Source organism: Stenella coeruleoalba (genome assembly GCF_951394435.1).
Source record: "Stenella coeruleoalba genome assembly, chromosome: 5".
Lineage (NCBI taxonomy): Eukaryota > Metazoa > Chordata > Mammalia > Artiodactyla > Delphinidae > Stenella > Stenella coeruleoalba.
In genome coordinates, this window is record NC_137150.1 from 115,524,219 (window position 1) to 115,668,397 (window position 144,179).

General features: G+C 35.8%; 2 protein-coding genes across 2 annotated transcripts; one reads left to right on the forward strand and one right to left on the reverse strand.

Annotated features, from left to right (window-relative positions):
- Positions 1 to 14,127: 14,127 nt before the first annotated feature.
- Positions 14,128 to 90,768, forward strand: LOC307187199 (multidrug resistance-associated protein 1-like; the record flags this gene model as incomplete). Its single annotated transcript, XM_079923001.1, has 28 exons — positions 14,128 to 14,333; positions 19,425 to 19,486; positions 26,591 to 26,738; positions 27,462 to 27,604; positions 32,880 to 33,057; positions 38,700 to 38,954; positions 40,218 to 40,283; positions 43,505 to 43,642; positions 45,055 to 45,201; positions 46,952 to 47,036; positions 47,131 to 47,197; positions 47,574 to 47,700; positions 52,087 to 52,263; positions 55,654 to 55,821; positions 56,977 to 57,139; positions 62,078 to 62,153; positions 68,868 to 68,928; positions 69,380 to 69,599; positions 75,669 to 75,823; positions 77,693 to 77,848; positions 81,077 to 81,276; positions 82,242 to 82,368; positions 83,826 to 83,927; positions 86,423 to 86,566; positions 87,489 to 87,647; positions 88,933 to 89,099; positions 90,094 to 90,288; positions 90,630 to 90,768. The coding sequence occupies exons 1-28, from the start codon at positions 14,262 to 14,264 to the stop codon at positions 90,766 to 90,768; spliced, it is 3,897 nt and encodes a 1,298-aa protein (XP_079779127.1). The 5' UTR covers positions 14,128 to 14,261.
- Positions 90,769 to 98,478: 7,710 nt separating this feature from the next.
- On the reverse strand, positions 98,479 to 109,079 carry HSPA13 (heat shock protein family A (Hsp70) member 13). The gene is made up of 5 exons (XM_079922894.1): positions 109,007 to 109,079; positions 107,096 to 107,436; positions 104,464 to 104,677; positions 102,519 to 102,686; positions 98,479 to 101,560 (listed from the first exon to the last, which is right to left on the reverse strand). The coding sequence occupies exons 1-5, from the start codon at positions 109,029 to 109,031 to the stop codon at positions 100,893 to 100,895; spliced, it is 1,416 nt and encodes a 471-aa protein (XP_079779020.1). The 5' UTR covers positions 109,032 to 109,079; the 3' UTR covers positions 98,479 to 100,892.
- Positions 109,080 to 144,179: the final 35,100 nt, after the last annotated feature.

The window sequence follows — 144,179 nt, forward strand, 5'->3', positions numbered from 1 at the left end:
ATAAGGAGAACTCTTGCCAGGCACAGTGATTACCACATCACAAGGACTGAGGAATGAGTTTATGTCCATTGTGATCCAACTTGGGTGCAAGTCCCATTCTTTTATTGGGACTTTATCCAGAACACTGTTTCAGGAGCATGTGCTGATTTCATATGCTCTTTCATTACCTAGAAGGCTTTTATCTATTTGGATCCTGCAGGAATGAAATGAGCCCTTTCTATACTCACCACCTGGGTTTTTAATGTTCTGAACGAATAATGCACATGGATCTGTAGAACCTTCAGTATGTACCATGACCGGAGGTCTTCCCGACCCCATCCCTCTTTCTAATACTTATTTGTGTGCATTACATCTTGCAGAAGATAGTAAGCTGCCACCATCAGTCTCAATTTTGGGTGGCCCCTGGTTCTATCCGACTAGTATTACAGAAATTTTGGTCTCTAATTAGATGTAGAAAAAGTTGAGTTGGGTTGTAGACATTGACATCATAAGGTAGCATCTAGGAAGTAGAAGAATAGCTGTAAATTTTTCTATTTGATAAAGATTTTCAGGTTCTGAAACAGGAAGAAAATGGCAGAGGACGCAGAGAGAATGGCTTACTGCTTCCCATCACTGAGCTAATTGGTTTCTCATTTCTATCATCCTGGCAGTTTGTAGAAAATGTTCCCAAATTCAGTTAGGTTTACTACCATGACTGTTGTGAGTTTTTATTTTCTTCTGTTTCTAGAATCGGTTATCTGAGTTAGAAGTTGCGTGAGGCAAATTAATTATAGCCATTTTCTCAAAAGACAAGAGATCATTAACTAGATGCTTTTTATTCATGAGATGTAAAAAGGAAACCAAAGCAACCGGGTGGGGAAAAATACTGTATAAAAGATTGATTATGTTTTCAAAATTTAAACTACTGATATTTTCTGCCATTTACTTTATCTTTTACTAAGAAAAGCATTTAAATACTTGCTGGGGCACAATTAATTTAAATGGAAAGAGTAAACATCTTATAAAAAAAATCACATTAGTCTTGATTACTTCTCTTAATGGAAGTCATATCATGAAAGCAAGTTCATCTGTTCCTTCACCATAGCTTCTAAGGGAGATAAATAGTAACTTTGAATCAAATGGACTGTGTATTCATTGTTCTTACCATTCATCTGAAGATATCATTGTTTACTAATACTTAGGTACTTAAGTCAGGATGCCATGAAAAACAATTTTACTGTAGGAACATATGCAATTAAATTGACTTATATTGTTACTTAGGACATTTTCATAAATTACCATGTACTAGTCATCTTAAATTTCCTATAGAACAGATCCTTAATATTTCTTCAAGAAACTGAATATCTGAAATCTATGTCCAGTTCAAATCAAATATAGAAACATGCAGCAATAAAACTTTGTACAATTTCTCTTCTTAGTTTATTTATACACAGAGTGGGAAACAATAATCTTTTCCACATGTTAAGGATAAAGCAACTTAGAATGTCCTAGATATCTTACAAATGTTTAGTACATATTATTTACCCTCTGGACCACAAAAAAATCTAACATGCCATATTTAATTTAAGAATTTGACATGTAATCATGAGAGGGTGTGTGGAAAAGGACTGATGTTTTCTCAGTTCTTAAAAGCAAAAGCAAAGTTCTGTTGCACGAAAATGAAAAAACATTCAACACAGTGGCACAATTTAATAGCTTTCAATATTAATATGTACAAGGCTATACTATAACTATGTTCAGTTTTCCATATTTCTATGCCTGTGTTTATCTATTGAGACAGATAATTTATACAATTCTCCAATTCAAGTGCAAGGATGAATTTTAATATTTTTCACCCTAGAAAACATAATCAGGAAAAGAGAAATGTATTTCATTCCCTTAAATTGTTTACCCATTATCTAACTAGAATAGTCAGATTGTTACAATGTAACAATGACACAGCACAAATAGTAAATTAAAATTCTTTTTAACATAATCTAAGGTAACTATCTGGATATCCCAGAGTGCAGTGATGATGTAGGGACACCTTACTTTATTCTCCAGTTTTCTCTATGCAAAGAAAACATGAATGTTTTGATTCATCACCCCCTTTGCTACCATGGAGATAGCAATACCTAAAATCACTTACAAAATTCATTTTTGCAATGAGAAATAGAAAAGAGAAAGATTACACCTTACGTGTCTAAGAGTTGTACTATTATAATCATAGAACTTTCTGAAAAGATAGATAGCACTCATGAATATAGAATCATTATACAGAATCACTGATCCTACCCAGCAGATGTCAAAGGAAGGCTGAGAAAATCATTCCAGTCCCAAGAACGATAAGGGCAAACTGAAAACTATTTCCAGAGAATAGGACTCCTCATCTTGAGTTCCAACATTGGCACTTCCCTGGGGTTCTGTAAGTATAATGAAAGACAAAGTTTGGCTATTAATTCCACTAATCCTGTGTGGAGGATTTTTTTTTTTTTTGGTCTGAATTACCAAATCCAGTAAAGCGTAATAAGTAGTCAACTAAATATTAAGCAAAATCAAACTTCACTCTGAGAGTCTTAACTCAAGAAATTTTAGACATTGAGCTTCTAGTAAAAGGTGCATAGTCAAGGGCAATCAGTATATCTTAGGACTGATCAATAAATCTCCTTGACCCTTTGCTCTTCTCTCACTGTGCTCTTTGTCAAAAATATCTCATCATGACCTCTGTGAATCATACCTGAGTTCATATTCCATCTCTGAGCTTACTCCTGAATACTGATCTCTTGTTCACAAGTGCCTATAATGTGTCTTAACTGCAGATACTTGACATATTTGATTGTTTTGAAGACCAGCAGGAGAAAAGCCAAGGTTACAGCTCTGCTCCAAGAAATAAGGAGTCCTCTCTACATTCCCTCTCAGGCAGGGAGCCCACCTGAGTTGTATCAAAGGACAATGAACAATGTGACAATGAACAGCTTTCTTTCAAAAGGTATTTTTAATCACACAAGTGTCTATAAAGGTATTTGGCTGAGATCTGATCATTGAGACTAAAACATAGTATTCTGGCCCACAGAATTTTATAGATGGGTAGTAAATCCAGTTGCCAGTACCATTAAACAAAACAAAAACAACAAACACGTCAATATGGTTCCTTTAAGCCTTCTAATTTTCATTATTTCTTGTGTTACACAAAATAAGATTAACTACTATGAAATGTGGCCGCGTGAATTACCCTATTGGAAGATATCTTTTTTTGATATTGTTCGTTGACAGATCATTTATTATCAGAGATGCCATATTTTGGCAAATTATGTGGAGAAATAATATCTTCCTAATTATTACTCAATAACTTAAATGAGTTACAAAGTAAAGTTATATAAAGACTATGCTGAATACTGGTTTGGTCTATTGCAAGCAAAATGTTTAAAGATGAGTTGATCTGAACAGCTGACACCTGAGTTCTTTTTAGGTGTGAGAAGTCTGTGTTTAGGAAAACACCTTGAGAAGCCACTAGAGGGCAATAGTTAGCAGGAAGTTGGGAAAATAAAATGTGTCAGAACTGTGTTAATGTAAAATAAAATATAAAATACAACATAAAATGTGTCAGAATAGGATGGTGTGGGAGACAGCTGATTAAAATGCCGTGAGACTGGACCCTTTGTTGGTGGAAAGCACCATGAGATAATGTTTAATGTTCAATTTCAAATTCTTACTTTGCAGTCTAGGTCAACCTAGGTCATCTGTCCAGAACATCAGTAAAGTCAGATATGCCAGATAAGGCCTTCAGTAAAGTGTGTGTGTGTGTGTGTGTGTGTGTGTGTGTGTGTGTGTGTGTGTGTAGAAAATAAGGAAAACTCTGAGTTCACTGTTTGAGTTAACAAGTTGTGGAGAAGTGGCAATAAATTATTTGTTCTAATTTAGTTAAAGTAGGAGTTTGAAAGTAAAGATGACACTGACTAAGACTATGCTGGGTATTCCCAGAAGTCTTAGGGAGCCCCTTGAATATTTCATAAGATGTGGATTTGGGATTTGAATCAATCTTACAATCTTAAGTAGCAGGATAAGTTTAGTTATCACAGAAGATTTTAGATTAACATGCATACACACACACAGACGTGTACACACACCACAGTTATTAAGAAAAAGATTAGCACAGGGCTTTTAAGGGTTATTGGTTCATGGTGGCAGATAAAACAGTCTCAGCAGCCAAGTAGACGCTCCTTATTACTAGAAATTTATTTCTATATCTATCATGTTTATCTCTATCTCTAAATGTATCTGTATCTATCTGCCAAAAAATCGGGGAGATATATATATATATGAGATGTATCATATATATATCAGGGGTTGGTAAACTATGAACCACAGGCCACATTCAGCTTGCTGCTTATTTGTTAAATAAACTTTTATTGTAATAATACAGCCACACCATTGTCTATGGTTGCTTTCACACTACAATGGCAGAGTTAAGTAGCTGTGTCAGAGCCCTTAGGGACCTCAGGATTTGTGGTTCTGCTAGTTTAGTGGTCTTGGTTCCCAAGGGAGGAATTCTTCCACCAGGAGACCCAGTAATATGGTTCCATTAAACTAGGAAGTTTAGCCTACCACCTGGCCACTTGAAGCGCCTCATCCCAGCGAATCAGTAGGCAAAGAAGGAGGTGAATGTCCTGCCTGGGCAATTAATTCCGAAGAGCTAGTGGAAATGGATTGCTACTACACAGGGGCATAAAGGGAAGTATATTTGGAATTCAAACGTTGCCCTGGTATCTTAGTGTTCCCAAATTGGTTGCTATTTAAAGTGTCCAGAAGATGGTGCTCAAGCAACATATATAGTTGACTTGGGGGACTCCTATTGGCTGATGATTTGCTCCTGACGAGCCATCCTTGGCCAGAGAAAGGTAAAGGCTGAATTTGCAATTGTTAATGCTAGAGCTGGACAGCCCCCGCTTCTATATAGGAGCTGAATGTAATTGCTTATTTTACTTTTGGTGTAGAAAGAATAAAGGTCAAACGAATACCTTACTTTTATAGACCTCTACTGATACAATTCTACTGATACAATTTTTATAGAATCATAAAATAGTCTTGAAATTAAATCAGAAAGTGTTATATGGGCAAAAGGGCAATACTTTATAGTCATATGTCATACTTTTAATTGAAAAGTCATATTTGAAAGCTGTGCTCTATTTTTAATCCATTCTATATGCTCACTGTTTTGTTCTCTGATTAGCCTTTAATCCTGAAAAAGAACACTTATTAAGCCTTGTTTGATCTTTTCTAGGAATCCCTCATCAGCTGAAATAAATAGTCAAAATATTGTAAAAGATTTCAGCTAAAATTTACAAATCTATAGATAATCAAAAGCAATTGCTAAGCAAAGTTGAAGAAAGATAGACTATATAAAGGATTTAACTGTTCTGGGCAAAATGGTTGAAAGCACAGTCTCTGGAGAACAACCCAGGTTCAAACACTCACTCTGTATAATTTGGAGCAAGGTTCTTAGATTTTTCTGTGCCTCAGTTTCCTCAATTATAAAATGAGGATCATATAATTTCTTCCTCATAAGTTTACTCTGAGATAACATGAATACAAAGAAAGCACTTAGAATATGCCTGCCATGTAGGAAGCACTAAATGAATGCTAATAATATTAATTATCATTACTATTATTTAACAAATTTAAATTTTGTGAACAGCTGTCTAAAATATTAAAATTGTACTGTATAACTTGGGCCATTCATTTAAGATACGTTTGTCCTTTTTCTTATTTAAATATTTCATGCAAATCAACTTTATAAAATGCCATGTTATTATCTTCCATTTAAATAGCATGACACTGAGGGCATATGTAATTAAATTGAAACAGATTTCAGTTAAATCAGGATTTAATTCATTAGTCAGAATTAATTTCCTCATGCTTTTTTATGAATGCCACATTCTGGTTCAATATACCAATATTTATACTCTTGATAATTAAAATATGATTGCAAATTTTATACTTAACTGGAATAGTTTAGAATGCATATCCTGTATATTTCAAAAAAGGTACCCGATTTAATATATTTCAGTTAATTCTGTAGATACAATCACACATGGGTTTTGTTCTAGTGAAAACATTTATTAGAGCCGACTGATTTTAATAGGAGCACTGGAGGGCCCCTCTCTCCCCAACGGTCTCATTTACAGAGACTGCTGCACCTGTTTACATTGAGCAACTATCCACAAAGCCTTAACAATTTGATTATATTGAAAAGATATCGGTACTCCTGAAGTTAATGAATGCATTTAACAAAACCCACCCCATACACTTATTTTGAAACTCAAGAAAATAATTCTAAAATTTTCTGGTAAAAATAAATTTTCAAAACCATGAAATAGTGCTTTGAAAAAATGGAACAATAAAAAACGTGAGTTTAGCAAGCAAAGTATAGCCTGCTAAAGAATGAAACATATTTGGATGCAATAATCACTAAAGTATTATTGTGTTGGCATGAAAATATATCAGTGAAAAAGAATAGAAAGTTCATAAACATACAATTGTATATGACAATTTAAATATAAGGAAGTACATATCACTAAATATTGGCAAAGGGATAATATTTAATAAGCAATGTTATGAAAAATTAACAATTTAGAAAAAGAAGTTACACAAATTTTAACATGTTCAGAAATAAATTCCAGTCAGATTAAAGGGCTAAATAAAAAAAAAAAATTCAAGAAATTTAAAATTAAGAAAACCAATCCTCTCAAAAATCCTGCAAGATTTTTAATACTATTTGCATAGTATGACTGGGAAAGCTTATCTCAAAGAGGTTAAGTAACTTACCCAAGGTCACTGTGCTAATTAGTGAAAGAGTAAGTAATCAAATGCAAGTATATTTAAATACAAAATCTATAATTTTCCATTACAATTCTATATTAAGTGCTTAGAATAGTGACTGGCATGTTTTGAACTAGATAAATTTATCATTGTTAGTGGTGTTTACACCATTACAATCATTATTATCCATAGAACTAGAGGAGAGTTGCAGAATTGATGAAGTAAATAAATCAATTTAGAAATAAATATGACTTGGAAACAATGTTAGTAGTGTACTTTTACATAATGTTGCCAAAAGTTACCAAGAGCCAATAAAAATTTTAAACCTCCTGAACTAATGATTCTTGGTAATTTGTTTCAAGGAAGTAATAAAAAGAAGTGGATAAAAACACTTTCTGCACAAAGAGGTTTATGACTAGGTCCTCTGTGACAGTAAAAATTTGATAATAATCTAAAATTTGAAGAATCGACATTACTTCATTAATTAAATTTGCTGCATTAGCACAATAGAATAGGTTGATTTTTTTTAAGTGATATTTATGTAGATAATGTAGCAAAAGGAAATCATTGTAGCAAAAGGAAGAACATAAATGTAATCCTGGTAAAATTTAACTACACTTAACTACAATTTAACTACACTTAATTTAACTACATTTAACTACAATTTAACTACACTTAACTACAATAATGGTGCTTACACAGAAAATCACACATAGGGTGACCATCATGGGGATATGGAGTTTTGGTGATTTTTTTTCTTCGCTTTTTTAAAAAATATTTTTTATGTTCAAGTCATAAAATTGGGAGATAATACATTTAGGTAATTTGCTTAATATATTCATAATATAATTATTATTTCCAAATATACATAAGTATATTGACATTTAAGTTCAAATTAATGTGAGATTTAATTAGATTGTTTCAGCTCATTAAAAAGGGATAAATTTAACATATTAAATAATATATTTTCACTTTCTCCTCCATTTTTTACAAATTTGAATAAAAATAAAATTTTCTCATTAATCCTTAAATTAATTCCCAACTAATCACTGGAGGGGGGGAGAAACCGTGTCTATGTTTTAGTAGGAATTTACTATGATTAAGGATAATCACTTCCATAGTCTGAAGAATCTAAATCTAAATCTTTTCTGATTTCTCTCTGTTCATTAATATGCCATTTTTACAGCCTAATTAATAAAATTTTCTTCTATAGCTCACCCTTGTCCCATAAATTCATCTTGTTAATGTTAATGGGAAGATAATGATTACATTCTTGTGTCATAACCACCACCTTTTCTTTAACAGATAAAGATTGATAGTGATTCTAAGTAGGAGAATGTTGGCCCAGGAGGGGATAGGGAAAGAGGCAGAAATTGTACACAACCTGTTGTGACTTCTTTTTCAAGCTTTTAAATACACACGATTTTTTTTTTATTGAAGTATAATTGTTTTACAACGTTGTGTTAGTTTCTGCTGTACAATGAAGTGAATCGGCTATATGTATACATATATCCCCTCCCTCTTGGACCTCCCTCCCACGCCCCCCATCTCACCCATCTAGGTCATCACAGAGCACCGAGCTGAGCTCCCTGTGCTATACAGCAGGTTCCCACTAGCTATCTATTTTACACATGGTAGTGTATTTATGTCAAACCTAATCTCCCTATTCACCATCCCCCAACAGCCCATGTCCACAACTCCGTTCTCTACATCTGCGTTTCTATTGTTTCTACTTCTAGGTACTTAAACGATATTAACCTTATTTTGAAATGATACTTTTTAAACAAACAAAACCAAAAAGCAATAAAACTACCAATGAAACTATGAAACAATGTTCTCTTATCTATTAGATGTGTTATTTTATACTTCTTTAGAGAGCTTCTTTCGACTTTAGACAGTGGTTTTATTGTATTGCTATTGTGCCTACATAAAAAAGATAAATAGAAACAAACCAAGTCAACTGATATATTTCTAAAACATCTTCACACTCAGATCCAACTTTAATAAATCTTTCTTTGGATCAGGGTTGTTTGGTCCTCTGTGTCTGCACTATATCGTCCACTGTGCCATCAAGAACCATAGTGAGGTGGATATTCTGAAAAGTGCCCCACAGTTGTCCCAGCTTTTCTCCAAACTGTCGACATCTGTTTTGCAAGTTTTCATGTCAAGGTTTCCTTGAATATTACCAAATACCACATTCCTTGTTCCTCTTTCTACTCAGGTGTTTGCTGAAAGACCCTTTTTCAGGGAGTCTTTTGCTGATCACCATACAACAACATTGTATGCAACAACAGCATCCATATTCCTTTTCCTCTTCCCCTCATTCTTCTTCCCAGTAGCATTTATTCCCATCTGACATCAAAACATTTCCTCATTTATCTATTTATTGTCTTCCCCCAGACACACTAGACTGTAAGTGTTATGAGACAGGATTTTACTTCCCCACCCTTTTTTTACCCAGCACCTAGCACAGTACCTATCCCATAATAGATAATCAATGAATAACTGATGAATGACTCAATGACTATTCACCTAAACTATGGAAAATTCAGAAAAGTATTCCTAATTCACAGGCATCGCCCTGCCTTTGAAAGACAGGGTTTACACAGTGAGAAAATGTATTTCTCCTCGAACCCTCCTCTATGGTAACAACCCCACCCCTTTTGACACCATCCTCCCTAGCTGTGTTAATATGAATGTACGTATAAACCACCACAGCTCTTGAGTTTTGAGTGCACTGTTTCCCTTCCTTCTGACTATCTTGATGGTAAAACTGCTTCTGGTCAACTCTTGGCTTATCGGCCATAGGACGCTTTACAAGTTATTTGTTTTCTCAAAAATGCATGGGTTTGGTTTTGTAGACTTCATTAGATATTGAATGTAAGTATCTTAGTATATACTTGACATGTAATAAATGCACTATACATATTAGCTATTATTAAGTTTTTAAAGTCCTCCCGGGCTCGGTTCTAGCATCCTACATGAGTTTGAGCAAAAATATTCAAGTCTATTTGAAATGCGTTATGTACAGAATGTCCGGAAAGAATCCCATACAGATATGTGGGAGAAGGCTCAATAAATGTTCATTTAAGTACAGTAAATGTGGACTTTATCCCATATTTACCTCCTTACAAATCAAATAATGCTTCAGATGGTGATGGGGAAGGAAGGTGGAGAAATAAAGAATACAGCCCTGCTGCAGGTATAGCAACACCTAGTCATGGGAAGATTATATTTTTCAAGTAATTTACATCTTAAAATGTATGAAAAAACAAACACAAAGAAGAATTCAGGCTTCCGTCCATAGTATTCCTTTACCTGAAATAGTTTGCCTCCAGCTATTTTTATGGCTCCCTACAGTGTATTTATCATGTCATAACCTGTGAGCCTTCACCAAACTAGTCTGGAAGGAGGTGCCTGTCTTGGTTCATTATTCTCTGATATTGCATCCCGTTCATTTTCTTCATTGCACTGTACATTTTTGTAGTTATTTATTTATTTATTTTTGGTGTACTTGTTTCTTCTTGGTCTCTCCCACTAGTGCATAATTTGACGAGGACAGGAATGATTCATTACATTTCTAGCACCTTCCAGAATGCCTAGCACACAGAGGTACTAAATTAATGCTTGTGAAATATATTAGTTAAGTAAAGAACAGCATTCAGCAAAATGCAGTGGAGATCCGAAGAAATTTTTTGGAAAATATTTGGAAATTCCTTTTTTTGCCAAGTCATGTGGATACAACTTTAGGATCGTAACAAATATAATCACAAATAAACTGTGCTACTCTTTGTTAGTGTAAAAATGAGCAGACTTTGCATCTTCTCTCTTATGTTTGCAAATCAGTAGCTACTTGGGGCAAAATGAAAGGGTATCAGATGGGTAAAGTGGAAAAAAGAAACAAAAAGAATCCTGGATTCAAGGAAATCGGATGTTTTTCCTCAGTTTTCCTTATGACTGTAATGTTGGGAAAGTCATCAAACTTTCTCCTGACTTGGTCACCTCCTCTGTGATGTGGTGGATTTGGAATATATCCTGAGAATCCTGTAATCTTTGTTTTTAATTTTTAGCATTTACGAAAACATGTAATGGGTTTATTATTGTTATCTTTAAATAATTAATAAATATTTTTACACTTAAAATTTTAATTTCTAACATAGATATCAGTAGAGCTGCTCCACACACACAAAAGTTACTTGGGTAGTCAATAATTTTCAAGAATGTGAAGAAGTCCTGAGTCCAAAAATTGAGAACCCTTGATCTAAGAAAAATGTAATATCAGTCCTGAAGAGAGTCCTTACAGCACTAACCACGAGGGAAAACAGTTGGAGTTAGCCTACATATTGTTCACTAAGTGACTAGCTAAGTAATAATCATCATAATAATTTATGCAATATTTACCATGTGCCCTTGCTGTTCTAAATGCTTTACTTATTACATGAATAAATCACACAGTGCTTACAACAAACCTATGAGGAAGGCAGTACTGTTCCATTTTATAAATGGGAAAGTGAGCCCTGAGGTGTTAATGATTTGCTGGTAAATGTTGGTGCCAGACTTGCATCTGCAGTCTTACCTTGGAGCCTGTGTGCTCAATCACATTCTGAGTTCCTGGAAATTGCAGTATTTGCATAGAACAAAACATCACGCAGCAGTCAGGAACAATGTGTGAGTAGCCTCAAGTGGGTAGATGCTCTACAAATAACGTTAAGTGAAAAAATATGCGGGGAGGGAGGGAGGTGTATTGCAATAACTTTGTAGGAAAATACCATTTGTATATATATTTGAAACAGGTGAAACAGCACCATAGAGTTTTTAAATATAAAGAAGTGTCTCAATAAATGTGTGGAAGTTAAATTGAAAAGATACTTATGTGTTACTCCAGATCAGTTGACTTATGGTGGGGAAAATGGATAGGAAGGTGGGGAAATATAAGTAAAACAAAATAAAATAAAAATGGTCCTTAACAAAATGATGATAGTATGCCAAGAACCGAAGAGTTGTGAATTCAATTTTAATACCAAGGTTAACAAGAACAAAGAAAATAACGTCTATTCCATCCCTCACCTCCCATGAAGATATAACCTGCAATCACCTTGAAGAAAAGAATTGTCCCCTTTCTGCCACGGTGACAACCATATGCCCAGGTAACAATAGGAAACAGCCAGCTCTTTCTTTCAGCTTTACTTTTAATCAGTCTCAGGGATTCTGACCCTGATCTATGAGGCTCTCCTCAACAAGAAAGGGTGAGGTACAGTGCCTGCAGAACGTGTCAAGTAGAGCAGAATCCCTGGAAAGGTAAGAACCCTACTAAGGATTCTTTCCAGCGGCCTAAAAAATTGAATATTGTGACATAAAATATGTTCCACTCCTTACCTGTCTATGATTTTTGTTTTTTTTTTGCTGCAAAAGGAAATATTTATTTCACAATTCAGCTAGCATGAGAATTCAGTGAATCAGAATGCTAATTTTGTGATAAGGTTTGTTTATGCCAGGGTCATTTTATTTAATATTTTCTGTTCCTCAGACAAATCTGAATAGTTCACTGAGTTTTCCTTAACTAAGCACTGAAGCAATAAAAACTGTAATTTCTTTCTTAAAAACAAACAAACACCCCAAAACTCATGCCCTCCTTTTCATTAGCATAGTCTTATCTTGTATCTCCTTTTCGGAAGTTTGAGATTAAAATGTAATTTTGTGGGGCTGCCAGAGATGTTTCCCTCAATCCCTTTGGGTAGGGGCTCCAGCACTCCAGCTCCAACACACCTATAGGCCTTTCTAACTTCATCTATTCCATTACTTTAGGGATTCCTCTTTCCCCACCAATCAAGGAGCTGGGTCTCTTTAAAGAGCTGAGTATTCATGAAAATCTGTCTGTTTCCAGTTGCTAGAACCGCCCTTTCCTGAGGGGATTAATTCCAATCGGAGGAAGGTAGACATATGCTGAGTTTGGAGCCTGAGCTATTTCCAGGCCTTTTCTTCTTCCTGGCTTCCCCCTCTGTTTCAGGTTCAAGTTCCTTCTTTCCTTATAGCTGAAAAAAGCAGGAACTATCTCTATAACACCTTGCCTTTTCCACAAAGAATCCACAGAGTGAATAGTTTAAAAGTGCAGATGGAGAAAGGGCCCCTCAGGCTGAGGCTGCTGAGTAAAAGATGTCCCCAAATTGGTATGTGAATTTGTGAAAAGTTCTGGAAGACATGAAACAAAATTTCTAAGTCCTGAACTTCGACCTCAATTCTTCACAGACACATTTATTTTAAAGTGAAATCTACAACTTCCTCTTTGCATGGGGCCAGACAAATACCCTCTGAAGGGAGGAAGAAAGCCAAATAAATGTTCTAAATATTCCCCAGGACTTTAATTCCATGAGCTATCGTTTGGTCTAATCCTCATGTAGACATTTTTGGTACCTCAGTTTGACCCATTCCGTGGACAGGCTAAAACTCCCGGTAAGTAACATCTTTTGAACGCCTTTCTCAAGGATGCTGGCCTTTTCTTTTCCTATATACTCAATTCTTTCCACTTACCTCTAACATTAATTTCAAGAAGCAGACAGAATGTTCCTTGGTCCTGAATCATAATACAAACACAATACCCATCCTTGTAAAATTATCACATGGCCTTATCCTCATTATACAGAATTCTTAAAATTACTCCCTCTTCTGTTATTTCACCTTCTTACTGAACTGAAACAAACTATTTCATTAGACCATTAGACACATCTCATGGAAAGTGATTTGTTGCATACACCAAATACTTATTTATACAAGGTTCATGTCCCATCAATATTTATTAAAAGTCAAAATGCTATTCTTCTTAATTTTCATATCCCCATTTATGTCATGTATTTCATTTAGTTCTTTGCTAATCCTATACTACGAAGTTTTCCCATTTATTACATAGCTTTATGATTAATTTGAAAAGTAAAATTTAGATTCCCTATACTGTTATTATTTTGTAATACTAAGGGAAGCATTTCATTAGTTTCTAATTTTAAAGCCCTTGCAGTTTAGTTCACTCTGTAAAATTCTACTGAAACCTGTTGTCCTTAACAATTTTCTGTAGGGGACAGCTGTTAACACTATTTGCAAACACCTAAATGTCATCCCAAGGAAGAAAGAGCTTTCTGCTTCTATTATAAAGGGACACATTTTCTAACAGAGCAACCCTGGAAATTGAGAATTACCGAGTCAAGTGCAAATTCCCCCAAAGGCAGAGATCTTTGGCCTCTGCAGAAGGTCCCACTTCTTCCCGCTCCGCCCCGCCCTTTCCTCCCTCCGTTCCCCGCCGCCGCCCAGGGCGCTCGCTGGAAGGGCGGGTGGAGGGTAGGGCGACAGCTGACTCCCGGGCCGAGTGCTCGCGTCCTCCCACCTTCCAGGCGCCGAATTGACCATCCCCAGACAAGAGAGGTGACAGCCGCGGACCTCTATACGCTTCCCGTCGCCGGGAGCCCGCGCGGACCATGTTTTCCAGCTTGGGGAGGTGGAGCGCCAGCGGCTCCTACCAGCGGCTCCCCCGAGGCCCCGAGGCGCAGGTAAAGATTCCCGGTGGAGGTGCGGGAGGCGGGACGGTTTTCTGGCCAATCTGGCGGCGAGGGGAAGCGGGGAGAGCTGATTGTCCAGACCCTGAAACGCGAACTGGTGTCTTAGATCCCTGTTTTTGTCGTAATCACACAGGGACAGCACAGATTCAGACGCGCACGCACACACACAGACACACACACAGTCGGGAGAGCTGAGATCAGACCCCAGGGTGGTGTGAAACTTCAGCCAGCGCGATCTCAGTCAAGGTGGCTGCTGGAAGAGAAAGCAGCATCTTTGAAGGTCTAAGTGACTCCACTGTTTGCAAACAGAAGCAAATATTTGAGAAAGGAATGAATGGACCTGACTTCTGCTGAAGGAGTAGAGGTTGGGATGGGACTCTAAAACCAGTGAGAGAGCCTGTTAAAACCACAGGAGAGATCTGGGATAACTAAACTCTGTGTGTCAACTGACATGGTGTTGGGACACTGAGGCCTGGGGCAAATCCAAAAACTGCAGACATTTGACTGTGCCTTGCTACCCTCCCCCCTGGCCCCCATAACACGTGCTCCTTTCACAATAGAAGTCATGTGCTAAGGCAGTGGTACAGGGAAATGAAACCTGCAGTTGTGTATCAGGAGCAATTTCCCTAATAAAAATTCTCTTTGTTTTACTTCTCATCACCTCACAAGACCGGGTCTTAGATCTAGCCCTTAACACATGTAGTTCTGTAGTACTAAAAAGGAAAAAAAAAAAAAGATTTCAGATTCAGATTTCAGAGGGCCTTGTTCTAATCCTGGCTTTTGTTATTAACTCCAAGTGTCAAACGAATATGACAGCTATTCTTCTGATTACATATGAAACTATAAATTTCTTTAAAAGTAAAGCAAATTTTATTTAAATCTATAAAATATAGGCGTTGAATAAGTCCCTTAAAAATGTGCAAGCGCTCCACCAGGACAATATACCTATTTTATTTTAGACGTAGAAGGCTTAATCAGGCACACTGGTTTAACTAACTGATCATTAGTCTAACCACAGAGGTGGCCAAAGGCAGTGAATTACAAATAGGTGGGGTGGGAAATTATAAAACTCCAACAATTCCCTCACCCCCAATTCTAGTGGATTCTTCCTCTAAGATTCCAACAATGTTTATTTCCTTGACTATTACTCAACCTCAATAGCTTTATGGACCAAGAATCCATTTGGGCCAGATTGAAAATACTCATTTTCTATTTGTTACTTCTATGATGCCAAGTTAAAAAAAAATTGATGGCTTCAAAGCATGTTGAAAACCTTGTATGATTACATTTCATTGCTGAGACTTTATATTTTTGACATAATAGATCTCAGATAAAAATCCCAACCTGACCTGTAAGCCAAGAACTTGACCTTCTGATTGAATTTCTAGGGCTGGCATAGTGACCCATGAATAGAAAACCTCTAAAAATTTTTATTGGCAGTGATTAACATTCATTCATTCATATATTCATTCATCTAGAACATGTTATGAGCTGGGCCCTGGAAATATAAATGTAGATCAAACATAGCTTCTGTCCTCCAGAGAAACTAAGTCTAGCAGGAGAGAAGTACCTGTAGGCAAATGATTGGATAGTCAGGTAAGAGTGAGGGTAAATTCAGAGAGGGCAGATCCGAAGAGCCTTTAAACTATGTTAACACAGAACAAGAATCTGAGCATTGGAGGTTGGGATGGAGGAGAGGAATCACCAAAGGCAATAAATCCTACAGAGGATTGGACCACAAGTAAGATGTAGCCAGGAGACGTGAAGTACAAGGAAGTGGACAAGAAGAAAGGTGTTTCTAAGCAGCAGCAAACAGCAACAGTGTGTAACAGGTAGAGCTGAGGGTGTAGAATTATGACTGGAAAATAGAATGAATTTACTGGATCCAATCCAGTGTCTTATACTTCTCAGTTGGAGGACTTTGGGCAAGTATTTTTAAACTCTAGGCCTTAGTTTCCTCTTCTATAAAATGGGGATGACAAAAATAGTCCCACCACAAAGACATGTTATATTTAATAATATACTTTTAGTACAGTATCTGGCGCAGAATAAGTGATTAAGAAACATAAGTTCCTTTTGCTTTCTAGATGTTTTCCCTTCTCCGTGAGCCTGTACAGACACTTTCCCATAACTTCCTTCACGATTCCCAGGACCCTCCTTTAATACCCACAAGGAAAGCACCTGAAGTTAGGGATTATGAGGTATTGTTAACTGTAGCAATCACACCACATCCTCAGGAGGCTGCATCTCAAGGTTGAACCCAAAGAAGATTGAGAGCAACACATTTCACTAAATCCTGGACCCAAGCTATGCTGTGGGCTAAACTTTCTGCTCCTCCATCATAATTCAGAAATAACAGGACCACCATTCAAATGAAAATTGCCCATAAGTCATTAATATTAAGGTGTGTTTATGGGATGCCTACTATATGCCCAGTGGTAGATAAGTACAAAGATAATAAAATAGCTTAGAAAACAAAGGCCTGTAGTGGGCCTGGGGAGATGAAAAAAATGAGAAATCATTTGGTGTCAGTTACATCTGCAGAGGAAGTGCTGTCAGAGTGAGAATAGGTGAGTTAGAAGGATTGCAAAATGGTCAATGGAGAAGATGGGAGTAAATTAGAACATTGGAAGATACTGTCAGAATTGTCATATCCTGGTTTTTAACATAGATGTTGCTTTGCAGCAATATATCAATAAGAAACTCAGTGAGACCCATGTTATGAATTCAGTAATTATTTATTGAGAAGTCATTTATACATTCTTGGTGCTTGGTAAGGCTTAATTACATTTACCAGATATTTTACCTGCCTGCCATTTCTTCTGGGACGTAAATATGCTTGGAATTCACTGTAATAAATTCAGCATAAGATGCCTGAACCAAATTTAAGGAGGCTATTTACCAGAGGGCTCAAAGAGCCTCGTATAAGATGCTTTCACATGGAAAATGGGCCTAGAGCAAATATTAAGTCAAATACCCAGTTCTTGACCTGCTAAAGTAACCTTATCTAGTAGCTTTGCAAGACTTTGGCCCTGAAAACGACAACCTTTTTTATTTAGCTAATGATTCTCTGGACCAGCTAGATCATGTCCTTGTTTGGGTTAGCTTGGCTGATCTCTGCTGAGCTCTCTCAGCATGTGCTATCGTCTGGAGAGTTGGCTGGTGGCTGGATAATGTAGGACCTATTTCCTCATAGTTCTGGCAGTTTTCAAGCTGTTGGCCAGGATGACCAGATGAGAACCTTGGTTCTCCTCCATGTGGTCTCTCATCCTCCAGGAGGTTAGCTGGGTCTCAGTCATGTGGTTCACTCAGGGTTCCAAGCATAGCAAGCCTCTTGAAGCTTAGAGTTGGAGTTCTCTTAATGTCACTCCTGTTGCATTCTCATAATCAAAACAAGAAGCAATGCCAGCCCAGATTCAAGGAGTGGGAAATAGAGTCTGTCTCTTGATGGGAAAAGCTGCAAAGAATTTGTAGCCGTTTGTAGTCAGACACAGAAATATATGTATTTTGGATGAGAATACAATCTTCACATTGGTGGCCAGTTATCAAATTGGCAACTCCCTGTAAAATAAAATGTGGCTTCCAGGTTGATCAGAGAGTTTTCAGAACATTTTCCCCACTGATATATGCATTGATACTTATTTTCCAAATAATATGTTTGGTAACAAAAGTTATGACAATTTTATAGTTCACATGTTTGAGTGGTTATTTGGGGCCACCACCTGATAAATGTTTTACGTTCGTCACAGCATTTACTTCTTGAAACAATCATATAAGGATGGATACCAATTTGCTAAATTAGAGTTTACCCTTGAACAACACAGAGGTTAAGGGTGCCAAGCCTCATCAAAGTTGAAAATTCACATGTAACATATAGTCGGCTTTCCATATATGCTGTTCCTCCACATCCAAAGTTCCTCAACCACAGATTCAAACAACCCCTGATTGTGTAGTACTTACTATTGAAAGCAATCCAAATGTTCAAATCCATGCAGTTCAAACTCATGTTGTTCAAGGGTCAACTCTATGTGTGTGTGTGTGTATACACACACACATATATATTTCTTCAAAGATTTAGAGTATACCGTTTGCTATAACTAAGAGAACAGATTTGGAGTATTATGTTTTCTCCTCTATAGTCGGGACATTTTACTGTACAGGATGAAACACTGTTTCACTTATTACTTCTAGAATCAGAATTTTAAAAAATGTGGTAAACACTTTTTCAATATGAAATCAGAACTGCATTAGAGAGGATCAATGCAAAAATTGTTAAATATGGGACAATTTCTAAGAATGAAATTTAATATTGTGATTAGTTTAACTTTTTAAAAGACACAGATTGATGCTGACCTTAAAAATGTAAAATTATGACTTTTGAGAACTTCCCTTTTAAACCCCTCCTCTTTCGGTTGAACTCACCAGGTCAATGGGAAGAATTTTATGGAAATATTATAACCTCCCCAAATAATATGCAATAGTGATAAATATATAATTGTGTGTATGTTTATACATTTATACAAATTATGTAATTAAACACATACAGAAGTTAGTAAACCAAATGCCTGTTATAGTCTATTTCTATTTTTCAGAAGAAAGCCAAAACTTTTTAATTTAGCAATTAAAATGTTTTAAATTTAGCTTATACATATATGTAAGCTAAATTATGTGTGTATATATGTATTCATATACATAAGCATATGCATACATATATACACAGTCATATAAATTCAAGGAGCTATGTGTATATATATATATGTGTGTGTGTATATATTTATAGAGAGAGAGAGGAAGTAATGGGAATTTTAGAAATAATTTTCCTTTTCTACATGGTTTCTTGCTATGTAAGCAGTTGTAATGTAGGGAGAAATCTTAAAATTTTTCTAGTGCAACCACTGTCCAAGAATATCTTAATTGTATTCCTTAAAGATTATGATATCAACGTAGCTGAAACATAAATGATTTCACGTCTACTCTTCCACTTGCTGACAAAGATATTTCAAATGTAAAATAAAGACATTTTCTTCATACAATAGCTGTTTTATATATATATATATTGTTTTGTTTTGTTTTGTTTTTTAGAAATGCAGTCCAGAGAAAAGTGCTTCATTCTTCAGTAAGATGACCTATTCCTGGTTTAGCAGGTAGGAATTTTACTAATTTATCTGTAGTATACCACACTGAGGAAGATTCCAAGCGAAATGACACCTACATGTTATTCCTTTAATCTAAGCATGAATATTTTTACAAAATAACTTTGTAAAGCTTTTCTTCTCATATTATTTATTACAAAAAAAAATCACATATAGTAACATACTAAATAGTTCCACAGATAAGACTACTAATACTCCTGTAATAAGGCTGCCCCTTTATAGGATTTGTATCCCTGTTAGCACTAGGGAAGGGCAAAAAAAAAAAAGAGTATATATATATATATCTCCATCAAATATGTTACCCACTTTATACATTTTATTTCATTTAATTCTCCCCTATGTCCTATGAGATAGGCTTTAACAGATGAGAAAATCTGAGGCTCAGGAAGAGGAAGTAACTTGTCCATTGATACCCATGTAGGAGCACACTGACCTGATGTTAGAAGTCAGTTTTTTTGAGTTCATGTTTCACACTTTTGTTTGTTTGTTTGTTTGTTCGTTTCATTATTCTACTCTTTACTGGAAATGCTCTCATATACTTATGTATACTACTATTAAAACACACAATCATTTTTGTAAGACATATAATGTGATTCTTCTCATAGAGTAATTCATCTATAATGTGTGATGAAGGCTTTAACACAAGAATTACATCATATTAAATGAGAAGAATTGATTTTTTTTCTAATTTTATAAATTCAGAAGCTTTCTTTAGAAATGTATTTATTTTCCCCACAGAAATTTTATGATAATATGAAACTAAGTTTATCATCTTAATGCTTCTTTTTTTTTTTTTTTTTTTTGCGGTACGCAGGCCTGTCACTGTTGCGGCCTCTCCTGCCGCAGAGCACAGGCTCCGGACGCGCAGGCCGGAGGCCCACAGGCCCAGCCGCTCCGCGGCATGCGGGATCCTCCCGGACCGAGGCACGAACCCGCGTCCCCTGCATCGGCACGCGGACTCCCAACCACTGTGCCACCAGGGAAGCCCCATCTTAATGCTTCTTGATCTTTAGTTGGTAGAAACAAAATTGCCCAATTTGATCTACAAATATGTTCTCTAGAGTAGCCGAATAGTGTAAAAGAAAAGTTTGGTTGTATACTAGATACCCTACATTATGCTGACTTTTAAAAATGCAGACATAAATGACCTAGATCCTGTCTTCCAGGAATTCATAGTAGAATTAGAAAGATTAAGAAGTACAGTATCAATTACCCAAAAAGGCAAAAGGTAGTATAAACATGATGGAGAAACAATTTTCAGGAGTGTCATCTAACCAAGTTTGCACAGTTTGGGAATGTTTCACAAGTGATTAATGGTTTAACCCAACATTTAAAAGGTGTAGGGGTGAGCCACGTGGCATTCCAAGTTGAGCAGATACCATATGCAAACCACAGAGGCAGAGGAGAACTGACCCTTCCACATTGCAGAGTGTTGGTGTGGCAAGCCATCAAGCTGGAAGGACAGATCAGAAAGAGTTCTCTAGGACATCCTGAAGATAGTGGGAAGCCAGGGAAGGATTTTCAATAGAGAGTGACATACTATTTGCACTTTAGAAAAATCACCTTTGCAATTCTGTGGATATGATATGTAGGAGATGAAAATGGAGATGGAGAGCAAGGTTAAAAGGCTCTTTGGGTATCCTGGTAGATTTATGGTTACCATCTGAATTGCGGTAATGGTAATGATGAAGAGGAAGGAACAGATTCAAGAGCTATTTAAGAGAGAGAGTTGGCTGGTTGAGGAAATTGAGGAACTGGGAAAAGTCTTGAATAAATCTCAATTTCTGGCTCAGCTAACTGAGAGGATTAGGTGTTGTAAAAAATTTTGTGAATTCGGCTTGGGGAAGTTTCAATTTCCGGTGCCTGACTCATTCCCATAAAAAATATCTACGGAAAAGTAGCTCTCAGACCTATGGATGTGAATTTGAGGGTCAATGACCATAGATCAGTAGTTGAAGCCATGAGCATGATTGAGATCATCGAGAAGGAGAGCCTATTGAATAGGATGAACAAACAGTACATTGGGAATTCTCAGTATTTAAACAGTGAGAGGAGGGGGAATCTACAAAGGAAGCTAAGTACTCAGAATATGAGAGACAAACCAAAGAAAACATGTGATTGCAAGCTAGGGAAACAGTCAAAAAAGGAGAAATACAAAGTGACCAATAGGGCTAAATACTGAAAAGGAGTAAATTGAAATAAGAGCTGAGTATATTCTCCATTGTAAAGATGATTGGTGATTTTTATGAAAGCTGTTGAAGTAGAGAACTGGTATACTTGATGAGCAAATAATTGGGCAGAAGAGGTTGAATTATGATAAGAATTCCAAGTTATACAAATCTAGGAATCACTTAGAGGATGGCAAAAATTTTACACCAATATGCTACATTAAGTTATGCACTAGAAAAAAATAAAGATTAAATATAAATGTAAATGTGGACTATTTACAGTTAACGATTTTGATTTTTCAAATTTGTGTATGTGTAGCTATGTTTTCCAAACCTGAGTTCTGTCTCATCCATGAATTGAGAGAAAGAGTGATGTCTACACTGGCTTTAAAAATTTCAGACTGTCATTTTTTTGGTGGGGGAGCGCGGATTTTTCTTTCCATTTTATTTTCATGCTTTGCCTTTTAAAAAAAATCACTGAGGGGCTTCCCTGGTGGCGCAGTGGTTGACAGTCCACCTGCCGATGCAGGGGACACGGGTTCGTGCCCCGGTCCGGGAAGATCCCACATGCCGCGGAATGGCTGGGCCCGTGAGCCATGGCCGCTGAGCCTGCACATCTGGAGCCTGTGCTCCGCAAACGGGAGAGGCCACAACAGTGAGAGGCCCGCGTAACACACACACACACACACACACAAATCACTGACATTGCCCTTGTCAGATTCCATACACAGTTTTGTATCCTGCTTTTCAAATATACCATTATAATAACTTTTTTCTTTCTTTTTTAAATTAATTTTTATTAGAGTATAGTTGCTTTGCAATGTTGTGTTAGTTTCTAATGTATAGCAAAGTGAATCAGCTATACGTTTACATATATCCCCTCTTTTTTGGATTTCCTTCCCATTTAGGTCACCACAGAGCACTGAGTAGAGTTCCCTGTGCTATACAGTTGGTTCTCATTAGTTACCTGTTTTATACATAGTTATCAGAGTGTCATTTTTAAGTCACAGACTATCACAGAATGTGAAAGATGCAAATAATTTTAAGTAAATGTACTTTAAAACTTTTATATCAAGTTATAAAAACTATGTGCATTTATATTAAACATTACAAACACCATTTTAGGAGGCCTAAAGGAAAAAGCTGAAATTAAATGTAATAAACAAGATAAAACATAGCAAAATTTAAAATATGGCAACCCAATAGCTTGAAGTCCATGTCTTAGATCAAATAGGCAATAAGCTATAATTTTTGAATACCACATTTATTTTCTGTTTAAATTTAACATCTCAGCACTAGATAGGAGATATTTTCATGGCATGCCATTATCTGAAACTATCATTGGCGTTAATCTAATGTGGTTTCTTATCTGGTGATCAAACAATTGCAGCTGAAACATAGCTATTGTTCAAGAGAATGTCTCTTTGAAGACAGTGGTTAATTGTGTTCTCAGATCTGTTCTTTGAGTTACAGAATGAAGTCAGAAATTATTTCCTAGGCCAAATTCAAGCTCCCATAATTATATGAATAGTTCAATTAAAATGTACTCAGATGATACAAACAATTAGCAAATTATATGCTTATGAGCCTTAATCCCTAAGGCAGTAGCTGTCTAGATCATGTTGATGATCAAGTAATTATGAAGGCTTTATCAGCAAATATAATTTGTCATCAGTGTATAATAATCATGGTCATAGAATAATCCCCCTGACATACATGGAAAAATCTAGTTAAAGTTCTTATAGGTCACAGTTGAATAATAATTTTAACCAGGGATACACTATTCAATCTGTCCTACCTTTTGCTCACGTATTAATAAAACTTGTACATTTCCTAACTTTGTCCTATACTACGATTTTTGTACAGACTGTCTTGCCTTTTCCCATTACACAATCACCCCTTTCCAGAAATGTTTAAAAATGTAATTAGCGGGCTTCCCTGATGGTATAGTGGTTGAGAGTCCGCCTGCCGATGCAGGGGACACGGGTTCGTGCCGCGGTCCGGGAAGATCCCACATGCCGCGGAGTGGCTGGGCCCGTGAGCCATGGCCACTAAGCCTGCGCGTCCGGAGCCTGTGCTCCACAAAGGGAGAGGCCACAACAGTGAGAGGCTCGCGAATCCAAAAAAAAAAAAAAAAAATGTAATTAGGAATAATGAAAATGATGATGCTACTGTATTATCTATACTTTCCAAGTATTCAATTATTACTCATCTACAAAATTTACTTTTCATCTCATCCTCCTACCCAACTGCCACTGGTTTACTACCTTTAACATCAGTTGGATGAGATACTTATGCACACTTGTTAATGTTAAATATGCTCAAAATTCTCTCTAATGTAACAAAATTGAATGCAGAGTAGAAATATTACACTTAATGACACTGTCTGCCTTTGGTTAAGTTAGCACTGGTGTATATCACATTTACAAACCTGTGGCCAGTCCCTAGAGTTCCTGCTGTTTAACCACCTGTAAAAATGGAAAATGAATATTGCTCTGCATGCTGTAGAGAGTTGTGAGTATCAAAGTAGTTTAAGTGAATGTCCTTTGAAAAGAAATATCAATCTAAAAAACACAAGGTGAATGTAAGTACCTTTATTATTGCTTTAGGACTAAAGTCCACAAGTTTGTGGGACCTGGTGCATGCTCCGTTTCACTCATTGGGAGGGTCAACTATTGGTCCTAGTTGCTTCCCCAAAGCTACTTCATCAATTGATTTAAAGAAACACCACTTCCTCTTTTCCTAGATGCTTATGTGTAAAAGGTAGACCAGAAGAGAGCAAAAGAGGTGGAAGAAGCACACACATGGCAAAAGGGAAGTCACAGCCGAACCCAAATACACCACAATCAATTCGGCTTAAGTGTCACTTTTAGATGCTGCATTATTTGGAGACTCAACATGAAAGCCAGGGGTCACTTATCCCCGTGAACCAAAACCGCTGAGTTTTGCACGGTTCTAACTCAAAATGCTGAAGCAGTAAATGTTATTAAAAATGCTTTTGTGAAAATCAATGCAGTCTTATTTTGAAAATGAATATTTATTTTGTGGAACAGAATAGAAGGACTTAATATGACATAAAAGTAGTTTATTGCTTAATATGTTTTTAAAAGTGCACTGAAGGAAATTGTCCAGCATATTGAACCAACAGAGGCATGATTATGGAAGGTCCTTTCTTAGTACATTTAAGCCTTTTTGTTAATTATGAATTGTAATATGATATTAGACAGTGTAATAAAAGTAAAATTGAATCCAGTGGAGACCGGTTACCACAGGGTTTAAATCCATCCGAGGGTCAATCAATTCAGATTGTTCAGTAACAGTGACAATGAAAGCAGTTCCAATTTGGAGTAGTGTAATACTTTGTTATGGTCTCTTGGACTAATATACTTTGTAATGGAAAAAACTGAAGCTATAGAGTCAGAAGGCCTGGGTTTAAATGGTAGTTTAATTTCTTATTGAATCAGTCATGTCATCAAGCTCAAAACTGAGTATATCTGAACTATATTACTTAGCAGTGTGTTTGGCTTCAGGTAACAGAATAGTCAAATAATAATAGCTTAAATAGATATGTATTTATTTTCTTATGTTATTGGGTAGTTCACCAGCAGGGAATAGGCTGGTGAACTACCTCAGAAATGTTATCAAGGACCCAGGCTTTTTCTATCTTTCCACCCTCCATTTCTAGTATTCGGCTTTTCACCCATGGTGGCAAAGATGGCTTCTCCATCTCAGACCATTATGTCTTCAGTACAGGGAGGAAGGAGGAAGGTGCAGGAAAAGGAAGGCAAGCATTTTCTCCTTGTGAAGTTTTGTGTCTTTTTTTTTTTTTTGGGCCATGCGGCCCGGCTTGCGGGATCTCAGTTCCCCCACCAGGGATTGAACCCGGGTCACGGCAGTGAGAGTGTGGACTCCTAACCACTAGGCCACCAGGGAACTCCCTGTTTTGTGTTTTCTTTTGAAAAAGAAAGTTCTCCTCAGTAGACTTTTGTTTAGATTTCCTTAGCCGTAACTGAGTTATATTATTTAATGCTAAGCAAAAAAGTAATGAGATTACCAGGACTGATTTAGGCCAATCATAGATCATAACTCTGTGGCTGGAATAAGCACTTACTCTGAGTTCAAGAGATTTTCAAATGAATAAATATCAAATTCCAGTTTGTAGGAAGAGTTGAGGCAGAAGGGATGGGTGTAAGGTAAATGCAAATCATTGTCTGCCACAATAACGTTCGTGGTATAACTAGACCATGCACCTTTGTTTGCCTGGGAAAATCTCAGCTTAGACCCATTGTTTTTGCATAATGACTCACCATGTACTCTGGGGCAAGCTTTTTGAATGGAGGAACGTGGAAGTACTGAGAGGCTGGCAGTATCTTGCCGTACTTCTTAAGGCATCAGCTCCAAAATGGCTCTGTGATATTGACTCATATGCTGTGGATCAAAGTAAGTCATATGGCCAAGGCCTAAGTTTGTGGGGCAGATACAGCTACTCCACTTGGACATTCTGTAAAGTCAAGTGTCAAAGGGTATATATAGTCCCAGCAGAGGATGGATCCATTTCTCTTCTGATACAAGCCTAAAAAGCAAATATGGGTTTTGGCATGAATACCTTACTGTGAAAGTTAGCTATTTAAATTTCAGTAAGGGAGGTAGGGTAGGTGGGTGTCTCCAGTCTGAGATGAGTAAATGAAGTTAGTGTTTCACTGAATAATTGGATATCTAAACAGCCCTGTTAAAAGCTACAAAGGATTATTATACATTATTGAACTCCAGGATAGAGTTGTATGATTTTTCAAACACACTCTCTAGTCATTCCAACCTGATCAATAAAATAATTTATAAATCAAGAAGTCAAGCTAATGTGTGCAAAATTAGTTTTAACTTCATTATTGATTTTGCTGAATTGTTTACCTTGCTCTTTCATTTTTAGAATAATTATTTTAGGCTATAAAAAACCTTTGGAAAGAGAGGATCTTTTCGAACTAAATGAAAGTGATTCCTCCTATATTGTGTGTCCCATGTTTGAAAAACAATGGAGGAAGGAAGTTCTAAAGAATCAAGAGAGGCAAAAAGTAAAGGTAATTAATTATTAAATTGTTAGTACTTAATGAAAAAACTAATAAAGCTTGTTCGAAATATGAGGTATCGATATAGAAAATACCTTAAATATGTGAAATAACAAGCCATTTCTATAAGTACAATTGGTTGTTATTGCAGCTAATTTCTGTCATCAAATTATTAAGCATCTCTTCCCTTCAAAGCTCAGGAGCAAATGTGTTGATATGTATATAATTTTTGGCATCTCACCAATATCTTTCCTCATCCATCATGGCAAAGATGGTCTGCATATCTCAGAGAATCATGTCTGTTGGTCAAAGTAAATCATATAGTGGCCAAGGCCAAAGCTTGTGGGGCAGGGATAGGTTCTCCACATGTAGCATGATACACACACACACACACACACACACACATATGAATATATATATAGTCTTTAGACTTCTCAAAAAGAAAATATAATTTGAAGATAAAAACTGTATTATTTAAACAGTTTCAAAACTCACAAAAGGGATAAAATAAAATATTTTTGCACTTATGCCACGTGGTATAAATAATGCCATGTGGTTTGGAGACATACCATACCAATGATATGGGCCATATTTTCAAGTTTAGCTGAATTTATTTTTTTGTTGTTGCTTTACTATCTTTGGAGTGCAATACTAATTTTATGGTTAGTTTATATATATTTTATATATTAGTTCTGTTCCCTTTTCACATTGTTTTTATTTTCTTTAATTATGTAGTCATCTTTTCATAAAGAGGCACATACCAGGAAACCATCTCTGCTCCGTGCATTGTGGAACACCTTTAAGTTTGTCCTGATTCAAGTTGCTTTATTCAAAGTGTTTGCTGATGTTCTGTCCTTCACTAGCCCACTCATAATGAAGTAAGTTGAAGTCTTGTTTTTTCTTCTTCCCACAGGAAAATGATAAGCAAATCATTCACTAAAAAAGAGTGAGATAGGTCCCAATTACAAATTTTATTTAGAATACAGGCAGTCTATTACGTTTGCCTGTGATATGAATGTGAATTATGATACTATAGTGAGTAATTACTGAAACCTACCATGTACTAAGCACTGTTCTAAAAAGCTTTATATTAATTATCTTATTTAATCTTTACAACAATCCTATGATGTAGGAAGTAGTATTGTACCCACTATCACAATGCAGAAACAAAGAATTTCTAGTACTTTGCCTAAGACCATACAGCTAGAAAATGCCAGAGTTACAATTCAAATCTAGGAAATCTGGCTTGAGTATATGTTTAGAAAATGAAAGGACACATACCTCTATTTTTCTTAGCTGTGGACTTTTGGGAATTGAAATTTATCAGCCAAGGTAATAATATATAAATATATATAAATATATATGTATGTGTTTATGTGTACACATAGAGAGAAAAAAATTAAAGAATTTCTATAATATTTCTATAGTATCTATATGCAAGGATTCACAGGCAGACATTAAAATCGAGTCCTTGACTATAGGCTACCTTTTTCAAGGGGACATTTCCTTACCTCTGCCTGTCGTATGAAGGAAACACAAGGAAACTTTTTTTTAATGAACTAATAGTTATATTTTTTGTTTTGAATAAGTTTTCAAGTTGGAGTTTTTAAGAACAATTTAATTCATGAAAATAGAGTTAATCCCGAGTTGCCTGGATCCCAAATAATATTCAGGCACATATTTATCCAATATTTATTAAGCACCTACTACATGCCAAACTGTTCTAAGTAGACCATGGGGATAGAGCAAAAACCAAAAAGTCCCTGCTCCGATGACACTTAGAAGGGAGAGATAAATACTAAACAAATGAATAAATATAAATTGTATTAAGAAATAATCAGTGCTAAGGAAAGCAAAGTGCAGCAAGGCAATAGGGTAGAGAATACCAGTCTGGGGAACTGGAAGTTGTTTTTTTCTGTGAGGTGATTAGGGAGGACATTTGTTATAAGGTGAAATTTGAACAAAGTTCTGAAGGAAGTTAGGGAGGAAGCCGAGACCATATCTATTGCATGGCTAAAGCCATGAGGTAGCAGCGTGCTTGGTGTCTTTGAGGACCCTTAGAAGGCAAGTGAGGCTGGAGCAGGGAAGCTGAGAGGTCAGAAAAGGAAAGTGATAAGACTGAGGTCAGAAAGATTTGGGGGCTGGAAAAGATTTTGAAGGGCCTTATGGAACGTGATATATTAGAAGGGAAACCTTTGAGAGATTTTGAGCGTAGAATGATATGATTAGACTTCAGTTTTACAGGAATCACTCTAGCTGCTGCACAGAGAATAAAGTAGAGCAAGAGTGGAAGAAGGAACAGCTAAGATAATCCAGGCAAAAGTCAATGATGGCTTCAACTAGGTTGTAGCAATGAAGGTGATACGTGGTCAGCTTCTCGCTTTATTTTAAAGGTAGAGTCAACATAATGCACTGATAGATTGAACGTACGTTGAGAGAGGAAGAAAGGAGTCAAGGATGGCTTCCGAGTTTCTGTTAAATCACAAGGTAAATGAGTTACCGTTTATGGAAGGTATGGAAGGCTCAGGAAAGAGTCAAGTAGGGAGTGGAATTTGCTAAATGTGAAATATGTATTAGCCATTCTGCAGAAAAGAATTAAAATAGCAGACCTGACTGCTGTCCTTTGGAAGGCCTGTTTATAGGGCTGGCCTTTGGCTGGCAGTTGGAACTTGAACTTCAGGAGGGTTCCCACCACCTTAACTGATAGGAGTGGTTCAGTATCTCCAGACTGTTTATACAGTCAACATGGTCCATGCTGAATACCTGCTTTCCTTCCGAGAGTCTGGAATTTGGGCGTGTGTTAGGAAGAGGGTGCCCTGGACGCTGAGTCTTTAAAGGGCTTCCCTGGTGGACAACATTTCACATATTTGCCACAACTAGCTGCTGGGAGAATTAAGAGAGTTCTCTGTGACTCTACTGAGAGAGGACTTTTTGAAGCTTGTACCTGTTTTCCCCTAGACTTCACCCCATTCACCTTTTCTCTTTGTTAATTTTGTTTTGCATCCTTTCACCATAATAATTAATACTCGTGGATATGACTATATGTTGAGTCCTAAAAGTTGTTCTAATGAATCATTTAACGAGGGAGTGGTCTTGGGGATCCCTGACAGACATTTAGGTAAAAAGTTTGAATGAGCAATCGTCTACATAAGTTTGGAGTTAGGAAAGATATAGGCTAGAGTGATAAATGTGGGAACTGTTCCAAATTAGACTAGGTATATCAAGCTATGTTCTGGATGAGCTCACCTTAGTTACAGTGAAGGGAAGTAAAGATGTCCACACAAAAAATCACAAGCTTTTTCAGTGTGTAGAGGTGGTGAAGACAGGGAAATCCATCAAAAGATAGTGAGAAGGAGTGGCTGGAACAGAGAGAGGAGAACCGAAAGAGAATGGTGTTAAGGAATCCAAGGGCAGAAGCTGATTTATTGCTGTCAGAAAACTGTTTCTGTTGTTTTTACCCCAGAGTCTCTATTTGGTTCCCTTGTCTATAGACATATAAGCCAAATGTCTCCTGGATTAACTGTCCCCTCCTCCCACAGACAAGATAACAGGTGTCTCATTCCCCCTGCCTCTGCCCCTCACCTCTGAATATTCCAGTTATTTTTAAGTAGTTACCACTGAGTAATTACCATTCACCTATGACCAGAAGTCCATCTATCAGAGATGCATTGGCCAGCATCTTCTCTCCTGCCCTGTTCTGGTGATCTATTGCTGCAAAATTAGCCACTTCAAAACTAAGTGGTATAAAACAACCATGATTTTATTATGTGCATGATTTTGTGGACCAGGGCTTCAGACAGAGATTGTTTTTCTCTGCTCCACAATGACTGGGGAATTCACTGAGTAGCTTGAAGAGTTGAGATAGTTGTAGCAGCTCCAATAGAGACATACATCTGGGAACTTGGACCTAGCTGTTGGCTGAGTGATACCTTGATTCTTTTCTGCATCTGCTGGTACCAGAATGTGAAGATGGCTTCTAAACTTATATGCCTGATGCCTGGGCTAGGATGGCTGGAAATGGTCATCTCTCTTTCCCTCTTTTTCTCTCTCTCCACAGCTTCTCTGAATGGTTAGCTTAAGCACTGAGGTCTCTGGTTAGTTGATCTTCTTGCATAGCAGCTGGATGTTCCCAGAGTAAACATTCCAAGAAGTTTAGGCAAGTCGTTTTACGACCTAGACTTGGAAATCCCAGGATGTCACTTGGGCCATATTATTTTAGTCAAGCAATTCCTTAATTCAGCTCAGATCCAAAGGGAGGGGAATTAGGTTCAAATTCAAAATGAGAGGAGTAGCAAGTGATCCCCAGCCATTCTTAGTCATGTTCTGATTTCCATTTGCCAATGACTGACTACTGCTCAAGAAACTCATTAGAGAATCTCACTGTGGTCACTCTTTCTGAAAATAGTTATAGACGATAGCAATTCAGTGTCTCTGTATTCTTCCCAAATCTGCAGTCTGTGGGGTACTAAAGAATTGTTAAGTCCTTGGCTGTGGGGTAGAGAATTGTCTCCCTAATTTTGTCACACACTTTTTATAACATACTAGCTTGATCACACCTGCAAAACAGAAATTTCAACATTGCATTGAAATGAGTCAGTTGACATGTCTTTCTCCCTGAGTAGACTGTACGTTCCTCCAGGAACTTATTCAATTTTTGTGTCCTTAGCTCCTAGCACAGAGCCTGACACATAGAACGAAATACAATTCCTGAATGGATTACTGAGTAAATGTATTTATCCAAAGCTATGCTTTTCCAAGAAGCACTCATTCTAGAGTAGCTGAATAAGCTTACAATTCCCATACTGGGGAAGAATTGAGTCATCAGAATTTTATGAATTTATATGATCATGTCTCATGTATAATAAATATATCAAAATAATACTTTCATTAATTTACTAGTAGAAGAAATTTGTTTCTTGTTGATCATGGTGCTTACTCTTTTTTCCCATTTATTGGGATTTTATTCTAATGTCAGTCAAACCAAAAAATGAGTATTTATATCTGATATCATGAATATAGATTTACGGTCTTTACCATGCCTTGATCACAGATTATTTACAGTATTTCCTGGAAATATTTTTAGTAGTTCCATATTAATATAGTACCTGGTGATAGTCATTTAGTTGTTTGATTTTATGAAACAGGAAACAGTCTATTGATAGATGTATCTACAGTAAGAAGAATAGTGCTTCTCGTTCAGGAAATTTAATTCTGAGACCAAGAAGTTATTTAGTAAGTTGCTTTTGTAAAAATAATTTGGAGTCCCAATGGATAGCATCTGATAGACATCAACTAAAAATACAGAACCTGCTGTTGTATAATGTTTATGTGGGTTGTGGTCACTTCAAATAGTGATTTTCAGTGACTAGAGTTTTATAGTAGGATTTTTAGAGGCACTGGTATTATATTTGATTCGAAGGTACAATCTTAATAAAGATAATTTCTGAAGTACTTGGTTTATAAAGCAATTCGGGCAACATGAATTGCATTTAAGTATACATCTATTAACTGTCCAAGCTGTTAATAAAGTAGATCGAAGCTTAGATAATTAGAACCATCCCTATTGTCTAGGTGTACCCAGCATTGACCTTAATCACGATGACCATGTTGTCACCAAACTTAAGAGGAAATAAGTAAAGGTAGAGGAGAGGGAAATTGGATATGCATAAAAGTAATAAAAGGGGAGCTATAATTCAGGCCTTTAAAGAAACAGTGTCTTTTTGCCATGCTAAGAGATTGTCTACTTAAGTTCTAATTGTCATGTTTCCCTATATTTAACAAAATGCATGATTTCAGCAAAAAAAAAAAGACCTTTTAAATGTCTCTGTGTCTCAATTTTCATGATGAAGTTAGACCAGAACATTTAATTATTTGATGAGATTGCCATATGAAAACTAGAAAATATCCTTCTACCCACAAGCCTGCAATAATAATTGTTGATTCTATTTATTATATATGCTTGAGTAAAAATAAAGGGGGAAAGGATGCCAAATTGGGCAAGTAAAAGAAGAACAGGCAAGAGTATGTACGTGTGTGTGTGTGTGTGTGTGTGTGTGTGTGTAACATTTTGACAGCACTTAATTCACATAAGCATTTTATTACTTCAGATGTTTAACATTTCTTCTCTTTTCTCAATTTGCATATGACATTCAGGCAAATGATCATTTTCTGTGAACACCGCCCAGATTTTGGCTGGAGTGGCTATGGTTATGCTTTGGCACTTTTTGTCGTAGTCTTCTTGCAAACCCTGATCCTTCAGCAGTACCAACGTTTTAACATGCTCACTTCAGCAAAAATTAAGACAGCTGTAATTGGACTGATCTACAAGAAGGTAAAAGATTGAAGAAATTCCCAATTTCTAAATGAACCGTATCCTTATGTGCTTTCAAATAAGGGATCTGGAAAAATAGAAGTGTATGTTAAAAAGTTCTAGTGTGTCCTTTGAATATACATTTATTTTGCTATGAAAGAACTTTGACTCATCAATATTGGTTGCATTAATTTCTTTATAGGGTCCTCCGTCTATAGTCCCTGAAATTTCTAGTCAACTCTAATCCATGAAATTAAATGATATTCTGTGTCCACTGTTACATCACTTAACTCCTCCTCAGAAGATGAATGGAATTGAATGTTTTATGGTTGTCTATATTTATGTATCAATAAAATTCCTTTCCATGATCATGTTCCATCTACATAGTACCTTTTACTTGCTCTGCTCACTCTGTCTTTTCATGCAACAAAGCCATCCTTCTCTCTACAGTCATTACCTATTTCTCTTTGAGTCCAAGCCCTCTCCCACCCACCCCAAAACCTAGCTGATCCTTATACCTAGCATGACCCTAAAGTTTAATTTGTCCTTTCTTGAAAATACAATTTTAAATACCACCTCTTTACCTTTCAGAGCCTTTTATTTACATGATAGTTATAAACAATTAAAGAGTTTCCTTCCTCCCGTAGTTATCACGGAGTTATTAAATCAACAGGAGTATTTTGCCTTCTTAGTCTGTACTCCTCTTTAAATTGTGGGCTCTTCAGATTTGGAATAGGAACTTTTTAACCTGTTGTACCTTTATCATCTAAGAGAGTGGCTTTTACACATTTTTATAAAAGTTGGAAGACTGAGTAAGTGAATAAATGAGCCATTGCCTTCAAGAAACTGGAGAGAACTATTAACATACATAATAAATGTGTGGAACTAAATGCAGATATTATAAGAGATCAGATAAGCAGGAAATCTACAATGTGTGTAGGCAGTTAAGGAAGGTTTCACATAGAAAGGAGACTTGAAATAGTCTTTCGGAAAGCTGTAGGATTTGTGTAAGTGGAAGGAAATATAATTTGGGTTGACCTGGGCATGAAGTGTTACAGACGATTTGGCCATATTAGGCCAAAATGGAGGCATAGAGTGATTTTAGAGACTCTGGAATGACCCAAGCTCAACTGAGCCAGGAAATACTGAACTTGAAGTAGAGCTAGCTCTGTATAACGTAGCCCAGATACAGGGTCAGAGAGGCTGCCCCAGTTGTAATTTTAACGGCTGTAAATTCTGAGAATTTACAGAATCCAAATATGGAGAAAAGATTGATCAAAGAGTCTAGGAATCAGTTTAAATGCTAACATTTGTTTTCGATATATGGTCTATATGGAACAGGACTTCATTCATTGATTTAAGCATTGGAGTTTAGGTATAGGATTGGGGTGCATTTACAAGCATAAAAGAGTAGATAGCGGTAGAAATTGGAGCAAACTGTCCGAAATAAAAAGGAAAATCAAGTGCTATGGGTGAGTCCATCATAAGGGCAAAAAGACCCTGGAGATAATGTAAGAGGGAACAGAGTCTACAAGAGTGAGACTGTATGGGTCCTTAGAGAATGTTTAATAACAAAGGGCACTCAAGGATCAAAGGAATACAGCAATCAAGCTGGTTCAGTGGATCCTGCAGTAGGGATTAAGATTTAATTCTAACTCCATCAGACAAACAGCGGAAGATATTAGTAGTGACCTGTAGTGCTAGGATGCTCTGGGACAGCCCATGCAGTGGCACAAATATAAGGCAGTCTTCCTTCTGAGTCTCTTATCCTATATCTGCTTTCCAGGGGGACCAACTGGGGTTGCTAAATTTCCCTTCTCCTACACAGATTTTAGGATTCTGATTTTTGTCATATTTAGATAACTTCAAGATCCTAAATGGCTCTCATAGTGGCACCAGATGACCCATGTTCATCTGACACTGGCCCTCCTTCACCAGGGATTTGTTACACTGGGTTAAAGCTGGTCTCACACCTTTTTCTTGGTGAGGAAGGGAGGTGTTTGAAAGCTCTTGTTCTGTATCCATCCACATGACTGCTGCTACTTTGGAGTAAAGTTCAGGGAACATCATTTTTTAAGGTTTGTGGGGAAGAACACAGGCCTCCTTCCACTTGATCACTGCACGAGTCTTTGGGTCTTAAAACTCAGGTTTTGTTACCCCTTATCTCTCCGTTGCAGGCTCCATGGGAATTCTTTTTTTTTTTTTTTTTTTTTTTTTTTTTTTGCGTTAGGCAGGCCTTTCACTGTTGTGGCCTCTCCCGTTGCGGAGCACAGGCTCCGGACGCGCAGGCTGAGCGGCCATGGCTAATGGGCCCAGCCGCTCCGCGGCATGTGGGATCCTCCCGGACCGGGGCGCGAACCCGGGTCCCCTGCATCGGCAGGCGGACTCTCCACCACTGCGCCACCAGGGAAGCCCTCCATGGGAATTCTTGAGGGCTAAGAAACAAGATATGGTTCAAAAGCAGCATCAGGTAGTCCTGGGCTTAATGTGGGCAGTCTGAGGGCATTCTTCCATCAAATACCATCCAATAGGAGTTTCTGTGATTTTTTAAAATATTCTATATCCACATTGCCCAGTATCGTAGCCACTAGTCATATATGGCTATTGAACCCTTGAAACTGAAACGTGGCTAGTAAGAGTAAGGAGGTAGATTTTTAATTTCAATTAAATTTAAGTTGAATAACCGTGTCTAGACTGTCTACATTTGTGGCTTAAAGGTTTATTCTTTCCTTAATTGTGGGAAGTATATAATATAAAGAAAACTGATAAAATTCTGTTTCCATTCTTTAAAATAGATATACTTAAGTGTGATCAGAAGGAGGAGAGAGAAAGAAAATCCTGGCATACTTATTTTGCATCCAAAGGAACTGAAAAGAAATGAATTCTCATAGATTTATGAGGATCCACCTTTACGAACACCATGACTCATTAGAAGTATGGCAACCACTGTTTGAGAATCACTGGGATAGAAGTGTTTAGGGCCCAGCAAGTTCTAAATTATATGATGTCTATGACTTACAGCTAGGATGGTCAGGAAAAATAGTTCAGGAAATAAAGATATGAACCAGGGCCGTGGCAATGAGTCCAGAAAGGAACAAATACACGAGGGAGAATGTGAAATTGTAAAACAAATTTCATCATCATAAGATGAAATGAACCATTAGTGAATTGAGCTCAGTGATAAAAAGATATTTCCAGTCCATAAAAAGGGTTTTTGAGGTTGGAAGCCATATCTGGTTTATCTGGGTCTTCTTAGAGCATAATTCAGTCAATGAAATGAATGAAGTTTCAAAAAGTGACGAGTCACATAGTTGTGTTACAGATCCTCCTGAGTGGGTCCCCAACAAGGGTCCTTCTGTTCAGTGTCCTTCGAGCCCACCAAGATTGGGTTAGGAGCAAAGGAAAGCTTTATTCTCTGATCAGATAACGGAGAGACGGGAGCTCGCTCTAGAGCAGGGGTCCACAATCCCCCTCCACCCCGGACCCCCAGTCCGTGGAAGAATTTTCTTCCAGGAAACCAGTCCTTGGGGACCGCTGCTCTACAGCACTGGGCTCTCCCGACAGGCTGGCGGGGAGGGGAGGGGAGGGGGCGGGGTTCTTGCTGGGTGGTTGCAGCTGTGCTGCTCAGGCTCCTGATCAAGGTGCCAGGCCCAACATCTCTGCTCGCGGCCCGCTGCTGCCATCTTGGATTAAGTGTCATGCGTGGCTACTGCACCCCGACACCGAGCATCGGTGTAGGCTCGGCCGTTTCCTTTCTCAGCAGGAACTCTGGTCTGAAGGGCTGGGTGCGAGGCCTCTGCACACTGTCCCCTGGGAGCAAGTGAGACTAGACTAAACACCCAGGGAAAGGGAAAAAAAAAAGGTTAGACTTTATTGTATTACCCAGTCCCCTTAGAATTGTTTTTTTTTTTTACAATGGTGTGTTAGTTTCTGCTTTATAACAAAGTGAATCAGTTATACATATACATATGTCCCCATATCTCTTCCCTCTTGCGTCTCCCTCCCTCCCACTAGAATTGTTAATGGGTTTTGCGGGTGACAGTTGTGCTTTGTGTGTTTTCCAAAAGGAGGGTATTTATTTGGTTCCTTGGATAATTTGATGATTTTGAATTACTCAGTCTTTTAGTATTTTCATAAATACTAACTGTGGTTTATCTTTTCCTTCTAGAAAAGTGGGAGAAAAGAGTTTATATTTGTTTATAATAGTAAGTTGGGGGTGGGTGCTATTAGAGATCAATGGATCTCTCTTAAAAAATGCTATAGTCTTAATGAAATGAGAATAACTCTTCTTGGATTTCCATTGTTTTACTTGGCCACTTTAAATGGTCAATAACTTATTAAGGGAGTTTACAAAGCTACATTTGGAGGAGGCGTGGATAGAAGCCTAACTATTGTTGTGATTAGTATTTTTTCCTTTTTTCCTCTTATGGGAGCAGTGTTTATTCTGTTTTATCATCAACACCACTGTGCCCCTTAGAAGTCAGTAGCAGAAATGTAAAGGATTCAACACTGCAGTAGCCATAGGGCTTAGGGGGATCCTGACACTCTGTGAAACTCCCAGTTTTGTGCATCTCCTCCAGCAGCCCCATGACCTCCCACACGCACTGAGCCCCTCGGCTTTAAGCTAGGGAATGTTAGAAGTGTTCCACTGAAGGCCCTGCCTACTTTTTTTCCAGATGGGCTTTTCCTCTGGCTTTGTATTAGTCATTTATTGAATAAATAGATCTTGAGTGCCTCCTGTATACCATTTACTTTTGTTAGATCCAGCTCTCAATCCTGTCTCTCTTTAAATCAATGTGATGGAAATTCTTTAGAACTTTTGTCATATGAATGGACTTTTGCCTCTTTTCCAGTTTAAATATAAATTTCCACTATTTTTACAGTTATTTATGCTTTTCACTGGGAATTTTAAATGAGTGGGAAATTAAATAAATGAATTTCTAATATCAACCTTAGTAAGAAGATACCAGTAATTAACCTTAAGGATATTGAATTCAATATAATATTAAATAACATACACAGAGGGAAAGTGAGAATTAGGCTTTGGAAGAAAAGAAAACATGTATTTCCAACTTGTCCATGAAGCCTTTTCAATACTCTTATCTCTCTGAATCCCCATGGCCCTTCTTACCTATTGTTATAATCAGCCTGTGTGTAGGACCTTTGTGTAGGAGGGGAGTGGACTGCACAATTAGATTATAATCTCTTTAAGATTTAGGACTGCATCATTGAAAAATTAGCATTCATTAGATATTCATTGATTCACTTGTGTACTTTGTATTGATAAAAGTTAGATGGTTTAGCATTATACGCCAGTAAATAGAGAGGAACTCAGTGCTAGAAATCTAGAATTGATTTCTTTTGCAGTTTTTCAATTCCACAAATTGTAAAGGGTCCTTGGTGAATGTATTTGCTTGGGAATCCAACTGTTACTCTCTACCAATACATAGTAAATTTTAAAACTATGTAATTTGATCAATAATTGTTTTTTCTTCATCTAAAAACATAGCTCTTGATATTATATGATCTGATGCATAAGTAATCATGCATATTTGTCTAAATATATTACAAATTTTTATTTTTAGTTAAAAGTTACCATTGTTTGACTGTAAAGATCCCTCATGATCTACAGAACTCTGAGTATTTTGCTTCTCTTTTTCCAGGCCCTGCTTTTATCTAATGTTTCTAGAAAAAAGTTTTCCACTGGGGAAATTATTAACTTGATGTCAGCAGATGCCCAGCAGCTCATGGACTTGACCGCAAACATCAATCTCCTTTGGTCAGGTCCTTTTCAAATCCTGATGGCCGTATCATTCCTTTGGCAAGAGCTGGGTCCAGCAGTGTTAGCAGGGGTAGCAGTCCTTGTGTTTGTTATCCCAATGAATACTTTAGTTGCAAATAGAATGAAAAAGCTGAAGGTAAGAATATGATTGCCTCAAGTTACATGTGTTCAATAGTACTTATTACTTTAATACATTTAGGTGCTGAAAATTTATGCCTTCTTTTATATTTTTCTGAAGTTTTCAAGTAATTACCAAAAAGATTAGGCTTTAAAGATGAGAAATAGAAAATAACATATGATTATAAAATAATTACGAATTACTAAACACACTAGTATTTAGAATAACAGGTTTTTCAGTGAATTCTTTTAAACTAATTTTTAAAAAATATTCTGATTTTAAATGATTGTAAGTCAAATTTTTAGGAATGGACTTACTTTTTTTTTTTTTTTTTTTTGAGGTACACGGGCCTCTCACTGCTTTGGCCTCTCGCGTTGCGGGGCACAGGCTCCGGACGCGCAGGCTCAGCAGCCATGGCTCACGGGCCCAGCCGCTCCGCGGCACGTGGGATCTTCCCGGACCGGGGCACGAACCCGTGTCCCCTGCATTGGCAGGCGGACTCCCAACCACTGCGCCACCAGGGAAGCCCTGGACTTACATTTTTAGGACCTTAATCTAGAGCCCTAAGACATCCAAAGAGACTCCAATATTATATACAAATATTCCAAACAGAAAATATGCTTTAATCATACAAACAATATTAAGGATATTAACTTGTAAATGTGTACTTTGTTAGATATACAAATACTTATTATTATATATAAAATAATTGTGACAGTATTATTGGAGGAAACCCTTAAGAAGCAATACCTAAACAATAATAAGTATAAAATAATATAAATATTAAGCATTTGAATAAATGTATAATACTTATATAATGTTTGCCAAAAAAACAGTATTTGAAAATATACATTTTAATCACTCTAATTTCCAAAGTACTAATAACACTCAAGATAGTACACTTAAAATATAGAAACCTTTATTTATATATATATATATATAATTGATAGAGTTTGGGGAATTTTATCCCATTTTAATAGACTATGGATATTATTTTATCATTCCACTCTAAATAACTATTATATTTTCTACTCTTTTGGAAAATGTACACCTTGTTTTTATCCTACTGCTGGCTACTTTCAAGTTTATAATGTCTATTTATAACTATTTTCTAACATTATCAACAGAATAATATTGCATGAACATTATAAGATGGTTTTATATAAAATATTATACAAAATAGAGGAAATACATTGTATTTTTAAAAATAGCTATGGTCATGTCAATTAAAGTATTAGCAACTCTCGTCAAATATACTTTCATTTTCTTTTCCTTACCTAGAAAAGCCAAACGAAGAACAAAGACAAACAGATAAAACTGCTCAATGAAATCTTACATGGAATTAAGGTAATATAAAAAGAGCATACCTTTAATTTAACTATTTAGAATATAGCAATGAGTTAAACAATAACTCATTGCATTCTCAATATCAAAGTAATGATATAAGTATAATTTTTGAGGGAGTATTTTAGATTTCAGATGTATAGGAATTCTTATTGTTGAAATAACATTTAAATAAAGCCAAATAAAATGCAGGCTTTTTTTTTTTTTTGATTCTCAACCAACAACTAAACACAAACATCCCAAAAGATACAAAATATTACTTGTTTCAAGGGTAGAAGTGATGGGATGAAGCAGGGCAGAGTGACAATATCATTGTCATCAGTGTGAAGGCAGATTTATACAGACAGGGTAAGTGATGAGAAGGCAGATTTATATGGGGTTCTTTTACTCAGAATAGAAATGATCATACAAATGCTATTCTATGAAAGGTGTGTTACAGATTATTTGTTTCCTAGAAAAGCTACCCCCATGCCACACCACTAACATTTTCTCTGTGATAAAATGAGTGAAACCTTTTGAACTTTTGAATAGAGATCTTCTTGAATTTACAATGGAGCTATATCCTGATAAACCCATCATAAGCTGAAAATATCCTTAAGTCGAAAATGCATTTAATACACCTGACATACTGAATATCATAGCTTAGCCTAGCCTAAATATGCTCAGATCACTTACATTAGACTACAGTTGGGCAAAATCATCTAACACAGAGCCTATTTTATAATAAGGTGTTGAAAAGTTCATTAATTTATTGAATACTGTACTGAAAGTGAAAAACAGAATGGTAGTATGGTTACAGAATGGTTGCAAGTGTATTGGTTGTTTACTCTCTGGACTGTGTGGCTGCCCAGCGTCATGACAGAGTAGTATACCACATATTACTAACCCGGGAAAAGATCAAAATCCGAAATTGGAGGTGCAGTTTCCATTGAATGAGCATTGCTTTTGCACCATCCTAGAGCTGAAAAATCCTAAATTGAATCATTGTAAATTGGAGACCTGTATATAATTTCAAATCCTATTGCACTTGGATTATAGCTTACCAGATTTTTCTAAAGCACAAAATTTGCAGAGTTCACATGGAATTTCCTTCTAACATTTATTTTATTTATTTATTTATTTTGCGGTACGCGGGCCTCTCACCGTTGTGGCCTCTCACCGTTATGGCCTCTCCCGTTGCGGAGCACAGGCTCCACAGGCTCCTGACACACAGGCTCAGCAGCCATGGCTCACAGGCCCAGCTGCTCCGCGGCATGTGGGATCTTCCCGGACCGGGACATGAACCCGTGTCCCCTGCATCGGCAGGCGGACTCTCAACCACTGCGTCACCAGGGAAGCCCTCCTTCTAACATTTAAAGATGCATAGGACATTCCCTCTGTCTGGTGCATCTATCATTATATACACAGAATAAACCCATTATATGTACCCATTGATTCACCTTAGAATCAATAAATGATATACTGTATTGTGCTGTGTAGAATTTTTACAAAAATATAAATTACTGAAGTGAAAGACATTGTTAGATTGAAGATACCTTGAAAGGAGGCTGTTATCCATTTAATCATCTGAACTTTAGAATGGCAGTAACTAACTCTGAAATTTAACTCAGATTATTCAATAAGGTCACACATCCCCAAAGTATATGATCCAGATGCATCTTGCACCTCTTGGTGGGTTAATTGAGAGCTCCTGCATCCATTAGAAAGTAGAGTGATGTATGTTCATAGGTTTTAAGTATTGATATTCATAAAAGGAAATTTGTATTATCAGTAGGACTAGGACAGTGTAGATAAAATAAAAGAAAATTTCCTCAAGATCTAAGCAAAGTTCAAGATTTAAAATAGCAGTCCCAGTAGTAAATACACTAGAATATTGGTAGAGGTCCAAGTGGCAATCAATTAGTATAGTTTAAAGGTGTGAGCAGTTTGCATCCTTGGAGTCTGAAAACAGGTGTCATAGAGCCTCTATTTGATAATGATAATATATTAGCATTTATTGAACATTTTCTATGTGTCATGCACTGTGCCTATCACTTTATATCTGTTTCCTCTTATAAACTTCAAGAAAAAGATTTCTCATTTTCATTTTACAAATAAGGAAACAAAGTATCTGAGCAGGTAAGGGTCATGTCTAAGTTCACAGATCTGATGAGAGATTATTAGGGATCTCCAGAGAACCAGGAGTAATAGGACAGATAGACATATAGATAGATAGATAGATAGATAGATAGATAGATAGACAGATAGATAGATGATAGATAGATAGATAGATAGATAGATAAAGATTTATTTTAAGGAATTGGCTTATGATTATGGGGGCTGGCAAGTGTGAAATCTGTTGAGCAGCCTGGAAATTCCAGCAGGAGTTGATGTTGCCATCTTGAGTCTGGAGGCAGAATTCCTTCCTTCTCAGGGAGCCTCAGTTTTTTCTCTTAATGTCTTCAACTGATTGGATGAGGCCAACCCATTTAATGGAGGGTAATCTGCTTTATTTAAAGTCTGATGATTTAAATGGTAATCAGATCTAAAAATTACCTTCACAGCAACATCTAGACTGGTGTTTAATCAAAGAACTGGGCAACATAACGTAGCCAAATTAACACATAAAATTAATCATCACAAAGAGATAGAGCTGGAATTTGAATGTAGGTCTATCTCACTCTAAAACATATGTGGTGAGCCATTGTATGATTCTGCTTCTGCATGTTTTCCATCTCAGAAAATAGTTTACAATCTCAGAACACCAGTAACCTTTCAGAAAATGGCTTGAAGTCCCAAGACATCAGTTTTCAAGAAATTAGGAGACCAAGGAGAGAAGCTTAGATATTTAGAAATGGGAAGAGAACAGAACTGAGAGTTGGACCAGAAGGAAAATTGACAGGATTAAGCTAGATAGAAACTGCTATGGAGCTCATGCCAGGAACTGGGATGTTGCCAAAATCTGGCTCAAGAATAAGCTACTGGTGGGTAAGAGAGACATAAGCCTGGGGAAATGGTGATTTCCTCCCCCGACCCACCCCAAAAAAACACAATTCAAGGAAGTGTTTTGACTCAGTTGAAAACAGGAGAAATTTTCTTTACTTTATAGGTAACATCTGTTTTTCTTACCTACACAATTATGTGAGTGTGTGTATGTGTTATAGTGTGTGTATTTGTATGTGTGCATGCTTTTATTCCTTCTATGATATTGATTGTCAAATAGTCATTGTCTGACTTCTTCACAGATCCTTAAACTTTATGCATGGGAACCCTCCTATAAAAAGAAGATTATTGAAATTCGAGAACAGGAATTGGAAGTTCAAGAATCAGCTGGGTATCTTGCTGTATTTTCTATGCTGACTTTAACTTGCGTTCCATTCTTTGTGAGTGTGTGTATTATTTCTTGTTTTGATTTTCAAATTTGATTTGTGGATTCACCTTCAAATTACCTGGAATTAAGGTGTCCAAAGTGAAATCTTCTTTATCTGAATTTAAATTAAAAAGTATGCAGTCATTAACCTATGGAGATAAGAGAATGAAAGTTTTAAAGAAGGGGAAAAATTTTTTCGTGCATTCTCATTGGTCTGTATTTTTTATATATAATAAGATTTTACATCTTTGTAAATTTCTTATGGATTGAACATATGCCATCCTCATTCTTAAAAAATATAACCTGTATTTCAGAGTTCCATATCAGCTCTAAAGTTTTTTGATTTTCATGATTAATCCCTTTTAAGCAAGACCCAAAGTCACACTACATAGAGTTGGGAAGGGAAGTTATCTAAACATTTATTGAGTGTTTCTACTGTTTACCAGACAAGTTATATGCATTGCTTTATTTCATTCTTGAAATAATAAGGCATTACTTTTCTCATTTCACAAAAGGAAATGGAAATATTGATAGTTTGGAAACATCCTCAAAGTTATAGAATTAGTATTTGTAGGTGAATTGATATGAACTGAGGTCATTCTTCTTCTGTCACTTCATACAAATATTGGGAATCTCATGCTATTTAAAGAGTATAAATTGACTTAAAATATGAAGCAGCAGCTGAAAGCCAAAGGATAAGAAAACTACATATACCTGAAGCATCAATTTTAACCAAAGTTACCACTCTCAGTGGTGATGGGGTCAGGGAACATTCTATATGTTTCCCCTGTTGTTAATTTAAAATACTATTATTTTTTATTCAAACAGACATATGGGTATTATGAAAGTAAAAGCAATATTTACATTTGGAATACTTTAGTAGAAATGTCCAAGAAACATTTGTTTAAGACAGTCCTGTGTACATGATAAATAGTCAATACATTCTCATGCATAAATGAACTTTTCTGCCTTTTCTAAATGAAACTTAACGCGAGTAAATATAAATCTTATCAGTCGTGATTTATTTATGCCTTCCTTAGTTAATACTAAGACACAGAGGAAGTATAATTATTGAATATGAGACAGAAGGTATGCACACATTACTGGCAAAAATTTACATAAAACTTCTCCACTTTGAAAAAAGATGAACTACTATACGTTTTAAATGGGAATAATTGCTCTAGTGAAAATACGATATGTCAAAGAAGGAAGCTAGACCACATGTTCACAGGATGTCGTTATCTAAGATACACAATTGTATGATCTGTACTAAACATTGATTTCATAACTTTCTGCAGTAGTACTGAATTGTACTGAATTTTGGTAAACAGCAACAATAAAGGTTATTAAAATTTTCTTTCCTAATTTTGAGTCTCTAACTCATAATTGAATAATTGAAGATAATAACATATCTCTATTTTTAAGGTGTCCCTGGCAACATTTGGGGTCTATTTCTTACTGGACGAAGGCAACATTTTAACAGCCACTAAAGTGTTCACATCTCTGTCTTTGTTTAATATTTTGAGGCTTCCTCTGTTTGATTTACCAATGGTGATCTCAGCTGTGGTCCAGGTACATCCAAAGTATCCTTAAACTGAGAATCATTTCTCTACTGAAATCTATGGTTTTGCATATTTCATTTCTTTGTCTTTTTTTTAAATTTCACTTTTTGTAGTTGCTTTACACTGCTTTCAAAGTTAACCTCCCTGATTTAATCAGCAATAGAGAACATTATAGAATGGAAGGAATCGTGTCTTCTTTGCCTGTGCTTCTCTTCTATAAAAATGACTTTTACGCGTCTTTTCAATAGAAAGTCAATTGACTTTCTTTTCAAGTCAATTGAAAATGACTTTTCAATATGTGATACTGTTTTCTTTGCTAAGTGTTAGTTTCTTTTATTTAGCTTTTTAAAATTTGGTGTTTGACACTATGCCATTAAAGGGTTCATTTTCTGTTTTCAGCTGAAAAATTTTTAACTAGGTGCTTTGCACAGAGCTGGATCTGAATTTTCCCAGGGTTCAGCAGCATTTCGTCTATACTAAATGAATAAACCAGGGAGAAAAGTGCATTGATAATATCAGTCTGCCAACAAACCTTGTTTGAGGTATCTGGTTCAGCCTGCTTTTATTGTAATCTCCAATTGCTAGAGGCTCTGTAGATGCTATAATGAGTAGAAGGTGGCTAAAACCACAAGGAATCCAAAGAACTGAGTTCCTTCATCCCTTTGCCCTGAGATTTTCTCAGTTAAATTTTTTTGATACCAGGTTTGGGCATTCCACCATCAAATCCTTTTCAAGTCTGGGTTCATAAACAAAGTGAATCTTTGCTTATTGGAACCGGCTCTTTGATCTAAGAACTTTGCCTTTTAATTTTTAAATTATTTAAACGAAGAGTAACATACTTCTATAGTAAATACCAATTAAGCTATTTTTGTTACATAATACCATTTTTATGTTATTTTACTAATAATGACCAACAGAGGGCATAGAAGTACTATTGTTGTGATGCTTTTAACACTTGTTTCACAGCACACTTCTCTTAAAGAAAATGTCATTCTTAGAGTAACAGTTTAGTTTTGCTTTTGAAATTAGAATCTAGCTAAAGGTCTGGTATGGCAAAGTGTCTTCCAACTCCTAGTGGTATGCTACTACTGTCACTAAACAAATAAGGAGAACAATTGTTAAAAAAAAAAAAAGAAAAGAGAAGAAAAAGAAAAAGAACCAGCTCTGCATACTGATATGACACACTTGGTAAACAAAACCACAGCCCAATTACATCTTATCCATTAACAATAGACATTTCCTAGCATAAAGTGAATAAAAATATACTAGAGGTTTCATGCAAGTTAGTTTCAGGGGGAAAAATGATTCTATTTATCATAATTGTAGCTAAACATTTTACAGGTATTTTACTATAACTAAAAGTTACTATTGCCAAAACAATCATTTTATTTATGCTCAGAAGCAGAATTCATTCAATCGTCCTGAAGTTGCTTTTAAAAACTAATTTTTGTATAATTATTAATTAATCAGTTATTATGTCTTTATTAGAATGTTAAGGAGGAATTTTGCTTTCTTCTTCTCATGCTTTCCTGCATATATGATATTTGTTTTGATCTCTGATCCTTGAAACTGTTCTTTTTCTTTATGGATGGACTCATTTATAAACATTAAAACAATGCAAACTATGCTTGCTGAATATTTTTATCAATATCTTCAATTTACATCAAAAAATTTTAATCATACTGTAATTCACAATAAATGCTTTTCAGTTTAACTTGTGTTTGAAACCCAAAAAATTTCATTTGCATTTATTTTGATAGACAAGAATATCATTGGTTCGTTTGGAAGACTTTCTCAATACTGAGGACTTTCATCCTCGAAGTATAGAAACAAAGTACATAGGAGGTCAGCAGTTCCTCTTTGTATTCAATATTTATTTGACTTCTAGGCTGAAGACAATTGATTTGAAGATACATTTGTATTTATTTTTTCTTCCTAGATCATGCCATTGGTTTTACAAATGCTTCCTTTTCCTGGGATAAAACAGGGATTCCAATATTAAAAGAGTAAGTCATGGTTTGGGGAAAATTAAAAACAAAAAAATTTTAGCATTGAATTCTATAATGTTCCATGTTTTTATTTTTTAGAGTTTTTAAGCAGAAGATGAATCTATTGGAATTTACAAGATTTTTTTTAAACCTTTCACTGCACATTTCATTTTTATGGTTGTTTTACTCTCTTTTTTCCCTTTTCATTTCCTCTATTTCCTCTGCAGCATTTGCTGTTGCATTTTGGAAGTTTGGAATGTAGGACAGTGTGAATAGCAGCAATTTCAGGGATGATACCCAGTGCAGTGATACAGTGACTTGTCTAGGAATATACATTAAAAACAATTATAACATGAACTTCTTATGTCATCTCTCTCCTTTTCTTGTCATGCAGCTTAAACATAAAGATTCCAGAAGGAGCTTTAGTGGCTGTTATAGGGCAAGTTGGGTCTGGAAAATCATCTCTGCTTTCTGCCATTCTAGGGGAAATGGAGAAACTTAAAGGAGTAGTCCAAAGAAAGGTAAAGTCAACAATGCATTCTTTTCACATCTCCTAGTGTAATAGGCTACAGCCAGCATATCATTAGTGTCAATAAGAATTTATCAAATTGAATTGAAGATGCAAGTATTTAATGAGCATTTCTAGTTTGTAACAATCATTTAAATTTCCACAGAAATTGATTAACTATGGATGGCTTAGTAAGAGCATTGTGTCCTTCAAATACTTCAGCAAATCATTTAAGAATGCTTATGGTAATTGTTTGATGATATTAACTAAATTGCAACCAATTATAGAGAAACGAATGTGATTTATAATGTAGTTTGATTAGGTTTCTAATTATCATTCACTGCAAGGTTTCCTAAGTAATTATGGCCATTCTATTTCTAAGAAATCTTGTAGTTGCTCATGAGAAGGACCTTTGACCTAGAAAAACCTCAGGAAAATAATAATATTAATAGCTTACATTTAAATTTAAGCCTTTGGACTAAGGAGAGGTCTACTCCACTCCCAGCCATTTGTTTTATTCTTAAAGGTCAGTAGGAATAAGAATTCAAGAAGTTCTTCATCAGCTTTTTCTTCTCTGAAATACTAGACTATCTAATGAGTTTTTCCTTAGACCTAACTAACTGTTAGGTAAAATACTACCTATTCGCTCCTCTCACATCTGACAAGATGGAGAAGCTCTATAGATCTGAAACCAGTGTCTTCACAGTTTTGTTCTCGAGGAAAAAGCAACTCCAAATCATTTTATTTTTTGTTCATAATATATCTTTCCTCATGTCTTTATATCTTTCCTGACTCCAGTTCTTTAGTGATTATTTATTTCTCTCTCAGCATTGCTATTTCTTAGTTTGGAATCAAGTATGATTTTTAGGACTTTTTCTGATAAGGTTACACTTAATGAATACCACTATTTAACTTTAAGTACACGATCTTTGTCTCCTTATGTGCTTCCTAATGATTACAATCAGCCATTTGTCTATCGATCAAGATGACTATACCTTTTCCTAGGCCAGTTAGTATCCTTTAAAAATATAATGCTTGTCATGTTGATTTTATTATCATTCAGTTTCTTTGGTTAATTTCACAAAGCAATTATTGAGCACATACTATGTGCCTAGCACTTAGTACCAGGGAAATAAACATGAATAGGATATGCTACGCTTCCTACAGAGTTCATAGTCTAGTGAGGGAGATACTAAGATCAATTACAACAAGTATTTAAATTAGATTTTTTAAATGAAACGGTATAAAAACAACAAATTCTGCTTTAAAGAGAAAAACAATCAGAAAGTAGGTAGCCTTTTATTTAATCTTGAAAAATAATTAGGAGTGTATCAATATAAAAACAATATCAATTCTAGGTTTCACCTGATGCCTAAATGATAATAATAAGCTTGAAAGGTTAAGCAGTAGATTGAATAAGATAATGTGCAAAGACCTAGACTAGTTCTTGGCATAGAGTCAGCTGGCTCCCTATGAATTTTTATGGTTTTGTTATCTTCATTATGATTGTTGAGGTACTCATGGTAAGATTTAAAGATTATTTCTGATACCTTTGAGAATTTGTAATTAAGAAAGTGTTCATGGTGATAATAGAAACCATAACATTGCTATTACTAATCGTAAAGCAGAGAGGACACACTTTGTTTATGTTAAGCTAGGGTTGTCAAAGAGAAACTATATATATATATTTTTTTCAGAGGTACATAACATGTTTTAATTCTCTTGGAAGAATTTCTCTTTAATGGCTTGTTTTTCTTTCTTTTTTTTTTTAAAGATTTGATGAAAGTTCATAATAATGCAACTGACAATGAAATTTATTTATTTCTGAGATATACATTTTAAAGTAATAACTAGAATTATGACTTATAACATTACACCAGAACATATAAGATTTTTAGAAATTTCATGTAATGTCTGCAACATTTATATTAACGTATTTCCATACAAATAACCCAAAGAAAGTTTAGTATTAGTTGTTTGTTTGTTTGTTTGGTTGGTTTTTTATACTGCAGGTTCTTATTAGTCATCAATTTTATACACATCAGTGTATACATGTCAATCCCAATCGCCCAATTCAGCACACCACCATCCCCACCCACCCCACCACGGTTTTCCCCCCTTGGTGTCCATACGTTTGTTCTCTACATCTGTGTCTCAACTTCTGCCCTGCAAACTGGTTCATCTGTACCATTTTTCTAGGTTCCACATACATGCGTTAATATACGATATTTGTTTTAAAGGGAAACAATATTATCTGTCTGTATAATTGGCCACATTGTTCTTTAGGAAGCTTGTTGGTCTGGATCAGTGGAGGATTTGAGGTACCACACTCTGAATTATTTCTGAAAACATTTTTAATCCTAAATATATGTGTCATCCTTATTATATCTAATTTAGTAGTCATATCATGATGATGGCATGGCCAACTTAACATTTAGTATTTATAAGGTGATCTTGTTTACATCTTTCTGTTTCTCAAGGTTTCACATGAGCACTTTTTTGAGGTATATCATTCCAACGTTCAAATTCTAAGATCCCCTATTCTCAGTTTCTAAGGCTTACATCAGACATCATTCATGCAGAGTATCCAATATTCAATGTTCTTTGATAAAACATCAGAGATTTAGAGTCCATTTTTGAATTAGCAAAACTTCTATCGTAGTTTTATTATTAAGAATGAAATGAAACAAAAACATTTTCATTTGTATGTGAGACGCAAATGATAATTATAATGATGATAAAAGGAAAAATTTACATCTCTGTGAAAATTGATTAACTTTTTTTCAGCTGCTGTCATACCAGAACATCAAGTCCACACCTCTCAATGTAGTATTTAGTTCTGGTTTTATATTATATACCACTTTTCCCTGTTCTACAATCTTTTCTCCTGTGTTCTTCACCCTCTGTTCCCCTTATCTTGACTAATGTATATCAAGTATTCAGAACTTCTATCACCCGAGGACAGATTTAATATGCTATTCTAATCAAAAGTTATTCACTAAATGAAGCAATTCAAGAGCAATTACTTTTGTTTTCAAGATCAAGTCAGATCAGAACTATATTGTTTTGGCTCAAAAGCCATTCTATGTCTTACATGCTCAACAAGGAGGAATTAAAAATTAATCTTTGACCTTCAAAGTAGTTGGTAGAAATCAAAAGACTGGTAGTTACACACAGGTCTATGTCAGAAAGTACTTTAAATGTGTGGTATTGTTACAGAGTGCATAATATTCAAAATACTCAAATCAGTGTTTGGATAGAGTCCATGGGGCAGATTGAAATGTGAGTCTCTTGTTCAAATACTGGGAATCCTTTGGAAGACAAGGGCTAGTTCAAAGGATATTTTATGGAGCAGAGTCATATTCAAGAATAATGTCAAGATATAAAATTATCAAAAATGAATTTAAGAGCAGAGAGTATGTGGAAGAGAGAGATGTGCTGCACAGACCCCCCCTCCTAGGAAGGGCTTGCCACCCAGCCTTGGGAGTACATATAGCACATCAGCACCTTCATGCTGGCCTCCTGGGGTCCCACTCTGAAAGGCCAGGCCAGTTCAGCCTAACAGAGAACAACTGATGGGTGATGCACCTCCATAGCTCTCTGGAGGGTTGACTAAATCTTTGTTGGATCTGAATTGCTGTGCGACTTCCTGCTCTACCCAATCCTCCTTCTTCCTTTTCTTTCCTAAGAATTGATCCCAAATAAACAACTTGCACCCCAAATTCAACATTATGGGCTGAATTGTATTCCCCCCAAATTCATATGTTGAAGTCCTAACCTACAGTACCTGAGAATGTGACTGTATTTGGAGATAAGGTCTTTAAGGAGATAATAAGTTAAAATAAGGTCAGTAGGGTGGGCCCTAATCCAGTATGGCTGATATCTCTATGAGAAGAAGAAATTAGGACACACACACAAAGGGAAGGCCATGTGAAGACTCAGGAGAAGAAAGCCATCTACAAGCTAAGGAGATAGGCCTAAGGAGAAGCCAACCCTGCCAACACCTGATCTCACACTTGTGAGAAAAGAAATTTCTGTTGTTTAAACAACCCAGTTCATGGTACCTTGTTAGGGTAGGTAGAGCTGACTAATAAACTCAGTGTCTGCTTCCAGAAAATCCCACCAGACAGGTAACTTTGATAGAAGCTAGAGTGAAAGTAAATAAAAGGCACCAAGTAACTCATTTGAAGGGGCCTCTAATAAAAATACATAAGATTAAAACAGGATATAAGATGAAAATGTAAATAGAATATATTTACATTGAAGAAATCATCTAAATATTTTTAAATTCGATTTAAAGAAAGCAAAACCATGGACTAGATACGTTCCTTTAATGTGGTGCATGCAAGTTCTCCTTTTCCCTTGTTAAGAGTATTTATTTTATTTCTTTCTTTTGTAGGGCTCTGTGGCTTATGTTTCCCAGCAGGCTTGGATTCAGAATTGCATTTTGCAAGAAAACATTCTTTTTGGCTCTGTCATGCAGAAGCAGCTTTATGCGCGAGTTTTGGAAGCCTGTGCGCTCCTTCCCGATCTGGAGCAGTTACCAAATGGAGATCAAACTGAGATTGGAGAAAGAGTAAGGAAAATATATTTTATCTTATGCAGGAATAACATTCCATTCAGCTGCGCTAATAGAATATTTATAGCCTTTTTACTGAGGTCTTGGAGAGCTATACAACTATAATTTTAAAAAGTCATTGTAGAATTCCTATGAAAGAGATGGCCATATTAAGGACGAATAATTATTTATTATTGACTATTTTGAAAATAGATTAAAAATCAGCAGGAAATTCTGTTGTTAGTGTCCAAATGGGGGAATGAAAGCCCACCAAGTGGATCATCAACGCTTTGCCTTAGTTGCTGGCATAAGGCCGTTCACTATCTAATGAGGGAATAATAGTTTTGTTTCTTCCTGAAGCTCTTGTGCACAAAGTCAAGCCTAGGACAGTAACAACAGAGCCCCAGTCTCCAGTGGTGGCACCAAGGCCAGGTTCCGACGAGGCTCTGAGACGATGCTGTCATGAATGTACCTGCTCCATATTTACACATTCCTGCTTAAGAGGAACTTGTTTCCCAGGCGTCGTATTCTTTGCTCTATTTTCTTTTCATCTCATTAATGAATAGTCATTATGCTGCCCAGTGTTTTGGAGTTAAAAATAAAACAAAACAAAACAAGATATCATGAGCCAAAGTATGAAGCCCAAGAGATGATCCCCAACCCATGACTAAAATCTCCACTAATTAAACATGAATGCAAAAGCAGCCTCTGCCTACGATTCATGTGTACTATGAAGATAAGTAAATAATCCTTAGTGCTTTGAATTTCTGAGAAGAGAGTTAGAATAACATTGTTAGGCATTTTTACCCTGGCTTCAAGTTATTTAATTGTCTTGTTATATAAATTGAAAGTTATAGAACAAAACTATAGAAAGGGGAAATATTTAAAATCGAGGGTGTACATTTTGCTGTACATCTGAAATTAACACAACATTGTAAATCAACTATATTTCAATAAAAATTTAAAAAATAAAATCTAGGATGAGGCAAATTTTACCTTTAACTAGACTTACTTTGGTTTCATTCATAGCCTGTTACTTTGCAGATGTATTTTCTCGAAGTGTTAAATTGATTTAATTTTTTTGCAACCTCTGTGTTTTTTCTGGCATCTTCACTATCCCTTGGTGAAATGGCACCATAGCTAGAATTATGCAGAAATGTGACTTCCTTTTCAAACTTGTTAATACATATCAAACATTATGCTGATAAAGCCAATCTCTAATAAAATGAAATAGCTTAGTATGTAACTAAAAAATTGAAGTGGGAAGAATTCAAAATGTGAAGTATAGATTTAATATAGTCATTAAATGTTATTGCCACTTATAATTTCTGCTTTTTATATTTTTAAATTAAATTTCTCCCAATCTGATGATGTACTTTAAAATAAACATATAATTGAATATTTCAAAAAGAAATCTGTTTACAGCTGTTTATGAGATGACCAAGATAATGAATGTAGAATTTTCCTCACTTTTATTCATCTTTTTCTTTGGCATTCTTCCACTGAACACAAATAGTTATTAATCTATTATATGCCCTTATTCTGCAATGGGGTATATAAGGGTGAGCAAAAGAGCTATCAATCACCCAGTCTTCAAGGGACTGCAATCAACTGGATCTCTGCCAATGATATTATCAATTGTCTTTACCAATATTTATTTGGACACTATGTGCTGGGAATGCAAGGATAAACTAGGCACGAGCTCATAGGAGAGTGAGACACTGACATGGGTATTGTCATTTCTAGCAATGGGTGAGTAAACAGGACACTGCAAGACAAGAAGGGAGGGAATGAATCACTTTACTTGGAACTCTGGGTAGAAGATTGATTTCAAAGAGGACTTAGAGTATCTTTTGAGTTGAAAAGGGAGGGTATGGGCACCCAAGCAGAGTGTATAGGCTCTGCCCAGATAGGAAAAGGCAGGCTAGTCTGCTTGTAGGTCACAGTCACTTGAGAAGGCAGCATTGGGTGAGTGGTTGAAAGATGAGTTAATACCAGAGTATAAGTATCTTAGGTTTCTACTAAGGAATTTGCTGATGCTCATGGATGATGGGAAGAGAGAGACACAGGCGTACAAGATTTTTAAGCAAGATGATAACATAATTACAAGATTCGTGATGACAAGTCAGAGGATGGATTGGAGAGAGGAGTGATTGGGTGATAATAGCTAATGTTGATTGTGTCTGTATTTGGTATTGGCTTTGTCCTAAATATATATATATATATATATATATATATATTTTTTTTTTTTTTTTTTTTTTTTTGCAGTACGTGGGCCTCTCACTGTTGCGGCCTCTCTGGTTGCAGAGCACAGGCTCCGGACGCACAGGCCCAGCGGCCATGGCTCACAGGCCCAGCCGCTCCGCGGTATGTGGGATCTTCCCAGACCGGGGCACGAACCCGCGTCCCCTGCATCGGCAGGCGGACTCTCAACCACTGCGCCACCAGGGAAGCCCTGTCCTAAATATTTTACACTCAGTAAATGCTCATGACAAGCCCATGAGTTGGGGGCTGTTATAATCACACCACACACACACACACACACACACACACACACACACACACACACACATATATACGTATCATAGTACTTTGTATTTTTTTTTTTCACTCCTGGCTCCCCTGCTAAAATGTGACCTCCTCATGACAGAGGCTCGGTTTCATTTATCTTTAAATCCCAACTGCTAGCACAGCACCCAGAGTATAGGAGATATTTGTTGAATAGTAGGAGGACGAGAAAGGCAAAGAAGCAATGACATTTTACAATTATAGGGCACTGGCTGATTTCTGTGCTGCATGGAGAGCTTTTAAACCAGATCTGTAAACACTAAACATAAAATAAATCAAGTAAATTGGGCCTGGCCCCATAATTCTCCATACATGGCTGTACACGTCGACTTTAATTCTCACAGAGTGATGTATATTCCTTATTCTTGCTTCTTAGAGTTGTACTTTTGCCAACAAGACTTGTACTAATCTTTCTACAGAAGAAAATAGGACATGTTGATTGCTGCTTTGGTAATTTAGCTATTATTCTCAGTCTCCTATGTGTCAATTTAAAAATGATCACCAGTGTCAGTACACGGCTGGCAGCCAAAAGTTTTCTTTAATGTTCCACAGGCACAACTTTTCAGAGTTAGGGAACCGGAAATTCTTTTCTCCATAACTGTTAGTATCTACTTTTGAAAGCACGCAATTAAGAGAAAGCAGATATATCTGTTAATGTGCACAAATTAGTGGTACTAGGAAATAGAGGCTTTTGGAATTTTAGGATCAAGAAAGGTTGGAGTGTTAACCCTGAATTATTACCTATCCCTGCTACAGAAGAGAATTTGGACGTAACTCTATGTGCTTTGAGATTTACACATTTTTCCTCTGGTTTTGTTTTTTCTCCTGCTTCATTTTCAGGGTGTGAATATAAGTGGAGGTCAGAGGCATCGAGTCAGTCTGGCCAGAGCTGTCTATAGTGGGGCCGACATCTACCTCCTGGATGATCCCTTGTCTGCAGTTGATGTTCATGTTGGAAAGCAACTTTTTGAAAAAGTGATTGGGTCCTCCGGCATGTTGAAAAACAAGGTAGCCATAGCATCACTTATGCTTTAGTGAGGGAAGGAGAGGATAATCTATGTAGCATTGTGCCCCAAATTCTAATATTTTATTTGTTGAAGCAGAGTAGTTAAATTTCACATAAAGAATGAGATGTTATATTGCTCTTTTACAGACTCACTTTAATGAATGTGTTAAAATTTTTTACAAGTTTACTCTGACCACAACTTATGTGATTATTACCTCATTGACTAATACCATATTTGAAGGTGGTTTACATGCCAAAATGAGTTGTTTTTAGCTTAGGTGACTTTTTTTGAAAAGTGGTATTTTGGTGCATAGCACTTTTATAAAAAATAGTATTACTTTATTATTTATTACTTAAAATGTGGTATTATTAATCTAGCATTCATAACAATTCAATTGTCTTGTGAAGGAACCAAGAAGAAAGGAATTAATATTTACCAAGTGATACTATGTTTGACACTAAATTAGTTCATTTAGTTCTTATAGCAAGTCTCTGAGATAGGCATTATCGTTGTTCTTGTTTTATACATGAAGAAACTCAGGGCTTATAATGACTTGTTGTAGCTTGCTTAATTTAAGAGCCACAGAGATTTTTAAAAGCCTGTCTGACCACAAAACCATACTCATCGATTCACAATATGTGTTTACAGATTTATTAATATAGAGAATTCTGGAAAATTTAAATAAATGTATAAATATTTAAAGAATAGACAAATGTCTTTACTTATTGAAATGAAACCAAGATAAATCTTCTCATTCAATTTTATGTATATGTATACAATAATATGGAAAGATTTAAAAATAAAGACTTGAATCAAACATGTTTTTGTAATGCTACAGGACCTTAGAAAAAGGAAGCAAGAGTGACAGTTATAAGATTGTTTTTAATTTGCTGTAAATTTGATTCATTTTTAATGAATGAAGAATACCTGAACTAATGGGTTAAAAACATTTGCTGACTTTTTTCTTTTTTCTTTTTTGTCTAGCAGTGTATCATCATTCATCGTGAAATATATTTATATATGCTGCCTTAAACTGGCACCTACCAAGAATTATACTCTAAAATAGTAAAGACAAAAAATAATGATTGTAGCTCTCTTTAAAATGGCTTATTTTTGCCATCTTTTGTAACCCAGGGAATAAAATACTCTTTTGTAGACTCGAATTTTAGTGACACACAACCTCACACTTCTACCCCTGATGGATCTTATTGTTGTAATGGAAAGTGGCAGAGTAGCACAAATGGGAACATACCAGGAACTTCTGTCTAAAACCAAAAATCTCACGAATTTGCTTCAGGCCTTCAGTGAACAAGAAAAAGGTGAGGACACAGTGAAAAATAAACCTAAGATACAGTGTGCTTACCCATTTTGAAAGCCCATGAATTGCCTGATTTCTTACTATGCATTTTTCTTCATTCATGCTACTTAAGTCAGGAACTGGGTGTCTTCCTTTCTCTAGAAAAGAAACAAATACGTTGGGACACATCAGCTAAAAATCAACCTTGTTTATGATTTTTAAGCAAAATGTTATGCCCCAGGGTCAGTTTGTTCATTTATGAAATAAGAGATTAGATGATTTATAAGCTCTGTTGCAGGTTTAGAATATAATGGGTCTAAACATTCTACTTTCTTTGAAATTAAATCCATGTCAAATAAATAATAAATATTTGAAACATACTATGGCATGTTGTGGGAGAGAAACAAAAGAAAAGAAAATCTGAAGAATGACAAAGGAGAATGATATTTGTCTAACTTTTACAAAATAGCAACTGAGTTTATTTACTACTAATTTTTGTTACTATAGTCCTAGTATTTTAAATTAAGATTCATAGATATTTGTGTAAATGAAGTGGTTTGGTCTTTATCTAATTAGGACATAAGGATGTTTGAAATCTAGTATTAGTTTAATATTCCAGAGATCAGTCATTTTCCAGCTCTGAAAGTTGGATGTACCATTATCTTTTTCCAGCTGTAGACGTTTTCTCATGTGTACCACCATCATGATCCTTGTTCTATACCTTTCCAGAACACCACTGAGAAATGGCTGGAAAACCAGTGAACTATTTCATAATTGCAGGCTAAAAAAAGACATATAGAGTTATTCTTAGTATTTCCTACATGAACTGGTATCTATTCATTCACTTTACACTTTACCTGGATATAAAAGTCAGAAAGATATGAAAGCAGTTTATAACAAGATCAGTGCAATTTAGTATTTTAATACCATGAAATCAAAAAGCAGAGCCATTTTGCTGATGTGTTTCTCTAAGCTAATACACATTAGGTATGCACTACTATTTTTTTTATTCCTTGTTTATGCCCTTTTCTCAAATTTAAATATTCTATATGTAGATCCATTCAGAAAAACCTGATTCATTGTCAGGTGGCTGTGATCATTCTTAATAAAAGAAGACCTTGTCTTTTCTTAATGGCTAGCAGTTTTGGAAATGAGTCCTTGCCTATTTGGTCAGGCTAAGTAATAATTTATATTTAGTGTGTAGGAAAGATATATCTATGAGTGTCTCTGAGGGCTGCAATGAGGATGTGGTCTGTCATTTTCTCTATCCCCAGCACTTAGGTAGCCTCATGTTAGGCAAATAACAGGTACTCAATAGCTGTTTGTTAAAACAGATGAATCTGCCTCCATATTTTCTACCAAAAGTACGTCTCCTCAGAGTGAATGGGATGATTTGTAATGCTACGAGCCAGGATATATTTTTTGCTACTTATTTTAAAGGCAACATGAAATATAAGTTGTATTACTTTGGAAAATATAGCTCTGAAAGCAGGCAGTGTGTAAGTTTTAAGTTCAATATTTACTCTACCATAAAATATGGAACACAATTTTGAAAGTTGTGGAATTTGCTCTTGTTTAAGTCTCCAGTTTTGGAAACAAATATCATACCTCCCTCCATTGATATATCTTATGTACACCAGTCCTCTGTGGTAACAAGTGGAAAACATTCTTGAAGTTGAGCTGACATTAATAGATGTTACTATCTCAGCAACAGAAATATGACAGATTTAGGAAAATGTAAATTGAGCTTTCTTCTAGTTACTTCAGTATTGTGTCTTTTCTGTTAAAATTCAGAAAGGTGGTGAGTAGAGATCATTTTTGTACTAGAAATAGAATATGTTTTTTACAATGAATATTTCTGGGATTTTGATTTATTTGGATGGTGAGTAAAAAATATATAACGTCTTTTAAAAAGCAGGCATAAAATTACTCGTGTTAATACTAGATAGATAGATATTTGTAAAAGGTCAGCCATATATATTGTAATTTTATTAGTGACCACACAGAGCAGAACAAAAATAGATCAACTGATATACAATTTATATAAAACATCCCCCAGACAACAACTTCAAACCTGGTTACATTTAGTCACATTCCTACAGTATTGCCCTTAGACCTGGGCCAATTTGACCCAGTCCTGTACTACGTCTCCGCTCTGCCTTCCCTGGCTGGCTCTCTGGCCAAGGCCTAGGGATTGTGCCCATAGGGGGTCCTCTTCCCATCCCGCCACTCCTTGACCACTCCAGGTACTTGGAGTCCCAGAGTTCTCTGCCCATATGACATAAATTTGCTCCAAGGACCTGGGCTCTCATTCTTTAGTTCTACCCTCTTAAGGGTCGACTGCTCTACTGGCATTCACTACTCCTTGGATGAAGGATGTTTTTTTTTCTTGGAGGAGGGTTGGCAGAGTCTGGACATGTAGCTGAGGCAGCCACAGACATGGTGAGGGGTGGAGCTGGGGTGGGAGAAAACCCAGCAAGCACCTTGACCACATCACCCGGGACTACCGCATTCCCCAGAGGAACTCGCAGGGCTCCAAACACTCTCACCTGGATTTTGCCTTCCAGGTGGTCGGGAAGGTGTATGTGTTAGGGTAAGTGATAGAACTTATTTACCAGTCTGTTAGTTCCATCTATAACTATCAAATACTTAGAAGTATGGTATGCGGGCCTTCATTTATACTCTTGCCCCAGTTACCACAAATGTTAGGCGCAGGCCTGTCCCTGTGGGGAATTTCTTTCTCTTCTTTGCATAAGTAGTGAATAAAAATCAACTTATATCTGAGAACATTTGTACTGGAATTTAGAAGAAAGAGGGCTACATGGACAGAGTGTGATTTGAGAAGTGTGATCCCCACTTCTAAATTCAATCTGTGATCTATCATTTATTTTTTACAATTTATCCTTTTGGCCTTGAGTCTGTTCAGGAATTACTTTAAAAAGCACACAGTATTTCCATTTAAAACTTTTTATTAACTTAATGTGACATGAAAGTGGGAGTAAAAGTCAGCACAACATAGTGGAAAAAACATGGGACCAATTTCAGAGCCCTGGGTTCTGGTTCTAGCACTGAATAATTACATGAATCTTTGTAAAAATGACCTCTTTTCATTCTTCCCATTATGAAAAATGGGACTTGAACTAGATCTGTTTGTCCTGGTGTCTGATATGGAAATGAACAGTGTACATTTCTATCACTGCCTTGCCCCCAAAACTGCTTATGACCCAGACACTTTTTCTTTTCCTATAATTCTCACCCTCACTACCAGAGTTGATGACAGATAAGTAGAGTTTACAGTATAATTTGGTTTGGATACATCAGATCTCTAAAACTCCATCTAGCTCTGAAAAATCTATAAGTCTCACCTTATGGGAATATTATATAAGAGGTGAGAATCAGAGGAGAGAAAAGAGTTTATGGAAAAAGATATGACTAAAGATAAATTTACATATTTATAGGTTTAGTCTAGGATAATTCTTACCCATACTAATAATACTGATGGTAGCTAAGATGTCTTAGGTATTAATTCTGTCAATATAGTCACAAGTGTTTTACTTAATTCTCCCCAAAACCCCCTGAGGCTACATGGTCTTAATTTTACAAAGAGGATATACATCTTGCCCAAGTTAAGACAGTGTAAGTTTCAGAATTTGAATCCATCACTTCCTCTGTTTCATGCCAGAGGCCAATCAAACTCTTAAACATTATATCAAACCTGTAGGAACAAGTACATTGACTTAGTGTGAAAGACAGGAAGGAGTGTAGGGCTCAGCTCACGCTTGCTCTCTCCATCTCTCTGTCTTTCTCTTTTTCTCTCTCTCTCCCTCTCTGTCTCTTTGACAAATTTGGGTTTCAGGCAAATCACTTATCTTATCTGAGTTTTATTTTTCCCTTCAAAATAGGGGTAAATTTGCCTGTTGTTCTCTTTATCTTACCAGCTCATTTTGGCACTCAAATTGTATAATGTATGTGAACACGTTCTATAAATTATAAATATATAAATTCAAACATTATTATTATCAGCTATAAAGATGAAAATATGCCTTAGGCAGGAGAGGATGAAACATCCCCAAATTGAATTTTAATTCTGTGAGACATGGAATCCCACGTTTCTTAGAGATAGTTGATGTAAATCAGAGGCTTCCTTTAAGGACCAGATGTTTACTTCTAGAAATAAGAAAACATAGAGTTCATATAAGAGACCTTAGAAATCTCCAAGTCCACTTCCTTCTTTTTAAAGATAAAAAGTCTGAAATTCAATGAGGTTAAGTATTACACTGTGGGAAAAGACAAAAATCTGCCTAGCTCTGAGATGTTTCCCATCGAATTCACTAACAGTAACTTGAACCTCAGTCTTGTAGTTCTAGATGTGTGACTTTGATTAATGCTACCTGCTTTACTTCTCTGTGCTTTTTATCTGTAAAATAAGGATAATCATAGCATCTTCCTCACAGGGGTAGTTTTGAAACATAAGAGTTAAAATATGTAAAGTATCTAGAACATTGCCTGTCATGTAGGAAGCTATTATTAGTGACAATAGTAAGAACATGACAGAGATTCGGGGATTACCATTGCATGCTCTTAATACTTTTCACAATAATATTTGTCTATAAGACTTGATGATATTGCTTTTTTTTTTTTAAAGACTGGAGTCATGTTCCTCTTGGGCAAATACTTAAACCTTCTGTGGAAGATCCAAAACAAGTTAGCACTCCTCTCTAATGTCTAAGAAAGAACTTCTCCGTAGGCTTTTTCATTATGGAATCTTAGTTTTATCAAGACATTACAAAACATTTAGGTGAATAAGAAATAATGGGGAAAATGAAAGTCTCCCAGTATACCTGTGGATCCAGAACACAAAAAAATTCTCTAACTTGTATAATCTTTCATCATATTTCTCTCTAGTTTGTGCATTGTTTGCTTTTATGGATATAAAAGCACTCACCGTCTTCTTCCGCAGCTCATGCTTTAAAGCGAGTCAGTGTAATCAACTCCAGAACTGTACTGAAAGAACAAATCCTGGAGCAAAATGATAGGTGAGTATTAGGGTAATACCAGGCTCATAGGGATTATGGACTAATTAATTACATTTTTTAGCATTTAAAATGCATGCTATAAAAGTGATCTGTACATTAATGATGGATACAAAATGTACTTAGTGGTTTCCAAATTTTATACTATGAGTTACAAGGTTGTATCTAAGTGTTTAAGTGAGATGTTTGTGACTTAATTTGGGACACATAGTAACTCTCAGTAATTTCTAGCCAAATTCTACTAGAAGAAATCTACTCGGATTTCTGTGTGAGCTAAAGATATACCCCAAATGAATCTGTTTAGAAAAATAAGAGGAAGGGAAGGAGGGAGGAAAAGAATGATAAGGGAAAGGAAGAGAGAAATAAAAATAATAAAACTTTGACCCTGATTAGATTGTTATATTATACTTCTTTTTCATTTTTGTAAGTAATTAAAATGAACAGTGATTGAAGCAAATTAACCTAATCAGTTATTTGCCCTAATACTCCAACAGTTGCAAAGAGGACACACACACACAAAAAGGAATAATAGCAAAAAGTGGTTTCAAAAGTAAGTGGCTAGAATTATAGGGAGGTGCTAAAATGCAGGATTGGAATGGATTAGAGAGAAGCAAATACTTCAGGATCCAATAGCTCAGAATTTTGTAGTTTTGACCTCGAGTGAATGAATGGGCCTTGAATTTATTATTTTTTTGGAAAGGATTGGATATTCCTGTGGTTGTGTGATGATGTGGATGTTGCAGCTTGGAGCTCTGTGTACATACCAGGTTTAGCTGACTGAATAGGTAAATTAAATTATTCCTCTGGATCATAAAGACCTTGGACTGCTTTTCTTCTTTATTGTCTTGGTGTTGTCATCCAGTCTCATGACTTTAATTACCTTTACTCCAAGTTTATATCCCCAGCCCAACCTGTCCTCTGAACCCCAGAGTTGGACCCTCCTCTTTGATGTCTAATCTTCTTAGCTAATGGCAGCACTGTTCTTCCCGTTGCTTAGATAAAATATCTTGCAATCACCCTTGACCTCTCTCTTACTCCATATCCAATCCATCATCAGATCCCATTGGCTCTATCTTCAAAATATATCCAAGAATCCAGAATTCAAACACTACTCATCACTTTCACAGCTTCCCTTTGTCCAAATCACTATCATTTCTCCCCTGAATTATTATAATTGTCTTCTTACAGGTCTTCCTGCCACCAGCCTTGCCCTGTACAGTCTGTTTGCAGCGTAACATCCAGAGTGGTTTGTTTTACAAATATGAGTCAGATCATGTCATTCTTCTGCCCCAAATCTCCAAAGGATTCACATCTCAGAGTAAAATCCCGAGTCCTCACAATGACCTATAAAGCCTTGGAGGACCTGGACCTGTTTACCTTTCTCAGAACCTCCTAAAGCTCATCTCACTATTCTACTGCAGCAAGACTGACTCTGCTATTCCTGGAAGACTAGGCATGCGCCTCCCCTGGTGCCTTTGCACTTTCCGATCCCACTGCTTAGGGCATATTTCTCCCAGATATCCATATGGCTTGCTCGCCCATCTTCTGCAGGTCTTCTGCTCAAATGTCACCTCATCAGTGAAGACTGACTTAGCCACCCTATTTTATACCACAATACTTCTTACCCCTTCCATGCTTTTTCCCCCATAATTTTTACTAATTATCAGCATACTGGAAAATATACTTATTTACTTTTATTTTGTCTTTCTCTTACCTCTAGGTTATAAGCTTTATAAGAGCAGGAATTTTTGTCTTTTTGTTCACTCTTCTCTTGCCATCTACATAACACATTTCAACTAAACACTGAATAGCATGTGTTCAGTAAGTACTTTGAATGGATGAATAAATAACTAGAGACTGAAAGCACACTCAAGGAACTTTTAATCCATCATTTATTTTATTTTATTTTTCATACCATTATAACAATAAGTTTCATTTAAATGAGTGTCAGTTTTTAAGGATATCCAAGAAAAGCAAAAAAAACACTGAAACAGACTTTGAAATTTCTGGGCTGTTGGATCTTCAAATCTCTAAATTATAAAGAGAGTTTTCACCTGTGTATAGTCTCACCATACACTCAATAAGTAGCTTGCTTTAAGGCTTAAATCTTAAAAATCAATAAGTATTGTTATAAACATAATCATACCCTTTCCTCTGTAATAAATCATTTTTTCTATTTATAAGTCACGGTTAGTCATATCCAAATTGAACCTCTTAAAGTTTTTGTGAACCACTTTTACAAAATTTCTCCTTGAAAAAAGAACCCCAATCCCTATAAACGTTTGTTTAGAGAACTGGTTTCTAAACATTTCTCAAGTTCTGGCGGCTCAAACAGAAGCCAGCATGCTGAAACTTACTTCTTCAGTAGAGTACATCAAAAGGATCACCTCAGTTCTACCATGGCACATTCATGTCAACAGAACCCAGCGTCAAACTTTCTTTTTAATGACTGTGATAAAAATGTTATTGGAGGTCCATGAATCCCCGCATACCAATCTTTTCTTGTTTTTAAGCATGGTAATTATATCACTTTTATTTTTTGTTTGAGAGGTCAGAGACCTATTTTCATTTCTCCAAAACATGTGCATCTTTGCCTACTTCCATGTATTTCCTAGTTTATTACTTTCTATACTATTCCTAGTCTAGCTTTCATCATTTTTTATCTGCTTTACTATTTGGTAAGGTAACATTACATGGGGAAAATTTTCCTGACTTTCAACCTAATTTTTTTTAACCATACCCAATTATTTCCAATTTATGCAGAATTAAGATAGACTAGAGATTGGAAGATACAAACAGACAAGAACTTCACAATGGAGACTCTCTACAGTGGGATGTACTGAGATAGGACAATGAATCTTCCTCATGGAAGGGTTCACAGGGAAACTAACTACCCATCAAGCGGGAGGTGGAAAGGAAGTTGGACCGAATGATGACTGAGAGTCCCTCCCTTTGAAATTTAAGGGTTAGAATTACATTATGATGTTAGTTTTGTTTTCAAATGGGGACTAAAATAAGTTGAACTGTTTCAATATTTTGTTTTTCATTTTTTGGTTTAAATTTATATGGTATATATTATTTTATTTCCTTAAATATTTATTACTATCTTCCCTGACCAAAATAAACTGGAAATGCTATTTTAGTATCTAGACTGCCCCCTTTTGGCTTTCATGTCAGACTCTATTAATCACTTTAATCCTCCCATACATACTCTATACTTTGCAACTGTATGCTCAGTTCAGGGATAACGTTTCAGTATGTTAATTTTATATATTTTATACAAAAATATGCAGACCGGTATTATGCCGACTTTCCCAAGGGTTTCTGAAGGACAGAGCAAAACTCATTTTTAAAACTTCTCTACCAGCATAAAAAAATTTGCTCTTTTAAAATTCAAATAAAACCTGCTATTCACAACAAAGTGCCCAGGACCAAATGCAGAACTTTTGTGGAAAAAGGATCATTAACATTGTAGTTTGGAAAAACAGTACCCTCCTGTGTAGTGGCCAGTAAATTATTGGTCTTTCTTAGTTATGTCTAATTAGGATGCTTTAATTCCCTTTTAACAGTTGGGTTCATAGCATTTTATATCCAGCTACATTAAGAATTAATTTTTTGGCTTGACACCAATGCTAAATTTGCTTATCCAAACAGAAGCCATGCCAAGGGCTTGAAGGATGATGACAGTAATTAACCCAAATCATATACCAGGAGCTATTCCAATGAAAGTGTCTGTTAAATAGTGTATCTTTTCCTGAGGTAAAGCTGATCCTACAAAGGGCATGCATGTACTGCAACCTCCCACAGAATGTTTCTTGACACTAATGCCAGAGACGGAAAGGGAAGAACTACTGGGCTGATCAAATAGCCATTTCTTATTCTGATAAACAAAATGGGAAATGTGGAGAAATGGGGGCATGTACCTCAGTTTAGAATTTCTAGAGGTCAGTTTGATATTAGATATATCAAATGACTTAGAATGTAGCATATCTCATGCTCCTATGTCCCTACAAGGGACCATGAGAGATGTGTAAAGAGAATTACCATTACAGCAATAATTAAAGCAGGAAAAATCTGCAACCAGTATACATTTTGATTTTGTTAAATAAATCTTAATGTAGTAAAATGATAAAATATTATGTTGCCATTTGACAAAATATAATGCTGTAATAGAATAATATTTGAGGTGCATTATATACTGAGTTACAAAGACCACGGGTAAAATTTTTTAAAAATTAAGACTTGTTATAGAGCAACACTTGAATTATGATACCACACATATAGAGAAAAGACTATAGCAATCCTCACCAGCATGTTAGCACCAAATATCTCTGGAATATAGCATTATGAGTATTTTGCTTCTGCTTGTCTTCGTCTGTTTTCTCTCTTCTCTCTCCTCTGTTGTCTTTGCTCCTCTTCGTGCCATTCTGTATTTTCCAAACATTTCTTCAGTAACACAATTCCAGAGGAATTGACAGCTACTTGGTGATTGGTTGGAAATGTGTCAATGTTGAGACCGAGGAAGCGTCGTGGCCAGAGAAAGCTTTTGAGGAGGTAGGAAGTAACTGGTTTCGTGTAGGGCGTGTTTGAGATAATCAAGCAGAGACGAAGTAGGTGGCAAGTAGGTTTTTTACCGTATGGATCTGGAGCTCAAGGAAGAGGTATGGACTTGAGAAATCCATGTGAGAGTCACCCACAAAGACGAAGGTTGTTGAAACTGGGAATGGATGAGAGTGCTCAGGAAAGAGTGTGGAGCATAGAAAGGAAATAATGACTAGAACTGAGCCTCAGGAAATACAAACGTTAAAGGAAGACAGAAACTAATGGAGGCCCAGAGAGGTGGGAGAAAACACAAATGTGTGATGGTAGGGAAGTAAGAGGAAATGTCTCTTCAACAAGGGAACGGTCAATGATGTTAAATGCCATGGAGAGTTTAAGTGAAATAATTTTTAAAGTATCCCATGAATACAGCAATAAGTATTGTACCTACTTTATCAAGGCCCCGTTGATGGAAACCGTTTCAACCAGGTGCCAGAAAGTTCGAGGAGAAAAAGGTGGTTTGGCAGAAAAATGTTTGGCTACAGAAAGAAGGCAAGAAGTAGGATAGTAACTGAACATAGAGTTGAGGGTGGAATCATTTCTGTGGTGATGGTATTAATTATAGATGAGAAAAATGTGGAGTTCTCTGTGGGCTGAAGGGAAGGAGCCGCTAGAAAGGAAGAATACGAAGATTAGAAAAGAGAGGACACAATTCGGGGTCTCCTAGATTTGCCTTAAGCTAAGAATCCCTTGCATCATTTGTTTAAAAGACAGATTTCTAGAGGGGAAATCTTATAATCTGCATTTTAAAAAAACACTGTCAAGTGTGTCATTGACAGGAAAGTGTGGAAACGCTATATTTAATAAATGTATTTTGAGAAAATGGGGCAGAATGGGATTCAGCTCATAAGGTTATCCTTAGATCTGAGGAGAAAACTACCTTTGTTTTTTACAGGAGAGAATTAGAAAAGGCTGGGTGGAGATGCAGATAAAAGTAGAAGTGTGGTGACTGACTTCCCTATCTCCTTTGACTTTCTCCATCAAGTAGGACACGGGGGCCCCTTCTGAGAGAGATGCAAGAATTTCTAGGCACTGTAAAAAGCCCCTTCTGAGAGAGATGCAAGAATTTCTAGGCACTATAAAAACCCGGGTGGAAGGAAGATATTAATTTATGGTGGAGCCAGTTTGCTGGGCTCTATGATCTTTTGAAGCAGCACTCCACAGATGGGCAGCAAGTGTGACAAAGGCTAACTTGTCAGTTTTAACGTTGAAATTTAATTGAAAGAAAGCTATTAAAGTTCAGAATGTCACCACAGTTTGGATGACATGGTAATCATGGAGTACAGGTTGGATAATAAAAGGAATGGAGACAGGGCCTAGGTTTGCCTGGGGCTGAGAGTTTCCCGGATGTGGGACAGTCAGTGCTAAAACCAGGAATATCCCAGGAAAACCAGGATCGTTAAACATTTTAGGGGGCAAGGATGATAGAAAGTTACATTTGGGAACTGGGGGTCTAGGTAGAATAAAAACCAAATACAGTGAGAGTAACTGAATGTACAATTTAGAAATAGAAAAGGTTATGTTATGGCCAGGGACTGAAACAACTGGAGTCAAGTTTTCAAAGGTGGATTAGTTCCAGGTAATAAGATTCATGGTTTGCGGTCATGAAAGTTGATGGCCAATGTAGAATGCAGATGCAGGACTCTGGAAGTATGAAGGTCATGAAGGTGAAAAGAGACTGAGTTTAATACATTTGTCCTTGTCAGCTGTGACGTCACCCAGAATGGTGGCAGAACGAAGTGGGACGAATTAGCCCGATGCTAGTCTTCTGATAGGACAGGAGGCGAGTAGATGCGGAGGCACAGATTATGGTACAGCCAGATGGCATTGTCTTACACAATCTAGGGATTTGGCTCAAGTTTGAAGGATAATTATCTAGAAGAAGCAGTGAAAAAAAATCATACAATATGCCCTGGCCCTAAAATATATGGGGTAAAAAAGAATAAACGATCTCCCTTCCAGAAGATTAAAGGAACATTGTTATTATCACGGCAAGTCAGGTCTCTGTTAATGAAGCAGAAGAGTGTGCAACAAAGTGGTTGAGAATGTTTAACTTTTTAAAAAATGTTTAGTTGATCTAAAAACCTAAAAAAAATGTACATCGTTTTGCTTTATCAGGCCCTTATTGGATCAAGGAAAACAGTTCTCAGTGAGAAAAGAAAAGGTCCCTGTTGGTGGGGTAAGCACCAGAATAACTAGTGTTATTTGTTACTAACCACTCAAATATAAATGTTATTAATAAATACCATACGTTTTTCATTGAATTTGAGGAAGGTTGCTATATGATAGTTTGAAGAAATTGAATGAAATGGAACAGTTGGACATTATAGTGGTGTTTAATTAGGATTACATGTTATTTAGCTATGTATATTCTGGTTTACTAATAATAGTAACTAACATTATTTCGACTTTTATTTTTAAGTGCTCAGGACTGTGCAGGCACTTTGCTTGTATTTATAAGGTGGCTACTAGCATTACTCCAATTTATAGATGAGTAATCTGAGGATTAGAGTAGTTAGTAACTTAGACCAAGATCATAAAGCTTAGGATATGTCAGAGCAGGATTTAAATCTAGCTTGTGTGACTTTTAAGTACAGTAACTTTATTTTTAAAAACAATTTTGCTTTTAGGTGAAGTTCTCAATCATTCTGAAGTACCTCCAAGCCTTCGGCTGGCTCTGGGTATGGCTGAATGTGGCCACTTACCTGGGGCAGAATTTGGTGGGAATTGGACAGAATCTATGGCTTAGTGCCTGGGCAAAAGAAGCAAAGCACATGAACGATTTCACAGAATGGAAGCGAATAAGAAGCAATAAACTTTACATCTATGGATTATTGGGATTAATGCAAGGTTAAACAAAAAGTCTAGCTGCTTTTCTTTTCTCTTTCTAACCTAATTGATTCAGATGCAAACGTAGGGCATTGTTTTACTTTTTAAAAATCTATGTCATAATATTCAAATACTTTGGGAGAATTCAAATGCCTGTGTTTTTAGTTCACCATATTTGCAAGAGTAAACAAAAACTTGTATGTGTCAACTACATGGCCCACACTGAATATTATCAATTTGTCTCATTTAATCTTGACAATAAGTATTTAGCAAGGTGTCATTATCCCCATTTTACAGCTGAGGAAACTGAGTCTCATATGTTAAGTCAGTCAGGACTCAGAAGTCTTGAATACGTGGCTGTCCACTGTATGTGTGAGGCTTGTGACTGATGTGAAGATCAGTAAGTGCGTCTTAAAAACTGCATTGTAAGTAAAGCTTAAAACTACATCGCAAGCAATATGCGTGTAAAAGTAGTAAAAGAAAACACTGTAAGGATTTAGAGCAGGGGAAAGCCGTATTTGGTTGAGAGATTAAGGTAATTTCTAAGGCATAGTTGGCATTTGAGGTGACACTAAAAAGATGGAGGGAATTTTGTCAGGGATCACAGAGGACAAAAGCTGATAGATGCAGAGAAAGATGTGAATAAAGACGGATGGGGAAGGTGAGGGGGATATAGGCATAGGTGAGGGTGCCAGTCTGAGTAGTCTTTAGTTTTTTTGTTTTTTTTTTTTGCGATACGCGGGCCTCTCACCATTGTGGCCTCTCCGATTGCGGAGCACAGGCTCCGGACGCGCAGGCTCAGCGGCCATGGCTCACGGGCCCAGCCGCTCCGTGGCATGTGGGATCTTCCCAGACCGGGGCACGAACCCGTGTCCCCTGCATTGGCAGGCGGACTCTCAACCACTGCGCCACCAGGGAAGCCCCCAGTCTTTAGGTTATTGATAGGGCAGTAGGGGAACTAGAGGTGGAAAGGTAGTTTGGAGATGATAGTTAGAAAGGCAAGTAGAAAACTTTGAGAATTGGGGGAAAAAGAAGTGACAGAATTTGGAGTCATTTTTCAGAATAAGAATAAATTTTCAGTGATGAAAAAAGATGGATTTTTATTGATGGGACTAAAGTCAGAGACCAGGGAGAAGTTGAGGTTGGTAGGGAAAAAATAATCAATGATCTTCAGGAGTCTAGATGGGAGATCATCTAGTACAAAAAGATCTCTTATCTGATGCATCTCCTTGTCACCCAAAGCATCTAGACTAGTGCTAACCAATGGGTAGGGAATGAAATAAGATTTGAATAAAGTATGAATGGAGGAAGGGTCAGAGAGCTGCAGTGGGACTGGAGAAAAGGGATGGATAGGAAAGACACTGCAGTGAAAACATATGTAAGAATTGCTGATTTGTGGGTAGGAAGAGAACATCACTCATGATTTTGAAGTTTGGGTAATTGAGAGAACAATGAAGACAAAAATAAAGAAACCAAGGATGAGGGAAGTCAGTTGGTAGAGCAGAGAAATGATTAATTCAATTTGGAGCATGTTTAATGGGAAGTGTGGATACATATTTTTCTGCTGTTTTTTTTCTCCCTAGTAGCAGAATAGATACACATTGTCCTTCAAAGAAGTTAGGTGATTTGAAAGAGTAAGAAGAAAGACACTCAAAAGTATAGTACTCAAAAGTGTAGAACAATTAAAGGGAAGATATTTTTAATTAATTAATTAACTTTTGGCTGCGTTGGGTCTTCATTGCTGCGCACAGGCTTTCTCTAGTTGCAGCGAGCAGGGGCTACTCTTTGTTGCGGTGCGCGGGCTTCTCATTGCGGTGGCCTCTCTTATCGTGGGGCACGGCCTTTAGGCATGAGGGCTTCAGTAGCTGTGGCTCGTGGGCTCAGCAGTCGTGGCTCTAGAGCGCAGGCTCAGTAGTTGCGGCACACGGGCTCAGCCGCTCTGCGGCATGTGGGATCCTCCCGGACCAGGGCTCGAATCCGTGTCCCCTGTGTTGGCAGGCAGATTTTTAACCACTGCACCACCAGGGAAACCCAAGGGAAGATTTTTTAAATAGACAATTTTTGATGTGTTTATAAGAAGAAAGGAAGACAGAGTGAAGGAGAGTGATAAATTCAAATAAGAAATAACAAAGCCATCTACGTGGAAGTCTTGCTGTCTAGGGATATGCATAAGGGAAAACAGAGATGCATGCTTTTGGTAACAGAAAATGAAGATAACATTTAAAAATTTGTGATTTAGGGCCTTGCTTCTGTTTTCTGCTCTCCTATCTTATTTTTATTGTGTGACCATAGTACTTCTTATAAGTATCTCCATCAGAAAGTAAGCAAATATTGTGAGACAAATTTATGTTTTTGTCATTCTGTTAACAACATTCATTGAGGAAAGAGTTGTTATGTTAACAACTAAAATGAGACACCAGGACTTAGAATGTGTTTGGTTTTGAGTCAGTGAATCAAGTTTTTTGGCTTGTGGTTTGCAACTTGAGGAAAAAGTAGGTATAGACATCTAGAATGCTGAGCAGCAAAAGAAATGTCCCATATACATCTCTATATCTATGTCTGTCACACATATATAGGAGGGTTAAACTCTTACCAATCCAGTGAGCTCATGTTACAGTTTTAAGGGAGACTCAGTATCCTTCGGAGAATATTTTAAGTGAGCAAATACTGTTTTTCCTATACTAGACAAGGTATGCAAGTTTAGTGTTCAAAATTTTACTTGTGTAAAGTCTGACTTTTAATTAACTATCAGTAGGTATAGAAAGTATTTTGTAGTAAAGGTAACAGATTATGCAGAGTTTAATCAAAAAGATTTTTTCCTGATTGGATTTTTGTTTTTTACATTTAAAAACATTTAAATTTTTGACTTATTATTAAATACAATTATAAATTATTTCTTAAGAAATGAAAATATATAATTTCTGACTTTTTTAGTAGTCTGCAGCTGTGTCCTATGGAACCTGGTTCAATCAAGAGCAGGCTGTATTCACTGATATCATCAAAGCTCACATTAGTTTTTGAGCTTTAAAACATAAATAGCACTTTCACATGTTAATGCCAGAGGCTATGAATAATATAGAAGGCTAACATTCAAAGAAAACTGGAGTACTGAAGCAGAAAACATTGCATCTATATTTTATAACAATAATAAAGATCTTACCTTATCTTCTGAAAAAGAAATAGCCCCGAACATTTTATTCCTGGTTCCCAGCTATTTCCTTTAGAATCTCTAGGGCACTCTGAACATCCTTAATCTATTGTGTTTTATGCCCCCTTGTTAGGAACTTCCTTTTCCAACCCAGTGTGTAAAATATAGGCACCTTATTTTCAAAGTGCAATGTTTAAGGAGTACACACCAGTCTAAGATGAGTGAGTGGATCATTTACTTTACTTACCTCACAAAATTCCACTGAAATGACAGTGGATGAATATAAAAGTAAAGGGTTCAGGGGATTTCAGAGTGATAAATGTCTACATAAGCGATTATACTGATAATCAAGGGTAGAAGAACCTGTAACCAGGAACAGATATTAGATGAAACTGTCAAAGAATAGGGAGCGGTTCAGTCTAGCTGTGGAGGAACTCAGGTACAGAGAGTAGGATTGAGTAGCATCGAAATAATCAAAGTGATTCACTAGAACATTGTTCTCCTGTTACCAACTGGCACAGCAGTAGTACAGTGAAAACTAGGAAGCTGATGTTTAAAAAGGAAATTAGGGTTACTAGTGTGTGTGACCTACATAGAAGAAAGCCTCCTTATGTGGCTTTTGGAGAAGTTCCAGCCTATGTCTAGATCACCATATGAGACTTCCAGTGTCACACCCACTTAAGTGGAATTTCCATTCAGAGGAGACTGGAGAAAATTAATGTGCACACAGGCAGAAGAAAGCCACACCAGGTACCTCTTAATTCACCATGGTTTTTTTTTTTTTTTATCACCATGTCTTTATCTTGCATGTTTTAACTGGTAATGATGGATGGTCATGCATTTTAATCAAGTGAGCAATATAGATAAGAGCCAACAAATAGAGCAGTGGAGCCCAGAAGTAAAATAGTCATATTTGATATGTAAGAGAAGCTTAAAATTAGTATCTTCAGGTATTCAAAAGCAGAGGCAAAGCAAGAGCAGAATGTGCTTAAATAAGTTCAATCTAAGAACAAGAAAGTTCTTAAAAAATTTAAAGAATTTTAAAAAGATTGTACAAGTGTGAGAAGATAAATCGGTAGAAATTGTCCCAGATGTACAACATCAAAAACATAGATGGCAAATGATAAATAAGGAAAAATCAGAGGAATAATCCAAGATGTTCAACATCCATACAATAAGACACAGTAAATACAGATGGAAATTGTCAAATGCATAATATTTAACAACATTTTCTGTAACTGAAGAATACTAAAGCCTGTTCCCACAAAAATTTCCAGTTTAGAGCAGAAATACAGAGGGTTCCAAGAGAGTAGTTTATGTTGCAGGATGAGGGGGTGAAATAGGATGAAAGACATAATAGACTCTCTGCTGAGTTTAAACATATTCCAAAGAGATTTGCTGACTATTGAATTGTTTGGGAATAGATTAGTGCTTGTTGCATAGAAAAATAGTGGTACAAGCATTATACATTTAGTGAACTTCATGAATATTATGTTTAGTAGTAATGTAAACACTGAATATTTGAGAACAAAAGGGCAACAACCTATTTTTGGAAGGACTAGAAGCAAGTATGGGGAGTGAGGTAGGAAAATAATAGAAAGTATTTAAGAGTAAGAAATTATTAAAGAGCAGTGTGTGATGTTATTTAAAATATAAAGGAACTAGCTAAAAGAATTTGAGGTTGGAACAAGAATCCTGTTGGCAACACACTTTTACTAACAATTTTGTATAGTAGAGATCAGCGGTGCAATTATGTATCCCAGAAGACTCAAGAGCAAATGGCTTAAATAACATGGAAATTTATTGATGCCTCAAATGGAAAAGTCCAGGCACAAGTTTTTAAACACACTTGATCCAGGGGCTCAAATGAAGTGTCCACCATGCTTCCTCAGTTCTGCTCGTTTTCCTCTTTTCCTGAGCCATTCTCAGGCTTCACATGGTGATGAAAATATTCTCTTTCAAAGAACATCTTTCCATAGAAATCCATGAAATTACTCTCCTTGAAACAATTTGAGTCACATATCCACCCTTGAACCAATCATTTTAACCAAGCATTTCTTCCTCCACCCCTACAAGTTCCCCAGTTTGGGGATTCTTTGTCCTTTCATTTCTTCTTACACACCTGGATAGTTCTTTTCTGAGCTTGTCTCTTTCTTGTTATATTTTTGTCAAACACAGTTACCAATAGTCAATAGATGCTATTAACTGTGTTTTAACCTGTTCCACTGAAGCTACATGTTTATTATTTATATTTTCTAACTTTTTAGTTTTTTCAAGAACCTTCTCACCAACCAAACTGTAATAGCTTGACAGACCAAAAATAGTTTATTCATGACTCATACCACTTGTCCACTGTAGGTCAGGAAAGGGACTCTTCTGATTCTAGGGCCCAAGATGAAGAAGCAATCCAACCACTATTTTAAATGTTGGCAGGCACTGTGCAAAGGGAATAGGAGCTTTAGCAAGTCTGACACCTGGAAGTGTCATGTGAAATATCTCAACTTACTGTTCAGAACTATTCATTTGATCCCATCAATCACAAGGAGGTCAGAAAGTGCAATTCTACCATGGACCTAGAAGCTAGGAGAACTGAAATTATTTGTCTAGCAACATCGGTCACTACCACATTGTCTTTCAGGACATCATAAAGTTAATAGGTTGCCAAAATTCTGTCAGCCCGGTTGATCTCTTATCTTTAGAGCATTTCTCTAGAACCTATGCTCATGAATAAGGAGAGCCCTGCTCTTATAGCTCACCAGAGTGTCCGTATTTATTTTCCAGGTACCATATGCATTTATACTTAGTTTGGTCCACAGTGATACACTTTTAAGTTTGATATTTGAGTTTTCCATTAAAAATAAATGCTATTACAAGCAATCTTTTGAGAGTTAAAATTCAGAGTTTAAGCTGTTAACATGTCATTGATAACAATTTGTGTTTAGGTCTCTTTGTTTGCTCGGGAGCTTATGTACTCACCAGAGGGTCCTTGGCTGCCTCTCGAACTTTGCATGCCCAACTGTTGGATAATGTGCTGCATCTCCCACTCCAGTTCTTTGAAACCAATCCCATAGGCCAGATCGTCAATCGGTTCACCAAGGTAAGTAAGCCATACCTTATTAAATAGCATACGTATAAATGATCCACATTTAGTACCTTATTATCTCATTTGTAAAAAATATCATTCTAAAAAGATGGGATTACGTTTAGGGTAGATTTCATTGTTATTTTATTTCTAATTATTGGGACATTTATAATTGATGTATAGCAGAGTCACATCTTACACACATACTTAAAATAACCCTTAAAAATAGCTGAAAGAATCCAAGAAGTGCATGTGCTCTGATGTCTACAACTCCAATTCTTATACACATTTAGTTTGAGAATCAGTGGTTCAGGCTGAGGAGGGGGAGAAATGTAAGTCTGTATCGACATACCCAGATTTTAAGCATTCTGCCTTTGAAAGAACTATCAACTCATTAATGGCAAATGGGGGATGGGTAGAGGTTCCCAGAGTGTCTCTGCTAACCTATAGGGTTTTGCCCATTGTGTTTACTATTAAGTACTTGTAATTGTACTGTCCAATAAAATGTAATGCAAGCCACAGAGGTAATTTAAAATTTTCTAGTAGCCACAATATAAAAGTAAAAAGAAACAGTTGAAGTAATTATTTATAATAATATATTTTAACATAAAATATCTGAAACATTACTTTAAAGTATAATCAATGTAAAATTATTGATTGAATATTTTATTTTTCTCCTACAAAGTCTTCAAAATCTGGTTTGTATAATAGACTTCTGTTAGATCTCAGTTTGCAGCAGCCATGTGGCTTCTGTATTAGTGCATAGCCATGATCTTAAAATATGGCAATATATTTTTGTGTATATGAAAAACATTTGGTGTGGTATGGGGAAAAATGAGGATAAAACATCAAAATATAAATGAGAATACCTAGCATAATCAATGTTTGATGGAGTATTAAATCTTGCTTAATCATACCAGTGTCACACTGTTCTTTGAAAGTTTATAGAAGAACTTGATCACCAGTGTTCTTTGTCTCCCAGTGGACATATCTCTATGACCCTCCTAAACAACTCGCATTATTATACAGTAACATGACAAATGATTGGGTCTTGAACAGATGAGAATATGAGAAGGTGTATTTTAAAGACAGGCAGGAAGTTACTTATGAATATGATGCTCTTACACTATTTGGTATGTGAGATAATCAGGGAAGTCCCAAAGCAAGGCTGAGAAGAAATAAAATTCTATCTCCATTCTTTATCAGTGTTGTCCTAAACTGAATACTCCATCCCTTCAAGGTTGAGTGCCTTCCTATTCCCTGGGATCTCTAAGGTCGTACCTTATACCACAAACATAGCTTTAAGTTACATGTGAACTGATGCATGACCTTCCCATGTCCATTTCTCAGTCCCATTGTCCACCTCTATCTTTCGGTTTTTAATTTTGTAAATGAAGATTATTTTGTTTTCCTGTTTCTTCTGATATTGGCAGGATCCAGCTATCCAAGAAGGTCACTGGACATGTTCTCAGTGGATAAGAATGGCCTAGGAGTGTTTTACAGTTTTTAGGGAGTGAATAATGGTAGACCAATGCCCCTAAATCCCCAACTACCGGGGTTTGGACTCTTTTTTTTTTTTTTTTAACAGAGTCTGATTTCAGTCATATAAATTAAGTGCCATGTAGTTGTCATTGGGAAGTACAAATTGGTTGATCATAGACATGTTGGTACTAGAACACCCTCTTAATTGTTACAGCTGAAAAATACATGGGGGTGGGCTGGGGAGGGCAGAGATCATATATTGAATATTTAGATATTTAATAATCAGATTGTCACATCTGGGTAAATGTTTTTATTTTTACAATGAATGATATATGTCTTCTTCCCCTCATTTTAAACCAATGAAAAGTTAAAAATAAAGTGACTCGATATCAAATTTTTCAGGACATGTTTATAATTGATATGCGTTTCCATTACTACTTACGGACCTGGCTGAATTGTACACTGGATGTTATTGGAACAGTTTTGGTCATTGTGGGAGCTTTACCACTCTTCATTCTGGGGATTATTCCTTTGGTTTTCCTCTATTTCACTATACAAGTAAGTACACAGATTTTTATGTGTATTAATAACTTATAAGTTCACAGTCAAATATAGTTTCAGACCCACTTAGACTGCCTGTTAGTTAAGGTTCTCTAAGGAGCAGACATCAAGAAAGGATTAGATGTACTAGAGAATTGCTGGGGGAAATGCCTGTAAAAGATAAAGGAGAGGGAGCAAGAGAAGGCTGGGTGAGCCCTTCGACAGTGAGGCAGGTCTGCTCCCTTCGAGGGAGAAGGAAGAGGATTGGGTAGGAAGAGTCTTGGACTGCAGAACGGTTCCATAAGAGGTTTGGTTGAATGAATGGGAAGTCCACAACCAACACTGCCCAATGGATGCTCCCATGTGACCCCTGAATGGGCTTGTTTATCACCCCTGCCATGCTCAGTCTTTGCCTGGGAGTCATCTGTGGGAAAAATGGCCTTCATTCTACTATAGTAGTGGATTTGGAGGGGCAGCGGCTGGGCTGTCAGTCAGCTATGGGCCCTGCAACAGGAGAACTGAGTTGTGCATTTTCATGGCCACCATAAAACCTAGGTGTTGTTTACATTTTAGCAGAAAGTTAATTTGCCTGAATATCCAAGAGAGAAGCACATATTGCCTTTTGCCCTGTTATCCCTGCTATCAACAAACTATTGCTGGAAGAACTACAACAGATCTCTCATGATATGTATATATCCTTATATTCCAATTAAAATGTGGTCAACCGGGGGCTTCCCTGGTGGCACAGTGGTTGAGAGTCCGCCTGCCGATGCAGGGGGCACGGGTTCGTGCCCCGGCCCGGGAAGATCCCACATGCCGCGGAGCAGCTGGACCCATGAGCCATGGCCACTGAGCCTGTGCGTCCGGAGCCTGTGCTCCTCAACAGGAGAGGCCACAACAGTGAGAGGTCCGCGTACAGGAAAAAAAAAAAAAAATGTGGTCAACCAGTTTGAATTCCAAAATTATGTCACTGTGAGGCTGTAGTGTAAAAAAAAAATTTCTTAACACATATTTAAATTAAATATAAAAGTTTTTTGAGGATCTTTATACAAAACGATGCAGTTCTTGTAGTTTAATGTTTTCTAAACCTAAGTTTTCAAATGCATATTGGAGTTTAATTTGTCCAACCAGGATGTTAATCATTTGCTCATTTCCGCACCTGTACTACCATTATTCCTCCTACTTCCTATGTTGTCCCTCTTCTCTCTGCCTATCTGGATCTTACTTACCCTTCATGCCTAGGTTATATTCTACTTTCTGTGAGAAGCATTCTCTACCAAAGTAGGGCAAAGAGATATGACTCATGTAGGTATTATGGGTTTATTATGCTGCTAGTATTATAGGCTGTTTTTTTGTTGTTGTTCTTGTTGTCATTTTATTTATTTATTTATTTATTCATTTATTTATTTACTAGACCAAAAATTGTCTCCTCAGTGTGATTGTAAGTCCTCTGGGGCAGACACTATGTCTTATAGTTAGAAAAAAAAAAAAAGTCAAGAAATTGAGGAATGGTGTTGAGGATCAATTGTGTCTGCTTAAAAAAACAAAAACAACAAAACATATCACAAGTGATAGTCTTGTGGTTGGTGCACTATAACAGGGTGTCTGGGAGTGGAAAAGAGTCTAGAAACCATGTCTTGTTAGGCGGAACTTTATAGGGTGAGCCTTGAATGAAGATTCAGGAACCTCAGATTACTTTCCTGACTCCTGTGTTTGGTATATCACTTTCTTTTCCAGGCTTCATTTCTTTTCCCTGTAAAATAAGAGGTTTGCTTTAGGTCAGTACTACTCAAAGTGTGGTCCCTGGACCCATGGGCCTATAGAATCAGAATCTCTTTTTTAAAAAATCACATTTTACAACCAAAATATACACAATTTTTATTTACTAATCATACCCTAATAGATCAGAGGGAAATAAAGAAGTTCTCACAGAAGTCTGTGTTTTTAAAATCCTTCTGGTAATTTTTACTAAAGTATGAGAAGCACTGATCTAAATCAAATGTTCTTAAGCTCAGTGCTCTGGTCAGTTTCATGGAAGGACCCCAGGGCTTCTATAATTCATTGAACTTTTATGAAACTACCTTTGAGACAATCTCTTAAATCCTCTTGCAGGCTCAGAATGCCGTAATCATTTGTATTCTCTAGAGCACTTAGCATAGAGCAGAGCTTGTAAACTGTAAGTTGACAGCCCACATGTAGCGTCAGGTATGTTTTAGCGTAGCTTGCTTAATGTTTTTACCAAAATGAAGACATTTTTAAAATTAGGAATTTTACGTAAAATTCCAGATCTGAAGATTTTCATGAAAAAAAATTGCAAGATGTAGCAAACTCTTTATTTTCATTTCCAGTTTGTAGCAATTACGTGGGGCTGATGAACGATCCACCCATCCCAGCTGTCCTCAGCCCAAGTCAGAGGGGAAGTAGTCAATTATAATTGTGGCCACATTGGTTTTTTTGGCAGAAAAAAATAAAGAAAATTTTTTCCATAACTATATTTAGGTACAAAAATATTATTGTTTGTACATTTGGTTGGCTTCCTTCATTTAATGGGTTAACCACCTGACCACACTTCCAACATGTAACATAGAGCTTTTTCCACAGTAGGTACTCAATAATGGGTGTTTGAGAGCATTATCAAAGTGAAATTTTGCCCAATTATGTTCTAGTTGTGCTATCCAGAATTTGGGCCTTTTACTGTTACAAAGGTGCATTCGTTTCCTGGGGCTCCTGTAACAAACTTCGTGGCTTAAAACAACAGAAATTTTATTCTCTCACAGTTCTGGAGGCCAAAAGTCCAAAATCCAGGAGTAGGCAGGGTTGGCTTCTTCTGGAGGCTCTGAGGGAGCATCTATTGCATGCTTCTCTCCTAGCTTCTGGCGGCTGTCAGAGACCCCTGGCATTTTCCTTGACTCCTAGTTCCATCACTCCAGTCTCGTCTTCACATGGCTTTCTCCCTGTGTCTGTGTCTTCTCCTTTTCTACTTTTTATAATGACACTCAGACTGTATTTAGGGCCCACCCGAAATCCAGGATGATCTCATCTCAAGAACCTTAATGACATCTGCAAAGAGCCTATTTCCAAATAAGGTCACATTCACAGGTACTGGAGGTTAGAACTTGAACTTAACTTTTGGGGGCTGCTCTTTAGTTACACAAGTATCCACTATACAAGTATCTTGCCACTTTCAAACTATTGAAGCAATTTTGCCTACATCTTCCCAACCGCCTCTTTCTGTTTTCCTGTTAGAGATACTACGTGGCAAGCTCTCGGCAGATTCGGCGGCTGGCAGGAGCATCTCGCTCTCCTGTCCTTTCCCACTTTAGCGAGACTCTCCTTGGGGTGTCCACTATCAGGGCATTTGGACATGAACAGAGGTTCATCCAGCAAAACAAAGACGTGGTGAATGAGAATTTGGTCTGTTTCTACAACAATGTGATTTCGAACAGGTAAGTCATATTCACATACCCAGTTCAGGACTAGTCTCTTCTTGGATATTTTGTTCACTAACTTCTAAACAAAAAGTGTTTTTTGTTTTTTGTGGGTTTTTTGCGGTACGCGGGCCTCTCACTGTTGTGGCCTCTCCCGTTGCGGAGCACAGGCTCCGGACGCGCAGGGTCAGCGGCCATGGCTCACGGGCCCAGCTGCTCCGCGGCATGTGGGGTCTTCTCGGACCGGGGCACAAACCCGTGTCCCCTGCATCGGCAGGCAGACTCTCAACCACTGCGCCACCGGGGAAGCCCCAGAAAGTGTTTTTAATGATATTTCATCAAAAATATTAAAGCCTTAAATATTTCTAGTATTTAATATACACTTAAGTTAAAGTGTGTCTATTTATGTCCGTCTGAATAGTACATGATACTTTACGTGAAAATAAGGTCCCACGTTTTTTGAAGGTTATACAGGATGCTATTAGAATTAGTAAAGATGTGACTCTTTGTTGTATTTTATATTTGTAGAATGGATTTTCTTTGCAAACAATAATCTATAATATTTTGAATTTGAAGCTATACATTTCACATAGAGAAGAAAAAAACATTAAATAGTTGGGCACATGTTAACTTTTAGTGACTAATTTTATCATATAAAAAACGTGTATGTAATCAGAAAGGTAAGTGATTTTCCAATGGGATTTTAAGATAAATGCATCATTTCAGCTGATGTTCTTTTGTTTTGATTTTTAATTCTGATTAAGTTTTAAAGCAAAGTTCTGCAAAAGTAAAGTGTATTTTTATGCAGAGAAATCCTTTACTCTATCATCACTGCAAAAATCCTGTTTGATTGAGTTCTAAGTAAGTGTGAAAAAAGAGAATGCAGCTATTGATGTTTACTTCTTCAGGTTTCAGAGGAGAGTTCATACTAAGTGCACCAAAACTTTTGCATCTCAGTTCAGGAATATTTTCCATTATTACAGGTGGCTGTCTGTTAGACTTGAATTTCTTGGCAATTTAATGGTGTTCTTCGCTTCACTGCTTGCTCTGCAGGCTGGCAATTCTATGGATTCAGCAGTAGTTGGTTTGTCCATATCCTATGCCTTAAATGTAAGTAATAGTGATTTTGTGGTATATGATATGTTTATAATCCAATTAATTAAACTCTCTTCTCCTTTTCCTGTCTGAATTATAGACTGTATTAACTAAGTAATGAGAGACAAATCTGGATTACCCTGGAGGCTCATTTCTTTCTTTTGCTACTAGCAAAAGAGCTAGCTCAGTATTTCTAAGTTAGCTCACAGAGAAAACAGGCTGATACCCAAGGCTCAGTGCTAGAGGATCCAGGAAACTCCTGCTGTTGCATCATTACCCAGAAGTTTCCTGTTCTCCTATCCTTATAGAGTTATAAAGTATAACAGGGATAGGACCCCTCTCTACCGTGGCCTGTCCATCTGGTTTGCCCAAACTAAGCAGAGAGATAATGCAAGCTCTGGGGAGAATATATGCTCTGCTTGTAATTTTTTTTCCTAATAAGCCCTATTTTATATGATACTGCGAAGTGCTAGTGGTATGACTGTGTGCAAGTCCCCTTAGTAAAATAGAAAATGTATCAAACTGCTTAATATAATTCCATATTATTTAAAAGATGGGTCTACATGATTTGGGTACATGCCCTTAGTCCCTTATCTAAAAGCCTCAAGTCAGTTGCATTTCAGAATTCAGAACTTAGGCTTCTAGAAAGGAATTATGATACATTTAACATATATATATATATATATATATATATATATATATATATATATATATACACACACACACACACACACACACACGCACACACACACAAATAAATATATCCATATGTATGTATGTATGTATGTATATATGCAGGGCCTGGGGCAGAACTCTGTAATCAAACTCTTTGTTCTGCAGTGAAATATGTGAATGTACATCCTAAGTGGGTTAAATCAACACTTTAAGGAGACCCACATCAGTTCAGTCAGGTTGGCCATCAAATGGTTTAGCACCAAACTCAAGAAAAATCTGAATCGTGTGAGTTTTGTGACTTTCAGAACTAGATTTGAAGTTACAACCTTGGGGAACTTATATTTAGGGGTAAGTTGCGTGAGAAGAAAGTAGAGTTTGGGGGAAAAAAAGGAGACAGGAGTAGTCAGAAAATTCCTTCAAATGGAAGCTGGTAAAGAATGCCAAAGGTAACATTGTGTACAAATTTTTTCCTCACTTAGGATGTACATTTCTCAAGGCATATCCCATCAATCTTGGTATTCATCATTTCTTACACCAAGTATGGTCTCCTTTAATATATGTTGAACTATATTCATTCCTTCTTCTGACAAATAACCATTGTTTATGATATTAATGAATTTAACAAACAAAGAAGCACATGTGTGTCTAAGAATAAATATGCTTATTTCTAAAGTTGTTAAATAATTCTAAGAAATAAAATATATGAAAATTCTGAAAAATGAAGCTTTATAAAGTATTATTAATAGTATATAAAAAACTGATACTCATTCATTAAGCTCTTGGTTTTTCACCTCCAGATTACTCAATCTCTCAATTTTTGGGTAAGGAAAGCATGTGAAATTGAAACCAATGCAGTTTCCATTGAAAGAGTTTGTGAATATGAAAATATGGATAAAGAGGTAAGCACTCCTAAATAACTAATAAATGGATGCAGAATTAAAATATTGTAATACACCTTGAACTGACATCTTAAAAATCAATTTTGAACAAAACCTGCATTTCCAAATTTATGCTGTAATATTTTGCATTTCGACGAAATTAAAATTCAATCTATTGTAAAATACACCATTATTTTATATAATCACTAAAGTAGAAAAAAAGCACTGCTAATTAAATTAGGACTGTTCATAAATTATAAGATATCCCATTTCAGTATTGTTATAAAAATGAAATATGAGCACCTGTTTTTAAGGGGCACAGTGATCTGTCCCCTACCAATGTAAAGTAAAATATGCAACCTATGATTATAACTTTGTAAAGATTTTACATTGAGAAAAGTGTCTTAATGCAGTCACCTCACAATTATTTACAGTCTGATTGTCCAATTTCAAAATTAACTACGCCTTTACTGCTTATACCTTCTGTCCCATTTACTCACCATTAGCATCTCTGTGGATGGGAAGGAGAAGGAGAAAAAATCAGTCTGCTTTGTTCCCTTTAATTAACTATAATTTGGGAGAGAGAAGAATTAGACTATAGACAGAGTATAATGTTAGCATTATCTTCATATTTTACTAATCTAGGGTACTTCTGTCTCCCAGTTCCATGAATTAACAGGGCAGATGATAAAGGGTATATAAAGGGTATATGAATTTCTGCATCTTCTTCAATCCATTTATAAAGGTATCTAAATCTTCGTGAAACTTTCCTCTTTTGCTCGCTCATAACTCTGAGGAAGAAGTGTTCCTCCTCCAAATAAAAACCTACAGGGCTCCCCTGGTGGCGCAGTGGTTGAGGGTCCGCCTGCCGATGCAGGGGACACGGGTTCGTGCCCCGGTCCGGGAGGATCCCACATGCTGCGGAGCGGCTGGGCCTGTGAGCCATGGCTGCTGAGCCTGCACATCCGGAGCCTGTGCTCCGCAACGGGGGAGGCCGCAACAGTGAGAGGCCCGCACACCGCCAAAAAAAAAAAAAAAAAAACCTACAAATTTCCAGTTGTATTTTGGAAACATCTCTTCATATCTTTTCTCAGACCTTATTCCATTAACCACCTTCTCTAATTCCTAATTTCAGCCCCCCAACCCCTTTACTCCTTTCAGCCTATAAATATACTAAAATATTTTCTGCATACTCCAACTCCTACCTGAACTTTGAATCTTCCTCTAGATTCTTCCCTGGGTCTTACCTTCCTTTTTCATACACATTTCACGAAAGATTAGTCTACCTTCACGATCACAATCACAGTTACGAATATCTAGTTTGTTCAGCTTAGTGCCATGTAATGACTAATATAAAAATTGTATCATTTTCTATATTTTCTAAATCTTTTGCTATTAATATATGTTTTCTTTTCATTTTGAAAAAAGTTCAGTAAAATGTGTGTGTGCACACACAAGCACACACACATTTAAAAAAAATCATCTTTATGTAATTTGATGCAAGTTGTAACAGACACCATTGCAAAAACCCTTGATGTGGAAAGAAGTAAATGTGTCCAAATGACCCCTATTTACTCCTCTATAGCCCGGTTTCTCTGCTCCTCTTTACAGCAGAATTCTTGGGAATAGTTCCTGTACTTGCTCTCTCTAATTCCTCTTTTCTCATTCTTTTCTGGACCCTCTTTCACACAGGCTTTAAATCCTACCACTTCACTGAGCCTGCCCTAGTCAAGATCACCAATGGTAGCCTCTCAGTCTTCACTTTACCTGGCCTATCATTTGACACTTGTGATCGCTCCCTCTCATGAAAACACTTCACCTCCCTGGCGGGGCACCACAGTCTTCTGCGTGTTCTTCTACCTCCTGCTCTTCCTCCAGTGTTCCAGAGCCAGGCCTCAGTCTCAGGTCCTCAGCATATGTAGTTAGTCTCCTTTACCTGGAAAGGGTTTCCTCTGATATGCACATGATTTGTTTCCTGACCATGTCCAGTTAAGCCTTTTCTAACCTCCCTGTTTAAAATTACACCAACCCTGCCTATTTCCTGATTTCCAAAGTTTTATCATCAACTAACATTCTGCATAGGCTATATGGTGCTTTTTGTCTCTCCTCACCAGCATGCATGCTCCGTAAGGGCAAGAATTATTTGTTTTTCTCACTGCTAAATCACCAACAACCAAAGCACTAACTGGCACAGTAAACACTCAGTATTTGGGAAATGAATAAATGACAAACTGTCCTCCTCTCAGCTGAAAATTTCAGGTTACCTTCAGCTCCTTTATAAGGTTTTAGATTTTTCTTAATAACTTAATAGAAGATGGGAAGCCTCTTTATGTGTAAAAATTTATTTCTAAGATTTTGGTATTTTTTAAAAGCGTTTTCAGAAAACTCATAATGTTTACAAACGTCATTCATCATTTTTGTTTTATCACTTTTGTTTATATGCATGAGAATTATTTTTATTGGGGGGAGCTATTTTTATTGTAATTATAGTTTAAAAAATATTTCTTTGTTTTAAGGCACCCTGGATAATGTCTAAAAGGCCTCCGTCACAATGGCCCAATAAAGGGATAGTGGAATTTGTTAATTATCAGGCTCGATACCGAGATGATCTTGGTTCAGCATTACAAGATATCACTTTCCAGACTCATGGGGAAGAGAAGGTACCATATATATTTCATAAGTCTCACTTTACCTTTCATCTGAATATATTTATTGTTAAGGCCAAAGTATACCGTGATATTGAATATAAGATGGTCATTTGTTCAAATTTCATATAAAAGTAATAAAGACGTGGTTGGTTTGTACAAAATAAGCTTTTCCTCTATCAACAAAAATATATATTTTAAGCTGTTCATAATCTATTGTGAAACATGACTTTACTATTTTTTAGCTTTATTGAGGTAAAATTAACAAATAAAGATTGTATTTTTTAGGGTGTACAGTGTGATAGTTTGATATACATATATTGTGAAATGATTATCATAACCTTAAGAACACTTAAGATCTACTCTCTTAGCAAATTTCAGTATTATTAATTATAATCACCATGCTGTGCATTAGATACCTAGAATTTATTTGCCTTATAACTGAAAGTTTGTACCCTTTGACCAACATCTTCCCATTTTCCCCACCCTTCAATCCCTGGTAACCTTTTGTTTGACGTTTTGATGTTTTTAGATTCCACATTTAAGTGAGATCATACAATATTTTTCTCTGTCTGGCTTCTTTTACTTAGCATAATGTCCTCGAGGTTCACCATGTTACCACAAATCACAGGATTTTCTTCATTTTTATGCAGGATTATATATATGTTTATATACATATTTTTTTTCTTTATCCATTCATGCATGGCATACACTCTTCAACACACATATTAGCCCAAGCCTTTCCAGTGAGTAAGGAGTGTCTGGATAAAGACTCATCCTTGCATGTCACGTTAAGTCTTCCATGACAGTCAATGTTATTCTGGTTGGCAAAATTAGATTCTACTGACCTGACACGTAATGTATTTGTTGTCAGTACCAAGGTCCCCTTCCCTTACAAAAAGTACAATGTAAACTGTTTATGATGATTTCATTATAGATTGGAATTGTGGGACGAACTGGAGCAGGCAAATCAACACTATCAAATTGCCTATTTAGAATTGTAGAAGGATCAGGAGGCAAAATTATTATTGATGGAATTGACATATCTACAATTGGGCTTCATGACCTTCGTGGCAAACTTAATATTATTCCACAGGTAAAGACTGTTTTGTCGTTAGTCTTTCTTAACTCCCTCTAGGGAAACTTCATCTTTTGTTCTATTTTATTTTGTTTTTGTTTTAATTTTTTTTTAATATATTCCTTTCAAGCATACACATTCATTTTGGGGAGCCAAATTATTTTAAATGTATTATGAAAAATAACTATGTAATTAAATCCTATTAAACACTCTAAATCTGAAGTGTTCTCCCTACGTGCATTTATCTATTTGAAAAACTATGTTGCTTTGCAAGTTTCCTTCATAATAGTAAATACAAATAAAATTCAAATGTAGAGATCAGGCTGAAACACATTGGTAGTTTTTGGAAGAAAAAAACAATTACTGAGGCTTTTGCTTAGTTGGTAATTTGAATGTAGGATTTTGATTCTTTTGACTTGAGGTTTAGAAATATTGAAAAAATGAAAAGAACAATAATGCAGTTAGATCTTTTTTCAAGTCCTTTGATTTTTCCATCTGTGGCGTCAGAGGAACTTGATCATTAACAAATATGCAAATTGGCTCAATAATATGCCTCTGCAGTCCAAGATGACTTTATTCAGTTGTGTTTGAGAGATTTAAGCTGAGCATTTATGAAATATCTTTATATTATTCTTTAAAAATATCTTAAAATACTATCATCTCTTTGTCGTACTGTTTAAACACATACTTACATTCATGAATTTACTTCAAAACAAATTTGAGTAAAATCTGAAATTCTGACAGGGACAAAATTGACTGGAGAAAAGAAACAGTCGTTCCTCTCTTATAAATCAAAACAGGCGTAGTAAAATACAGTTTCACTAGACATGTCAGTGTATTGGAAAGAGCGTGGACTTGTCGTCTTTGAATTCTACTTGAGCACTTACCTTCTGTGTGTCCTTGGATGAGAGTTTTTAAAACCTCCAGTTCACTGTCTGTCAAATGAGGATATTTACTTCTATCTTTCTGGATTGGTGGGCTGATAGATAATATTATATACATAGTATAGATTACATTTATTCAGTTCTTTTCTGTATTATATTATATCCCTGACTAAAGGGCAGCTACCATCATTATTATCGTGGTTGTGATCGAGACATTATTAATAAGAGGACGAGAAAGAATCAGGAAGCTTATAATGATTTAATCTAACTTGCAACTTATTCTGATTTTCTTCTGCTTTTGGGTTCAATATAAAATGAATTTGATAACTATTTAGTTTTGATCATTTTGTTTTTTCCTTATTTAATGTACGCATGCCTCATGTGACAGTAAGATTACTGGTGACCATTTTATTCTCTAGGACCCTGTTTTATTTTCTGGAACACTTCAAATGAACCTGGACCCCCTAGACAAGTATTCTGATGGCGAGCTATGGGAGGTGCTGGAACTATGTCACTTAAAAGAGTTTGTGCTGTCCCTTCCCAAGAAGCTGCTGCATGAAATTTCAGAGGGTGGTGAAAACCTCAGGTAAGCTGCTAAGAACAGAGCTTGGCCAGGTTATTCATTCAGGGCTTTTTAGAAACGAGTTGGCCTCAAAAGGAAGTCACTCCTGAGCTACCACGGATCTTGTCTGGCCTCTTCAAAGCACACCATTGCTGATTTCTCCTAGGGAAGACAGACAAGGAATAAATAAAATGATAGCCACTGGCTGGGAAACTGCTGGTGAAGGGAAACAAAGGGGCAAAAGAGGAACAATGCAGCAGGAAAAGTCACTATTTAATTGAATCTTCTTCTGCCAAGACTCCTACTCTAATAGCTGTCTTCCTAAAAAAAATTGTTGTGAGGGCTACTTTGATGTTTGATGTCTTAGGATGGTCCCTTTATGTGATCAGAGACCTAAGGGAAATCAGTTAGACCCTCTCTGCACTGGAGAGACACAGCCTGTATGACTCAGCTTCTTCTCTGTTTACTCTCTCCTCCCTCTCTCTGTTTCTGCCACCTTGGCCTCCTTGGTTCCTTGCTGTTTCGTGAAGATGCCAGGCCGGTTCCTGCCTGCCTCAGGAATTTTACATCTGCCAATCACTTTGCCAGGAACAGGTTCCCATTGGAAATCTTCAGGACTCACTTTCCACTTCCTTCAGACCTTGAATTTAAAGGCATCTTCTCAGAGAGGATTATTTTGGCATGCCCATCTAAAATGCCCACCCCGTACCCACATTTTACACCCTCCCTTTCTGTACGTTCGAATTCTTCTCATTACTATGCATTTTGCTCATTTATTTTTTTGTTTCCCTATGTAAACACACAGACAGAGCCTTTTGTCTGTTTAATTCATTGTTCTATTTGCAGAACTTGGACCAGAGTCTGGCATATAGTAATCACTCAGTGAATATTTCTTAAAGAAAAGAATGAATGAATGTGTGGGTTAGGAAGAGAATAACAGTATAATTAGAATTTTAGAACACGAATTGTGTGACCATAAAATCCATTGTGGAAATCATTTTACCATTTTTTATAACAGTGTTGGACAGAGACAGCTTGTCTGTCTTGCTCGTGCTTTGCTGAGAAAAACAAAAATTCTCATCTTGGATGAGGCAACAGCTTCCATCGATTTTGAGACTGATAACTTGGTGCAGACCGCAATCAGGAAGGAGTTTTCTGATTGTACCATCCTGATGATTGCTCACAGACTGCATTCTATCATTGATTCAGACAGGTATGCTTTATTTGTTTTCAGAAATAAACCAGTTTCTACAGAGATACCTACTGAACATATGAAACACATTAATTACTTACCACTAGTAAAGGATTTTATCTGTGCTGAGAGATACAAAATGTCCCCTAATAGTATGGAAGATATTTTCCAAAATAATTAGAGGAATTTGTTAATGCTCAAAGAATATTAGAAAACTTGATATATTTCCTTAGTTAAATAGTACCTTTATTTTGTACTGACATAACTCATACAGTAATTTAAACCTTACGGTAGCAAGAACAAGAAGGGTGAACTGAAACACTGATTATAGGTTACCTGACTGGATTCTTTTCACATTGCAGGGTGCTTGTTCTAGACTCTGGAAGGATTACACAATTTGAAACACCACAGAATTTGATACACCAGAAAGGACTTTTCTTTGACATGCTAACAGAAGCAGGAATAACACAAGACTCAGGGACAAAAAGTAAATACTTTTAGTTGTATATTGATTATACCAAATAAAAAAAATAGTATTTGAAAAAATAAAGACAGGGGAGAAATGCAAAACAGCGGGCCCCTAGCTACATGTTAACACAAACAAGAGATAAGCACCATAGCTCTAACCATAACGGGCTGTACCCAACCTTCTTTCTTCCATTCATTCCCTCCAGAATATCTGCCTTTTCCTCATTGCCCAAAGTGCTAAATGCCATTTATCCCTTAAGTCTCTGACTTTGTTCAGGAGTCATCTTCTGCACAAAGCATCTCTTGATTTTTCCCTTCGCTCCCCTGTCTGATCCACATGCCCTTTTTCGGTCCTCTGAGTAGCCCTATGTGCATACCTTTATCATGGCAGGGACCATACTCTATTTAAATCCTTTTAGTCTGCCTCTCCTTAAAGCTACTTGAAGGCAAGTGCCCAGTTTATTGTTTTTGTGTGTTAGGTTCCTAACATAGTACCTTTCAGATTGTTGATACGCCACAAACATTTGTAGAATGAATGATTAGGCATTTTAGAGTAATATTATACAGGCACCTATAATAACTTCTGAGTTATTTTACAGTATATAAAATTATGGAGGGGCTTCCCTGGTGGCGCAGTGGTTGAGAGTCTGCCTGCCGATGCGGGGGACACGAGTTCATGCCCCGGTCTGGGAGGATCCCACATGCCGCGGAGCGGCTGGGCCCGTGAGCCATGGCCACTGGGCCTGCGCGTCCGGAGCCTGTGCTCCGCAATGGGAGAGGCCGCGGCGGTGAGAGGCCCGCGTACCGCAAAAAAAAAAAATTATGGAGGAATCACAGAAAAACATATTGAGTTATTCAGCTGCTTTTTGGAAAGAGTAATTATATGTTAACTGAATTTTATAAAATAAAATTTTGCTTTATTTAAAAATAATATTTTATAATATTTTTACTATTTACTTTGAGTAAAAAACATATTTTCTATGGAACGTCATTTTCTGGCTTGATTAACCTCAGTGAGTTATATATCAGATGGTATACATTCACAAGTAATTGTTGATTTGTAGTACTAATTATATTTTGAAGGGTTTTTTCATTTGGTAGTTTTATGTAATAGAAGCCACATTATTTCTCTGAATTGCCATTCAAATTTGAAGTTTTCAAACTTCAATGGTATTTTCCTTTCAAGATGATTTTAATAAAATATTTTAACATGTTAAGACTCAACAGCCATTTCTTTTATCCTCTTTTTCTCCTTCCTCTGCAACAACTTTGTACAACCTTGCTTCATCCCCTAAGTGTATTTATGAAAAGTTACTGTAAATTATAAAACCCTATATTATCTAAAGCTTCATTCCTTAAAATGTAAGCTACTGAAAGTGTTGTCCTGTCTTTACAATTCCTGTAGTACCTACCACTATGTTTTGTACTCAGTAGGCATTGAATAAATATCTATTGAAATCCATTAAGAAAGGGAACTGGATATTTCATTAATATCAGTTAAAATTTATGTTTTGGCCTCTTTACACATGTAGTAAAATCAATCAGAGACACTGCATAATTTAGAAATCTAATGGGAAATCAACAGTCACCTGGATAAATTGTGGTATCTTCATACAGTGGAATTCTATACAGCTATGAGAATGAATGAACAAATGCTACAGGCAACAACACCAATGAATCTCACAAACATAATGTGGAGTGAAAGAAAACACAGGGGCCTTCCCTGGTGGCACAGTGGATAAGACTCCATGCTCCCAATGCCAGAGGCCCGGGTTTGGTTCCTGGTCAGGGAACTGGATCCCACATGCATGCCGCAACTAAGAGTTCATGTGCAACAACTAAGGAGCTGTGTGCTGCAACTAAGGAGACCACGAGCTACAACAAAGAGGCTGCCTGACACAACTAAGACCCCATGCAACCAAATAAATAAAATTTAAAAAAAAACTATAAAAAAGAGAAGTCAACCACAAAAGCATATTCTTATATGATTCCATGATTCTATTGATACAAAAGGTTTTTTTTTTAAAAAAGAAATAAAGAAGAGAAACTATACTCCTAGAAGTCGGGATATTGGCTACTCTTGGTGGTGATGGGTAATGATTGAAAGGGTGAACAAGGTGGGCTTCTGGGAAATGATTATGTTCTGTTTCTTGATCTGGGTCTGAATATTGGTTCAATTTGTAAAAATCATCAATCTGTATACTTAGGATTTATGAAAATATAGATAGATAGTTATAGCTATATATATACATGATATCTCATGTATAATATAGTTAAATAAAGAGGAAAAAGAAAAAGTAAAATAAATTAGTCATTTAAAATGACTAAGCCAAAATTACTCAATATAATATTATTGTGTTTTAAAAAATCAATATTTCATTCTCATTTTTATTATGTACATCAAGTTTGTTCAATCACTGAAGTACTCTTTGAAACAAAGTGCAGGATACTTAAAATGACTGGATTATAGAGAAGTAGTAAATTTGAATTAAAAAAACCTTTTAATTCAATGATTTATTTATTTCAAAATTTTAACTTCAAAATATATTAAGAAAATAATTATTATCATTTGGATATGCAGAAATATTTACCTTAGCTGATAGAATGAAAATCCTAAGAAGCATTAGATTGAATTATTTTAGGATGAGAATATTTATTACTGAAAGCCCACTATATGCCAAGTAATGTGCAAGGCACTGGAATAATTTATTACTTTCAATTCTCAATAAAGAATATAAGAAAGTTATTACCGCTCATCCTATTTTACCAAATATGATAAGATACCAAGAGGATCTTGGCCAATAAAGTGTAGAATCCAGGCCCACATGACTACAAAACTGATGATGATGTTCTTTTCAGTTCTCTAATAAGATGTCTCATTCCTAGAAGAGCCACTTAAAGAGTCCATAGTTCAAGAATGGGGCGGAGAAGAATTTAAACCAATAGCTGTGTAGACAAATGGAATTAAACCTTGGGGGTAGGGTGCTTCTTCAAATATAGTATTAGTTTGAGCCATATGAAATAGTCATTTTTGTAGGTAAAAAAATAGTTGAATAAGGGCAATTTCATACACTTTTAAATATAGCTTTGATATCAAAGTTAGTGTTAAGAAGATGTAATGCAGTATTTTAATACATGTGAAAATAATAAATAGTTCTAACTGGTCTAGAGGGCTTTTATTCTAGGAAAAAAAATCAAGAAAATTAAAATAAAATATTATAGTAGTTAAAAGAGTTCAGGATCTAGTGACAAAGTGCTTATGCTAAATCTCAACTCCACCACTTTCTAATTGTGTAAACTTGGGCAAGTTAACTTAGTTCTCTGGACTTATTTGGGTGTAAGAATTTTATCTACCTCCTAAGGGTTTTGGGTTTTTTTTTTGAAAATTAAATGAGATAACACAACATTTAGGACAGATAAAACTCTTTCTGGAATATAGAAAACATTCAGTAACATGTTAGCAATCACTTCAGTGCCAACAGTCGTATCTCCTCTCCTTATAGTTGCAGTTCTGTGTTTACAAAAAAATCACATCATAGGACATAGTATTAAGTAAACAAAAAGGGCAAAACTGAGCCAATGTTTATGAAAGGCTATTCTATACACAGCAACAACTTGGGGATAATTGGAGATTAAAATAAGACACGGTCCTCAGTGGTGTGCAGTGTGATTGATCTCAGCGAGATTAAGCAAAGCTAAGAAGGCAGAAACAGGGCAGATCTCTTTCTAGTTCCTTCCAGTTCTCCTAGTTCCCACTTTTCTAGCTGTCATTTTCCAAGCAAGTAGACCATCTGTGGAATACAGAAATCAGGACTTCTGGATACATTATGAGCCACATTTCTCTAAATCTTTTTATGAAAATTAATACTATTTTGGTAGTTTGTATGGTGGCTGCTGTTGGGTTAATGGGGCCGAGGTAACTGGTGTGAACCCAGTAAAGGCTGACTGGCTTCTCTTGATGACCGCTGACTAGGTAACCAGGTTATTTACAGATCAACCAGATTTTGCACATGCTCAAGTTATCATAGTTGATCAAAGATAGCAACATTTTCTCTCTTGAGGGCAGCACAAAGAGAAAAATAAAACTGAATAGGGGGCTTCCCTGGTGGCACAGTGGTTGAGAGTCCGCCTGCCGATGCAGAGGACATGGATTCGTGCCACGGTCCGGGAAGATCCCACATGCCGCGGAGCGGCTGGGCCCGTGAGCCATGGCCGCTGAGCCTGCGCGTCCGGAGCCTGTGCTCCGCAACGGCAGAGGCCACAACAGTGAGAGGCCCGCGTACCGCAAAAAAAAAAAATGAATAGGCATATGAGTAAAGTGTTAAAATATATCATAAACTGAAAAATGTTTGTGATAGTTGTGAAAAATATGTGAAAAATTTGAAAAATATTTTTCCAAAACACTTACAAGGAAAATGATACATGTGCATTTTTGTGTGTCAAGGGAAGAGATTCAAGATTGATTTTTGAGTTCATGTTTATAAGACTCAGCTTATCATTAATATACTTGCGAATGATTATTGGTTTACTGCTATTTTTCAACTCTTGATAGAAAATGTAATGTGGTTATCAGAGAATAAGACTAAATGAATGATTTAGAATACGTGACAGTGGAGTACCACAGGAACTAGGCATAAATGTTAACCCAGCTTTAGTCAACACTAACTCTGTCTGAACATCTGCTTCTGGCTTTCTGTTCTGAGCATTTGTGCAACAATTTCCAGGTATTACAGAACAGCCTCTGCTTTCCCTGTATTGCTATAGCTATGACTTTACAGAGGTAATAGACAAGAATTAACGTTGGCCATGATGCGTAAGGTCTTGAAAACTGTTGTTTCATGTATTTTCTTCCACTTTTTAGTTGAATCAGTTCCTTTTTATTCCATCTTGGCCAGAAGCAGAAGTCCAACAAATGGCAATTTGACCAAATGTTTAACCACAAAGTAAGGGTCAAAAGTTTAAAAACACAAGGAAGGAAAGAAGGAAAACAAAGAAAGAAGTGTAAACAACTAAGGGGCTTGTTTTTCTTAGGTAGAAAGAAGTCCCAAGGTAGAAAGGACCAAGCTGGCCAGAGCAGTTCCATAACACCACTGGCCACTTCTATTACATGTCCATTGATTGGTAGTTGCAAACCCATTGCTTTATCTCCAGCATCATGTCTGCATTTCAAGAAGGTAGAGCAGAATTATGTCACATACCCATCCCTAGCTGCAAAATAATTTTTAAAGTAGGGGATGTCGCCACTCCAAAAAAACTGGGTTCTGAAAGTAAGAATGAATAGAAAAGATAATTGCAGTAGCATTTAGCAAGGTCTGCCACCACTACTTTTTGTCGCAAAGTATTTTTTGACTATGACAAAATATTCTTAATTTAGTTACTTGGGAGACAAAAGAAGGGTAGTGGTTACAACTAATAAGATCCAATTTCCAGTTTCCAATACTATATAGGCTATGTTAAGCAATTTAAGGTGATTGGATGAACTCTTAACAGAATTGTGTGTTTGTGTGTGTGTATTTATGTATTTACGTTGTGTACGTAGATATATACACACACACACACACACACACACACACACACACACATATATAGCTATAGTTATAAAGTTGTGTTATGCCACTTAAGACATTTCAGGAAGTCTTTTAGGTAAGCCAAAAAATAGTTAATTCAATGAGGTGTAAGACAGACTGTATTTGTTAGTTTTTTAACATCCAAAAAACTTAATGTGAGGCAAGCTATTAATTCTTCCCAAAACTAAATAAATGCTTTACCACAGCAAATTTATTTTCTCTCATATTTCTGCAGAATTCTGCAGAAGTTTTTGACTCATAGTTTCAGGGTCTTGAGGATATTAGGGAAAATAACCTATTTTCTTGTGGCATTTTCTTATAATCCCTCATAAAATTAGCAAGTCACTGAACTTTGTTCATTCTCCTTCTATCATCTCCATTCATAATACTTAGCACTTTCTTGCCAGGCACTCACAAAACCCCAATGAATTAGGTACTATTATCTTCATTTCGCATCTTAAAAAATCTGTAAATTCAAATTTGCTTCTCAGAAATGTAAAGAATTAAATAGCACTGTCTAAACCTGTAACATTATCTGGTAAACAAGAGGTCTTTCATGGATACTATCCAGTTTAGTACTGAACAAAAATGGTGCTATAGGATTGCATTATGGGATGGATAAGGCAGCACAGCATTGGGGCTGAACATGGACTGGATTTGAATAACTCTGCTACGTATTAGTTGTATAATCCTGGGAAAATTACCTAACACATCTGTGCCTTAATTTCCCTATCTGAAAATGGGGTAAGAGGAACTACCCCTAAGTTTGTTAGAACAAAATTAATTAGTATTGTTAAAACATTTAGAACACTCCTGTACATAGTAAGCACTATTATCTATTGCTGAATAAGAAATAAATAAAAATTTAGTAAGCTTAAAACAACAAAAAATGTATTATCTCAGTTTCTGTGACTCGTGACTCTGGAACTGCTTAGCTCAGTGATTCGGGCTTAGGGTTGGTTTCTCATAAGATTACATTCAAATTTGAAGTATGGCGACATCATTTGAAGCCTTGAATACCAGGTGGAAGCATTTGAAGTCACATAAGAAGCTGCCTACCTCAATAGGGCACTGTGTATTTGTTAGTCAAGTGAAATAAATGTGGATGTATCACTATTATTTCCTCATATATTTTGAATCTCCGAGCAGCAGTAGTTAAAATAACTATGAAGGAATCACAGGAACTAGTGATTGGAGAGTCAAATCTACTGTTTTTATTTAAGGGCTCATTTGAAAAGACATTTATCAAATGAACTTAAAAAAAAATTGTATTGAGTTTCTTGCCCAAAGAATAAACTTTATTAGAGAATTATAAAGTATTAATCACCAACCAAAGGATTACAGTAGTCTATTATGCAGGATTATTAACTATCTAGATTAGTTTTGGCTCTGTTATAGTCGGAAGCCATGAACTGGTATTCAGAATTTTGAGTATACTGTTCATGATACAAGAAATGTCTCTTCTAAATTAGTCAAAGAAGAGACATTTCCTGTATCATGAACAGTATACTCAAAATTCTGAATACCAATTCATGGCTTCCGACTATAACAGAGCCAAAACTAATCTAGAAAAACAAATATCATATATCGCTTATATGTGGAATCCAGAAAAATGATACAGATGAACGTATTTGCAGAGCAGAAATAGAGACACAGACGTAGAGAACAAACATATGGACACCAAGGCAGGAAGGAGCGGTGGATGAACTGGGAAATTGGGATTGACACATATACACTACTATGTATAAAACAGATAACTAATGAGAACCTACTGTACAGCACAGGGAACTCTACTTAATCCTCTGTGGTGACCTAAGTGGGAAGGAAATCCAAGTAAGAGGGGATATATGTATATGTATAGCTGATTCACTTCGCTGTACAGCAGAAACTAACACAACATTGTAAAGCAACTGTACTCCAATAAAAATTAATTAAAAAAAGAAAAGTAAGTAGAAAAGTAAGCAATTCCAGGGACATTCAGGATGTAGGGAATTAGGTAATAGCTGCTGAGGTCACGTGCCGTGAGCATCAGATCAGCTCTATTCCCGTTTCCTTTCTTATTTACATACCTCAAATATGTACTCTGGGCATAGTCCAGAATAGAAAATAAAGGACACAATTTAAAAAACAAACTGCAAAGTGGTATTTATTTACATTAAAATGTGAAATACCTGTATACACACAAATCTAAGAGGCACAATCTGTTATGCACAATAACTATGATCTTCAGAACATGTTATACACAACAGTATCTGCTGATACATAAGTGGTTCCAGTGAAAACAGTAAATACCAAAACATTCCTGACAAAATAAATTATTCATTCACATATTCTAATCATACAAGACAGTTAATATTTTAAAAGTTATGTACTTCAAAAAACACTAGCAAGATGTACAACCAAAATGTATTTTATGAAAAATGTCTTCAGATTATTATGCATAAATGATCCCTTTCAGAATGCATTTTTAACCTTTTAAATAAACTACATTGATTTCAAGACTATTTATATATAGCCCCCTAATATGATTGAAGACATTTTTTTTAAAGGTATAACTATACTAGAGAATAGTTATGCTTTTCTAATATGCTAAACTAATGTCCCCCAATTCCAACACTGCCTATTTTTCAGAAACAATCAAATTATTTAAATTCCAATTTTAGAGTATGAGATTAGCTGCCCTGTTTTGCAAATTGTTTCCTCTAAGGACTGTTAACAGATTGTCCTGAACTATCTCATATACTGGAAAAATTCAAGCTTTTTAAAAAAAAGTCTTAAAATGCTTTAGGTTAAAGCTGGTTACTATCTATGGAGATTTTGATAAATTGAACACTTTTCTCTTAAAGACCTTTGCAAAAAGATATTTTTCAATTTTAAAATCTAGTAAAGATTTTTATAAAGTCCAAAAGAACACTTGAATATTTTCAGAACGCAGTGAAGGATTCCTCTTTGGCATTTCTCCATTTAGTTCTAAAATAAAACATGTCAACATTTTATATTTTTCTATTTACCTACTACAGACATTTTCTGTACACAAAAGTATTTGATTGAAATTGTTTTAACAGCAATTTCATTGCTAAGAAATTTTTTTTTTTAGGATCTGCAAAAAACACTCAGATTTTTACTATGAGAAGCAGAAATGTTTTGATGTTGCTGAAATGAGCTTGCTTATTTCTCTTTTTCAGTGGTTGGAACTTCAACATCCTTTCAAATTCAACAATGGATAAAGCAGACATATTTTATATTAGCAAAACTGCTGACCAGAGTTTAATTTTTGAATATCGATAGGAAGTAGCCTCTATTAAGGAAAAAGAAAATCTTCAAATAATATGGGCATCACATAAATAAAACTATTATATTTTCTTTCTTGGTTCCTGCATCTTTTCTAAAAGGAAACAAACCAAAACTACTACAAATACAGATTTGTGGACATTTTTTTCACATTGTCTTCCACATTAGATTTCCACATTATTTCCAGTATTCGCAAACTTTTTGCTCTCATCACACACTAACCTTAAGGCTAAAAACAGTCCAAGTCTGATTAGTTTTAAATGATGGTAGGAAACAATAACAAGGTTTTTACAAATGAGTACAATTTTCCTCATTCAAAACTAAATACGGGTAAAAATCTCAGTAAAACTGAATCAAATGCAAGCTAAATTCTCCAGGGCTTACTGAAAATAAACAATGAAACAAAAACAAAAACATAAAATAAATACTGTACCTAATTACTGCTGTTTATCAATGTCTACAAAGGTCTTAAATAACAAAACAAATTTATAGTAATGACGGCTTTATTGTGACATTAACACATTTTTAAAATGTAATTAATAATTCTCTATTGTTTTCAAACCATGCAGAATCATGGAAATCCAAGCAGAGAATGACACATAGCAGATGAAGGAACTAAAATATAAATCGGTAATGAGACATTTGAATAAATCTGTAGCTATTTTAGAAAGAGAATAAATTGATCCAATAAATATATTTTGAAAGTCTGGAGAACGCAGGTTATAGGAATAGGACACAAAATGGGATACTGAGTTTGTGAAAGTAATTTTGTTATATATGGCAGTTACTGAATATTATATATGCAGCTTATATTAATAACACTATCTCCCAGCCACTCTAAGTACCTGACATCAACACTGTCCTTCAAGTATAGTTCAAATTTAAGAGTTACATGTGATAACCAAGTAAATAAATTACCAGCTCCTGCTAATACAATTTAGTAAGAACTGGGAATCCTATAATTGGCACTAGGCAATGTTTATAGAAGACAGTTTTAAGTGCACATGGATATCTACTTCCAGAACGCAGAAAATACAGTCACCTATGCTCCTATAAGAGTTTTACCTCAATTCTTTCACTTTAGAAGTATTTGTTGAAATGGGATCTCTCCAAAATCAAGGATCAATCTGGCCACATTCAATTCTAAAACAAAATGTTCTGTAAAATTTCATATATATAAATGTTACCTTTTAGGTAAATGTGTGAGATATTTTAGAGACTTGATTTAGTGGACAGAGGTGGTCTGATAAATAGGAAGAGATCAGCAGACAAGATCTCAAATGACCATCCCTCCATAATTCAGTTGAAGTTGGTCTTTTGTAAATGCTTACTGGGAATTTCTAACGCACTGACTTGGAGAGGCCAAGAGCCTCCATCAATCCCTGCTTGGATTGCCACTCCTGTCACCACTGCCAAGTCAGGGTCTACAGACGTGTTGGGATCCTTTCCAAAGAACTCTTGAATGACTTGGCGGATTCGAGGAATTCGAGTTGAGCCCCCAACCAAAACCACCTCATCAATCTCAGTTTTTTCCAAGTGGCCTTCTTCTAACACTTGCTGAATGGGTACTAGTATTTTCTGGAAAAGATCTTCATTAAGGGTGTCGAAGAGCTTCCGTGATATTTCTGTTTCAAATAAAACCTGACTTTCTCCATTTTTCTTTTCAGGAAGGCTAGCTCCAAACATGCTGTTCACATGGGGGCTGTCTGCTGGGGAAAGTTCGTCCTTTGGCAGTTCAGTGTCACTACTCTGAGGTTCCTTCCCGTCCTTTTTCTCCACCGTTAGTAATACCGACATCTGGGCAGTCTGATGAAGAGTCAGGTTTAATTTGACCATTTCTACAGCTTGTCTTAATCTGTGGATTTCCTCTTTCCTAGAGGGTAGGAAGCCATATGTTTGATAGATCTGTTTATATAAGTACTGAAGCAATCTTTGATTGAAGTCTTGTCCTCCAAGTTTATTGTTTCCTAAGTTAAAAATTAAAAAAGTTTATATTATATTTATGAATATATGTGTATGTGTGTACATATCTACGTGTGTCTGTGTAGTATGTATGTATAAATGATATTCTGGGAATAATAAGTCCTTATTTAATGTATTAAGATTTTATTCATACAAAGACTGATTAAAAATAACTGGATTAAAATGATTTTAATTCAAATGTGTACTATTAAAATACAGTGCACATCCGGGTTTAAATGATGTAATAGGAAGTATCTCAGTGATATCAAATACTTTTGCAGAAAGTAAGAAATTGAGAACACTGACCGGCTTTTAAGTAGCAATTTAAAAACACTAAATGTCATTATTTTCAACAGAAGGAAGTCCTTCTTTTAATTAAGAAGTACCAGTAAGCATTTTCTTTTTTAAAAAAGCCTTTTGTTTAAATGATTAAGGGCTGAAAAGTAGAAAAAATAATTTAATTAGGAAAAGAATAATGCAATATAAATGCTCACAACTGAACTTTGTTCTAAATGGAGTCCAGTTAGGCCACCTGTAACTTAAGCTCCACAGGCTTAATTCCTGAAACTAAATTAACCTTAAAAAAAAATTTAGAATGCAAAATACTATTATTAGATTTCCTAAAGATATCTATTTTGTGAAACAGATTATTAAATGAAATAAACTGATCATCCTTCATTTTAAAATAATTTCTTTCCTTCTGTTCCCTTTACCATGGAGGTGAAAACTACTGGCTCAGTTAGCTACAAATGGCAGTATATTTATTTGACTTACAGGATGTCCAGTTATTTTTTGAGACTTAACTTTTTGCTATAAATACAATAAGTGGTGGCATAAGATTACATGTACAGAAGATTACCAAAATGAACGCAAAGAATATGGAAAAATTTTTAAATGAACACTTTACACGTTAGATATGTTAACGTGCCTCAATCTCTTTAACGCTCCCTCTATTTTTCTTACCAGACATCGCTCGGGTTAAAAACATTCCTCCTTGTTTATTCAGCAATGACACATCTAGAGTTCCTCCGCCCAAATCTATCACCAAGACGTGAAAGACATCAGCTTTGTGGAGACCATAGGCCATAGCTGCTGCTGTGGGTTCATTTATTACTCTTAAGATCTTCAGTCCTATAAAATTGGTTGGAGGGAAGAACAATCATGAGAGGACACTATTAAGAAATTTCTTCTCACTTAATCTTACAACACGTTAGTATCTTCTCTGATGTGAACTCCACTGAGTACACAGTCACAAACCCAATAAAAATAATGACATGGGATGGGTAAATATACGTTCTTCTAAATGGATGTCATTAAAATTATTCTAAAAGAAGATTATAGTATAAAGAAATAAAGGCCCAGATTCACGGAATACATCATTCTATTATTTATTAATACTTAATTTTTAAAAATCTCTCAGCCTCTTCTAATTTTCCTATTTTACTTGGGAATAAACTTAATAAGTTTATTATTATACTTAATAATAAACTTAAATAAGCAAATAAACTTTGGTCATTATGCACTGTAACAAACTGCTATAGAAATGAGGTAAGCTTAGTGTGCTCTTCTTTTAAAAATGACTTTTTGATAAAAAGAACACATGAATAAACAGAGAAGAAATGATAATAAAATGAAAAATCCAGATGATAGGCTCCAATAGCTACAATGACACTTTTAAAAAGTACTTAAGATGCAAGACCCTTGAATGCAAATCTGAAATATACAGCAAAATCTGACTTCAAGGTAAAGTTAAACAGTAAATGTGCAAGCAAAAGATCAGATTTCCTTGAGCAAAACTCCTGCTTTAAACTAACTGCCACACATAACGAGCGGCCGTGAAAGTAGCATGGCTTTATGTATCACGAGCCATAGAAACTAGTCAACCTCTGAAGAATTTATTCAAAGACCATAATACCTTCCCCTTAGCTCTCTGACTTCATCACTCACTCTGCTCTGGCCACACTGGCCAACTTCCTATCTTCTTATGTACCAGCAAATTCTCATTTTATGGCTGCTACACTGGCACTCTCTCTCCTACAACACAGTTCCTCCATATATCTGCTTGGTTCACAACCTTGCTTCCTTCAAATCTGCTTAAATGTCACTTTCTCAATGAGGTCTACCTGACCGCTCTCTTTAAAACCTGCAAATCCCCCTATTCTCTGATCACCCACCCTCTCCTCTTATCCTGTCTTTTTTTCTACGGCAAGGTACTTTCTGACATACATTGTATCAAGGCTCTCAACCAGAGGTCATTTTGTTCCTCTGGGGACAATTGGCATTATCTGGAGACATAAAATTATCACTACTTGGTGGGGAGAGTTCCACTACCTTCGAGTGTGTACAGGCTAGGGGTGCTTCAAAATGCCCTATAATACACAGGACAGTTCCCCACAGCAAAGAATAATCCAGCCCCAAATGTTAATAATGCTAAGTAAGAAATGCCATAATATACTTATCTTCAAGGCTGATTTTCTGTTCCCTCCAACAGAATACAAGCTCCATGAGAAAACGGATTTATCTGTTTTGTTTACCTAGGCACTTAATACTTGCTGAATGGTGTTGAATGAATTTTCTCCCACCTCAGATTTTTAAAAAACATTATATTATATTCATCTTAACATTAAAAGAATTTTAGAAGAAAAAATTCCTCATTGCTAATGTGTGTCCATGTTCTTTCTTAGCCTTTCTCATATGCCTGATAGGCTGCTGTCATAATATACACATTTTACATTGCACCATGGGGCTTTCTAAATTGTTTGTAAACCTGTATAAAAATCCATCTGATTTATCTACCATATAGTTTGTCTAGGTGCCTAGTTAGGTGGTTTGCAAATGACACACATTACTATAGATTTTCAGCCTAACAAAATTTTGAGCAAAATGTAACTCAGGCAAGTGATATTACCTGCAAGGTTAGCAGCTTGAATTGTTGAATTTCTCTGTTTTAGATCAAATTCTGCTGGTACAGAAATAACAGCATTGGCAACTGGCATTCCAAGATATTCCTCTGCCATTTCCTTTAATTTCAACAACAGTCTAGAGCCAACATATTCTGGGGAAACGGTGATCGTCTCATTACTTGTCACAGAAAACTCAACCATTCCATTTTTGTTTAAAACCTGTGAATAAGATTTGCAAAGATAAAAAAATATATATATAAAACTGTGTGTGTATATATCTACATATACATACATACACATACACTAACACACATACATATGGAATGTATTCAATCAAAACTTACCTTTAAAGGGTCATAAAATTCATTTGTTATCTAGCAAGTGCATTTACTAAGATTAGAAGTTATTAAAAGTCATACTTTAAAAGCTATAAAATGAATCCACTCCACAGTTCTCAATAAGAGCAGAAAAATAAAGTTCATTACTAAGCATATAATTGAAACATAGAAGATTCTCCATATATATCTGTTAAATGAAAGAAAAGATGAATGATAAAATAGAAGGAATAACAGTGGCTAAGTCATGTTTGTGACTCCAGATCTTCTTTTTTAAAAAATTAATTTATTTCCAAAAGTAATAGATAATTGAAAGAATGTTCTGGTACATATTAACAAGAATAATTTTAGTACTTCGATATGTTCTTATCTAAGAATCAATATCACTCACATTCTTGTTTCCACGGAAACATGTATTAGCATCTTTTTCCTGCTAATGTAGTTGTACATTTGTACATTTAAAAAATTAGACTAATTCTAAAATATACTAGTTTCACCAATAGTTTGTATTAACATCAATAGTAAAAGAGAATTAGTCTGTTCTAAGAAATTATAAGAAGTTTACCCCAATCATTCAAGACTACATAATTAGTTTTCAATTAAGAAAATCTGACCTTCCAAAAAGTATTTTACCTGCCTGGGGAAAACAAAAACAAGCTATGAACACTTAAAATAAGGTCCTTAAAATAAGACCCAAATATACCAGTACCTTCAGAGTGATCATGAAACAGAAACAACAAAAAAACATGATCACTTAGAAACTTAAAACAAACAAAAAAAACCTTTAAAATAACTCTTGGATCAATAAGTAATGTACCCAAAGCTGTAATTTAGAGGAAACTGTATAGCTTTATATGATTTTATCATTACATAAGAAAAATTACAAATTAGTAAAGGGTCTTAAGAAAGAAGCTAAAAGAAAACAAAGAAGTAAACCTAAGAAATGCCTGGAGAGATTGTTTTTTTGCTCCTTTGAAAATGAATAAAAATTTGAGAATTTTTATGATGCGTTAATCAATAAGCAGCACTGATACCACTATTTTAAAATCTATTTATTTAGAATCTCACTTCATAATTAACCAAAAGGGTGGGGGGAACCCTACATGGAATAAACATTTAAATGTTTAAAAGAAAAAAAAACCCAGCAAAACCTAAACCTACAAATACTTATATAAAAGCATTAGAAAAAAAGTACAAGTGGATAGGATGGGAAAGGCCACCGTAAGCATGGTAAGAGTCCAAAAACATTTTTAAAAAATTATTAAGAGATGATTTTACCACATAAAAATTTAACAGTCTTGACAGTTCAAAAATAAAATTATACGTCAGTTTTATTAAAAAAAAAGGAAAAAATACTGAAAACACATCACAAAGGTATTTTATAGTCATTAAGGGAATGATAAACACCCCAAAAGAAAACAGGACAAAGGGTAAGAAGTGGATCACTAAAGAAAATGAAAATGCCAATAAACACATTTTTAAAAGTCTGACCTCAACAGAAATCACAGGAATGCAAATTAATACAAGATACCATTTTTTATTTATCTATTGGCAAAGATTGAAAAACAATAACTAGTGAAGATACAGGCAGTCTAAAAAATAGGTAAGGGCACATAAACTTTTCGGTGCACAATCTGGCAATACAAATCAAAACACTTAAAAACATGCAATCATTTGGCCTATCAATTCCAGTTCTTGAATTCAAATTTAGGAAATTATCAGAGAAGTGTAAAAACACACATGTACAAGGATATTCACTGAAGCTCCAATAATAGTGGAAAACCAGGGAAAAAAATAAAACTTACACTGACAGAGACTGGACAATTAATTGGCGGAACAGTCGTTTCACAAAACCATGAAAGATAATGATGTGAGCCCACTGACTAACTGTCCATGATATATTGATGAGTTTCAAACAAGTCATTACACAGCATGCCTAGTATGATCTCTTTTTATGAATATAAATATGTATACACACAAACACAGGAAGAATATCTATTTATCCATCCACTCATCTATAGGTACTGGGGCTTCATTAGCCTCCGGCTACAATGAAAGAGCTGTGCAGACATTCTGAGGATAGCAGAGTGAGGAGATGGTAATGTCCTAAGTCCTCAGTAATACTGCGGGACCACTGAATTAGCTAACCCTGGAGCTGCTGTGGGATTGTTTGTTATATGAGGTAATATAACTTCCAGGCAAACTGAGTCTGTTGAAATAGAATGTTTTGTAACTTGAAGCCAAAGCAGTAATTGAAACAGTATGCTGAACTTAAGTTAAAATAGATTTTGGCTTCACTTACCTTAAATGGGTATCTGCCAATTTCAGCTTCTAGCTCTTCTGGGGTAAAAATCTTGCCTATGAATCTTTTAGCGTCATATATTGTGTTCTGAGGATTTGAGTCCGCCAGCTCTAAGCTTTCATACCCCACATAAACATCGTTGTCAGTAAAGGACACCATGCTGGGTAGGCTGACGTGCCCATTTTCATCTGGAATGACCTTTACTTTTCCTGTTCCAGGAAAAAACACCCCAACTGAACAGTAGGTAGTGCCAAGGTCAATTCCAATCACCTTAGGAGTAGGCAGTGGTAAATACTGTTGCGCGAAATAGCCAGCCAACAGGAGAGTCAGAACAGCTGATCCTGAAATACAGGCAAATTACAAGTTGCGTCTTATCAAACTAGTACAATGTGCAAAATTACAACAGTAAAATCCCTTTACTATCACGCTTCCATACTAGACTAAAAATACTGTCCAAATATTTTCTTTTATAGTACTCACGATAACATTTCTCAAACATCAAGTTTTTCATAATGCAAACTGACTATAATACAATTAAAATGAAGTAACAACAAAAACAAACAAACAAAAAACCCCCTGTATGTTTGTGTGCTTCACTTATGGGTGAGTAAAGGAATAAAAAATAAAAACATTTCGATAATAATTGTGCTAATGCTGACAGGAGAAGTCATTCATCTGGAGCAAAAGCTAGAATATAATCCAATTCTTGATCAAATGATATTTAGATTTTATAGTTTTATAATTAGCTTTAGATATCATTATTAAAAAGAAACTAGCATTAAAATTTCCACAGCAAAAGCTCTGTTATTGTAAACGTGAAACTCTTTATATCCCCTCTCTTTTTTCCTTTCAAAAGGATGAAATGGATAAACTGGATTAAAATAATTTTGGAAATTGCTTAGATATTTTTAAACGGTCACTTCATAACAGAACATAGTTAACTTTTTCTGTATTAAATACGAGTCGAGGACATCTTGCAGAGGTGATATTTCGGAGAAGAATTAAAAGTGTGTAACCCTGATGATAACATAAATGGAAGCTCTTAGAAGTCAGGTTTTAGTCACGCTGTATTCCCTGCACCAATGGTTCCCAGCCAGTAGAAGACTGTTCAATAAATATTAATTGCTGAAAAAGCCAAATACGAACAAACGCCACGCAGACTGTAAACATAAGTGATGGAGAAAGAAGTCAATTCGTATTTACAGCTAACCTGTTATTTGGTTTCAGGAGGCTGTGCTATACACCTGTGTCCATCCACGTTACATACAACTCAAAACACCAATTTGTAGGAGTCGGCTTTACTAATTATTAGGTCATCCTCATCAACACATAATGAAATGACATCAGGTGCCAATCCCACCTTCCTCTTGCCCCTACGTACACATTTTCGGAAGCATTTCATCACCTTCTCCTCCGGAGAGGGTAATCCCTACCCGGATTGGTGGAAAGAACACTGGACTATACATCAAAGAGGTATCTGACTCTCTCAAAATCCAGCATCCCATGAGTCTACAGCTCGGGATGCTGCTGCTGTTCCTCTCCCTTCCTCCACAAAGGGGTCTAGGGATCTAGGAGATGCACATTCTGGCAGCTTCTCAAAGGCCCCAATTCCACCAACGATTCAAAAATCGACGTTGCGTAGGAAAGAACCCTTCCCGAGGCCCAACGTCCCTGGGATGCATGCAGAGGTCGCCGCCGGCCTTACCCGGGCCTACTGCGGCTCGGGCCTTCCTAGAGGCGACCCCCCAACCCGGCGTCACGAACAGCCCCAAACCGCCTCTGAGTCACCTTTCTGGCGCCCTACCCGCTGCGTCAGCGGGATCCAGCAGATGCAACAACGACCCCAACACCCCGGCCTCCCTCAACCGCTCAGGTGCCGCAACAGCGCAAAGGACCCTCCTGATCACTGACCTAAGATCGTCATCTCTCCGGCCATCACAGTCCCGCCGAAGAGGCTTAGGATGACTGTACCGGACGTGAGGCACCGCCCCCACGCCGCCCGGCAGCCCCGCGCTCCTCTGGGAAATGTAGTCCTGTTGCTCTGACGCGGCCCGAGAAGCTACATCTCGGACCAGAGAAAGGACTTCCTTTACCGTGAGGACGCGGGCATGAGGGCCCCCATTCAACCGCTGCCAGGGGCGCCCGAGCCGCCCTCCCACGCAACGGACTACAGAGCCAATTAGGCTGGGGTGGAGGAGCGCTAACAAGAGGGACTGGAGTTTCTAACCAAACCTGTAGCGCCTGGAGCCAACTTGAGGTAAAAACAGTGTTTTTAGCACCGCCTCGCCGCTTTGCCTTCTGGGAAGTATAGTTACGGCCTGACCCATTCGCCTGAGGGACAGTGAGCACCATTAGGTTATTGCGTTTTAGGGTGATGTCCCTAACCAGGCCCAGGATCCAGCGTTTGTTATTTCGTTCTTTCTACCTTTTAAAGCGTTCTCGTTTGCCTGCGATCTGGATTCCAGATTGCGGGGGAGGGGGGGTTGTCCCAAACATTCCCCTCGCCCCCGCCCCTCGCTCCAGCATCCCTAGAAGAGCCCCTGCCACAGTGCGGGCGTTAGAGGGAGGCAGGGGCTGGCGACCCTGGAACTTGGATACGATCCTCACTCCTGTGCTTTCGTTTTGGAAAAAAGGAATTCGAGGAATCCTCAGTTAATGCGATTTATCCAAAGGAGCAGGGACACATTTTCCTCTATTGCTAACACTGAAGAGGGCCGTTGAAAAGAAAAACGTAAACGAAATACCTTAACTTTCTCTTGAATTAAGTTATAAGTGTCAGGAATTGTTTTCATGCACAAATCACTTAACATGCAATGGCCATTTAGGACACTTGTGAACTGTTTTTCTGGTTCTAGTCTTAAATAGACCCGAGTTTTCTCGCTTCCTGGTCCCTAGTGTACTTTATGTGTGCTCTCCACTTTCGTGTATATTTTAAATGTGTCATAATGTAAAGAATAAAAAGCATGTGTGCCTATAGTGAGTAGTGTTCACTACCATTTCCTTATGAAGAATGCATAATTCAAACACTCAGTTCCTGAATATTACTGGGTATAATGATCATGTTAACATTTATTGAGCACAGTGTTAGCCACTAGTAACAACCAGAAGGAGAGACAGAAGATAAACACATAAATGTTATTTATTATGGTGTGTAACATAATTGCAGTATGGCCATAGGGCAGAAACAGGATTGAATAAAGGCTGTATAATTTTACCTTGAAGAGACGACTTGGTGGAAGATAATACGTCTAAGTAGTACTTTGAAGAGTAAAAGGGAGCCACGAGATGGGTTGATGGGATAATAAGAAGCAGTTGGCTGGAGGTGTTCTAGGAAGAGGGAACTGAATTACCAAGAGTGTGGAGCAGAAGGCAATCTCATAGAAGGCTGCTGGATCATAAAGCGTGAGGTGGAAGTTTCAGAGATAGAACTAGAGGTGTAAACCAAATCAGGAGGATTAGTCATTTGTGGCAGGCACTGGTCATTGCCATTCTCCTTGCCACCCACCCCTTCCTCCTTGCTAATAGGAACAAAAATTACTGGTAAGACTATCCCAGTTGTTTCTCAGGGGTATAGTAATGTTATTAAGAACAGAAAACACCGGAGTTGGGAAATAAGGATGAGGGCAGGGATATGGAAAGAAATGTGGATATACTGATTTCTTCATTTTTCCTAGCAGGGAGTTAATAGGTATTATGTAGAATGGCGAATTTCAGAAATAGAAACATAAGTAGATCATTTAAGTTTATGAAGGCAACTTCCTGAAGGACCAAAAACTGATAAAACTTATAGAAAAAGGAATAGGTTATTAAGAATAAGTGGGATAAAATTAAAATGTACATTTTTTCAGTTTTTCACGGAGGAATGTCAGTATATATAATTTAAAGTTAAACTTTTAAAATCTATATAGCAAAATATATCAACAAAGGAAGCAGTAAAACCAAAAAATATATCAGATGACAGATTTAAGATCAATTTTTATTATATTTATAAATATAAATGGGCTAGACTAAAAACTGGCACATTGTCAGATTTTCTTTTTTTTTTTTTTATGCAGTTGTAGCTATTTATGAGAGAATTTTTGAGTGGATAACTAAATGAAGTTCATAGCTTGAAAATATCCTAGAGGGCAAGGTGGACCTACCCCTTATTTACAGAGAGAAAAATAAAAGGCCAAGAGAAGTCAAGAAAATTATGCTCTCAATTAGCACTCATTCTCTTAATAAATTAAACCTTACCTTCAATTTAGTGATTAGAGGTAGGTAATCTTTAAAAATAGTAGGCAGAGTGAAAATTGTCTAATTATATATCCCAGTAATTCACATTATTATTTCAGAAATGTGCTCCATTAGGAAACTCATTGCCAAATAATTAAAATCTTACAACATATCAATGTAATTCAGAGGACAAATTGCCCTTGTTGTTGTTTAAGAAAAATTCATTCAATGGAAAATTGATCCAGTTCTCTGCACATTCATTAAAAGAGTAAGCATATTGAAATTACAACTTACTGTGCATTACATTTTTAGACTGTATGAAACACTATAATATTTGAACATAAAAAATTATTCCTTTGTTAAAATTATGCCATAACAGGACAAATCTCATTTAATGAACCAGAATATGTGTACTTTTTTTTCTTTTACTAGAGTGTTATGGCTTCATATATTTCTATCTTCTGGGGACTGAACATTTATTACATGAAGATTTTTCATGTAGAGGTATAGTAAGTAATAAATTTGGTTTGTAACTAAAAAGCTGATGCCAGTGTTGTTTTTTTCAAAGAATCTATTACACTTCAGAATCTTTGATAAATGTATTTGCTATTTAGTTTGGAAATATCTTTTATTTTGGATATTGCCTATACGTTTCCAATGAATTTAAATGGAAATATATATTACATATGTCCCCAATAAGTAACATATTGTCTTTTAAAAATATATTTCTGATCAAAGCAAAACATAATAAAAACTTAAAAGGCATAAGAAGGCATTAATACTTCTTACATGATCAACAATATATATCCCAAACAATAAACCAGACAAAACTTAGAATTATTACCAGTAAAACTGAGAATGAAATAAGTATACCCGTTTACAACTATTATAGAGCATTGCTCTGGAGTTAACAGCCAGTGCAAGAGAATGAAATAGAAGTATAAATTTGGAGAAAGAATAAAGAAGAAAATGTATGATTCTTTTCTAATTATATAATTATCGTCTTAATTCAGACAACTGTAACAAAATGCCACAGACTGGGTAGCTCATAAACAACAGAAATTTACTTCTCACAGTTCTGGAGTCCAAGTTCTGTGAAGTCTAAGATCAAGGCACTGGCAGATTTGATGTCCGGGAAGAACCTGCTTTCTGGTTCATAGAAAGCTGTCTTGTCTTTGTGTCTTCACAGAGTGGAAGGGACAAGGGAACTCTCTGGAGTCTCTTTGATAAGGGTACTAACCCCATTCAGGAGTGTTCCACCCTCAAGATCCAGTCACCTCCTAAGGTCCCACCTTATAACACCATCACACTGGGGATTAAGTTTTAATATGTGTATGGTAGGGGCACAAACACAAACATTCAGTCTATAGCAATTATATACATGGCAAAATTAGCACACCAAAAATATCTGAGAAACAATAAGAATTGAATAAGGGGCTCCTTTAATAATATTGTGCACAAATAATTTTCCTATATGCAAACAATAACCAGTTAGAAAAATATGGCAGGAAAGATCCTGTTTAATGTAGAAACAAAAAGGTAAAACCCATAGAATTAAATTTAAAAATAAAAGGAGAAACTTTCAAACTCCCCTAAGACTAGAACAATATATTTAAGTAAATGAAAGATAAAACCTTCTTGGATAGGAAAACTCAATAAATTTATTATAGAAAATTTTAAACATACGTAAAATAAATTAATTACATGTACTTTATCTAGATTCAATAATTATCAACTAGTGACTAATCATGTTTTGTATCTATTTCCACCCATTCCCCATTCCATATTAGTTTGAAACTAGTAGAAAATAGATATATTTTTTATCTTTAAATATTTCAATAAATATATTTAAAAATTAATAATTTGCGGGCTTCCCTGTTGGCGCAGTGGTTGAGAGTCCGCCTGGCAATGCAGGGGACACGGGTTCGTGCCCCAGTCCGGGAAGATCCCACATGCCGGGGAGCGGCTGGGCCCGTGAGCCATGGCCGCTGAGCCTGCGCGTCCGGAGCCTGTGCTCCGCAACGGGAGAGGCCACAACGGGGAGAGGCCCGCGTATCGGAAAAAAAAAAAAAAAAAAAAAAAATTAATAATTTGCAAATACACATTGTCAAACCCAAATATTAAAAATAATTCTCTACTATTAAGAATCTAGTTAGTACTCAAATTTCCAATTGCTTCATAAATATTATATCGTTTTCCAGTTTGGTCCATTGACTTAGAATTCAAATAAAGTCTACAACTTGCAGTTTTAAAAAAATTGTCCTCCAAGGTTTTGTATAGTCTGAATTTTGCTGATTACATCTCTATGGTATAAACATGTTTGTTCCTTTTGTGTATCTAGTAAAGATTGTTAGTTGGATATGGTGGTTTGATCGAATTTAGGCTCTTTTTTGTTTTGTTCTTGCAAGACTATTTTGTCTTTGGTCATGTGTTTTTCTATTGGAAGGCAAATAATACTTGGTTGTCTCCCTTTTAGTTGATGATTAATGCCCAAGCTCATTAATTTATTAAACATTGCAAAACAATGATATTCTATTTTTCCTTCTTTGTTAGGTGGAATATATTTATAAGCAAGAACTTCTCTCATTTACTATTTGATTACCTAGTGGCATAGTTTATGTAAAAAGGCAAGATTAACGCTTGATTTGTTCTCTTTACTTTCTACTTTTAAAAATAATCAGTTAGCTTACTTGCATCCTCCAGTGGTGACCAGTTAATTTGTTGTTATTGTTACTGTTTTTGTGTGGTGGTATATGTTCCAATCTATTTTAATTATTATCCTTTTAATACTTAGATTTTCTTAACTTTGGCCAGTGGCAGCCTCTTCAAAATTCACTGTTGAGTGCTTTTACCACAACCCTAGTAGGCTTTACTTATTTCCTTGCTACTTGCTCTGAAAAGATGCCTCAGGATCCCCTTATTCTTTTTTTTTGCCTCATATTTATTATTAGCCATACCTCCAAGGATCTCTGCTTGGATTTGGTATTTAGAGACCATAATTTGTGAGATAGGGAGTTACTATTTTAAAGATGCAGTTCTCCTTATATTTTTAATTTCAATGAAATATCAAATACAATGCCAGAAGGATATTTTATAACTTGACAAAATGACAATAAAACTCATTTGGAATATTTAGGAATAAGAATTTAATGAGAAAGCCCTTTCACATGTTAAAATAAATAACAAAGCTACAAAAATCAAAACAACTTTATACTATAGAGGAAACAGAAAATAGACCAAAGAAGAAAGTGGCATTTCCTTTAAAATGAGGAGAAAGGGAGAGATGGGTTATCCAATAAGTTTTATTGGAACAATTGGCTATGTCATTAACCATAGAGATATTTTACTTTAACATCAAAATAAATTCCAGATGGATGAAAGATTTAATTCAAAAAGTATAGGTGGTTTTATTCATTAACTTGGGATTTGAAGAGGTATTTCAAATTAAAACTTAAAACCCAGAAATTGTGAAGCAAAACTATACAAAAAAAGAGAAATTTCATTATATAGAATTTTAAATTATTCATATATAAATATATATGAAGTCAAAAGACAAATGACAAGCTGAGGAAATATTAAACATACATGAGATACAAGAGAGATTAACTTCCTTACTTTATAGAGAGCTCCTCTAAATATAAATATTTACAACCTAATTAAAATATCATAAAAGTTATTAATAACCAATTAATAGAAAGAAAATAAAAATGCAAGTGCAGAGTCCGCACCAGAGAATCAGTGTCTCCTTAAATTTTGCACTCTGGTTATGGCCCTATGACAAAGTAGACTCTGAAGCAAGAAGTATTATTAGATGTAAAAAGGAATATTTCATGATAATAAAGGATAACAGCAATCTTAAATTTGCATATGCCTAAAAAAAGAGCTTTGAAATATGTAAAGCTAAAATTGACACAGCTTTAAAAACACATACAGGAAAAACAGTAAAACCCAGAACCATAGATGGACATTTTAGCATACCACTCTCAGTAACAGAACATGACATTATCATCATATGACATTTCTCTGTGTGTCTCAGTGTATCTTAGTTGGCCATTTTCTTATAAGGACATCAGTAATATTGGATTGAGAAACCACTCTACTCCATTGTGACCTCATTTTACCTAATTACATGTGCAACAATCCTAACTTTCAAATAAGGTCACACTCTGAGGTACTGAAGGTTAGGACTTCAGCATATCTTTTTTTGGGAGGGGGACACAATTCAACTTATAACAGACAGCAAAAAGTCATGTTACTCTTTTGATTTACATTTATTTAAATGTGATTAGAGTTTCTTTCCATTTACCACTCCTATCCTTGAACTATTGCTATGTTATATTTTGTACATAGAGTATGTTATTAACCCCACAAGGCATACTTATTATTACTTTTAAATCATAAATATGCATTTGATTTAACTTTAACTTTTATAGTGTTCATTTCTTTCATCTTTGACTATTTTCTTTCAACTTGAAAATATTCCTTTCATGGGCTTCCCTGGTGGCGCAGTGGTTGAGAGTCCGCTTGCCGATGCAGGGGACACGGGTTCGTGCCCCGGTCCGGGAGGATCCCACATGCCGCGGAGCGGCTGGGCCTGTGGGCCATGGCCGCTGGGCCCGTGTGTCCAGAGCCTGTGCTCCACAATGGGAGAGGCCACAACGGTGAGAGGCCTGCGTACCACAAAAAAAAAAAAAGAAAAGAAAATATTCCTTTCATGTTTCTTATAGTGCTGGTTCACTGGTAACACATTCTTTCAGGTTTTTTAAGGAGGGGCTGAAAACATCTTTAATTCACCTTCATTTTTGAAGAATATTTTCATTGGATATAGGATTTAGTTGGCAGTTTTAATTTTTTTTTCAGTGCTTTAAAGATGTCATTCCATTACTTTTGTCTTTTATTATTTATTTTGGAAAGTCAGTCATAAATCTCATTCTTACTTTTGGAAGGTGATGTGTCTTTTTTTCTCTGCCTGATTAAAAATGTTCTTTTTCTCTATAATTTGAGCATTTTAACTGTGTTTTTTGATATACAGTTTCTTTGTATTTATCCTTCTTGGGGTTGGCAGAGATTCTTGGATCTCTGGTTGATGCCTGCCATCAGGTTTGGAAAAATTAGCAACCATATCTTTTCAAATATTGTCTTCATCCCTTTTCTCTTCTTCTGAGATTCCAATTACACATATATTCATGTCCTGCATTATTTATTGTCCTATAGTCTAATGTGCAGTTCCATTTTTTCCAAGTTGTTTCTCTGTGTACTTCTGTTTGAATATTCTATTCTTATGCTCACTAATAATGTCTTTATTGTGTCAGTCTGCTATTTACTGTGTGTAGTCTGCTGTTAAACACATTCCATGAGTCCTTAAACTCATATATGTATTTTTTTTCAGTTTTAGAATGTCTCATTTAATTTTTATGTTGATTCTAATTATATACTGAAAATCTTTTATTCTTTCCAATTTACTTTATTTACAATTATTCTTGTTATTTATTTTAAAGGTCTCATCTGTTTATTCCAATGACATGATGGAGGGTGGAGAATCTCCTTATATCATCTTGTTTCTTTTTCTTTTTCTTTTCAGTTACATTCTCTTGCTTCTTCAGATATCTCATATTTATTTTAGCATGCCAAAAACCATAGAGAGAGAGGTTGATCTTATTTTCCCTCAGTCAGTATTTGCTCTTCTCTGTTACACACATAGACTGAGGGCAAATTACTTCCGTTCAATTGGAAATTTAGCGTGATGGGTGCTGAATTGTAGGTTAAGATAAATTTAGTACTTCTTGGGTTTCATATATTTCAAGTAGAGACATTTCTTTTGTTTTCACAGGCCCCTCCCTGTAGAAGGGCTTTGTCTCCTAAGCATTGCAAGAAAGCAAGAGTTTTTTGCACCACCCCAACACTCATATTCCATTTCCAGTGACTACCCAAAGCTCTGCTAGTTTCTCTTCTCCTAGTAGAGTTCCTCTACATAAGTTTTAACTAGATCTTCAAATCACAGATTTGACAAATGCTCCTAATGAAGCTAATCACTGTTAATCTCATCTTGCCTAAGAAGAGATATTCCATCTCTGGAGATAGTTTGTCCATTCCTTTTTGCTTCCTCACTGCTCTGGTGTCTTTATAAATTTGACTTATGGATGCATGCATTTTTCCCTTGTTTGTTAGCATGGTGGGGGGGGGGTTATAGCTTGCACCTGTATTCTGCATTCTACTCAGTGGTTTAAATAGATATTTTAGCTTTTTTGTTAAGTCTAATTGATTAGTCATGGCTGGTATGAATACTGTGATGAAAAGGATTTTGACATCACATTCAGACTCTTGGGGAATGAGGGCCATAATTAATTAACAATTTCTACCATGGGTTTGGATATGGGAGTGTGGCACATATGCTAGTCCTGTGTCTAACTGCACTATTACTGTGTGCTACAAACTTTGGCGGGTGGTGGATGTGCCCAAGACAAAGAAAGATAAAGACGGAAAGAGGCATGTACATTATAGACTATGAATGGAGCCTCCATGGGAGAAGGGGCTTTGTTGTCTTGTTCTCCATTGTATTCCCAGTTTCTGAAACAGTGAGTGCTAAATACATTGGGGCTGCTTAAAATATATTAAGTGAGTGAATAAGTAAGAGAAGTAAATATGGAGTGGATATAATTGGATGTAGGTGAGACCCTTTCCTGAATTTTGGGGACCCAGCTGCTTGCAGACTATGATCATGTCTGGCTCATCTTAGTATTTCCACAGCATGCCATACATGGTGATTAGATGCTTTTGAATGAGTGATTGAATGTGTATTGGAGCAGGTTATCATATATATTTTTAGTGTTGCTAAAATAATTGGATTTATCTATTCATTACATGAACTTTTACTGATTGCCTGTTGTCAAATTCTACATATACTGAGGACAGCTTTTACTTAAAGTAATAACAATATGAAAATTTATACAAACAATAAGATAATATCTTAAATTTCTTTTTCACTAAATGCTACATAAACAGTGTATTCAACAACGTGTTAAAATAATTTTAGTCTTTTATCTTGTTTAATGAGCATTAGTGTCTTCTGCCACAAAGCTAGTCGTTCAAAGATTATACTACCTTGAACTTGAAGATCAAAACAAATGACTCTACTCATGAGAGATAAACCACTTCTTTCTGAAAAGCCATTTATTAATGATGAATTTGTATATAAATATGTATTATTTAAGTTCTCTTTAAGTTATAACAGTCTATGATTTGCTAAACAATTTATTTAAATGATGAATAAAACAAAATAATATTTATCATTTATTTAATTCTATAATAACTGCTTTATGTGTATTATAAGCTGTATTTCTAAAAATGGATTTGGGGATAGGTTAATAATTTTTTACAGACAGGTAGCTAAGATTTAGAGAGTTAGCTAAGGCAGAATTTGAAACCAGGTCTATCTTATTAAAAGCAAACAAAGAAACTATCTTCTTGTCTTAGTCAGCTTGGGCTGCCATTACAGAATAGACTGGCTGGCTTAAACAACAGAAATTTATTTTCCCATAGTGGTTCTGGAGGCTGTAATATCCATGATCAAGATGCCAGCCAATTCAGTTCCTGATGAGAGTTCTCTTCCTGGCTTGCAGATGGTTGCCTTCTCACTGTATCCTCACATGGTTGAGAGAGAGAGAGAGAGAGAGAGAGAGAGAAAGATCTTTTTTCTTCCCTTTAAGACCACAGTCCTTTCAGATTAGGGCCCCATCCTTCTAACCTCGTTTAATCTTTCTTACTTCCTAAGTACCCTATCTCTAGATACAGTCACATTGGGGGTTAGGGCCTCAACATAAGATTTTAATGGGAGTTCTTCAACACTATAATAGGCAATTTTGTAATTAGTACTATTTATAATTTTTAAATAAGGATGAAATGATTTAATATCTTGAGCTTTTTTCAGTTATTTTATTCGTCTTCTGGGTGTAATTTGCTTTGTGACCTACAATTAATAACTCCATGAATAACTCTCTGGCAAATAGTAATATTTTTTGAATGAATGAATGAATTCTATCTCCTAAGAACAAGTTTATGGTCATACAGATTTGTGTTCTTGTATGATTTTCAATTTTTTCTCTCCAAAGTATAAGTTATACATTATTTTTAATGCAAATGACACTCTGTAATTATTCTTCCTAGTAGCTCTAGAATTCAGGGAATGGTTATAAACCTAAACTATCTTTGGTTTCCTAAATTTAATTATGCCTTACGATATGGCACTTCAACAGTCTAATCCTCTTTGCCACCTTCATTGTTCCTCAGCCCATCAAAAGAGTATGTAGCCACAGCAAGATCATTATATTTTAGATATGGTTTTGGAGCACATGAATAAAACTGTCCCAGTGGTTAAAAATTATTTTATATAGCTGGAACATTCCATGGGGAGTTAATATGGATTCTAGAATATGACAGCGTGTATCAATTTTCAGGTGGTTTTCTCTTTTTCAACAAAGAAAGCCTTAAGAAACATGGTGTTTTTCAAAGTATTTATTTGTTTTCCATAACAAAAAGTTTTGGCCTTAAATTTTTATCTGACATAAAGAAGAAGTTCAAGAGAAGTGCAAAATAAAATAGCTTTCTAGCCTCAACTACATACAGGCTGAAGATAGAGGAGAGAAGGGGAGGGATGTAAAATGTTCAGAATCTCTAGGTCCTATTCAAATGGTCTGACTTAAATATTTTAACAACAACCTATCTGAGATTTTAGTGATAAGTGTTGAAAAGGTTGGCTAATTTTTACCAGATTGTCTGTACTAAGATACTCTTTTGGTTGAGATTGGGATGAAATCTATAAACTTGAAACAGAATAGCATATGTTGCCTGGTAGAACAGGAATAACTCTGGGCCAGCTATTAGAAGAGAGTTCCAGGGCCAGCTCTGTGACACTGATTACATCTCTTCAACAGAGATGGCCTTGGAGATTCATTTTTCTTCTAAAATGTTGTAACTGATTTCTCTCCCTCCCTTTTCCCACCTTTCTTCCCTCCCTTCTTTCCTTCCTTCCTTCCATCCTTCCTTCCTTCCTTCCTTCCTTCCTTCCTTCCTTCCTTCCCTCCTTCCTTCCTTCCATAAATATTTATTTTACACCTATCGTTTCTTACAGTAAGGAACCAGAATGAAAGAATTTCTGAGCTCAAGGAGCTTATAACTTAGTTGGAGAAGCCCACATATTTAACAACTACTTGCTAAAATAGTCATACAATTTTAAGTGTGATAACTGCTTCAGAGAAAGATTTACCTTAATGGAGAGGGGACTTTTTGGATAATATTTTATGTCTTTATTTCCCAACAGTTATTTCCATGTATTAAAGGGAAGCATTCAGCCTTTTTTTTTTTTTTTTTTACTGTAATGAAATAGAGATTTAATTGCTAATGGGCCAAAATTTCTATAAAGAAGATAATACTGATAATGCAGTCTACTTAGGACTCTTTTAGACTAACTTTAGGACTATTTTAAATATATTTTTAAACAAAATTAGCTGTACTTTCCTAAAATTTTTCTTTTGCAGTATTCTAGGAAATAGGTTTAAACTTATTTCAGTGCCATTTCAAATGTTGGCAATGAGTTGTTTTATTCATGAAGATGATGAGCTCAGAGGATTAGGTGAAATATACTGTTGCTCTAGATTTCTCATTTTTTATGTGAAATTTTTTTCTGTAAATTTTAGGCCAGCTGAAAACATTTTCTTTATATAGCTTGTTGTAAAAAATTTAAACAATGCAGTAGTATGTAAAATTAGAAAACTTTTCCCCTTTGAAAAATCCAACTTTCCCATATGGTGTGTTTCCTTGAATTTTTTTTTTTTTCTGCAGACATACATAACATAACTATACATTTTTTAAAACAGAAATGTGCTCATATGATATATATTATTCTGTAATTTTGCATATTTTCCTTAATAATATATAGTAAATATCTTTCCACGTTGTTATGCAAAATTCTGTTCCAATCTAATAGCTATGTAATTCTCCACTACACTAATGTACTATAATTTATTTAAGCAATCAGATATGTACTTGGGTACTATTGGACACTTGTGTTATATCTAGCTTTTTGCTCTTATAATTATGCACTGAAATCTTTCTGCATCTGTCTTTCCTTCTTCTATAATTATTTCTGTGTATCACTTATTAGGAGTTAAAAACTTTAATTTTGAATAGGTATTTTGATAAGTATTGCTAATTTGTCCTCCAAAAATCTGTACAAATTTATACTCCTGTATATAAATGTGTATGTGTAGCTGCCCCTCCCTTCCTTCTGGCCAGTGCTGCATATTATCAATACTTGCTAATCTCATAGGATTTGCTAATCTCATTACAGTAACTGTAATCTTACAGTTACTTTATTTTTGCGTTTATATGTTTATTAGTGATGTTAAAAAATCTTTGTTAATGTTTATAGTTCATTTATATTTTATTTTGTTCATATCCTTCATTCATTAGTTGGTCATTTTTATTTATTATTTTGTGGATACTTCTTATTAATATTCATATCAAAATTCTCATTTATATGCTGTAGTAGTTTTTCCCAGTATGTTGTTTGTTTTTTATTCTGTTTATGCCATCTTTTGTCATGTTCAAGTTTTAAATTTTTATATAGTCAAGTGTTTTCTTTTATGGCTTCTAAGGTTGGTGTCATTCATTGAAAGAACTTCCCAAATTAAGATTTGAATAATGTTCCCACATTTTATTCTTATATATTTTTGTTTTATATCCAAATCTTAAAGTTAACAGAAATTTATTATAACATATGTTGTGAGATTGATTTCCAATTCTATTCCTAAATATACAGGCAATTGTTTAAATAATAGTTACCAAGTAGGCTGTTCTATTCCTCACTGGTTTGAAATGATTCATTTATAGTGTTCAAAACTTCCATATGCTCATGGGTCTTTGCTTGACTATTGTGTTTCATTAATCCAATTATCGGGGTCAGTAACATACTGTTTAAATCACTGAAGCTTTATCATAAATATTGTATCTGATTGGATAAGTATATATTTATTACTCACTTTTGACAATTTCTTGCCCCTTTTCATTGACTTACTTTTCCACATGGATTGAAGAATCAACTTAGTTCTTTTTTCTCTAAAAAATTCTAATAGGATTTTGATTAAAACTTTAATCTTTTGTATTGGTTTGAGGAGAATTGACATCTTTCCAGCAATGAGATTTTCTATCTAGGAATAAGATGTATTTCCGTATTTAAAGAGGACTTCTATGTCCAGTGGTACAGTTTTAATTTCCTCAAATAGGTTTTACACATTCCCTGTTAAGTTTATTCAAAGGTAATCTGTAGCCTTTGTTGGTATTATTATGCAATCTTTGTTAGAATTACACTGTCAATTAAAACTCTTAGACTACTGATTTTTTGATACATTTAATCAGTTTAATTCTCATTTGATTTATTTCTGATTTTCTAAGTAGCTATCATCTTTAAATAATGATAATTCATTACTGTTGTGGAGTGAGAAAATAGTGAAGGAGTTCCCTGCAAGTGTGGGGAAGCATTTTTCTTTTTATTTATACTGTATGGAGCAGTACTATATGGGGATACTATTCCACTTTTTCTTTGGCTTTGAGAACCGTGTTAGGAACCTGTTTAACTTTGTCCAAAATGGAGTCCTCACTGGTTGTAGCCTTCATTCATTAGACAGACAAGCTAGTACCTCCAGAGTATTATAAAGGCATGCTTTACTCCTAAATTTTTCCAATTACCCTGGGAGTTGCTTACTCCCGGGCCTGCTCTTGTTTCCAACCTCTGCTGATGGGTTTCTTCCTAGCACTGGTTCAGAAAGTTGGTGCAGCTTCGCTCTGGATACTACATTCTTTTCCTGTTGAATTTTTGATTTTTTTTTCTTTCTTTTCATGCCCTTCTTATCTCAATGCTTTATTTTTTATGATTCTTGTATAATATTTGGTACACAAAATTATGTATATAATCTATGTGTAAATTGTGAAGCAAAATAATAAAATGTACACTGATGAATCCCCCTCCTACCTTAAGAACTTTACCCATGCCATTCCAAATACCACTGAATCTACCAATGTGTTTCTTTCCTATCTTTTCCTATTCCTGCCTTCCTCTTAGAAATAAATTTTGTGTTACCCATTTCCTTTCTTTAAAAATTATCAATATGATGCATACCAAAACAGTACATTATTTAGTTTTAGTTTTGAGCTGTGTAAAACATTTGGCCACATGTTGGCATCAGTTAGGGTTTGCTCGGGGAAGCAGAACCCATATGAGTGATATAGAATTAGGTATTTATCGTAGGAATTAGAATTTAGGCAATTATAGAACCAAATATGCAGTCTCCATAGGTCTTTTTTTTTTTTTTTTTTTTTTTTTTTACTCCCCTCAGTTTGAAGTCAGCTAGGACTGGGTCTGTAAGTGAAGCTGTACATGAAGTGGGAGAGACCAAGGACAAACTGGAAACATATTTGCCTCCCATGGCCTCCAGTTTTGATGAGGCAGATGACCTGCAGGATAAGATGACTCTCTTGACCCTGGAGCTGAACCACAGCCAGAATCAGAGAAGCTGAACAAGACCTGGAGGTATCTGGGGGGGGAGCTGTTGGCCTGGCTGCTGTCCTTTGCCAAGATCAGTCACAATGTTTGTGAACTGCAACTGCACATGAATGATACTGATATTCTGGGAGTTAAAAATTTCACCTTCCAAATCTCAGATAAATTTCTCTTGTAGCAACCTAACTAAAAAGCACAGAGACAGGGGGACTCTAGGGCACATAGTTTCAAATTAGTTGAATCGACCTAATGAAAAGTTATCCACTCTTTATAGATTTCTGTAACTTTTTTCTCTCAATATTTACTTTCTGAGCTATTTTTTGTAGTTATATATCCTTAATTTTATTGGTATATAATAGCTCATTATGTGAAGAAACCTCACAACTTATCCATTCTGCTGTTTTATGGACATTTCATTTGTTTCCAGTTATAATTGTCGTTATGAAGAATGCTGCTGTAGACATTCTCCTGATGTAATTATAAAAGCATTTCCCAATGGTTTAGAAATAGGAGAATGTAGAATACATGAATATTTGGCTTTATAAAATAAATCCAAATTGTTTGTTAGAGTGGTTTTACCAAATTTATACTCATAGCCATGCCATACAGAGTTTTAATTGAACCACATGGTTGCCAACACTTGGCTTTATCATAGTGGTTAATATTTTCTACTCTGATGAAAGTAGAGTGATATCTCTTTGTGATATTTATTTGCATTTTCCTGATTGTTAATGAGATTGAGTTCTTTACATGTTTTTAACACTATATTTTGCAGTTTTTAGTACTAATATATGTTGCAAATATTTCTATGGCCTATCTTTAGCTTACCTCTATAATGTTTTTTAGTGACATAAACTTTAACTATATAATGTGGTCAATTTTATCAGTCTCTTATGATTAATACTGTTTATATCTTGTTTAAAAACACCTAACCTACTCTGAGGTCATTAATATATCCTCCTATACTCTGTTAGCTTTGAGATTGGGTCTTTAATCAAATTGGAATTGATTTGTGTGTGGTTTGTGGTAAGGATCCCATACTCTTTTTTTTCCAGATTTATAACTATTAGCTGAATACTATTTATTGAAGAGTCCATAATTTCTATGTTTTGCATGGCCATCTCTATTATACATCAGATTTCAATATTTATAGGTCTGTTTCTGAGCTATTTTATTTTACCAGTCAATTGATCTAATATCATTTTTATTATTATAGTTTTATAATAGATCATGCTATTTATCAGGGCAAATACCGTTGCTTTATTCCTTTTCTTCAAGAGTGTGTTGGCTGTTTTTCTTCCATTTATTTTTTATACAAATATTAGAAAAAAAGTCTAGTTTCCATTTCTGTATTCAAGGAACTTAGAAGCCTCCATTCTGTCCTACAACAAGTAAAAAGCTGAACAGACTGAAAAATCAACTCTTCTAGGATCCATAAGAGAGGTGGGTAAATGGTTGGAGAAAAATATACCACGCTAACACTAGTCAAAAGAAAGCAAGACTAGCTATATTAATTTCGTGCAGAGCAAACTTTAAAGTAAGGAACGTTAGGGATGCCCTCTTTAGAGGGCATTGCCTATTGATAAAGGAGTCAATCCTTGTAGAAGAAATAACAATCCTTAACATATATGTTCCTAACAACAGAGTGTCAAAATACATGAGGCAAAAACTGCCTTTATCAGAAATAGATCCAATAGGTAGAAAAATCAGTAGGGACATAGTTGAACTCAATAATCCATCAATCCATTGGATATAACTGACATCTACAGACCATTTCATCAAAAAATAGTAGATTACACATTCTTTGCAAGCACATATGGAACATTCACTGAGACAGACCACATTCTGGGCTATATTTGTTAACATGACTTAACAAATTTAAAAGAATAGAGATCATTCAATATCTGCTCTCAGACCACAATGGAAGTCATAATAATAGAAAGATGATTGGAAAATTCCAAAATATGTACAGAATCAAACAATGTACTTTTAAATAACACATGGATCAGAGAAGAAATCTCAAGAGAAATTTAAAATATTTTGAACTAGATGAAAATAAAAACACAATTTATCAAAATTTGTGAGATGCAACAAAAGTAGTGCTTTGAATGAAATTTATAGCACTGAACGCATACATTAGAAAGAAGAAAGATGGAAAATAAAAAGTCTAAGTTTTTACTGTAAGAAACTAGAAAAAGGTCAAATTAAATTCAAAGTATGCAAATAAAAGAAATAACAAGAATTAGAGCAGAAATCAATGAAATTGAAAACAAGAAATCAACAGTGAGAAAAAATGAAACCAAAAGCTGGCTCTTTGAAAATCAACAAAATCAATAAGCCTCTAGCCAGGCTAATTAAGAAAAAAAGTGAAAGAGAGGATACAGATTACTAATATCAGAAATCAAAAAGGAGACATTACTGTACTCCCAATGAACATTAAAAGGTTAATAAAGGAATACTATGAACAGTTCAATGCCCATAAATTTTATAACCTACATGAAATAGGCCAATTTATTGAAAGATACAATCTGCCAAAACTCACACAAGAAGAAATAGTCTGGACAGATGTATATTTATTGAAAAAATTGAATCAATAATTAATAACTTTCCAAAACTGGAAACAACAGGCCCAGATGGGTTCACTGGTGAATTCTGTCAAACATTTAAGGAAGAAATTATGCCAGTTCTCTACAATCTCTTTCAGAGTATACAACAGAGGAAATACTTCTAACCCATTCTATGAGGCCAACATTACTGTAATACCAAAACCAGACAAAGACATTACAAGAAAAGAAAAATACAAACCAATATCTCTCATGAACATAGATGCAAAAATTCTCAGTAAAATATTAGCAAATCAAATCCATGGCCAATTGGGATTTATCCCAGGTATGCAAGGCTAATTCAACATTCAAAAATCAATTAGTGTAATTCATCACATCAACAGGCTAAAAGCAAAAACAAAAACACATGATCATATCAATAGATACAGAAAAAGCATTTGACAGAAGCCAAAAACCATTCACGATAAAAACTCTCAGTAAACTAGGAATGGAAGGAAACTTGCTCAACTTGATTAAAAAATATCTGTAAAAAACCTTTAGCTAACACCATACTTAATAGTGAGAAACTCGAATCTTTCCTACTGAGATCAAGTACAAGGCAAGGTTGTCCCCTCTCATCACTCATTTTGACATTGTATTGGAAGTCCTAGCCAATAAGAAAAGAAAAAGAAATAAAAGTTATACAGGCTGGGAAGGAAAAAACAAAACTCTCTTTCTTTGTGGTTGACATAATTGTCTATGTATAAAATCCAAAAGAGTTAACAATAACATCAAAAACTCCTAGAACTAATAAGTGATTCGCAAGTTTTCAGGATTCAAGGTTAATAGACAAAAGTCAATTACTTTTTTATATATCAGCAATGAACAAGTGGAATTTGAAATTTAAAACAATAACATTTGCCTTAGCACTCAGAATATGAAATTTTTAGGTATAAATCTAACAAAATGTGTACAAGATCTGTGTAAAGAAAACTACAAAATCCTGATGAATGAAATCAAAGAACTAAATAAATAGATACTCTATACATGGCTAGGAAGACTCGATATTGTAAAGATATCAGTTCTTCCCAACTTGATCTATAGACTCAATGAAATCCCAATCAAACTCCCAGAAAGTTATTTTTGAATATCAACAAACTGATTCTAAAGTTTAAATGGAGAGGTGAAAGACCCAGAATAGCCAAAACAATATTAAAGGAGAAGAACAAGTTTGGTTAACTGACACTACCTGATTTCAAGACTTACTATAAAGCTGTAGTACTGAAGACAGTGTGATATTGGTAAAAGAATAGATGAATAGATTAATGGAACAGAATAGAGAGCTCAGAAATAGGACCAAGTAAGTATAATCAGCTGATCCTTGTCAAAGGAGCAAAGTCAATACAATGGAGTAAAGGTGGTCTTTTCAGCAAATGGTGCTGGAACAACTGGACATCCACATGTGAAAAATTTAATATAGACACAGATTTGACATCTTTCACAAAATTAACTCCAAATGGATCATAGACCTAAGTGTAAAACACAAAACTGTAGAACTAGAAGATAACGTGGGAGAAAACCTAGATGACCTTGGGTATGGTGATGACTTTTTAGATACAACACCAAAGACATGATCCATGAAAGAAGTAATTGTTAAGTTGGACTTCATTAAAATTAAAAACTTCTGTTCTGCAAAAGACAATGTCGGAGAAGACAAGCCATGGACTAGGAGAAAATATTTGCAAAAGACATCTGATAAATGATTATTATCCAAAATATACAAAGACAGTAAAACTTAACAATAAGAAAACAAACAACCACATTAACAAATGGGCCAAAGGTCTTGACACCTGAACAAGAAGATATACAGATGCCAAATGTTCATGTGAAAAGTTGCTTTACATCATGTGTCATCAGGGAAATGCACATTTAACAAGCATGAGATACCACTACACACTTATTAAAATGGCCCAAAACCAGAACACTGACAACACCAAATCCTGGTGGGGATGCAGACAACAGGAACTCAAATTAATTGCTAGTGGGAATGCAAAATGGTACAGTCATTTTGCACAATAGTTCTGCAGTTTCTTACAAAATTAAACATACCCATATGATTGAGCAGTCGTGCTCACTGATATTTACCTAAAGGAGATGAAAACTTAGGTCCACACAGAAACCTGCATGTGATTGTTTATAGCAGCTTCCTTCATAATTAACAAAATTTGGAAGCAACCAAGATGTCCTTACGTAGGTGACTGTATAAATAAACTGTGGTACAGCCAGACAATGGAATATTATTTAGTGCTAAAAAGAAAGGAGCTATCAGGCCATGAATAGACATGGAGGAACCTTAAATGCATATTACTAAGTGAAAGCAGCCAATCTGAAAAGGCTACATACTATATGGTTCCAACTATATGACATTCTAAAAAATACAAAACTATGAAGATAGTAAAAGGATAGTAAAAAGATCAGTGGTTTCTAGGGGTTAGAGTGGCGTCAAGTCAAGGGATGAAAAGGCAAAGAACAGAGGACTTTTAGGGCAGTGGAACTATTCCGTATGATACAATAATGATGTATACATGTCCTTATACATTTATCCAAACCTGTAGAATGTGCAAAACTGAGAGTGAACCCTAAGGTAAACTGTGGACTTTGGATGATTATGATGTGTTAATGTAGGTCCATCAGTCGTAGCCACTCTCGTGGGAGATGTTGATAATGGAGGAGGCTATACATGTGCAGGGCAGGAGGTATATGGGAAATTTCTGTATCTTCCCCCCAGTTTTGCTGTGAGCCCAAAACTGCTCTAAAAAACTTGTCTTTTTTTTTTTTTAAAAAAAGCACTTGGGTGATCCACTTTGATCAGAACAGTGGATCTGGGACCATTTTAGTCCTGTCCAAGGACCTTAGCTAAATCCACGAGTCTCAGATTCATTTTCTCTGTCTTGCTACTAGCAAGGATTTGGAGTGATGATTTTTGCATTTGCCCTTAGGGCATCTCTGCCTCCTGAGGATTCTTTTTTGGCTTTCCTTTTGAATTTCAGCAAGCTTTTTAAAATATATATATTTTAGTCACTTAGAGATTTTCCTTAAATTTTCAGCAGCATGCAATAAAAATAATTTCTTATTGAAGCTCTTTTTTTTTTCCGTAGTGAGAGGACTCTAATGTGTCTAATATACAATTCTTCCAGAAGTGCAAGTCCTCCAGATTTCTTATGTTGCAACCTTAAAAACTCTGAGCTAAAAATGGCATAATTTAAATTGACTGATGACCCCCAGAAAGGCAATTTTTACTTGTGAGTTAGGGCCAGTGAAAGTGACCACACACCTTAACTTCTGCCATTAAAATCAATTGACCTGGACCCATATCCTGTTTCTCTATTGTACGTTATTACCGAAGTTGGAAAGAACTGTGTACCTAGATAGCTGAGAACTCTTAACCACCTTTCTCTCTTATTTAAAAACTATAAACCAGAGATTATTTGCTCTCCAGATGGGGTTATATGAATCAATAATAGTGAAAAGCCATGCCAAAATGAGAAGGATAGTCAAGAAAATCTCAATATCAGTAGTTTAAGAACTTTAAAAAACAGTCCAGAATGTAGTTATTCCTGGATGGTATCCCCAAAAGTAAGAAGTCTCTGAAACAAAGAAACAAAACCAGAAGATTATTTTGTTAACCTCTTATTCAATATCAGGCTTCATTATGACTCTCAGATACTTCAAATTAATTTTAAAACTATGAATTGAAAGTCTGCCACTTGAGTTCTTAGCCAGACCTTGCTATCAATACTCATGCTTTCCACGATCATGGCAGTAGCAGTTCACTAACATTTTGGCATGCTATAATTTGGATGTAGTTTGAAGTGACCTTTAACTTTGACATTTAGTTCTATGGGGATGAAGTGGGAAAGGAGTCATTTCAATGTTTCAAGCAGTATCCTCACCAGAGAGACTGGGTAGAAGCATGCTGAGAGCACAAGCTTTGAAGCCAGACAGACCTGACTTCACATCCCAATACACAGTCTGAGGGAAGTTCTAGACCCTGTTAGCCTCAGACAACTCAGCTGGAAAAATGATCACAGTTCCTTCTTTGCAGGGCTGTGGTGAAAATGAAGTGAAATAATATGTGTATGATACTTGACACATAATAGGCATTCAGTAATAGCATATACTGTATTCCCTATTATAATTATTATGTACTTACTTGTCTTGGACAAATCTACATTTTCCTAATGAGGATTAGATAATAAGAGGAGAATGATAATTATTCTTTCCTCTTAAGCAATATTTGTCCTTTAATCAAGGAGTGGAGCAAAGGAGGTAGAAGAGGGTGAGCATGGGGATCTCATTTACTAGGTTGGTCATCAATATGAATCACATTTATTGCTCAACTGTCTTCCTCATTTATTATTGGCATAGACATCAAGTAAATAATTTAAGCACCATATAGAATGTATGAAGTTATATATGAACTGCTTTCCCTGTAGCTGAAGTTCGAATCCAAATATTATTAGCAAAGTAACTCAAGCAGAGCCAATCTATTTTAGACCACTTATGGTGAAGGTTGCTGCCCAACTAATCTTCCCTAAACAGTGAATTTATCAAGTCACTCTCTTTGAATCTATCAAAACTCATCTTTCTTACGTCCTGATTCACCAAATCTAAACTTTCCGCCAAGCTTGAAAGCTTGAATCTCCCTATACGGGCCACTCACTTTCAAGCCAAGTATTTCTTGCTATTCCCTTACCCTACTCTCTGCTTTAGGGTGACCTACTCCCTGCCCACAAACAGATTCTGACCAGGCTTTGCTCCCTCCCCATTGCTCATGTTCTCTTTGCCTGATGCAACGTTCACTAAGACTTCTGCCTTCTCAGATCCAGACCAGTATTCACATGCCCTTTCATTGCTTTTCCATTATGAGCATTTCCCAAACTAGTCTCTAACAATCCCCAAACTTGTGCAGGAACTTTTACATGACTTAATTTAGCTCATAATTTAATGCTGACTTTTGTTGACAATATTATTTCATGTGAAATAAAGTGGTCTATCCAATCAGAATATGGGGTCCTTGAAAATAGATTGTCTTATAGTCCTGCATCTCTTACAATCCTAAGTATAGTATTGAACACAGAGGCTTGATACATGTTAACTGATGAACTATTTGATTATAATTAGCATTTTTATATTTGCCCACATTGTGACTTTAGCCATGGATAATATCTAACATACTGAGTTAATTTATGGTACAAGCAAATTAAGATTCTGCTTACAATTCTTGGTTTTTGAAATATTTTTTAAATCTCAGGGTTCAAAGCATGAAATTTGAGGGTGCTAAAGAATATGCAAATTATATTTTGTTACCCAAAGGTATATTTATAGTATCTTAATTAACCTAAACTATTTAAGAAAAAGGGCTATATTTCCACTGAGTCAAAGTGCTCTTGGGACAGGAGTCCCAATTTATCAGTCACAATCAGCTGATTAATGCTTATGTCTGATGACTTTTAGGTACTTCTGTAGTTGATACATCTATCTTGAGAATTTTATAGCAGTGGGAGAAAATAAACCAGTTTCTTTTACTGCCTTATAATACTATAAGATAAACTTTTAATATTTTTACATAATCATGGCTTACATTCATTTTCTAAGACAGAATCCTAATTTAATGTCTTCGATATATTTGTTTTATACTTTTTTATCTTTTTCATTAACCATACTATTATTATGTACTTTCAAAAAAGAAAACTAGTTATTTTACTCGAGTTGTATGGTATACTATAACTTTTAGTAGGATATTATTATACATTACACAAAGCAGGCTTAATGTAATTAAAGGTGTCTTGCTAGCCCAGATTTTGTTCCCAGATTCGAGGAAAAATGCACTCCATTTATTTAATTATTATCTTTTTAATATGAATCTCTCACCGTGTTCATGCTGTGAAATTTTAATGGTCTAGAGATGATCTGGCGAACAAGTTACAGAGTGAAAGAACAAATGGTATTTTGAAGGTTTGAACAGTGAAATATATAGTGACCAGCAGGTGTCTCTGTTACACAATGTAGTTGAGATTCTGGAGGCTTTTCTAACATTGACCCTATTTTACATCTAACTAAATTCTCTTCAATTTTTACATTTAAATTTCCTCTCTTCTTCCACACCACTTAAAGAAATCCTTACTCCTTATATGGTTCATCATGGCTCTGCTTTTTATTTTCCTTAAGATGCTGTATCCAAAATTCATTTTTTAGTGCCCAACTTCTGCCTTCTTCCTTTAAGTTTATCTTGTACCATTTTTTAGAATGAGGATTGGATTAAGATCTTTAGAAGCCCTCAACACTAAAAAGATTGTAAAATCACATCTTCACATATGTAACGAAATCAAAATATAGTAAACTGTAAAGTAATGGTAAAGAAGTTTGACAAAGTTGCTCTTTTTATTTTTATTTATTTTAATAGTTTAACATCTTTACTGGAGTATAATTGCTTTACTATGATGTGTTAGTTTCTGTTTTATAACAAAATGAATCAGCTATACATATATCCCCATATCTCTTCCCTCTTGCCTCTCCCTCCCTCCCACCCTCCCTATCCCACCCCTCTAGGTGGTCACAGAGCACCTAGCTGATCTCCCTGTGCTACGAGGCTGCTTCCCACTAGCTATCTATTTTACATTTGGTAGTGTATATATGTCCATGCCACTCTCTCACTTCGTCCCAGCTTGCCCTTCCCCCTCCCCATGTCCTCAAGTCCATTCTCTAGTAGGTCTGCGTCTTTATTCCCATCCTGCCCCTAGGTTCTTCATAACCATTTTCTTTCTTTTTTTTTTTTTTTAGATTCCATATATATGTGTTAGTATACAGTATTTATTTTTCTCTTTCTGACTTACTTCACTCTGTATGACAGACTCTAGGTCCATCCACCTCACTACAAATAACGCAATTTTGTTTCTGTTTATGGCTAATATTCCATTGTATATATGTGCCACATCTTCTTTATCCATTCATCTGTCGATGGACACGTAGGTTGTTTCCATGTCCTGGCTATTGTAAATGGAGCTGCAATGAACATTGTGGTACATGACTTTTTTTGAATTATGGTTTTCTCAGGGTATATGCCCAGTAGTGGGTGATATGGTAGTTCTATTTTTAGTTTTTTAAGGAACCTCCATACTGTTCTCCATAGTGGCTGTATCAATTTACATTTCCACCAACAGTGCAAGAGGGTTCCCTTTTCTCCACACCCTCTCCAGCATTTATTGTTTGTAGATTTTTTGATGATGGCCATTCTGACCTGTGTGAGATGATACCTCATTGTAGTTTTGATTTGCATTTCTCTAATGATTAGTGATGTTGAGCATCCTTTCATGTGTTTGTTGGCGGTCTGTATATCTTCTTTGGAGAAATGTCTATTTAGGTCTTCGGCCCATTTTTGGATTGGGTTGTTTGTTTTTTTTGATATTGAGCTGCATGAGCTGCTTGTAAATTTTGGAGATTAATCCTTTGTCAGTTGCTTCATTTGCAAATATTTTCTTCCAGTCTGAGGGTTGTCTTTTTGTCTTGTTTATGGTTTCCTTTGCTGTGCAAAAGCTATTAAATTTTATTAGGTCCCATTTTTTTATTTTTGTTTTTATTTCCATTTCTCCAGGAGGTGGGTCAAAAAGGATCTTGCTGTGATTTATGTCATAGAGTGTTCTGCCTATGACTTCCTCTAAGAGTTTTATAGTGTCTGGCCTTACATTTAGGTCTTAAATCCATTCTGAGTTTATTTTTGTGTGTGGTGTTAGGGAGTGTTCTAATTTCATTCTTTTATATGTAGCTGTCCAGTTTTCCCAGCACCACTTATTGAAGAGGCTGTCTTTTCTCCATTGTATGTTCTTGCCTCCTTTATCAAAAATAAGGTGACCAGGGCTTCCCTGGTGGTGCAGTGGTTGAGAGTCTGCCTGTCGATGCAGAGGGCATGGGTTAGTGCCCCAGTCCAGGAGGATCCCAAATGCCGCGGAGCGGCTGGGCCCGTGAGCCATGGCCACTGGGCCTGCGCGTCCAGAGCCTGTGCTCCGCAACGGAAGAGGCTGCAGCAGTGAGAGGCCCGCATACTGCAAAAAAATAAATAAATAAATAAGGTGACCATATGTGCGTAGGTTTATCTCTGGGCTTTCTATCGTGTTCCATTCATCTATATTTCTGTTTTTGTGCCAGTACCATACTGTCTTGCTTACTGTAGCTTTGTAGTATAGTCTGAAGTCAGGGAGCCTGATTCCTGCAGCTCTGTTTTTCTTTCTCAAGATTACTTTGGCTATTCGGGGTCTTTTGTGCTTCCATACAAATTGTGAAATTTTTGTTTTAGTTCTGTGAAAAATGCCATTGGTAGTTTGATAAGGATTGTATTGAATCTGTAGATTGCTTTGTAGATTATGCAAAAGGCCTCAGCCAGGAGTTTTCATTGATCAGACAAACAGGATTGGATAAAGGTGTCAAGGGAGAGCCAAGTAAAAGCAGAGGAGGTGTGAATGTGTGCACCTAGACATTGCCAAAGGGAGTGTAATTTGTACATTCTTACAAATAAAAATCTAACATTTATCAATAATTTATTATGTGCTAAACTTTGTATGTATTCCCTCATTTTTCCTCACTGTAGCCCTAATCAGTGCTATGATGAATCTCATGCTAAAGTGAATAAGCTCAGGCTTAGAGATAAGTTTCAAAAGTTTCTGCAATAAGAGATTGGCTAACATTCTTAACCTCTATGCTGTATTTTTAGAAGGTAGCTTGACACTATGTATTTTCTTATTTAAAATTTTGCATCCCCTTGTCTTAGCACTTCTAAGATACAAAGTCATAATAATGGATAAGTGCAAAATATATCTACAAGGTTTTTATTAGGGACTTTTATAATATTGAAATTCTTAATGTTATAGAATCAGGTTTCCACAAAAGTTTGTTTCCCATGAGGCTTCTTGGGCATCTCCAGAAGAATGGGAAGCTGATTTGATGAGGATCAAGTTATCAATAAGGAAGAGGAAGGAAGCAGTTACTGTCCTGTAGCTAGCAGATCTGGTCCAGATGCCATCACAACTCTAGCAGACATTACCACTGTTGGGATGAACAAACTCTAGCATTTTCTTTCTGTACTTAATTCAAAATTCCAGGTTCTATGTCCCAGGAGAGGACCTCCAACTGACCAGATTTAGGTCATATACCAATGCCTGGCTATTGAACCAGGAGAGATAATTTCTCTCTTTTGGCATCTGGAATAGAAGACAAGTCTCCTAGAATTTTTCTCCCCGAAGACTTAAAACACTGGAAAACAGTTACTTTACTAGTTGGAAATTAGGATGCTACTGGGGAGAGGGAATGAAGCTGGGAAGACTAAAAATAAGAAAGAGACAAATGAACATAGACTACTTTAAAATGGAAATATCCAGCAATGGAGGATTAATGGATTAATTATATCAATCTAATAGAATACAAATGAACAATTAAAAATGAAGTTGTGAAAGACTGTTTCTTGACATTGGGCAATATCATGATATACTGATAAAGTTAAATTAAAATTAAAACAATATGTAATGTATTAATCCTTTCTTGTAAAAACACATACAGAGTCACAAATATGCATTCCTTTATGTGGAATTCGGAAACACTAATTCTTAGTTAGTGGAACTAAGTACTTTCCTAAAATTGCCCAGCAGCTTTTTCTTCTTCTTAACAGTTTGTACTTCCTTTTCTCATGACTTCTTTACTAGGTCTCCCATCACTTTTCAGTTCCAGTTAATCTTTAGAATCTTTAGTGGAGAGAAGAGTGCTGTGTGTGTGTGTGTGTGTGTGTGTGTGTGTGTGTGTGTGTGTATCTTCAAGAAATGTAACTTTTCCCTCCCCATTGTCATTTGTTTTGTGTGTTTATATGCCTGTGTAAATAGGTGCAGAGGCTGATTTAAGCCATGTGGACTGTGCCAGGAAATTGTTTGAGAATCACTGAATAAGAATGAGCATTATCTGATTTGAAATAATTGGAAAATCTGGGTGGTTCTAATTTCTTTGCTTATTTCATGAATTTACCTTATTTTCTCTATGAGGGAGAAGTACTCATACTATTTATTGAATTTATAGGAGCACTGAGAAAATGAATAAGAACATTTGTAGCATGTGTTAAGTATTTTAGGCAAATTTTACTACAAAAGCATTAGATAGCAATGATAAATTTCCAGTTACAAAGATTACTAATTTTCCAGCATCTAATTTATAGCCATTTCTTTGAAATATCATCTCATCTTGAAAACACATCTGAGAAGCGCTTGAGACACAATCTGACAATGCATGTGGGATCATGCTGATGTTTGTCAAATGGTTCTTCTAAGGCAGTCTAGACTATTAACCACTGCAATGCCTCATCATCTAGATGTCACCCCCACTGTGCTGACATGCGACTTGTAGTTGTCTAGGTGTCTGATTAGTGTAAAGAATTGTTTGGAGTAAATGTAATTTTGAGCCTTCTTGCTCTCCCTGGTCAGCAGAGAATGATCTAATTCACACAGGCTTCCTTAGTGCACTATAACTTGTTCCAGAAGTTACAGCTGAGCATATTTTGAAGTTAGAGTATAATGTTAATGAGGTTAGGGATATGGACTTTATAGTCCATTTAGCTTTGTTGTGTTCCTCTCCCCAGTGCCTTAACTCCATATAATAATTTGACAGTTACATAATGTAGGGGAAGTGGGTTGAAGTTTGCCTATGGATTAGCAGAAATCAAGTACCTATAATAGAAAAAGGAAGCAAGATGCACATTACCGGGACTTCCCTGGTGGTACAGTGGTAAGAATCCACCTGCCAATGCAGGGGACACGGCTTCGAGCCCTGGTCTGGGAAGATCCCACATGCCGCAGCATAACTGAGCCCGTGTGCCACAACTACTGAGCCTGCGCTCTAGAGCCCACGAGCCACAGCTACTGAAGTCTGCACACCTGGAGCCTGTGCTCCACAACAAAAGAAGCCACCGCAATGAGAAGCCCACACACCCCAACAAAGAGTAGCCCCCGCTCTCCACAACTAGAGAAAGCCCGTGGACAGCAATGCAGCCAAAAATAAATGAATAAATAAATTTAGGAAAAAAGATGCACATTATCTTCCTTACATGAAGCTCGAAGCATTTTATGAAACAAGCTATTCAATAATTTGAAAAAAATTGCTTTTCTTGAAAAATGTAATGACTAAGAAATGGCAATTTAAACAATTTAGTAGGTTGTTAGAGCATATTAGAAAAGATTTAAGAATCAAAAATCTTGGAGTACTTGAGATCTCCTTTGGGCTGTACATTCCTTTGTCTGCCTGGAAGCAAAACACAGTCAACCATCCCAGAAAAATTGTTCCCTCCTCCTTTATAATTCTGATTTCATACCTTCCCTAATAACACACTGTAGGAAAATAATTTTCAAAATGATTTTCACTCATTTTTGCATGTATATTTCCAATTTATTTTTTTTAAATGTCATTTTTAGGAACATGGTAAAATGAAATCACAGAACACATATGTTATATACTTGAAAGCAATTAAATAGATTAAGCAGGGCACTGAACTAATAATGTGTAACTATATGTTTCTGTTTCATCTGCATAAATTAATATGTATGTAAATGTATTAAAATAATGAGTCCAATATTTGTACCACCTTGATGTGAATGTAATTTTGGGACAAAACACATTTTGAACACTTTTCTATTTTACATAATTTGGAACATACTTTGTAGATAATTTCCACAATTCTTGTTCTTTGCCTCCATGTAAAATCCCTTCTCAAAGTTGTAATAGTCTGTATTTCAATGTGGAAATAGGGAATTAATAGGTGTACCTCTTAAATTTCCATATGTAACAATTAAGGAAGATGCTTCCAGAAGGTCTCCTGATTAAAACAAACAAATATGTGATTCTCCTCCTTTCGCAAACATGGATAAAATAATTTGTAACTGCACAAATGAGTTCAAAAGAAGAAAGGGAAATGCCAAGGTGCCAAAAATGAAGAGGCAACTGATCTCTGGAGCGCTAAATGCATTAATTCACCATGCAGTTTATGGAGATCTCAGTTCTGGTAGTAACCAAGGTGCTGAATTTTAAGATTCATATGGTGGCTGGACATGAGGCCTGGGATCTTACGGACCTTTGAAGCCAAGATCTATACAAAAGCCAAAATCCTTGAAGAGCTCTGCTATTGAGAGAGAGAATACACTAAGGGAAAAAAAAATCCACATCCAGCAACAAGGGAGCTTTCTCTAAGACCTGAGTGAAAATAAAAGTGAAACACAGCAATGGTGGTCTTTTCTGAGAAATCAAAATCCCTAGTTCTTCATTTTACAAGTTAAAGAGTCAAATTTATACTTTATTGCTGACCCTGAAACACCAAAATGAGAGATTAACATAAAAATTGACCCTAGGATGGGGATACTCTTGAATCTCTTGCAGAAGCCTTTGCAAAATCACACTGGAATTAGACTACATAATCAAGGTCACAGAAATCCACTCAAAAATGACAAAACACAGGAGGTGACAAACAGGAGGAGCAGAATCTCTAGAACTTTGTATAATAGAACAATCTGAAAGGACTGCAAAGAAAATTTTGAAGGCATAACAAGAAATTGAAACAATAAGAAAAATATTGTTTTAAAAGGAACCAAATAGAACTTTTGGAAAAAAATGCCTCACTTGTTTATAATAATAACAGATAGGTAAAAGAAACAATTTGCTAAAAGAATATAACAATCTTGAACTTGTACGCGCTGAGAATATAGCCTCAAAATACATGTATTTATGTCCATTTTTGTTTCAAATGTAATGGGGAATTTTAAACCCCATTCAGTTAATAATATATTAAGCCAATGAAATATTAATAAGACTGTAGAAGACTTGAGCATTTCAGTTAACCTTCTTAACCCATGGACTTTTATAGTACCCAATGTTTATAAAATATATGTTCTATTCAAGAAAACATGGATGTACCAAAATTAATTATACTCTTATTGTGAAAAAAGCCTCAAAGATGCAAGTACATCATTATTATGCAGACAATATCCCCTGACCAGGTAAACATGTAAAAATAATGAGGTAAATAAAAATGAATATCTTTAATACAAAAATATAATCAAAATTCCTTATACATTAGTAACTTAGCACAATACATTTCTAACTTAGTATTTAGTACTAGATAACGATGAATACATTATATAACAAAACTTAGCAGATGCTGCTGAAGCAGTAAAAGAAATGTATAAACTTAAATTCATTTGAAGAGAAGTTATGGTGATAAATAATGATTGAGGCATTCAACTAAAGAAGTTAGAGAAAGAATAAAAATAGAAAGCAGCCTCGTAGCATATAATAAAGGTTAGAAAATTAGTGACATGAAATAGAAATGAATAATAAAGGTCATCAAAAGTCATGCACCGAGTTCTTAGATCCATGCAGGTTTGTTTATATGTGTTCTAACATTTTCTTCTTTTCTCTTTTTGGCCTATCTCTGACATTGTTTTAACTACAACACATTATTATAAAAGCTATTGCAAGCAAGACAAAGAAAGCATTACCAAATCAGTAGAACAAGGATGGACTATCAAACGGTACTGTAATATTTCCATAGCTATACCTATGTAAACATATAAAACTAGACACCTGTTACCACGTACAAAAATACATTCCAAGTACATTATATACTAAATATAGAAAACTAAACATTTTTAAAGATCATATCTTTATGTTATTGGAGTAGGTACTTTTGTAAACAAGACAAACAGAAACTTTAAAGGAGTAACAAGTAAACATATTCAAATGTGTTCAACATCATCAAGGAAATGCAAACATAAAAACCACAACAACACAGCTCTGTTCTCCCACTAGAGTGTCTAGAATTAAAAGCACTGACATACCAAGTACTGAGATTGGTGTGGAATATTTGGAACACTCATACACTGCTGGTGTGAGTGTAAATTGAGGTAACTACTTTGTAAAACTTGTTAGTTTCTGCCAATTCTAAACAGATGCTTACCCTGTGATCAAGCAAATCCACACATTCAATAATATTCGCAGCACTTTTATTCATAGTTCCAGTGTTCCCATCACTAGAAACAACCCAGATGGCCACCAGCATGAGAATGAATGAATTATGGTAAAGAATGAACCACTGCTACTCACAACATGGATGAATCTCACAAACAAAATGCTGAGCAAAAGAAACCAGATACAGGAGTAGACATTGTATGTTTCTATTAGTATGACATTTAACAGCAGGCAAAACTGATCGGTCATGATATGTTTACAGAAAGAATTCACAGGGATAAGACACTAGTAAGCCTACCAGGGTGCTGAAAATGTTCTATACCTTCAGTAGTGTGGTGGGTACCCAAGTATACAGACATGTAAAAATTCATAGATCTGTACACTTAAGATTTATACACTTTAATGCCACTTTATACCTCAAGAAAAAAATAAAAACCAAAATCACTTATCAATTGGATTCACTAAAAAAGTGAAAATACAAGTGACAAAAGGGTGACAATGTTTGCAACTATGTAACCAAAAAGGATTGGTGTCCAAGCTCTATAAAGAACTTCTAAAAATTAATAAAACAGAAGAAAAGCACAAACAATTCAGGAACAAATAGGCAAAATACACAAATGGGAATTATTAGCCAGTGACCATCAAGCTGATGAGCTGTTCAAGCTAACTAATATTTAGGGAAATGCAAATTAAATCAAAGTGAAATATTTCACACCTATCAGATGGGCAGAAATAATGTGTCAGGTAACACAAGTTTCGGCAAGGCCTCAGTTTCTAGGAGCTCTGAGGGATTTCTCGCGTGTGTACATACTGATATTCTTGGGAAAGCAATTTGGCAATTCTAGGAAAATGAAAGATGTGCATAGCATTGAACCAGTAATTTTATATCTCTGTCAGTAACCTAGAAGCATCTTCTCAAATATTCACACACACACAATAAACAATTCAAGAATAGATTATTTATAAAAGAGAAAAGGTGGAAAAACCTGTCACCCAATAGTGATATAAATAAACTTTGCGCTCTACTTATACGATGTAATACAATTTCTTGATTAAAATAAATGAATGTATCAAACTATATCAACATGTAAATTTGTCACAAATGAGTTAAAAGTAAGATATAGTGTGATAACCACTTATGTAAAATTTAAAACACACAAGTGAGAGTTTATATTGTTAATATACATATACATATGTAATACAATTACAAAAAATATTCGTGAGAATAATACACACCAAGGTCAGGATAGTGGATGATGAATTGAAGGGGGTAGAATTTTTACTGTGTCTATAATTTTCTATTAAAAAAAAGACCTAAAATAAATAGGCCAAATGTTCTAATCTGTTATATTTTGTATGAGGGATATAGTCTCTCTATACTTTGGAGTTACTTCATAATTTAAAATTTTAATTAATCAAAAAGAAATGAAACTAGGCTATGCCTTGAGTTTTCTATGAATTAACTTCTGTTTGACTTGTTCACATATTCTCACACAATTTTATAAAACATGAGAGAGTATTAGTATAGGGAATTTTCCATGTCCTGTCATTTGTTTTTAGACCTTTTAATCCTAGAATGGTTTCTTCTTCTAGGGACGAGGTAGTAACTGGGGCCAGAATCATCTGATAGCTTTGCTCATTCACCTGTTGCCCCTGGGCTGGCAAGACTCCAGCAGCTGAGTCTCCTCATGCATCTGTCTCTCTGCGTTCTCTCTTTGTTTCTCTCCAGCACAGTGGCTTCAGAGAAGTAGGAATTCTTACATCGTTCAGAGCTCCAAGGCCATGTTCCGAGAGAGAGAGCCAGTTGGAAGTTTTATCTGTTTTTATGATCGAGACTCAAAATTCATGTAGCATCACTGTTGATTCTGTTATTTAAAAGAGTCACCAAGGTCAGTGTGTATTCAAGGGCAGGAGATTTAGACTTTACCTCTTGACGAGAACACTGTCAAAGAACTTGCTGGCATGTTTTAAAATCACCAGAACCAGAGTTTGAACTGTGCTAATTTTATCTTATGAGGTAAAGCCTTTACCCAAGAATCCACTGGTTTGGAGAAAGACATCAAGTAGCGCCCTGTACTTCTGACAGCAGCCTCGTGGCCATTCTCACAAATAATTCTACCAATAGTCTGCTTTTCTGTAATACATTAAAGAGGAAAGGTGCTGATTCTCAAATTCCTCAAAACTTTCTCTCTCCTCATCTAAGCCTATAGCACTCCCCAGGGACTTTTTCCCATCAGCGCAAAGCTGTTTCCACTCTGTCTGGACTGGGGATAAAGTTTTTACAATAAAAATCTTGTTTTTTCATACTTTGCTTTTTCATCAAGCTTTAACATAAATTATTGGTGTCACTCATTATTGTACTGAACACTTTTTGGCTCCTTGTTATTCAGCATACCTGACACATTGGTCTCTGGAGTGCACTTGCTTTCTCCAAAGCCAATGACAAATGAAAGAACATAAATATCAGAGCCATTGTCATCGTACTGCATAGAAAATTGTGCCTCAAACATTGCTCCTCCTAAATGAAAACAGACTAAATACAGCTGACTTCAAAGTATGGCGGTGTGCACCTGTCCTTAGGTGCGTGCTGAAGACACCATTTCTTTCTCCTACTGTCCCTTTAAACTGCTCAGTGAAATAGTTCTATTTTTTATCCCATCTGCTATCTCAGACTTATCTCCTAACTTTTCTATTCTTTCCGATGATAAAAGAACCCTGATCACTTTCAAACAAAAAAAACCTCTTGCTTTAGTGATAGATTCAATCCATTGTATTCATATGAATTCTTCATTTATAGCTAAATAACCTCTCTCAGCTCTGGCCTGCTATAGCTGGGAAGCCACATGTGGAAGAGGTAAGGACTCTGTTATTGGATTTTTCTCCCCTTTCCTGCTTTGAGCTTTGGTTCCTCCCGGCTTGTCTTTTGCTCTTCAGGGTTGGGAGGATGTATGAAAGAAGTCGAGGAGGAGAAATACATGCGTACATTTCACTTTTCAGGTTTGAAGACACTACTGTTACTATCTTCCTCCTTTTATTCATTTCACTTTTCTCATTCTCAAATCTTCCTGACCTTTGTATACACTCAGAAATTTCAGCTTGAGTAATTTGTAAAATGAAGGGTTTAAGGAAGTAGAACTTCTAGGCCCTGTGGACATGCTCTCTAAGCACCTGGGAGTTTAGATAAACACAAAAGAGAAAAGAAAGCACAGGGTAAATGGGTTTTGATCACTGAGATATTAGGTTCTTGAGAAAAAGAATGATAACGGATCACTAGAGGAAAGGAAGCACGAGGCATGAAGGTGGAGCTTGAACAGGTGGACGCAGGGCACTGAAGCTGTGCACGCTGCCTGAACCCACAATCTTCTGCTTTCAACCAGCTCTGGACTCCCTCAGTCACTGCCATAGTCCAGTCAGGCTTCTGCTTATTTTCTCTTTCACGCAAGAGAAAAGATCATGGAATATGATGAGAATTCGTAATTGCGAAGTTTTATACGATGCCTAAGCTTAATTTAATGAGGAACAAAATATTTGTTACATAATTTTTACACAATTAGAAGCAAGGCTTAAGTGCAAATTTCCCAAGAACAATTATGATGATTAAAGCCATTCACAGTCAAGTGTCAACGATTAATATAAAATCAGTCTTTGAAATGATGGTAGAAGGAGAGAAAGACCACTGGATTTCCGATGGATGGTAGAGGACAACATCCAACATCTAGGTGGGAAA

Excerpts from the sequence above, each read along its gene's own strand:
- HSPA13 (XM_079922894.1), bottom strand. The coding sequence starts at position 109,031 with ATGGCCGGAGAGATGACGATCTTAG. Across the intron at positions 107,437-109,006 it reads CGGAGAGATGACGATCTTAG|GATCAGCTGTTCTGACTCTC; the intron begins GTCAGTGATCAG and ends CCTGTATTTCAG. Across the intron at positions 102,687-104,463 it reads TCAAGCTGCTAACCTTGCAG|GACTGAAGATCTTAAGAGTA; the intron begins GTAATATCACTT and ends CCAATTTTATAG.